We start from the raw sequence: 144,179 nt of genomic DNA on the forward strand, positions 1-144,179 counted from the left end.
CATCAATGATCTCCAGGTGTGGAAGAGTTCATCTAGACATTATCGATCTCCAGGTGTGGAAGGGTTCATCTAGGCATTATCGATCTCCGGGTGTGGAAGGGTTCATCTAGACATTAAAGATTTCCAGGTGTGGGAGGGTTCATCTAGGCATTAAAGATCTCCAGGTGTGGAAGGGTTCATCTAGACATTAACGATCTCCAGGTGTGGAGGGGTTCATCCAGGCATTAAAGATCTCCGGGTGTGGAAGGGTTCATCTAGACATTACCGATCTCCAGGTGTGGAAGGGTTCATCTAGGCCAGGGGTAGGCAACCTGCGGCTCCCTAGCTGTTGTGGAACTACATTTCCCATGAGGCATTGCAAAACTGACAGATACAGCTATGACTTGCAGAGGCATGATGGAACTTGTAGTCCTGCGGCTCTCAGCTTCTCCAGGTGTGGAAGGGTTCATCTAGGCATTAGCGATCTCCAGGTGTGGGAGGTTTCATCTAGACATTAACGATCTCCAGGTGTGGAATGGTTCATCAAGGCATTAACGATCTCCGGGTGTGGAAGGGTTCATCTAGACATCAACGATCTCCGGGTGTGGAAGGGTTCATCTAGACATTATCGATCTCCGGGTGTGGAAGGGTTCATCTAGGCATTACCGATCTCAGGGTGTGGAAGGGTTCATCTAGGCATTAGCGATCTCCGGGTGTGGAAGGGTTCATCTAGGCATTAACGATCTCCGGGTGTGGAAGGGTTCATCTAGACATTAGCGATCTCCGGGTGTGGGAGGGTTCATCTAGGCATTATCGATCTCCGGGTGTGGGAGGGTTCATCTAGGCATTATCGATCTCCAGGTGTGGAAGGGTTCATCTAGGCATTATCGATCTCCGGGTGTGGAAGGGTTCATCTAGACATTATCGATCTCCGGGTGTGGGAGGGTTCATCTAGACATTATCGATCTCCGGGTGTGGGAGGGTTCATCTAGACATTACCGATCTCCGGGTGTGGGAGGGTTCATCTAGACATTACCGATTTCCGGGTGTGGGAGGGTTCATCAAGGCATTAGCGATCTCCGGGTGTGGGAGGGTTCATCTAGACATTACCGATCTCCGGGTGTGGGAGGGTTCATCTAGACATTACCGATTTCCGGGTGTGGGAGGGTTCATCAAGGCATTAGCGATCTCCGGGTGTGGGAGGGTTCATCTAGACATTACCGATCTCCGGGTGTGGGAGGGTTCATCTAGACATCAACGATCTCCAGGTGTGGGAGGGTTCATCTAGACATCAACAATCTCCAGGTGTGGGAGGGTTCATCTAGACATCAATGATCTCCAGGTGTGGAAGGGTTCATCTAGACATCAATGATCTCCAGGTGTGGGAGGGTTCATCTAGACATCAATGATCTCCAGGTGTGGAAGAGTTCATCTAGACATTATCGATCTCCGGGTGTGGGAGGGTTCATCTAGACATTATCGATCTCCGGGTGTGGGAGGGTTCATCTAGACATTACCGATCTCCGGGTGTGGGAGGGTTCATCTAGACATTACCGATTTCTGGGTGTGGGAGGGTTCATCAAGGCATTAGCGATCTCCGGGTGTGGGAGGGTTCATCTAGACATTACCGATCTCCGGGTGTGGGAGGGTTCATCTAGACATCAACGATCTCCAGGTGTGGAAGGGTTCATCTAGACATCAACGATCTCCAGGTGTGGGAGGGTTCATCTAGACATCAATGATCTCCAGGTGTGGGAGGGTTCATCTAGACATCAATGATCTCCAGGTGTGGAAGGGTTCATCTAGACATTAACGATCTCCAGGTGTGGAAGGGTTCATCTAGACCAGCGTTTTTCAACCACTGTATTGTCTGGTGTGCCGTGGGAAAAATTGCAATTTCATCCGTAACATGTGGCCTCGGCTCACAAATAGACCTATCATTAGAACAGCAATGGGCAAACTACGGTCCGCGGGCCGTATACGGCCCGGCGGACCTTTTAATCTGGCCCGCGGAGCGTGATACTGTCAGGATGATCTGTCCCCCTCGACGTATCTGCGCATGTGCCGGAGATCGCCGATCGGCTGCTAATGCCTGAAACTGGCACATGCGCAGATACGTCGAGGGGGACAGATCCTCATAGGAGACAGATTTTCATGCTACACCGGAACGGCGAGAGGAACGCGCGGAGCAAAGGTAAGTGAATTGACACAGGGGGGGCTTGGGGACTTAATATGGGGGATGAATTACTATGGGGGATGAATTACTATATGGGGGATGAATTACTATATGGGGGGTGAATTACTATGGGGGATGAATTACTATGGGGGATGAATTACTATATGGGGGATGAATTACTATGGGGGATGAATTACTATATGGGGGATGAATTACTATGGGGGATGAATTACTATGGGGGATGAATTACTATATGGGGGATGAATTACTATATGGGGGATGAATTACTATGGGGGATGAATTACTATATGGGGGATGAATTACTAGGGGGGATTAATTACTATGGGGGATGAATTACTATATGGGGGATGAATTACTATGGGGGATGAATTACTATATGGGGGATTAATTACTATGGGGGATGAATTACTATATGGGGGATGAATTACTATATGGGGGATGAATTACTATGGGGGATGAATTACTATATGGGGGATGAATTACTATATGGGGGATGAATTACTATGGGGGATGAATTACTATATGGGGGATGAATTACTATGGGGGATGAATTACTATATGGGGGATGAATTACTATATGGGGGATGAATTACTATAGGGGGGATGAATTACTATAGGGGGGATGAATTACTATATGGGGGATTAATTACTATGCTTACTATGGGGGAATATTACTATACTTACTATGGATGACACATACACATCATTCATCTACTCTTGGTCCGGCCCCTGGGTCCAATTATAAAATACTTTATTATTTCATAATAAAGTAATTATAAAATAATTTCTTTGTGTTTGATTCCTATTCAAGAGAATTACTTTATATATAGTCAATATAGGCACAGAGGTAAATTTTTTTAACATTTTCTAATGGTGGTGTGCCTCGTGATTTTTTTCATGAAAAAAGTGTGCCTTTGCACAAAAAAGGTTGAAAAACACTGATCTAGACATCAATGATCTCCAGGTGTGGAATGGTTCATCTAAACATCAATGATCTCCAGGTGTGGGAGGGTTCATCTAGACATCAACGATCTCCAGGTGTGGGAGGGTTCATCTAGACATAGATCTCCAGGTGTGGGAGGGTTCATCTAGGCATTAACGATCTCCAGGTGTGGAAGGGTTCATCCAGACATCAACAATCTCCAGGTGTGGGAGGGTTCATCTAGACATAGATCTCCAGGTGTGGGAGGGTTCATCTAGACATTAACAATCTCCAGGTGTGGAAGGGTTCATCCAGACATCAACAATCTCCAGGTGTGGGAGGGTTCATCTAGACATAGATCTCCAGGTGTGGAAGGGTTCATCCAGACATTAATGATCTCCAGGTGTGGAAGGGTTCATCTAGACATAGATCTCCAGGTGTGGAAGGGTTCATCTAGACATAGATCTCCAGGTGTGGGAGGGTTCATCTAGACATTAACAATCTCCAGGTGTGGAATGGTTCATCTAGGCATTAACGATCTCCAGGTGTGGAAGGGTTCATCTAGGCATTAACGATCTCCAGGTGTGGAAGGGTTCATCTAGACATCAATGATCTCCAGGTGTGGAATGGTTCATCTAGACATCAACGATCTCCAGGTGTGGAATGGTTCATCTAGACATTAACGATCTCCAGGTGTGGAAGGGTTCATCTAGGCATTAACGATCTCCAGGTGTGGAAGGGTTCATCTAGACATCAATGATCTCCAGGTGTGGAATGGTTCATCTAGACATCAACGATCTCCAGGTGTGGAAGGGTTCATCTAGACATCAACGATCTCCAGGTGTGGAATGGTTCATCTAGACATCAACGATCTCCAGGTGTGGAATGGTTCATCTAGACATCAACGATCTCCAGGTGTGGAATGGTTCATCTAGGCATTAACGATCTCCAGGTGTGGAAGGGTTCATCTAGGCATTAACGATCTCCGGGTGTGGAAGGGTTCATCTAGACATCAATGATCTCCGGGTGTGGAAGGGTTCATCTAGACATCAACGATCTCCGGGTGTGGGAGGGTTCATCTAGACATCAACGATCTCCGGGTGTGGGAGGGTTCATCTAGACATCAACGATCTCCGGGTGTGGGAGGGTTCATCTAGACATCAACGATCTCCGGGTGTGGAAGGGTTGATCTAGACATTAACGATCTCCGGGTGTGGAATGGTTCATCTAGACATCAATGATCTCCAGGTGTGGGAGGGTTCATCTAGACATCAACGATCTCCAGGTGTGGAAGGGTTCATCAAGGCATTAACGATCTCCGGGTGTGGAAGGGTTCATCTAGACATAGATCTCCAGGTGTAGGAGGGTTCATCTAGGCATTAACGATCTCCAGGTGTGGGAGGGTTCATCTAGGCATTAACGATCTCCAGGTGTGGGAGGGTTCATCTAGGCATTAACAATCTCCAGGTGTGGAAGGGTTCATCTAGACATAGATCTCCAGGTGTGGAAGGGTTCATCTAGGCATTAACGATCTCCAGGTGTGGAAGGGTTCATCTAGACATAGATCTCCAGGTGTGGAAGGGTTCATCTAGGCATTAACGATCTCCAGGTGTGGAAGGGTTCATCTAGGCATTAACGATCTCCAGGTGTGGAAGGGTTCATCTAGGCATTAACGATCTCCGGGTGTGGAAGGGTTCATCTAGACATCAATGATCTCCAGGTGTGGAAGGGTTCATCTAGGCATTAGCGATCTCTAGGTGTGGAAGGGTTCATCTAGACATTAACGATCTCCAGGTGTGGAAGGGTTCATCTAGACATTAACGATCTCCAGGTGTGGAAGGGTTCATCTAGGCATTATCGATCTCCGGGTGTGGAAGGGTTCATCTAGGCATTAGCGATCTCTAGGTGTGGAAGGGTTCATCTAGGCATTAGCGATCTCCAGGTGTGGAAGGGTTCATCTAGGCATTAACGATCTCCAGGTGTGGAAGGGTTCATCTAGGCATTAACGAGCTCCAGGTGTGGAAGGGTTCATTTAGGCATTAACGATCTCCAGGTGTGGAAGGGTTCATCTAGGCATTAACGATCTCCAGGTGTGGAAGGGTTCATCTAGGCATTAGCGATGTCCAGGTGTGGAAGGGTTCATCTAGGCATTAACGAGCTCCAGGTGTGGAAGGGTTCATCTAGGCATTAACTATCTCCAGGTGTGGAAGGGTTCATCTAGGCATTAGCGATCTCCAGGTGTGGAAGGGTTCATCTAGACATTAACGATCTCCAGGTGTGGAAGGGTTCATCTAGACATTAACGATCTCCGGGTGTGGAAGGGTTCATCTAGACATTAACGATCTCCAGGTGTGGAAGGGTTCATCTAGGCATTAACGATCTCAGGTGTGGAAGGGTTCATCTAGGCATTAGCGATCTCCAGGTGTGGAAGGGTTCATCTAGACATTAACGATCTCCAGGTGTGGAAGGGTTCATCTAGACATTAACGATCTCCAGGTGTGGAAGGGTTCATCTAGACATTAACGATCTCCAGGTGTGGAAGGGTTCATCTAGACATTAGCGATCTCCAGGTGTGGAAGGGTTCATCTAGACATTAACGATCTCCAGGTGTGGAAGGGTTCATCTAGGCATTAGCAATCTCCAGGTGTGGAAGGGTTCATCTAGGCATTAGCGATCTCCGGGTGTGGAAGGGTTCATCTAGGCATTAGCGATCTCCAGGTGTGGAAGGGTTCATCTAGGCATTAGCGATCTCCAGGTGTGGAAGGGTTCATCTAAGACGAGAATATTGCAGATGAAAACATTTTGTTACATTTATTCGATGTAAGAGCGATGATTGACCTAATTTGTCTATTTCATGTCCCGTTAAATGGATTACAAGTAAAAAAACCCTAATTACAGATGAACGTTATCCGGGGCTGGCGGCCCGTTTGCTCTGGAAATGTACAGATTGGTAATGTGCCCTATTAGTGGCGGTGAACGTTTTGCGGTGAATTGGTGTCATCGGCCTTCCTGGTTACCAGCGTCTCTCCCAGAATCCAGCGCCATCTGTATTGCACCTGACAAATGTATCCTCGGGAGGGGAGACATATGCTTTGCTGTACATGGCTCTTCACCCGTCTCATGAGGAAAACATAAGGCCGATGTTCAAACGAATTTAGGGAACCCCACAATACCGAGGTCCCCTCACAGTTTTTGGTACATTTTAATCGTCTCGTAACATTTCCAATCACATATATACGTATGTTTGTGGATTTTATTCCCTAACAATTCCTGTATATTTTTCTGCCCGAGGAAGAACGCTAAACATTTTTAACCCCTTCTTGCCGAAGGGTAAAGCAAATGTAAATGCCTAAGCACAATTTTGCAACTTTGACACGTGTTAGAAAAGCCGTCAATATCATCACAGCTACTTTATCAAGGTGGATTATACCGCGTTTTGTATGGATAGATTGGGGTTTCATTGGATGGTACTTGGTACACCATATTGCCAAAAGTATTGGTCCCGCCCCCTCCCAATCATGTGATTCAGGTGTTCCAATCCCTTCCCAATCATTTGATTCAGATGTTCCCATCCCCTCCATATCATGTGATTCAGGTGTTCCAATCCCTTCCCAATCATGTGATTTAGATGTTCCCATCCCCTCCATATCAGGTGATTCAGGTGTTTCAATCCCCTCCAAATCATGTGATTCAGATGTTCCCATCCCCTCCATATCATGTGATTCAGGTGTTCAAATCCCCTCCCAATCATGTGATTCAGGTGTTCCAATCCCCTCCATATCATGTGATTCGGGTGTTCCAATCCCCTCCATATCATGTGATTCGGGTGTTCCAATCCCCTCCATATCATGTGATTCGGGTGTTCCAATCCCCTCCCAATCATGTGACTCGGGTGTTCCAATCCCTTCCTAATCATGTGAGTCAGGTGTTCCAATCCCCTCCATATCATGGGATTCAGGTGTTCCAATCCCTTCCCAATCATGTGATTCAGGTGTTACAATCCCCTCCATATCATGTGATTCAGGTGGTCCAATCCCCTCCATGGACACAGGTGTATACAATCAAGCCCCTAGGCATGCAGACGGCTTCTACAAACATTGGTGAAAGAATGGGTCGCTCTCAGGAGCTCAGTGACTCCAAGCGTGGTCCCGTGATAGGTGGCCACCTGGGCAATAAGTCCATCCGTGACATTTCCTGGCTACTAAATATTCCACGGCCAACTGTTAGTGGGATTATAACAAAGTGGAAGCCACTGGGAACAACAGCCACTCAGCCACCAAGTGGTAGGCCACGTCACATGACAGGGCGGGGTCAGCGCATGCTGAAGCGCACAGTGCGCAGAAGTCACCAACTGTCTGCAGAGTCAATAGCTAAAGACCTCCAAACTTGGTGTGGCCTTCAGATGAGCCCAACAACAGTGCGTAGAGAGCTTCATGGAATGGGTTTCCATGGCCGAGCAGCTGCATCCAAGCCTTCCATCACCAAGTGCAATGCAAAGCGTTGGATGTCTTGGTGTAAAGCACGCCGCCACTGGACTCTAGAGCAGAGGAGACGTGTTCTCTGGAGTGACCAATCACGCTTTTCTGTCTGGCAATCCGATGGACGTGTCTGGGTTTGGCGGTTACCAGGAGAACGGTACTTGCCTGACTGCGCTGTGCCAAGTGTAAAGTTTGGTGGAGGGGGATTATGGTGTGGGGGTGTTTTTCAGGGGTTGGGTTGGCCCCCTAGTTCCAGTGAAGGGAACTCTTAAGGCGACATTTTGGACAATTTCTTGCCCCCAACTTTGTGGGAGGAGTTTGGGGATGGCCCCTTCCTGTTCCAACATGACTGCGCACCAGTGCACAAAGCAAGGTCCATAAAGACATGGAGGAGCCAGTTTGGGGTGGAGGAACTTGACTGTCCTGCACAGAGTCCTGACCTCAACCCCATAGAACACCTTTGGGATATTATACAGATGATAATGGTGCGGGAAACTGTCAGGAGTGGCGTGCGTCACATTAACCAAGCAGATAGGCGTGTTTCGGGTCTCTCTGCGTCCCTAGAGCAGGTCTCCCCCTAGTTACCGGAGGGAATGCGGCGGTACAGCCACAGATTCCCACCAAGCCTGACCTGTCCATAGACAGCTCACATCCCTCTCTCTGCCCGCGCAGTGATTACTCTACACAAGCAGAGCCTGCAGGGTGAACAACTAGAGATGTCTATGACGGAAACACTTTTGTTTTGTTTCAGATTTGTCTGATATGTTAATCATTTTGTTTTGTCACCTCTTGTTATGTTGGAATGATTATTTTCAGAATTTGTTTTGTATACTCATCGTTCTCAGATCAATAAAAAAAAAAAATCTAATTTTTATATTTGAATTTCGGAAGACGGCCGTATTCATTCTGTTTTATTTTACTCTATTCTATTTTTTTCTGTTCTGTTTCATTCTCTTTTGTGTGATTCAATTCTATTCTATTCTATTTTGTTTGATTCTATTCTTTTCTATTCTATTCTATTATATTCCTTTATTTTCTATTCTATTCTATTTATTGATTACAGGGAGATAGCGCCATCAATTTATGCTGCCCTTTACATATATATATTGTACATTCACATCAGTCCCCGCCCCTGAGGAGCGTACAATCTAAGGTCCCTAACTCACATTCATACATACACATACTAGGGACAATTTAGACAGGAGCCAATTATCCTCCAGGCATGTCTTTGGAGTGTGGGAGGATCCTTTATTTTCTAGTCTATTCCATTCCATTCTAGTCTATTCTATTCTGTTTGATTCTTTTCTATTTTATTCTATTCTGTTTTATTTTCTTCTATTATTTTATTTTCTATTCTATTCCTTTATTTTCTATTCTATTTATTTATTTCAGGTCCTTATATAGCGCCGTCAATTTACACAGCACTTTACATATATATATTGTGCATTCATATCAGTCCGCGCCCCCGAGGAGCGTACATTCTAAGGTCCCTAATTCACATTCATACATACACAGACTAGGATTAATTTAGACAGGAACCAATTCACCTCCCAGCATGTATTTGGCATGTGGGAGGATCCTTTATTTTCTATTCTATTCTATCTTTTTATATTCTATTCTATAAAGCAGCCTAAGTAGGAATCGTCACTTTTATAGCTTACTGTAGTTATTGCGATATGTTTCCATTCCGATGTCGAATTCATCTTGGAATTCAGATTATAATTTGTTACAGAAATTCGTTCCTATTGTGATTCAGAAATTCAGATCCAACATCTCCGAACAACGAAAATGTTGCCGAAGTTTCTATTAGTAACAAAGCAAATTGCACATGCCTACTGACAACCCTCCTCCTCTGACAACCCTGCTCCTCTGACAACCCTCCTCCTCTGACAACCCTCCTCCTCTGACAACCCTGCTCCTCTGACAACCCTGCTCCTCTGACAACCCTCCTCCTCTGACAACCCTCCTCCTCTGACAACCCTGCTCCTCTGACAACCCTCCTCCTCTGACAACCCTCCTCCTCTGACAACCCTCCTCCTCTGACAACCCTCCTCCTCTGACAACCCTGCTCCTCTGACAACCCTCCTCCTCTGACAACCCTCCTCCTCTGACAACCCTCCTCCTCTGACAACCCTCCTCCTCTGACAACCCTGCTCCTCTGACAACCCTGCTCCTCTGACAACCCTCCTCCTCTGACAATCCTGCTCCTCTGACAACCCTCCTCCTCTGACAACCCTCCTCCTCTGACAACCCTGCTCCTCTGACAACCCTCCTCCTCTGACAACCCTCCTCCTCTGACAACCCTCCTCCTTTGTCAGGGTCCGGATCCCAACCTGCAACCTCTGCAGTGTCTGGCTGCGGCTCTTCTCACTGTGCCGCCTGAGATGCTGGCCAGCTCCCAGTCTTGTCTCTGGTGAACCTTGAACTCTTAGCTCCTCCAATAAATTTTTTTTTGTTTGTCATGTCTTGGTACTTAACCACCTTCTGTCTGGCCGTTGTATGTAAACGGATGGTGGCAGTGCAGGGGCGGGTGGCCATTTATAAACGGCCTCCCCGCCCCCTGCTTGTGCGCACTCCCTGGGACACAGTGGAACACCGATCGTTGTACGGGACCTCTGTGCGAGGTCCCGATCATGTGATCACTGATTGGCCAGTCAGTGATCACATGCAGAGTAGTAAGCAAGATGTCATTTCCTGACATCATTGCTTACTACGTGTGAAATCTGTGAATGATCACAGAGATCACATGGTACAGGGCCATTCACAACAGCCTTGTACCATGTGACAAGCTGTGACCAATCACAGCTCACACAGTATTTCTCAATGGCTGCAAGAATGCAGCCAGAGAGAAGGAGAAATGATTCCTCTTACAGCCTTTATGGGTGTAAAAGCAATCGGTGTAAAAAAAAAAAAATCTTTATCACCCCCGACAAGTAGTACAGTGTCACCATGGTAACACTACTGCTAGGGTGACAGTATGTAAAAAAATAAAATAAAAAATAATATAAACAAAATAAAGAAAAAGTAAGAAAAATGTTTAAAAATTATTATTTTTGGTTATAAACTAATTTGGGTATTTATTTTTTTTACTAAAAAGATAACGGAATAAATTTTGGCTGAGATTTATGATGGAATATTATTTATTTGCAAAATTTTGTAAGAAAAACACTTTTTTTTCAAAATTTTTCGACTTTTTCATTTACATAGCAAAAAAAATAAAAATCCCAGCGGTGAATAAATACCACCAAAATAAAGCTTTATCTGTCTCAAACAAATGCTAAAAGTGTCATATGGGTACAGTGTTGCATGACCGCGCAATTGTCATTCAGAGTGTGATAGCGCTAAAGCTGAAAATTAGTGTGAGGGGCAAGGAGGGGGGGGGGGAAAGTGTCCGGACTGGAAGGGGGGTAAAGTGTCCGGACTGGAAGGGGGGGAAAGTGTCCGGACTGGAAGGGGGGGAAAGTGTCCGAACTGGAAGGGGGGGGGTGTCCGGACTGGAAGGGGGGGAAAGTGTCCGGACTGGAAGGGGGGGGGGAGTGTCCGGACTGGAAGGGGGGGAAGTGTCCGGACTGGAAGGGGGGGAAAGTGTCCGGACTGGAAGGGGGGGGAAGTGTATGGACTGGAAGGGGGGTAAAGTGTCCGGACTGGAAGGGGGGGAAAGTGTCCGGACTGGAAGGGGGGGAAAGTGTCCGAACTGGAAGGGGGGGGGTGTCCGGACTGGAAGGGGGGGAAAGTGTCCGGACTGGAAGGGGGGGGGAAGTGTCCGGACTGGAAGGGGGGGAAAGTGTCCGGACTGGAAGGGGGGGGAAGTGTATGGACTGGAAGGGGGGGGAAGTGTATGGACTGGAAGGGGGGAAAGTGTCCGGACTGGAAGGGGGTGAAAGTGTCCGGACTGGAAGGGGGTGAAAGTGTCCGGACTGGAAGGGGGGGAAAGTGTCCGGACTGGAAGGGGGGGGGGAAGTGTCCGGACTGGAACATAACATTGTTTCTTCTTGTGTTCTTCCACCCAAGCCTCTCCTTTTCCCCCTCACTTCCCTTTGTCATGTACACGGCTCTGTGCAGACTACAAATCCCATAGTCCATGTCAGGAGTGATCAGGAGAGGGGTGACCACATTCCAACATACAGGGGGACCATGGAGGACGAATGTAGCCACCCTCTAACAGGAAGTCACGCCAGGAATTTGGAGGAGGCCGGGAGCAATAGAAGGGACTTTTTTGACTTAGTGGTTGTAAATCTCCAGAGAAGTGATCGACCTCGGGTCATACACAGAGAGGAAACAAATCCTCCCACATAAGTTGTACCTGTTTATCTGCAGCCTTCTCTTCTCTACATCCTCCTAAAGCACATATTTTACGCAGAATTTCTGGGCTCCGGCAGGCAGGGGGCGGGGATCTGACGTCACACACTGACCGGCATAGAGCTGAGAGCTGAGTGTGATTTGAGCCCTTAGAGGAGGGAACGGACACACCCCCTTCTACAGGGTCTCCTAGGGAATCATGGCTGTCAATCGCCTGCTCCGTGTTGTAGAGGAGGAGGGGCCATGTTGCAGGATTGTCTGGTGTCCCCATAGACGATCAGAAGTGACCCTGAGTGGTGACAGAGGAAGGAGGCAGCAGACAGAAATCCCACCCAGTGCTTTGGATTGCAGCAAGTTCACACTATAGAGGGATGTGCTTTGTTCATTTTTTTATTTCAGAGATTTACAACCAATTTCAGAACATATTCCTGGATAGAATTTATTACACTTTACACTTTAAGTCCTGTAATGCATCGTTACCATGGTGACCAAATTGCTTTCATCCCCGCAAAGCGATGACTCACAAAATGTGAATGAAATGTCACAAATGGCGGCTCTCTGCATGGAGAAACCGAATTACGTTTAAAAAAAAATATCAGGAATGGTTACACCAAAGTCCCCATTAGAGCCCCCCCTTACATCAGAGTCCCCATCAGAGTCCCTCTTACATCAGAGTCCCCATCACAGCCCCCCTTAACATCAGGGTCCCAATCAGAGCCCCCCCCCTAACATCAGGGTCCCCATCAGAGCCCCCCCTAACATCAGGGTCCCCATCAGAGCCCCCCCTTACATCAGCATCCCATAAGAGTCCCTCTTACATCAAGGGTACCCATTAAAGCCCCTCTTACATCAGAGTCCCCATCACAGCCCCCCTAACATCAGGGTCCCCATCAGAGCCCCCCCTAACATCAGGGTCCCCATCAGAGCCCCCCCTTACATCAGGGTCCCCATCAGAGCCACCCCTTACACCAACATCCCATAAGAGTCCCTCTTACATCAAGGGTACACATTAAAGCCCCTCTTACACCAAGGTCCCTATCAGAGTGCCCCCTTACAACAAAGTCCCCATAAGAGTCCCTCCTACATCATGGTCCCCATAAGAGTCCCCCTTACATCAGGGTCCCAATCAGAGTCCCCCTTAAATCACGGTCCCCATAAGAGTCCCCCTTACATCAGGGTCCCAGTCAGAGTCCCCCTTACATCATGGTGCCCATAAAAATCCCTCTTACATTAGGGTCCCCATAAGAGTCCCTCTTACACCAGAGTCCTTATCAGGCCCCCCCCACCCCTTACATCAGGGTCCCCATAAAAGTCCATCATACATTAGGTTCCCCATAAGAGTCCCTCTTTGACCAGGGTCCTTATCAGAGTCCCCCCTACACCAGGGTCTCCATAAGAGTTCCTCTTACACCAGAGACCCCCTCAGAGTGCCCCTTAAATAAGGGTCCCTATAAGAGTCTCTCTTACATCAGGGTCCCAATCAGAGTCCCCCTTACATCATGGTCCCCATAAGAGTCCCCCTTACATCATGGTCCCCATAAGAGTCCCCCTTACATCAGGGTCCCCATAAGAGACCCTTTTACATCAAGGTCCCTATCAGAGTCCCCCCTTACACCAGAGTCCCCATAAGAGTCCCTCTCACATCAGATTCCCCATAAGAGTCCCCCTTACATCAGGGTCCCCATAAGAGTCCCTCTCACATCAGATTCCCCATTAGAGTCCCCCTTACATCAGGGTGCCCATAAAAATCTTTCTTACATTAGGGTCCCCATAAGAGTCCCTCTTACACCAGAGTCCTTATCAGGCCCCCCCCACCCCTTACATCAGGGTCCCCATAAAAGTCCATCATACATTAGGTGTCCCATAAGAGTCCCTCTTAGACCAGGGTCCTTATCAGAGTCCCCCCTTACACCAGGGTCTCCATAAGAGTTCCTCTTACACCAAAGTCCCCCTCAGAGTGCCCCTTAAATAAGGGTCCCTATAAGAGTCTCTCTTACATCAGGGTCCCCATCAGAGTGCCCCTTTAAGTCAGGGTCCCCATAAGAGTCCCTCTTACACCAAAGTACCCATTAGAGTCCCCCTTACATCAGGGTGCCCATAAAAATCCCTCTTACATTAGGGTCCTCAAAAGAGTCCCTCTTACACCAAAGTCCTTATCAGCCCCCCCCCCCCTTACATCAGGGTCCCCATGAAAGTCCATCTTACATTAGGATCCCCATAAGAGTCCCTCTTAGACCAGGGTCCTTATCAGAGTCCCCCCTTACACCAGAGTCTCCATAAGAGTCTCTCTTACATCAGGGTCCCCATCATAGTGTCCCTTTTAGTCAGGGTCCCCATTAGAGTCCCTCTTACATCAGGGTCCCCACTAGAGTCCATCTTACATCAGAATCTTAAATGTCTAAAAACTGCCCAAAACTTGTATACAAGGCAGTGGCTGCCATTTGGTTACACCAAGCCCCAGGTGTTCACCATTACAACCTTCTAGCCGCCGGTGTCCTGACAACCAATGACATCATCAGTTGATAAGGAGGATGTCGGTTGTCTGCACAGAATCCTAGTCTGACCCTCCCCCACCCCTCTCCATCAGTGCCGGGGTCACATTAGCTCAGTGATGGAGAACAACTGAGGGAGAGGAGAAACATGGGAATACTAGTCAAGACCAGTGTGCAAAAGTGTAGAATGGGGGGGCTCAGGACTGTCCATAATTATAAAGGGTGCCTTGGGACTGTCCATTCTTTTAAAGGGTGCCTCAAGACCGTCCATAATTTTAAAGGGTGCCTCAAGACCGTCCATGATTTTAAAGGGTGCCTCAAGACCGTCCATAATTTTAAAGGGTGCCTCAAGACCGTCCATAATTTTAAAGGGTGCCTCAAGACCATCCATAATTTTAAAGGGTGCCTCGGGACCGTCCATAATTTTAAAGGGTGCCTCGGGACCGTCCATAATTTTAAAGGGTGCCTCGGGACTGTCCATAATTTTAAAGGGTGCCTCGGGACTGTCCATAATTTTAAAGGGTGCCTCAGGACTGTCCATAATTTTATAGGGTGCCTCAGGACTGTCCATAATTTTAAAGGGTGCCTCAGGACTGTCCATAATTTTAAAGGGTCCTTCGGGACTGTCCATTACTTTACAGGGTGCCATGACTGAAAAAAAAGGTTGATAAAGAAATGGAACCCTCACATCATTTAACAGGCAACATAAAATCCAGCCAATGCCAGGAAATGTCGGGTTGGAAATATTATTTCTTGCCAATAAACAGACCCTGAACAGGACTTGTGGTTCTTCTGCGTGGTCAAAGCAGACATCGGTTGGACATGGTTTGGTTGAGCACCTGAAATGGTGGGAAGTGGTAGGAACGGGCCGTTCTTTGTGTGACCTTTGCGTTGGGTCGGCTCCGGTATGGAATGTTCCGATTATTGTCATCGTCTGCCAGTAACATCCTTACAAAGAGTCTTTGCTGAGATCCCGTCACCTCGCACCAGGAACATCTAGAGGAGGTTGTGTCTTCTCATTGTTGCTTGTCTTGTCCCAGACGAGGAGAATCGACCCATTTGCTGGGAATGGTTTCGTAATCCAACAGTCACAATCATAGTTTTAAAGGGTGTCTCAAAACTGTCCAGAATTTTAAAGGGTACCTCAAAACTGTCCAGAATTTTAAAGGGTGCCTTGACTGAAAAAAGGTTGAGAAACACTGGCCTACGCTACGAAGATGATACTTGTGAAAAAAATATTAACATTTAAAAATGGAACCCTCACATCGTTTAACAGGCAACATAAAATCGAGCCAATGCCAGGAAATATCGGGTTGGAAATATTACTTCTTGCCAATAAATCAATCCTGAACAGGACCAGTTGTTCTCCTGCGTGGTTGAAGCTGATGTCGGTTGGACATGGTTTGGTTGAGCACCTGAAATGGTGGGAAGTGGTAGGAACGGGCCGTTCTTCGTGTGACCTTTGCGTTGGGTTGGCTCCGGTATGGAATGTTCCGATTATTGTCATCGTCTGCCAGTAACATCCTTACAAAGAGTCTTTGTGAGATCCCGTCACCTCGCACCAGGAACATCTAGAGGAGGTTGTGTCTTCTCATTGTTGCTTGTCTTGTCCCAGACGAGGAGAATCTACCCATTTGCCGGGAATGGTTTGGTAATTCAAGAATCACAATCATAATTTTAAAGGGTGCCTCAAAACTGTCCATAATTTTAAAGGGTGCCTCGGGACTGTCCAAAATTTTAAAGGGTGCCTCAAGGCTGTCCATCAGTTTAAAAGGTGCCTCAAGACTGCCCATAATTTTAAAGGGTGCCTCAAGACTGTTCATAATTTTAAAGGGTGCCTCAAGACTGTCTATACTTTCAAAGGGTGCCTCAAGGCTGTCCATCAGTTTAAAAGGTGCCTCAAGACTGCCCATAATTTTAAAGGATGCCTCAAGACTGTTCATAATTTTAAAGGGTGCCTCAAGACTGTCTATACTTTTAAAGGGTGCCTCAAGGCTGCCCATAATTATAAAGGGTGCCTCAAGACTGTCTATACTTTTAAAGGGTGCCTCAAGACTGCCCATAATTTTAAAAGGTGCCTCAAGATTGTCCATCAGTTTAAAGGGTGCCTTGACTGAAAAAAGGTTGATAAAGAAATGGAACCCTCACATCATTTAACAGGCAACATAAAATCCAGCCAATGCCAGGAAACATCGGCTTGGAAATATTATTTCTTGCCAATAAATCAATCCTGAACAGGACTGGTGGTTCTCCTGCATGGTTGAAGCAGACATTGGTTGGACATGGTTTGGTTAAGCACCTGAAATGGTGGGAAGTGGTAGGAACGGGCCGTTCTTTGTGTGACCTTTGCGTTGGGTCGGCTCCGGTATGGAATGTTCCGATTATTGTCATCGTCTGCCAGTAACATCCTTACAAAGAGTCTTTGTGAGATCCCGTCACCTCGCACCAGGAACATCTAGAGGAGGTTGTGTCTTCTCATTGTTGCTTGTCTTGTCCCAGACGGGGAGAATCTACCCATTTGCTGGGAATGGTTTGGTAATTCAAGAATCACAATCATAATTTTAAAGGGTGCCACAAAACTGTCAAGAATTTTAAAGGGTGCCTCGGGACTGTCCATCATTTTAAAGGGTGCCTCAAGACTGTCTATACTTTTAAAGGGTGCCTCGGGACTGGCCATCATTTTAAAAGGGTGCCTCGGGACTGGCCATCATTTTAAAGGGTGCCTCAAGGCTGTCCATCATTTTAAAGGGTGCCTTGACTGAAAAAAGGTTGATAAAGAAATGGAACCCTCATATCATTTAACAGGCAACATAAAATCCAGCCAATGCCAGGAAACATCGGGTTGGAAATATTATTTCTTGCCAATAAATCAATCCTGAACAGGACTGGTTGTTCTCCTGCGTGGTTGAAGCTGACGTCGGTTGGACATGGTTTGGTTGAGCACCTGAAATGGTGGGAAGTGGTAGGAACGGGCCGTTCTTCGTGTGACCTTTGCGTTGGGTCGGCTCCGGTAATTGTCATCGTCTGCCAGTAACATCCTTACAAAGAGTCTTTGTGAGATCCCGTCACCTCGCACCAGGAACATCTAGAGGAGGTTGTGTCTTCTCATTGTTGCTTGTCTTGTCCCAGACGAGGAGAATCGACCCATTTGCCGGGAATGGTTTGGCGATCCAACAATCACAATGTATTCAGGTGTTCTTTGTTCCCCGAGGCCGCCCCGGGTTTTTTTCATGATACATTCTAATGTATTAGCCATGGTGACCTTTAAACATCTCTTCTTCTGAAGCTTCATCTCACTGGAGCTCTTCTGTGCTTTTTTTTTTCTGAAGGAATCTAGACGTCGGTCCTTGGTATGGAAAGAAAAAAAAAAAAAAATCGCAGCCGTGAATGAGTGATATGTCTCAGGAATTTGGGGATTTATACAAAGGTTAGACTTTATTAAAGAGACCTTTACTTTGTTTTAAATGTCACGGGTCCACCTGGCCGTGTCGGGATAATGCTCCTGTGTGCTGAGCCGTCATGTCTCCGTCAGATATGTCGTCCCGGAGGATAATGAGTTTTGCTGAGAGCCGGGCAACTCTGGGAGACTGGAGAGTGTATTTGTAGTGGGAGAAAACCGGCTTCAGATATAAATGAAGTCTATACATAGGGAGGAGAGAATCGCGGCTTTGTTACATCAGTCTGCCGGAAAAAAGACAAAAGTACATCCAGTTCAACCATAAAAAAAGTTATAATCCGACACCTACAGGTGATCCAGAGCAGGGTCCCCAAACTGCGGCCAGATGGGGCCCTTTGCTTGCCTTTATCCGGCCCCTGGGGTGCTATTTCTCCACCGATACCAACAATCGGGCATAATTCCCCCCATTTACACCAATGAAGGGAGCACAACGCCTTCCAATGACACCAGCGATGGGGCACCATTCCTCCCAATGACACCAGTGATGGGGCGCTATTCCTCCCACTGACACCAATGATGGGGTGCTATTCCTCCCACTGACACCAATGATGGGGCGCTATTCCTCCCACTGACACCAATGATGGGACGCTATTCCTCCCACTGACACCAATGATGGGGCAGTATTCCTCCCACTGACACCAATGATGGGGCACTATTCCTCCCACTGACACCAATGATGGGGCACTATTCCTCCCACTGACACCAATGATGGGGCAGTATTCCTCCCACTGACACCAATGATGGGGCACTATTCCTCCCACTGACACCAATGATGGAGCGCTATTCCTCCCACTGACACCAATGATGGGGCACTATTCCTCCCACTGACACCAATGATGGGGCGCTATTCCTCCCACTGACACCAATGATGGGACGCTAATCCTCCCACTGACACCAATGATGGGGCGCTATTCCTCCCACTGACACCAATGATGGGGCACTATTCCTCCCACTGACACCAATGATGGGGCACTATTCCCCCCACTGACACCAATGATGGGACACTATTCATCCCACTGACACTAATGATGGGACACTATTCCTCCCACTGACACCAATGATGGGGCACTATTCCTCCCACCGACACCAATGATGGAGCACTATTCCTCCCACTGACACCAATGATGGGGCACTATTCATCCCACTGACACCAATGATGGGGCACTATTCCTCCCACTGACACCAATGATGGGGCACTATTCCTCCTACTGACACCAATGATGGGGCACTATTCATCCCACTGACACTAATGATGGGACACTATTCCTGCCACTGACACCAATGATGGGGCACTATTCCTTCCACTGACACCAATGATGGGGCACTATTCCTCCCACTGACACCAATGATGGGGCACTATTCCTCCCACTGATACCAATGATGGGGCACAATGCCTCCCACTGACACCAATGATGGGGCACTATTCCTCCCACTGACACCAATGATGGGGCACTATTCCTCCCACTGACACCAATGATGGGGCACTATTCCTCCCACTGACACCAATGATGGGGCACTATTCCTCCCACTGACACCAATGATGGGGCACTATTCCTCCCACTGACACCAATGATGGGGCACTATTCCTCCCACTGACACCAATGATGGGGCACTATTCCTCCCACTGATACCAATGATGGGGCACAATGCCTCCCAATGATGGGGCACAATTCCTCCCAATGACACCAAAGATGGGGTCCAATGGCATCAATGATGGGGCACAATTCCTCCCACTGATACCAATGATGGGGCACTATTCCTCCCACTGACACCAATTATGGGGCACTATTCCTCCCACTGATACCAATGATGGGGCACAATGCCTCCCAATGATGGGGCACAATTCCTCCCAATGACACCAAAGATGGGGTCCAATGGCATCAATGATGGGGCACAATTCCTCCCAATGATGGGGCACAATTCCTTTGACTGACACCAAACAATACAGCATTATTTTTTCCCACTGATGTCGGGACCTTTTCTACTGGCTACAGTCCAGCCCCTCTAAAATCTGAAGGACAGTAAACTGGCCCTTTGTTTAGAAAGTTTGGAGACCCCTGATCCAGAGGAAGGCAAAAATCCCAGCAAAGCACGATCCAATCTCCTCCTGCAGGGAAAACATTCCTTCCTGATCCCCCGAGAGGCAATCAGATATTCCCTGGATCAATAATCGGATATTCCCGGGATCAATATTCGGATATTCCCTGGATCAATAATCGGATATTCCCTGGATCAATAATCGGATATTCCCTGGATCAATATTCGGATATTCCCTGGATCAATATTCGGATATTCCCGGGATCAATAATCGGATATTCCCTGGATCAATAATCGGATATTCCCTGGATCACCTTTCCCTATAAATGTTCTATCCAGTTATATTCTGTGTATCCAAGAAAGAATCCAGGACTTTCCTCCAGCAATCCACTGAGCTGGCCACACCCAACTCTGGAGGGAGTCTATTCCACATTCTCAGCTCTTACTGTGAAGAAACCTTTCCGTGTTTGGAGATTACAATGATACGTGAACAAAAATGAGCTGCATGGTCGAGTTGCCAGAAAGAAGCCTTTATTGCACCAATTATTTTCTGTAGCAACGTGAGGAGAAACTGACGGCTCGGTTGGTTGAATTTCGAAATCAATGGTGGTGACAACAGATTACAAAACGTACGAAATTTCCGATTTTCTAAAGAAAATTTGTTTGGAATTGGACCCGTGTGGCCGGCATAACTATGTATTGTGCACAACCAGCTGCCAGGGGTGTGGGGGAGAGGCGCTTGTCCCCATCAACATGGTGAGAAGGTGGGGGGCTTATTGGAATCTGGAAGCCTCCATTTAACAAGGGGAGCCCCCTGATCCAGGGCCCCCCCATGTGAATAAGTATGGGGTATAGATCCCTCATCAATACCGATGACTGTCCACCTGTACTCAGTGCCGCCCACCTGTACTCAGTGCCACCCACCTGTACTCAGTGCCACCCACCTGTACTCAGTGCCGCCCACCTGTACTCAGTGCCGCCCACCTGTACTCAGTGCCGCCCACCTGTGCCCATCAGTGCCGCCCATCTGTGCTCATCAGTGAAGCCCACCTGTGCTCATCAGTGCCACCCACCTTTACCCATCAGTGCCGCCCACCTGTGCTCATCAGTGCCACCCACCTGTGCTCATCAGTGCCGCCCACCTGTGCTCATCAGTGCCGCCCACCTGTGCTCATCAGTGCCGCCCACCAGTGCTCATCAGTGCCACCCACCTGTACCCATCAGTGCCGCCCGCCTGTGCCCATCAGTGTCGCCCACCTGTGCTCATCAGTGCCACCCACCTGTACCCATCAGTGCTGCCCACCTGTGCTCATCAGTGCCGCCCACCTGTGCTCATCAGTGCCACTCACCTGTACCCATCAGTGCCGCCCACCTGTACCCATCAGTGCTGCCCACCTGTGCTCATCAGTGCCACTCACCTGTACCCATCAGTGAAGCCCACCTGTGCCCATTAGTGCCACCCACCTGTGCCCATCAGTGCCACCCACCTGTACCCATCAGTGCCACCCACCTGTGCCCATCAGAGTTTCCCACCTGTGCCACCCACCTGTACTCAGTGCCACCCACCTGTGCCCATCAGTGTTGCCCACCTGTGCCACCCACATGTGCCCATCAGTGCCACCCACTTGTGCCCATCAGTGTCGCCCACCTGTCCTACCCACCTGTGCCAATCAGTGCCAGCCACCTGTACCCATCAGTGCCGCCCACCTGTGTCCATCAGTGTCGCCCACCTGTGCCACCCACCTCTACCCATCAGTGCCACCCACCTGCGCCCATCAGTGTTGCCCACCTGTGCCCATCAGTGTCGCTCACCTGTCCTACCCACCTGTGCCCATCAGTGCCACCCACCTGTACCCATCAGTGCCACCCACCTGTACCATCAGTGTCGCCCACCTGTGCCACCCACCTGTACATATCAGTGCTGCCCACCTGTGCCCATCAGTGTTGCCCACCTGTGCCACCCACCTGTACTCATCAGTGCTGCCCACCTGTGCCCATCAGTGCCACCCACCTGTGCTCATCAGTGTTGCCCACCTGTGCCACCCACTTGTGCCCATCAGTTCCACCCACCTGTGCTCATCAGTGTCACCCACCTGTGCCACCCACCCGTACCACCCAACTATACCCATCAGTGCTGCCCACCTGTGCCCATCAGTGCCACCCACCTGTAGGCAGGAAGGGGGTAGAAGTGTCCTGTAGGCAGGAAGGGGGTAGAAGTGCCCTGTAGGCAGGAAGGGGGTAGAAGTGCCCGGTAGGCAGGAAGGGGGTAGAAGTGTCCTGTAGGCAGGAAGGGGGTAGAAGTGTCCTGTAGGCAGGAAGGGGGTAGAAGTGCCCTGTAGGCAGGAAGGGGGTAGAAGTGCCCGGTAGGCAGGAAGGGGGTAGAAGTGTCCTGTAGGCAGGAAGGGGGTAGAAGTGCCCTGTAGGCAGGAAGGGGGTAGAAGTGCCCTGTAGGCAGGAAGGGGGTAGAAGTGCCCTGTAGGCAGGAAGGGGGTAGAAGTGCCCGGTAGGCAGGAAGGGGGTAGAAGTGTCCTGTAGGCAGGAAGGGGGTGACAGTGCCTGTAGGCAGGAAGGGGGTAGAAGTGGCCGGTGGGCAGGAAGGGGGTAGAAGTGGCCGGGGGGCAGGAAGGTGGTAGAAGCACCCAGTAGGCAGGAAGGGGGTAGAAGTGCCCTGTAGGCAGGAAGGGGGTAGAAGTGCCCTGTAGGCAGGAAGGGGGTATAAGCACCCTGTAGGCAGGAAGGGGGTAGAAGTGCTCTGTAGGCAGGAAGGGGGTAGAAGTGTCCGGTAGGCAGGAGGGGGTAGAAGTGCCCTGTAGGCAGGAAGGGGGTAGAAGTGTCCTGTAGGCAGGAAGGGGGTAGAAGTGCCCTGTAGGCAGGAAGGGGGTAGAAGTGCCCGGTAGGCAGGAAGGGGGTAGAAGTGGCCGGTAATTGCACTTTGCCACTCTCTCTGGTGTCGGTTGGAACTATCAGCACTTTCTGAGGAGGAGAGAAGTTGGTTCAGCCCATGTTCACATACATGCGGTGCGTTATATCACATGTGATGTGTGTGCGGTGTATCATGTGATGTGTGTGCGGTGTATCATGTGATGTGTGTGCGGTGCGGTATATCACATGTGATGTGTGTGCGGTGCGGTATATCATGTGATGTGTGTGCGGTGTATCATGTGATGTGTGTGCGGTGTATCATGTGATGTGTGTGCGGTGTATCATGTGATGTGTGTGCGGTGTATCATGTGATGTGTGTGCGGTGTATCATGTGATGTGTGTGCGGTGTATCATGTGATGTGTGTGCGGTGTATCATGTGATGTGTGTGCGGTGCGGTATATCATGTGATGTGTGTGCGGTGCAGTTGGAGGCGCACATTATGTATGACTCTAATAGCACCAATAACACGCAGGACCCTCTTGTAGTCGGCACCAGGATTGGATCGCACGGTACTGACACCTCTGGGATCCGATTCTGCACTTTGTGCCACATGACCGGGCGGCGATTCTGATGCGGAATTTGCACAGAAAGACGCTGAGAATTCCACATCCGTGTGAACACGGGCACAGAGAGCACAACAGTCATGGCCATAATCCCCCCCCCCCCCCCCCGACAATCCCTGCGATGACCAACGATCGGCGTTCTCCTGATTATTCCTCCTGTTGGTGACACAAAAATGTGGAGAAACAAAAAGCCAAATCTGCCCATCGCAGGGCCGGCACACCGGGCTCCACTCTGAGAGGCACCACCCTGGAGGGGCCCGGATCACAGGGACTGAGGATGACTCCGGGGTCATGGGTGCGGCCAACCAATCGGGGGGGAGCTGAACTCCGGGCCTGGAGGGGTGTACTGATACATTGTTACAGCCAGGACCACCCATGTATATATATTGTACTGGGGGCCCCTCTAGGAGCTGGAGATCACTATAGATACCGCTACTATACACCTACTACACAGCTACTACACTGCTACTACACAGCTACTACACTGCTACTACACTGCTACTACACAGCTACTACACAGCTACTACACCGCTACTACACAGCTACTACACCCCACTACACTGCTACTACACCCCACTACACTGCTACTAGACTGCTACTACACTGCTACTACACAGCTACTACACAGCTACTACACAGCTACTACACAGCTACTACACTGCTAATACACAGCTACTACACAGCTACTACACAGCTACTACACTGCTACTACACAGCTACTACACTGCTACTACACAGCTACTACACTGCTACTACACCCCACTACACAGATACTACACCGCTACTACACAGCTACTACACAGCTACTACACAGCTACTACACTGCTACTACACCCCACTACACAGATACTACACCGCTACTACACAGCTACTACACAGCTACTACACAGATACTACACAGCTACTACACCCCACTACACAGCTACTACACCCCACTACACTGCTACTACACCCCACTACACAGATACTACACAGCTATTACACTGCTAATACACCCCACTACACCGCTACAATACAGCTACTACACAGCTACTACACTGCTACTACACCCCACTACACTGCTACTACACCCCACTACACTGCTACTACGCCCCACTACACTGCTACTACACCCCACTACACTGCTACTACACCCCACTACACTGCTACTACACCCCACTACACTGCTACTATGCCCCACTACACTGCTACTACACCCCACTACACTGCTACTACACCCAACTACACAGATACTACACCCCACTACACTGCTACTACACCACACTACACTGCTACTACACCCCACTACACAGCTACTACACCCCACTACACCGCTACTACACAGCTACTACACCCCACTACACTACTACTACACACCACTACACCGCTACTACACAGCTACTACACTGCTACTACATCCCACTACACTGCTACTACACCAATACTACACTGCTACTACACCCCAATACACTGCTACTACACTGCTACTAGACCCCACTACACTGCTACTAGACCCCACTACACAGCTACTACACCCCACTACATTACTACTACACACCACTACACCGCTACTACACCGCTACTACACAGCTACTACACCCCAATACACTGCTACTACACCGCTACTACACCCCAATACACTGCTACTACACCGCTACTACACCCCAATACACTGCTACTACACCGCTACTACACCCCAATACACTGCTACTACACCGCTACTACACCCCACTACACCGCTACTACACAGCTACTACACCCCACTACGCTGCTACTACACTGCTACTACACCCCACTACACCGCTACTACGCTGCTACTACACCCCACTACACCACTACTACACAGCTACTACACAGCTACTACATCCCACTACACTGCTACTACACCATTACTACACTGCTACTACACTGCTACTAGACCCCACTACACAGCTACTACAACCCACTACATTACTACTACACCCCACTACACCGCTACTACACAGCTACTACACCCCAATACACTGCTACTACACCGCTACTACACCCCACTACACCGCTACTACACACCTACTACACCCCACTACGCTGCTACTACACCCCACTACACCGCTACTACACTGCTACTACACCCCACTACACCGCTACTACGCTGCTACTACACAGCTACTACACCCCACTACACTGCTACTACACCCCACTGCACTGCTACTACATCCCACTACACAGCTACTACACCTCACTACACTGCTACTACACCGCTACTACACAGCTACTACATAGCTACTACACCCCACTACACTGCTACTACACCCCACTACACTACTACTACACCCCACTACACAGCTACTACACCCCACTACACTGCTACTACACCCCACTACACTGCTACTACACCCCACTACACTGCTACTACACCCCACTACACTGCTACTACACTGCTACTACACCCCACTACACTGCTACTACATCCCACTACACTGCTACTGCACCTCTTTACACAGCTACTACACTGCTACTACACCCCACTACACTGCTACTACATCCCACTACACTGCTACTGCACCTCTTTACACAACTACTACACTGCTACTACGCCCCACTACACTGCTACTACACCCCACTACACTGCTACTACACTGCTACTACACCCCACTACACAGCTACTACACCCCACTACACTGCTACTACATCCCACTACACAGCTACTACACCCCACTACACAGCTACTACACCCCACTACACTGCTACTACACCCCACTACACTGCTACTACACTGCTACTACACCCCACTACACAACTACTACATTGCTACTTGTCAGGAATGGACTCAACACTGGTGGTGTGGGCTGCAGTACCAGGGCTGACCAGCGGGTGCTCTCAGCAGCCAGAAGCTCACTCCTGCAATCAGCCAACACCTGGCGCTGATTGCAGGAGGTGTATTTAAGGAATGGCCAGACCTGCAGTCAGTGCCTTGGTGTGTTCCCCATGAGCCCCTGTACCTGGTATCCTGTGTTCCTGCCTAGTTCCTGACCTCTGCTGACCGTCTCCTGTTGAACCCCTGGCTTGCCTGACCACCCTTCTGCCTGTTCCTCTGTACCGCGCTGCCCACATGTTGCTGACCTGGCCTGCCTGACCACGCCTGATGCTACTCAGACGATCCATCCATCCCACACGGATCCAGTCACTACTGTCCAAACCTGCCAGCCCCTTCACATCAGTCTTTCCCCCGGTACCTACCCTCGGCGGATCCCTCTATCACAGTTGGGTGCACTCAGGGGCCGCGACCTGGTCTCAGTCCTGCGCAAAGTCCATCCCCACCATCAGGGGCTCTGGTGAAAGGGCAGACTGGGGCTTAGACTCCGCCCTGGGGAATCCCGTTCTGTGGGTACTAGAGATCCCGCCGGGTGGTGCCTGACAGTACCTAACGGCCCGCCTGACCATTCCACCTCTCCAGCCCTGACTACGCCTGTGTTCCTGAAGCTTGCTACTTCCCTGTGTCAGTCCACACATCTCTGGTCACACCCGGATCCCTGACACTACTACACTGCTACTACACCCCACTACACTGCTACTACACCCCACTACACTGCTACTACACCCCACTACACTGCTACTACACCCCACTACACTGCTACTACACCCCACTACACTGCTACTACACTGCTACTACACCCCACTACACTGCTACTACACCCCACTACACAGCTACTACACCCCACTACACTGCTACTACACTGCTACTACACCCCACTACACTGCTACTACACCCCACTACACAGCTACTACACCCCACTACACAGCTACTACACCCCACTACACTGCTACTACACCCCACTACACAGCTACTACACCCCACTACACTGCTACTACACCCCACTACACTGCTACTACACCCCACTACACTGCTACTACACTGCTACTACACCCCACTACACTGCTACTACACTGCTACTACACTGCTACTACACCCCACTACACTGCTACTACACCCCACTACACTGCTACTACACCCCACTACACTGCTACTACACTGCTACTACACCCCACTACACTGCTACTACACCCCACTACACTGCTACTACACCCCACTACACTGCTACTACACTGCTACTACACCCCACTACACTGCTACTACACCCCACTACACTGCTACTACACCCCACTACACTGCTACTACACTGCTACTACACCCCACTACACTGCTACTACACCCCACTACACTGCTACTACACCCCACTACACTGCTACTACACTGCTACTACACCCCACTACACTGCTACTACACCCCACTACACTGCTACTACACTGCTACTACACCCCACTACACTGCTACTACACCCCACTACACTGCTACTACACCCCACTACACTGCTACTACACCCCACTACACTGCTACTACACCCCACTACACTGCTACTACACTGCTACTACACCCCACTACACTGCTACTACACCCCACTACACAGCTACTACACCCCACTACACTGCTACTACACCCCACTACACAGCTACTACACCCCACTACATAGCTACTACACCCCACTACACTGCTACTACACCCCACTACACAGCTACTACACCCCACTACACAGCTACTACACCCCACTACACTGCTACTACACCCCACTACACAGCTACTACACCCCACTACACTGCTACTACACCCCACTACACTGCTACTACACCCCACTACACTGCTACTACACCCCACTACACTGCTACTACACTGCTACTACACCCCACTACACTGCTACTACACTGCTACTACACTGCTACTACACCCCACTACACTGCTACTACACCCCACTACACTGCTACTACACTGCTACTACACCCCACTACACTGCTACTACACCCCACTACACTGCTACTACACCCCACTACACTGCTACTACACTGCTACTACACCCCACTACACTGCTACTACACCCCACTACACTGCTACTACACCCCACTACACTGCTACTACACTGCTACTACACCCCACTACACTGCTACTACACCCCACTACACTGCTACTACACCCCACTACACTGCTACTACACTGCTACTACACCCCACTACACTGCTACTACACCCCACTACACTGCTACTACACTGCTACTACACTGCTACTACACCCCACTACACTGCTACTACACCCCACTACACTGCTACTACACTGCTACTACACCCCACTACACTGCTACTACACCCCACTACACTGCTACTACACCCCACTACACTGCTACTACACTGCTACTACACCCCACTACACTGCTACTACACCCCACTACACTGCTACTACACCCCACTACACTGCTACTACACTGCTACTACACCCCACTACACTGCTACTACACCCCACTACACTGCTACTACACTGCTACTACACCCCACTACACTGCTACTACACCCTACTACACTGCTACTACACCCCACTACACTGCTACTACACCCTACTACACTGCTACTACACCCCACTACACTGCTACTACACCCCACTACACTGCTACTACACCCTACTACACTGCTACTACACCCCACTACACTGCTACTACACCCCACTACACTGCTACTACACACCACTACACAGCTACTACACCCCACTACACTGCTACTACACCCCACTACACTGCTACTACACCCCAATACACTGCTACTACACTGCTACTACACCCCACTACACTGCTACTACACTGCTACTACACCCCACTACACTGCTACTACACCCAACTACACTGCTACTACACTGCTACTACACCCCACTACACTGCTACTACACCCCACTACACTGCTACTACACCCCACTACACTGCTACTACACCCCACTACACTGCTACTACACCCCACTACACTGCTACTACACTGCTACTACACCCCACTACACTGCTACTACACCCCACTACACTGCTACTACACTGCTACTACACTGCTACTACACCCCACTACACTGCTACTACACTGCTACTACACCCCACTACACTGCTACTACACTGCTACTACACCCCACTACACTGCTACTACACCCCACTACACTGCTACTACACCCCACTACACTGCTACTACACTGCTACTACACCCCACTACACTGCTACTACACCCCACTACACTGCTACTACACCCCACTACACTGCTACTACACTGCTACTACACCCCACTACACTGCTACTACACTGCTACTACACCCCACTACACTGCTACTACACCCTACTACACTGCTACTACACCCCACTACACTGCTACTACACCCTACTACACTGCTACTACACCCCACTACACTGCTACTACACCCTACTACACTGCTACTACACCCTACTACACTGCTACTACACTGCTACTACACCCCACTACACTGCTACTACACCCCACTACACAGCTACTACACCCCACTACACTGCTACTACACCCCACTACACTGCTACTACACCCCATTACACTGCTACTACACCCCACTACACTGCTACTACACTGCTACTACACCCCACTACACTGCTACTACACCCCACTACATTGCTACTACACCCCACTACACTGCTACTACACTGCTACTACACCCCACTACACTGCTACTACACTGCTACTACACCCCACTACACTGCTACTACACCCCACTACACTGCTACTACACTGCTACTACACTGCTACTACACCCCACTACACAGCTACTACACCCCACTACACTGCTACTACACCCCACTACACTGCTACTACACCCCACTACACAGCTACTACACCCCACTACACTGCTACTACACACCACTACACAGCTACTACACCCCACTACACTGCTACTACACCCCACTACACTGCTACTACACCCCAATACACTGCTACTACACCCCACTACACTGCTACTACACCCAACTTCACTGCTACTACACTGCTACTACACCCCACTACACTGCTACTACACCCCAATACACTGCTACTACACCCCACTACACTGCTACTACACCCCACTACACTGCTACCACACCCCAATACACTGCTACTACACCCCACTACACTGCTACTACACTGCTACTACACCCCAATACACTGCTACCACACCCCACTACACTGCTACCACACCCCAATACACTGCTACTACACCCCACTACACTGCCACTACAACCCACTACACAGCCACTACACCCCACTACACTTCTACTACACTGCTACTACACCCCACTACACTGCTACTGCACCCCACTACACTACTACTACACTGCTACTACACCCCACTACACAGCTACTACACCCCACTACACTACTACTACACCCCACTACACTGCTACTACACTGCTACTACACTGCTACTACACTGCTACTACACCCCACTACACTACTACTACACTGCTACTACACCCCACTACACAGCTACTACACCCCACTACACTACTACTACACCCCACTACACTGCTACTACACCCCACTACACAGCTACTACACCCCACTACACTGCTACTACACAGTTACTACACCCCACTACACTGCTACTACACCCCACTACACTGCTACTACACCCCACTACACAGCTACTACACCCCACTACACTGCTACTACACAGTTACTACACCCCACTACACTGCTACTACACCCCACTACACTGCTACTACACAGCTACTACACCCTACACTGCTACTACACCCCACTACACTGCTACTACACTGCTACTACACCCCACTACACTGCTACTACACCCCACTACACTGCTACTACACCCCACTACACAGCTACTACACTGCTACTACACCCCACTACACGGCTACTACACCCCACTACACGGCTACTACACCCCACTACACTGCTGCTACACCCCACTACACTGCTACTACACTGCTACTACACCCCACTACACTGCTACTACACCCCACTACACTGCTACTACACCCCACTACACTACTACTACACCCCACTACACTGCTACTACACCCCACTACACTGCTACTACACCCCACTACACAGCTACTACACCCCACTACACTGCTACTACACAGTTACTACACCCCACTACACTGCTACTACACCCCACTACACTGCTACTACACAGTTACTACACCCCACTACACTGCTACTACACCCCACTACACTGCTACTACACAGCTACTACACCCTACACTGCTACTACACCCCACTACACTGCTACTACACCCCACTACACTGCTACTACACTGCTACTACACCCCACTACACTGCTACTACACTGCTACTACACCCCACTACACTGCTACTACACCCTACTACACTGCTACTACACCCCACTACACTGCTACTACACCCTACTACACTGCTACTACACCCCACTACACTGCTACTACACCCTACTACACTGCTACTACACCCTACTACACTGCTACTACACTGCTACTACACCCCACTACACTGCTACTACACCCCAATACACTGCTACTACACTGCTACTACACCCCACTACACTGCTACTACACTGCTACTACACCCCACTACACTGCTACTACACTGCTACTACACCCCACTACACTGCTACTACACCCCACTACACTGCTACTACACCCCACTACACTGCTACTACACTGCTACTACACCCCACTACACAGCTACTACACCCCACTACACTGCTACTACACCCCACTACACTGCTACTACACCCCATTACACTGCTACTACACCCCACTACACTGCTACTACACTGCTACTACACCCCACTACACTGCTACTACACCCCACTACATTGCTACTACACCCCACTACACTGCTACTACACTGCTACTACACCCCACTACACTGCTACTACACTGCTACTACACCCCACTACACTGCTACTACACCCCACTACACTGCTACTACACTGCTACTACACTGCTACTACACCCCACTACACAGCTACTACACCCCACTACACTGCTACTACACCCCACTACACTGCTACTACACCCCACTACACAGCTACTACACCCCACTACATTGCTACTACACACCACTACACAGCTACTACACCCCACTACACTGCTACTACACCCCACTACACTGCTACTACACCCCAATACACTGCTACTACACCCCACTACACTGCTACTACACCCAACTACACTGCTACTACACTGCTACTACACCCCACTACACTGCTACTACACCCCAATACACTGCTACTACATCCCACTACACTGCTACTACACCCCACTACACTGCTACCACACCCCAATACACTGCTACTACACCCCACTACACTGCTACTACACTGCTACTACACCCCAATACACTGCTACCACACCCCACTACACTGCTACCACACCCCAATACACTGCTACTACACCCCACTACACTGCCACTACAACCCACTACACAGCCACTACACCCCACTACACTTCTACTACACTGCTACTACACCCCACTACACTGCTACTGCACCCCACTACACTACTACTACACTGCTACTACACCCCACTACACAGCTACTACACCCCACTACACTACTACTACACCCCACTACACTGCTACTACACTGCTACTACACTGCTACTACACTGCTACTACACTGCTACTACACCCCACTACACTACTACTACACTGCTACTACACCCCACTACACAGCTACTACACCCCACTACACTACTACTACACCCCACTACACTGCTACTACACCCCACTACACAGCTACTACACCCCACTACACTGCTACTACACAGTTACTACACCCCACTACACTGCTACTACACCCCACTACACTGCTACTACACCCCACTACACAGCTACTACACCCCACTACACTGCTACTACACAGTTACTACACCCCACTACACTGCTACTACACCCCACTACACTGCTACTACACAGCTACTACACCCTACACTGCTACTACACCCCACTACACTGCTACTACACTGCTACTACACCCCACTACACTGCTACTACACCCCACTACACTGCTACTACACCCCACTACACAGCTACTACACTGCTACTACACCCCACTACACGGCTACTACACCCCACTACACGGCTACTACACCCCACTACACTGCTGCTACACCCCACTACACTGCTACTACACTGCTACTACACCCCACTACACTGCTACTACACCCCACTACACTGCTACTACACCCCACTACACTACTACTACACCCCACTACACTGCTACTACACCCCACTACACTGCTACTACACCCCACTACACAGCTACTACACCCCACTACACTGCTACTACACAGTTACTACACCCCACTACACTGCTACTACACCCCACTACACTGCTACTACACCCCACTACACAGCTACTACACCCCACTACACAGCTACTACACCCCACTACACTGCTACTACACAGTTACTACACCCCACTACACTGCTACTACACCCCACTACACTGCTACTACACAGCTACTACACCCTACACTGCTACTACACCCCACTACACTGCTACTACACCCCACTACACTGCTACTACACCCCACTACACAGCTACTACACTGCTACTACACCCCACTACACGGCTACTACACCCCACTACACTGCTACTACACCCCACTACACTGCTACTACACTGCTACTACACCCCACTACACTGCTACTACACCCCACTACACTGCTACTACACCCCACTACACGGCTACTACACCCCACTACACTGCTACTACACTGCTACTACACCCCACTACACGGCTACTACACCCCACTACACTGCTACTACACTGCTACTACACCCCACTACACTGCTACTACACCCCACTACACAGATACTACACCCCACTACACTGCTACTACACTCCACTACACAGCTACTACACCCCACTACACTGCTACTACACCCCACTACACTGCTACTACACAGCTACTACACCCCACTACAATGCTACTACACCCCACTACACTGCTACTGCACCTCAATACACCGCTACTACATCCCACTACACTGATACTACATCCCACGACACTGCTACTACACTGCTACTACATCCGATTACACTTCTACTACACCACTACTAATCCCACGACACTGCTACTGCACCTCACTACACTGCTACTACACTGCTACTGCACCTCACTACACTGCTACTACACTGCTACTGCACCTCACTACACTGCTACTACACAGCTACTACACCCCACTACACTAGTACAATACCGCTACTATACTGCTACTACACCGATACTACACTGCTACTGCACCTCATTACACAGCTACTACACTGCTACTACACCCCACTACACTGCTACTATACCCCATGACACTGCTACTACATTGCTACTGCACCTCAATACACTGCTACTACACCCCACTATACCTCTACTACACTGCTACTACACAGCTACTACATCCCACTACACTGCTACTACACCCCACTACACCGCTATTGCACCTCATTACACAGCTACTACACAGCTACTACATCCCACTACACTGTTACTACACCCTACTACACTGCTACTACACCCCACTACACAGCTACTACAACCCACTACACTGCTACTACACCCCACTACACTGCTACTACACACCACTACACAGCTACTACACCCCACTACACTGCTACTACACTGCTACTACACCCCACTACAATGCTACTACACTGCTACTACACCCCACTACACAGCTACTACACCCCACTACACTGCCACTACACCCCACTACACTGCTACTACACTGCTACTACACCCCACTACACTGCTACTACACCCCACTACACTGCTACTACACCCCCACTACACTGCTACTACACCCCACTACACTGCTACTACACCCCACTACACTGCTACTACACTGCTACTACACCCCACTACACTGCTACTACACCCCACTACACAGATACTACACCCCACTACACTGCTACTACACCCCACTACACAGCTACTACACCCCACTACACTGCTACTACACCCCACTACACTGCTACTACACTGCTACTACACCCCACTACACTGCTACTGCACCTCAATACACCGCTACTAAATCCCACTACACTGATACTACATCCCACGACACTGCTACTACACTGCTACTACATCCGATTACACCGCTACTACAACACTACTAATCCCACGACACTGCTACTGCACCGCTACTGCACCTCACTACACTGCTACTACACCCCACTACACTGCTACTACGACCCACTACTCTGCTACTACACAGCTACTACACCCCACTACACTAGTACTACACCGCTAATATACTGCTACTGCTCCTCATTACACAGCTACTACGACCCACTACTCTGCTACTACACTGCTACTACACCCCACTACACTGCTACTACACCCCACTATACCGCTACTACACTGCTACTACACAGCTACTACATCCCACTACACTGCTACTACACCCCACTACACCGCTACTGCACCTCATTACACAGCTACTACACTGCTACTACACCCCACTACACTGATACTACACAGCTACTACATCCCACTACACTGTTACTACATCCCACTACACTGCTACTGCACTTCATTACACAGCTACTACACAGCTACTACACCCCACTACACTGATACTACACAGCTACTACACCTCACTACACAACTACTACACTGCTACTACACTGCTACTACACCTCACTACACAGCTATTACACTGCTACTACACCCCACTACACTGCTACTACACCCCACTACACAGCTACTACACCCCACTACACAGCTACTACACCCCACTGCACCGCTACTACACCCCACTACACAGCTACTACATCCCACTACACTGATACTACATCCCACTACACTGATACTACACTGCTTGTCAGGAATGGACTTGCCAATAACGGTGGGACTCACCTGCCTTGTGGGCTGCAGTACCAGGGCTGGCCAGCGGGTGCTCTCAGCAATCAGAGACTCACCCCTGCAGTCAGCCAAACACCTGAAGCTGATTACGGGGGTTGTATTGAAGGGATGGCCAGACTCACAGTCAGGGCCTATGTGTGTGTTTTCCATGGGCCCCTGTACCTTGTATCCTGCATTCCTGTTCCTGCCTGACTTGTTGCTGACCCTGCCTGACCCTGACCTCTGCTGACTTCTCCTGTTTGATCCCTGGCTTGTGACCCCGACCATTCTCTGCCTGACCTCCTGTACCTACCTGTCCGTTAGTTGTTGTACCCGGCTCGTGACCTGACTACTCTCCGCCTAACCTCCTGTACCTACCTGTCCGATAGTTGTTGTACCCGGCTCGTGACCTGACTACTCTCCGCCTGACCTCCTGTACCTACCTGCCCGATAGTTGTTGTACCCGGCTCGTGACCCCGACCATTCTCTGCCTGACCTCCTGTACCTACCTGTCCGTTAGTTGTTGTACCCGGCTCGTGACCCCGACCATTCTCTGCCTGACCTCCTGTACCTACCTGTCCGTTAGTTGTTGTACCCGGATCGTGACCCCGACCATTCTCTGCCTGACCCCCTGTACCTACCTGTCCGTTAGTTGTTGTACCCGGATCGTGACCCCGACCATTCTCTGCCTGACCTCCTGTACCTACCTGCCCGATAGTTATCGACCCGGCCTGCCTGACTACGTTGTGCTCTATATGTGTATGTACCTGTGTATCTGTATCAGTTTGGGTTTGTTTCACCTTGTTGTATGTATTTGTATTACTTTGGAGTTTGTTGTATGTATTTGTATTACTTTGGAGTTTGTTGTATGTATTTGTATTAGCTTGGGGTTTGTTGCTCTGCGTTTATATTTGTATTGTTAGTCTTTAATAAAGCGTCTTATTTATACCATATCTGAAGCCTGCGGTTCCCTGTGTCAGTCCACACACCTCTGGGCACACCCGGAGCCCTGACACTGCTACTATACCGCTACTACACCACACCACACAGCTACTACACCCCACTACATAGCTACTACACCCCACTACACAGCTACTACACCCCACTACACAGCTACTACATCCCACTACACTACTACTACACCCCACCACACAGCTACTACATCCCACTACACTGCTAGTACATCCCACTACACTACTACTACACCCCACCACACAGCTACTACATCCCACTACACTGCTACAACATCCCACTACACAGCTACTACATCCCACTACACTGCTACTACACTCCACTACACAGCTACTACACCCCACCACACAGCTACTACATCCCACTACACTGCTACAACATCCCACTACACAGCTACTACATCCCACTACACTGCTACTACACCCCACTACACAGCTACTACATCCCACTACACTGCTACTACATCCCACTACACTGCTACTACACCCCACTACACAGCTACTACATCCCACTACACTGCTACTACACTTCTACTACACTGCTACTACACCCCACCACACAGCTACTACATCCCACTACACTGCTACTACACCCCACTACACAGCTACTACATCCCACTACACTGCTACTACACTTCTACTACATCCCACTACACAGCTACTACATCCCACTACACTGCTACTACACCCCACTACACAGCTACTACATCCCACTACACTGCTACTACACCCCACTACACTGCTACTACACTGCTACTACATCCCACTACACTGCTACTACACTTCTACTACACTGCTACTACACCCCACCACACAGCTACTACACCCCACTACACAGCTACTGCATCCCACTACACTGCTACTACACCCCACCACACAGCTACTACATCCCACTACACTGCTACTACACCCCACCACACAGCTACTACATCCCACTACACTGCTACTACACTTCTACTACACTGCTACTACACCCCACCAAACAGCTACTACATCCCACTACACTGCTACTACACTTCTACTACACTGCTACTACATCCCACTACACTGCTACTACACCCCACCACACAGCTACTACATCCCACTACACAGCTACTACATCCCACTACACTGCTACTACATCCCACTACACTGCTACTGCACCTCATTACACAGCTACTACACTGCTACTACTTCCCACCAAACTTCTACTACACCTCACTACACAACTACTACACTGCTACTACGCCCCACTACACCCCACTACACTGCTACTACACCCCACTACACCCAACTACACTGCTACTACACCCCACTACACAGCTACTACACCCCACTGCATTGCTACTACACCCCACTGCATTGCTACTACACCCCACTACACCGCTACTACACCCCACTACACAGCTACTACAACCCAGTACACTGCTAATACACCTCACTACACAGCTACTACACTGCTACTACACCCCACTACACTGCTACTACACTGCTACTACACCCCACTACACTGCTACTACACCCCACTACACTGCTACTACACCCCACTACACTGCTACTACACTGCTAATACACCTCACTACACAGCTACTGCACTGCTACTACACCCCACTACACTGCTACTACACTGCTACTACACTGCTACTACACCCCACTACATCGCTACTACACCCCACTGCACCGCTACTACACCCCACTACACTGCTAATACACCTTACTACACTGCTACTACACTGCTACTACACCTCACTACACAGCTACTACACCCCACTACACTGCTACTACACCCCACTACACTGCTACTACACCCCACTACACTGCTACTACACCCCACTACACAGCTACTACACCTCACTACACAGCTACTACACCTCACTGCACTGCTACTACAGCTCATTACACAGCTACTACACAGCTACTGCAGCACTACTACGGTAATTTCTGATAGCTTCTGGGTCCTGTGCCAAGTGAGTGCCTCCGGTGTTCATAATGCAGCAGGACAGCCGCTCAGCATGGGACCCGGGAGGTAGTGCAGTGTCATAGGGGTGTAGTAGTGGTGCTGTAGTAGCTGTATGGTTGTTGTGTAGTAGCTGTGTAGTGGGGTGTAGTAGCAGTGCAGTAGCTGTGTAGTGGGGTGTAGTAGTTGTGTAGTGGGGTGTAGTAGCTGTGTAGTGGGGTGTAGTAGTTGTGTAGTGGGGTGTAGTAGCTGTGTAGTGGGGTGTAGTAGTTGTGTAGTGGGGTGTAGTAGTTGTGTAGTGGGGTGTAGTAGCTGTGTAGTGGGGTGTGGTGGGGTGTAGTAGCAGTGTAGTAGCGGTGTAGTGGGGCGAAGTAGTGGTGTAGTGGGGCATAGTAGCAGTGTAGTGGGGTGTAGTAGCTGTGTAGTGGGGTGTGGTGGGGTGTAGTAGCAGTGTAGTGGGGTATAGCAGCAGTGTAGTAGCAGTGTAGTGGGGTGTAGTAGCAGTGTAGTGGGGTGTAGTAGCAGTGTAGTAGCTGTGTAGTGGGGTGTAGTAGCTGTGTAGTGGGGTGTAGTATCTGTGTAGTGGGGTGTAGTATCTGTGTAGTGGGGTGTAGTAGCAGTGTAGTGGGGTGTAGTAGCTGTGTAGTGGGGTGTAGTATCTGTGTAGTGGGGTGTAGTAGCAGTGTAGTGGGGTGTAGTAGCAGTGTAGTAGCTGTGTAGTGGGGTGTAGTAGCTGTGTAGTGGGGTGTAGTAGCAGTGTAGTGGGGTGTAGTATCTGTGTAGTGGGGTGTAGTATCTGTGTAGTGGGGTGTAGTAGAGGTGAAGTAGCTGTGCAGTGGGGTGTAGTATCTGTGTAGTGGGGTGTAGTAGCAGTGTAGTGGGGTGTAGTAGAGGTGAAGTAGCTGTGCAGTGGGGTGTAGTATCTGTGTAGTGGGGTGTAGTATCTGTGTAGTGGGGTGTAGTAGAGGTGAAGTAGCTGTGCAGTGGGGTGTAGTATCTGTGTAGTGGGGTGTAGTAGAGGTGAAGTAGCTGTGTAGTGGGGTGTAGTAGCAGTGTAGTGGGATGTAGTAGCGGTATCTATAGTGATCTCCAGCTCCTAAAGGGGTCCCCCGGTACTATATACATGGATGGTCCGGGCTGTAACAATGTATCGGGATTACACCTTCAGGCTCAGAGTTGCTCGGTGCTTCCAGCGGTGGGAGATGAATGGCGGGAGGTGAATGGCGGGAGATGATTGGCGGGTGATGAATGGCGGGAGATGATTGGCGGGAGGAGAATGGCGGGAGATGATTGGCGGGAGGAGAATGGCGGGAGATGAATGGCGGGTGATGATTGGCGGGAGGAGAATGGCGGGAGATGAATGGCGGGTGATGATTGGCGGGAGGAGAATGGCGGGAGATGAATGGCGGGTGATGATTGGCGGGAGGAGAATGGCGGGAGATGAATGGCGGGTGATGATTGGCGGGAGGAGAATGGCGGGAGATGAATGGCGGGTGATGATTGGCGGGAGGAGAATGGCGGGAGATGAATGGCGGGTGATGATTGGCGGGAGGAGAATGGCGGGTGATGATTGGCGGGAGATGAATGGCGGGTGATGATTGGCGTGAGGAGAATGGCGGGAGATGAATGGCGGGTGATGATTGGCGGGAGGAGAATGGCGGGAGATGAATGGCGGGTGATGATTGGCGGGAGGAGAATGGCGGGAGATGAATGGCGGGTGATGATTGGCGGGAGGAGAATGGCGGGAGATGAATGGCGGGTGATGCGTGTTCGGAGTCTGGAGAATAGAAGATTATGAATGGATTGAAGGTGGATATTTTCGGCAGCGGAGAAGCAGGTGACTGTCAGTGAGTCAGAGTCAGTGTGGGAAACCCACCAACACCCCGCGTGCTCCAGTCACTATGGTAACAAGCTAAGAATAGTCCGCCAAATCCCATCGCTCCCTGCGCAGAGACCGGCACCGTCCCCGGTGACTCCCGCCTCCTCCTGTGTACCGTGCAGCCGAGAGAGAATCCGGAGAACGGAACAGAGACAGTGCGGGGCCGGAGGAAACCATATTTTTCCTAAGTGACCGTCTCCTGTACTGTGTCCGCAGTCTCCGGTCATCTCCTGTACTGTGTCCGCAGTCTCTGGTCATCTCCTGTACTATGTCCGCAGTCTCTGGTCATCCCTGTACTATGTCCGCAGTCTCTGGTCATCTCCTGTACTATGTCCGCAGTCTCTGGTCATCTCCTGTACTATGTCCGCAGTCTCCGGTCATCTCCTGTACTATGTCCGCAGTCTCTGGTCATCTCCTGTACTGTGTCCGCAGTCTCTGACCATCTCCTGTACTATGTCTGCAGTCTCTGGTCATCTCCTGTACTATGTCTGCAGTCTCTGGTCATCTCCTGTACTATGTCCGCAGTCTCTGGTCATCCCTGTACTGTGTCTGCAGTCTCTGGTCATCTCCTGTACTGTGTCCGCAGTCTCTGGTCATCCCTGTACTGTGTCCGCAGTCTCTGGTCATCTCCTGTACTGTGTCCGCAGTCTCTGGTCATCTCCTGTACTGTGTCCGCAGTCTCTGGTCATCCCCTGTACTGTGTCCGCAGTCTCTGGTCATCTCCTGTACTGTGTCCGCAGTCTCTGGTCATCTCCTGTACTGTGTCCGCAGTCTCTGGTCATCTCCTGTACTGTGTCCGCAGTCTCTGGTCATCTCCTGTACTGTGTCCGCAGTCTCTGGTCATCTCCTGTATTAAGTTCCTAAACAATGGCGGATGTATGAACATTCTATATAATAACAATGGTATCCAAGTGTTCGATCTCCACAGGCAGCTCCTGGTCCCTGGCGTCGGCCATCACTGGCACCCCATTGGCCGACCACGGTTCCGCGTCCCCCATACACAGGATTCCTTGGATCAGCTTTCTGGCAATGGCAGGATCCCGCCGAGTGGGAAGGAGTCCCGGCATTGAACGGCGTCCAACAATCTCATTCCGAGTGATTGGCCGGAGTTCCGGGAACAGCAGCTGCTCACTGGAGGTGACAACCATGCGGGACGCTGTGTCTGTGCGCCGATTGTGTGGCCAGGCCGCTGCAGCCATGTCAGGACTTCCAGATGTTTAATGACAATGTTACTCTTTCGGACGTTACAAAGTAACAATGAAGTATTTCGTAAAACAGGAAATTCAACGGAAACGTTTGGAGACATAAAGATGGAGGAAATATTTTGTCACTTAAAAAAAAAATAAATTTCTATTTCATTTTAATTTCACATTTATTATGGGCGGCTCTGGATCTCGCTGGTCTGAGGCTCGCCCGCTTCCCCCCGCTTTCTGCTGGATTCCAGGATGTAGTGGGCTGGAAGAGGCAGACCCCGAACCTGAATATTCAAGGGGTCTCAGCCAATCCCTGGGGGAGGATGCCCAGTAGGTGGCTGAAGGATGCATAAATAGTCATGGGCCTGGAGCAGCAGGGATCCTGTCCTGGAGGAGAAGACCCGAACCTGGAGTGCTGCCGCCCTTCTGGACAGTGTAGCTCATCAGGGGTCCCATCTCCAGAGCAGGGTGGGACAAGGGGGGGCGGCTGCTCTGGGAGCCATGTTTTGGGGCGTCAGTGAGCTCGTTCTGATACAAGGCATTTTGACAAGTGGATGACTGCTGGGGGGTAGCAACCCCTAAACTCGCACATAATGAAGGGGCAGGGGTGCAGTTTGGCTTCTGTGCCCAGGGTGCTGGATGACCTCGTCCCGGCACTGGATGACCTCGTCCCGGCACTGGATGACCTCGTCCTGGCACTGGATGACCTCGTCCCGGCACTGGATGACCTCGTCCCGGCACTGGAGGACTTCGTCTCGCCTCTGAATGACCTCGTCCCGGCACTGGATGACCTCGTCCCGGCACTGGAGGACTTAGTCTCGCCTCTGAATGACCTCGTCCCGGCACTGGATGACCTCGTCCCGGCACTGGATGACCTCGTCCCGGCGCTGGATGTCCTCGTCCCGGCACTGGATGACCTCGTCCCGGCACTGGATGACCTCGTCCCGGCACTGGAGGACTTCGTCTCGCCTCTGAATGACCTCGTCCCGGCACTGGATGACCTCGTCCCGGCGCTGGATGACCTCGTCCCGGCGCTGGATGACCTCGTCCCGGCACCGGATGACCTCGTCCTGGCACTGGATGACCTCCACACGGCGCTGGATGACCTCGTCCTGGCACTGGATGACCTCCACACGGCGCTGGATGACCTCGTCCCGGCGCTGGATGACCTCGTCTAGGCACTGGATGACCTCCACACGGCGCTGGATGACCTCGTCCCGGCGCTGGATGACCTCATCCTGGCACTGGATGACCTCCACACGGCGCTGGATGACCTCGTCCTGGCACTGGATGACCTCCACACGGCGCTGGATGACCTCGTCCCGGCTCTGGATGACCTCGTCCCGGCACTGGAGGACTTCGTCTCGCCTCTGAATGACCTCGTCCCGGCACTGGATGACCTCGTCCCGGCACTGGATGACCTCCACACGGCGCTGGATGACCTCGTCCCGGCACTGGATGACCTCGTCCCGGCACTGGATGACCTCGTCCCGGCACTGGATGACCTCGTCCCGGCACTGGAGGACTTCGTCTTGCCTCTGAATGACCTCGTCCCGGCACTGGATGACCTCGTCCCGGCACTGGATGACCTCCACACGGCGCTGGATGACCTCGTCCCGGCACTGGATGACCACGTCCTGGCACTGGATGACCTCCACACGGCGCTGGATGACCTCGTCCCGGCGCTGGATGACCTCGACCCGGCGCTGGATGACCTCGACCCGGCGCTGGATGACCTCGTCTAGGCACTGGATGACCTCCACACGGCGCTGGATGACCTCGTCCCGGCGCTGGATGACCTCGTCCTGGCACTGGATGACCTCCACACGGCGCTGGATGACCTCGTCCTGGCACTGGATGACCTCCACACGGCGCTGGATGACCTCGTCCCGGCACTGGATGACCACGTCCTGGCACTGGATGACCTCCACACGGAGCTGGATGACCTCGTCCCGGCGCTGGATGACCTCGACCCGGCGCTGGATGACCTCATCCAGGCACTGGATGACCTCCACACGGCGCTGGATGACCTCGTCCCGGTGCTGGATGACCTCGTCCTGGCACTGGATGACCTTCACACGGCGCTGGATGACCTCCACACGGCGCTGGATGACCTCGTCCTGGCACTGGATGACCTCCACACGGCGCTGGGTGACCTCGTCCCGGCGCTGGATGACCTCGTCCTGGCACTGGATGACCTCCACACGGCGCTGGATGACCTCGTCCTGGCACTGGATGACCTCCACACGGCGCTGGATGACCTCGTCCTGGCACTGGATGACCTCCACACGGCACTGGACGGTAGGCAGGAAGGGGGTAGAGGTGTCCGGTAGTTTATCGTACTCTTTCAGTACTATAAACCTTTCCTCCCGTTAGTTGGAGGTCGTGTCCCCCGTCCTTCCATGCGATGGCTGCATTCCTTTTCATTTTTTTGGCCTGTTTCCTTCATTTTCATCCGATGATCCTGCCAGTCTGGTATTTTTAGGCTTCCTTTAACCCCCTCAATACCAGACACTTCTACCCCCTTCCTGCCTACCGGGCACTTCTACCCCCTTCCTGCCCACCGGGCACTTCTACCCCCTTCCTGCCCACCGGGCACTTCTACCCCCTTCCTGCCTACCGGGCACTTCTACCCCCATCCTGCCCACCGGGCACTTCTACCCCCTTCCTGCCTACCGGACACTTCTACCCCCTTCCTGCCTACAGGACACTTCTACCCCCATCCTGCCTACAGGGCACTTCCACCCCCTTCCTGCCTACCGGGCACTTCTACCCCCTTCCTGCCCACCGGGCACTTCTACCCCCTTCCTGCCTACAGGGCACTTCTACCCCCTTCCTGCCTACCGGGCACTTCTACCCCCTTCCTGCCTACCGGGCACTTCTACCCCCTTCCTGCCTACAGGGCACTTCTACCCCCTTCCTGCCTACAGGACACTTCTACCCCCTTCCTGCCTACAGGACACTTCTACCCCCTTCCTGCCTACAGGGCACTTCTACCCCCTTCCTGCCTACAGGGCACTTCTACCCCCTTCCTGCCCACCGGGCACTTCTACCCCCTTCCTGCCTACCGGACACTTCTACCCCCTTCCTGCCTACAGGACACTTCTACCCCCTTCCTGCCTACAAGACACTTCTACCCCCTTCCTGCCTACAGGGCACTTCTACCCCCTTCCTGCCTACAGGGCACTTCTACCCCCTTCCTGCCTACAGGACACTTCTACCCCCATCCTGCCTACAGGGCACTTCCACCCCCTTCCTGCCTACCGGGCACTTCTACCCCCTTCCTGCCCACCGGGCACTTCTACCCCCTTCCTGCCTACAGGGCACTTCTACCCCCTTCCTGCCTACCGGGCACTTCTACCCCCTTCCTGCCTACCGGGCACTTCTACCCCCTTCCTGCCTACAGGGCACTTCTACCCCCATCCTGCCTACAGGGCACTTCTACCCCCTTCCTGCCTACTGGGCACTTCTACCCCCTTCCTGCCCACCGGGCACTTCTACCCCCTTCCTGCCCACAGGGCACTTCTACCCCCTTCCTGCCTACAGGACACTTCTACCCCCTTCCTGCCTACAGGACACTTCTACCCCCTTCCTGCCTACAGGGCACTTCTACCCCCTTCCTGCCTACAGGGCACTTCTACCCCCTTCCTGCCCACCGGGCACTTCTACCCCCTTCCTGCCTACCGGACACTTCTACCCCCTTCCTGCCTACAGGACACTTCCACCCCCTTCCTGCCCAGGCCAATCATCAGCTTTCAGCGCTGTCACACTTTGAATAATAATTGTGCCATCATGCAACACTGTACCATAGATCCACCAATACCCACCTCTGAACATTGTACCATAGATCCACCAATACCCACCTCTGAACATTGTACCATAGATCCACCAATACCCACCTCTGAACATTGTACCATAGATCCACTAATACCCACCTCTGACCACTGTACCATAGATCCACCAATACCCACCTCTGAACACTGTACCATAGATCCACCCCCTACCTGCCCCTTTTAGACAATGCAGAGCCCGGTGTCATTTTCTGGTGGTGAGTAATTTGCATGGAATTTGTTAATAACAAGAAAAGCAGTAAAATAGATCCCCCAAATTCAGGAGCAATATCCCCCCCAGCAACAATAGATCCACCAGCAACAATGGGCCTCCACAACAAAACACCCCCCAGCAACAACAGATCTCCCAGCAATCAGTATCAATAGTCTCTTCAGCAGCCAGCAACAATAGCCCCCTTTTTCAACTGTCGATCCCTTCCAGCAACAACTGGCAACCCCCCCAGCAACAACAATCCCCTACCTCAACAATAGACCTCCCCAGCAGCAATAGATCTCCACCAACAATAGATCCCCCAGTAGCCAGCAACAACAGACCCCTCTTTCAGCAACATAAGCCTCCCCCCCAGCAACAACAGACTGCCATGAAAAAATAGGTCCCCTCTGGCAACAATAGATCCTTCAGCAGTCAGCATCAATACACCCTTCATCACACCCTACACCCCCTGTTATTACATACATGCAGTGCTGGAGGTGTGTTCCACCGCATCCCCCCCGTCCTCCTACGTTCCCTTACATTCCCCCCCACATCCCCCCACGTCCTCCCGCTTCCCCCCGCATCCCCCCCGTCCTCCTACGTTCCCTTACATCCCCCACGTCCTCCCGCGTCCCCCACATTCCTCCGCGTCCCCCCATGTCCTCCCGTGTCCCCTCGTGTCCCCCCCACGTCCTCCTACGTTCCCTTACATCCCCCCCCGCGTCCCCCCCACATCCCCCCATGTCCCCCCCACATCCCCCCACGTCCTCCCGCTTCCCACCACATCCCCCACGTCCCCCCACATTCCTCCGCGTCCCCCCACATCCCCCGTGTCCCCCTATGTCCTCCCGTGTCCCCCCGCGTCCCCCCACATCCCCCGTGTCCCCCTATGTCCTCCCGTGTCCCCCCGCGTCCCCCCACATCCCCCGTGTCCCCCTATGTCCTCCCGTGTCCCCCCTTCATCCCCCGTGTCCCCCCACGTTCCCACTGTAAAGTACAATAGATTACATTTTGTTTTGGGTGTAGGCGGAGCTTTCTTTGAGCAGGAACGCGGGGAACACGGATCCGGCACCTCCAGTACTGCATGTATGTAATGGTAAGGGGTGCTGGAGGATCTATTGATGCTGCCTGCCTGGAGGTCTGTTGTTGCCCCCCTTGCAGTGTCCCCCTTTGTTGCTGGGGTCCATTGTGGGGGATATATTCTTGCTGGGGGTCTTTTTATTGTATGATCTCCATGTATGATATGATGTGATCTCCATGTATGATATGATGTATGATATGATGTGATCTCCATGTATGATATGATGTATGATATGATGTGATCTCCATGTATGATATGATGTATGATCTCCTTGTATGATATGATGTGATCTCCATGTATGACATGATGTGATCTCCATGTATGATATGATGTATGATATGATGTGATCTCCATGTATGATATGATGTATGATCTCCTTGTATGATATGATGTGATCTCCATGTATGACATGATGTGATCTCCATGTATGATATGATGTATGATATGATGTGATCTCCGTGTATGATATGATGTATGATATGATCTCCGTGTATGACATGATGTATGATCTCCATGTATATGTGATCTCCATGTATGACATGATGTATGATCTCCGATCTCCATGTATGATATGATGTATGATCTCCGATCTCCATGTATGACATGATGTATGATCTCCATGTATGACATGATGTATGATCTCCATGTATGATCTCCATGTATAATATGATGTGATCTCTGTGTATGATATGATGTATGATCTCCATGTATGATATTATGTATGATATGATGTGATCTCCATGTATGATATGATGTATGATATGATGTGATCTCCATGTATGATATGATGTATGATATGATGTGATCTCCATGTATGATATGATGTGATCTCCGTGTATGATATGATGTATGATCTCCTTGTATGATATGATGTGATCTCCATGTATGATATGATGTATGATCTCCTTGTATGATATGATGTGATCTCCATGTATGACATGATGTGATCTCCATGTATGATATGATGTATGATATGATGTGATCTCCGTGTATGATATGATGTATGATATGATCTCCGTGTATGACATGATGTATGATCTCCATGTATATGTGATCTCCATGTATGACATGATGTATGATCTCCGATCTCCATGTATGATATGATGTATGATCTCCGATCTCCATGTATGACATGATGTATGATCTCCATGTATGACATGATGTATGATCTCCATGTATGATCTCCATGTATAATATGATGTGATCTCTGTGTATGATATGATGTATGATCTCCATGTATGATATGATGTGATCTCCATGTATGATATGATGTATGATCTCCATGTATGACATGATGTATGATCTCCATGTATGATATCATGTGATCTCCATGTATGATATGATGTATGATCTCCATGTATGATATGATGTATGATATGATGTGATCTCCATGTATGATATGATGTATGATATGATGTGATCTCCATGTATGATATGATGTATGATCTCCATGTATGATATGATGTATGATCTCCATGTATGATATGATGTATGATATGATGTGATCTCCATGTATGATATGATGTGATCTCCATGTATGATATGATGTATGATATGATGTAATCTCCATGTATGATATGATGTATGATATGATGTGATCTCCGTGTATGATATGATGTGATCTCCGTGTATGACATGATGTATGATCTCCATGTATGACATGATGTATGATCTCTGATCTCCATGTATGATATGATGTATGACATGATGTATGATCTCCATGTATGATATGATGTGCTCTCTGTTTATGACATGATGTATGATCTCCATGTATGATATGATGTGATCTCCGTGTATGATATGATGTATGATCTCCATGTATGATATGATGTATGATCTCCATGTATGATATGATGTGATCTCCATGTATGATATGAAGTATCTCCATGTATGACATGATGTATGATCTCCATGTATGATATCATGTGATCTCCATGTATGATATGATGTATGATCTCCTTGTATGATATGATGTGATCTCCATGTATGATATGATGTATGATCTCCATGTATGATATGATGTATGATCTCCATGTATGATATGATGTGATCTCCATGTATGATATGATGTATGATATGATGTGATCTCCATGTATGATCTCCATCTATGATATGATGTATGATCTCCATGTATGATATGATGTGATCTCCATGTATGATATGATGTATGATCTCCATGTATGACATGATGTATGATCTCCGATCTCCATGTATGATATGACGTATGATCTCCATGTATGATCTCCATGTATGATCTCCATGTATGATATGATGTGATCTCCGTGTATGATATGATGTGATCTCCATGTATGATATGATGTATGATATGATGTATGATCTCCATGTATGATATGATGTGATCTCCATGTATGATATGATGTGATCTCCATGTATGATATGATGTATGATCTCCATGTATGACATGATGTATGATATGATGTATGTCATGATGTATGATCTCCATGTATGACATGATGTATGATCTCCATGTATGACATGATGTATGACATGATGTATGATCTCCATGTATGACATGATGTATGATCTCCATGTATGATATGATGTATGATCTCCATGTATGACATGATGTATGACATGAGGTGATCCGTGTTCCCGGTAGATCGGTGTGGTCGCTCCCGGCAGGACTCGGTATGTATTATGCGGCGATGTGTGGGTAGCCGTAGTGGGCGGAGCCTCGCTCTGGGTCTCGCCCCCTAGGCCCCTCCCCCCGCACTCTCCGGTCCCGGCGTGCACGGAGCGGATCTCTCTGGTCGGTCGGTTCAGCACCCCGGACAGGGACGGATCGGAGGTCACATGGGCGGCCGGGTGTGAGGAGGCGGGGCTCCGGACGTAGTCTCCTCCTCATCATCTCATCTCCCGATACAAAGTATCCGCACCGGGAACATCCGCCCCTCCCCCCTCCGGCACACCGACACACCGGACATGGCTGAGGTGAGATCACCGACTCCCACCGCTGACTCCATGGAGGATGAATGTCTGCATGAGGTATGACTGTCTACATGGGGTATCACTATCTACATGGGGTATGGCTGTCTACATGGGGTATCACTATCTACATGGGGTATGACTGTCTACATGGGGTATGGCTGTCTACATGGGGTACGGCTGTCTACATGGGGTATTACTATCTACATGGGGTACGGCTGTCTACATGGGGTATTACTATCTACATGGGGTACGGCTGTCTACATGGGGTATGGCTGTCTACATGGGGTATCACTATCTACATGGGGTACAGCTGTCTACATGGGGTACGGCTGTCTACATGGGGTATCACTATCTACATGGGGTACGGCTGTCTACATGGGGTACGGCTGTCTACATGGGGTACGGCTGTCTACATGGGGTACGGCTATCTACATGGGGTACGGCTATCTACATGGGGTACGGCTATCTACATGGGGTATGGCTGTCTACATGGGGTATGGCTGTCTACATGGGGTATGGCTGTCTACATGGGGTATGGCTATCTACATGGGGTATGGCTGTCTACATGGGGTATCACTATCTACATGGGGTATCGCTGTCTACATGGGGTATCACTATCTACATGGGGTATGGCTGTCTACATGGGGTATGGCTGTCTACATGGGGTATCGCTATCTACATGGGGTATGGCTGTCTACATGGGGTATGGCTGTCTACATGGGGTATGGCTGTCTACATGGGGTATCGCTATCTACATGGGGTATGGCTGTCTACATGGGGTATTACTATCTACATGGGGTACGGCTGTCTACATGGGGTATTACTATCTACATGGGGTACGGCTGTCTACATGGGGTATGGCTGTCTACATGGGGTATCACTATCTACATGGGGTACAGCTGTCTACATGGGGTACGGCTGTCTACATGGGGTATCACTATCTACATGGGGTACGGCTGTCTACATGGGGTACGGCTGTCTACATGGGGTACGGCTGTCTACATGGGGTACGGCTATCTACATGGGGTATGGCTATCTACATGGGGTATGGCTGTCTACATGGGGTATGGCTGTCTACATGGGGTATGGCTGTCTACATGGGGTATGGCTGTCTACATGGGGTATGGCTATCTACATGGGGTATGGCTGTCTACATGGGGTATCACTATCTACATGGGGTATCGCTGTCTACATGGGGTATCACTATCTACATGGGGTATGGCTGTCTACATGGGGTATCGCTATCTACATGGGGTATGGCTGTCTACATGGGGTATGGCTGTCTACATGGGGTATCGCTATCTACATGGGGTATGGCTGTCTACATGGGGTATGGCTGTCTACATGGGGTATCGCTATCTACATGGGGTATGGCTGTCTACATGGGGTATTACTGTGTATGTGGAGTATCACTGTCAGCATGGAGTATGTATGTTGGTGTCAGGCAGACAGGTCACATATGTATAGGATGTGACTGGTAATACTGGGCGGTCCCGGCCCCCCCATGGGACGCCCCCCCCGGGTGGGCGGATACTCCTGGCGTTGCGTCGTGACGTCTTCCATCAGTTTCAGGCTCCATTTACACAGATGGACGTCCCCCGATCTTCTCCGTCCGCCGATCTTCTCCGTCCCCCGATCTTCTCCGTCCCCCGATCTTCTCCGTCCGCCGATCTTCTCCGTCCCCCGATCTTCTCCGTCCGCCGATCTTCTCCGTCCCCCGATCTTCTCCGTCCCCCGCTCTTCTCCGTCCCCCGATCTTCTCCGTCCGCCGCTCTTCTCCGTCCGCCGCTCTTCTCCGTCCCCCGATCTTCTCCGTCCGCCGATCTTCTCCGTCCGCCGATCTTCTCCGTCCGCCGATCTTCTCCGTCCCCCGATCTTCTCCGTCCGCCGATCTTCTCCGTCCCCCGATCTTCTCCGGTCATTCTTTGGGGGGTTTTGTGCACATTTCGGTTTGACCAATTTTTTTTTTCATTTTCTGTTTGGGGGGGATTTGTCTGTAGCCAATAGGAAGCTTGTTACTAGGCAGGAAAAGAAGTGGAAACATGATCAGCAGACTCTCCCAATGCACACATGGATGCCCATCGGGGGAAGATACGCAGCTGGGCCCCAGGAGGGAATCCGGACTTGTGTGGGGGGCGCTTCACGTGTTTTAAAAAAAGAAAAAACCCTTGCAGTGTGCCCCTCCTTTGCAGCACCCCTCCTGCAGTGCGCCCCTCATTTGCAGCACCCCTCCTGCAGTGCGCTCCTCCTTTGCAGCGCCCCTCCTTTGCAGCACCCCTCCTGCAGTGCGCCCCTCCTTTGCAGCACCCCTCCTGCAGTGCGCCCCTCCTTTGCAGCACCCCTCCTGCAGTGCGCCCCTCCTTTGCAGCACCCCTCCTGCAGAGCGCCCCTCCTTTGTAGCACCCCTCCTGCAGAGCGCCTTTCCTTTGCAGCACCCCTCCTGCAGAGCGCCCCTCCTTTGCAGCACCCCTCCTGCAGTGCACCCCTCTTTTGCAGCACCCCTCCTGCAGAGCGCCCCTCCTTTGCAGCACCCCTCCTGCAGAGCGCCCCTCCTTTGCAGCACCCCTCCTGCAGTGCGCTCCTCCTTTGCAGCACCCCTCCTGCAGAGCGCCCCTCCTTTGCAGCACCCCTCCTGCAGAGCGCCCCTCCTTTGCAGCACCCCTCCTGCAGAGCGCCCCTCCTTTGCAGCACCCCTCCTGCAGTGCGCCTCTCCTTTGCAGCACTCCTCCTTACAATGCGCCCCTCCTTTGCAGCACCCCCCCTGCAGTGTCCCCCATTGCCGTGCCCCCTGTAATGCCCCTCTCTTTGCAGAACCCCCCCTTGCAGTGTCCCCTTTTTGCAGCACCCCCCCTTTTCAGTGCTCCCCCTTTGCCCCCCCCCCTTGCAGCACCCCCCATCTCCTTGCAGTGGATTAATTGCTCATTAGACCCAGGGGGGTGGAGGATTTGTCTGGAATACCCCCCCCCCTCGCTGCAGCCGGCGTTGAGCGCTCACCGCTTCTTCTTCTGGGCGGGGCTTCGCCATCCTTTTTGACATCAGTGACACTGCAGGCTGGAGCGGCCTACAGAACAGGCACTGGGGGGGGCCGGGGGGCACAGTATGGAGGAAGCGGAGCGAGGAACAAGGTCAGTATCAGGTGGGTTAGGTTGGTGTAGGAAGGGTTCCCCCGCCATGTCGTCCAGCTCTGCTCTCTTTCTTTCTCTTTCTGTTTTTACTGGTGACCACGACAGGAAGTGAGTAGAAAACTTCCGACGGGGACACTGTGCCCGGTGACAACTATCTGGTCGGGGAATTCCTCTCGCTTTGTTGAGATTTCCTCCCATTTCCTGTTCCGTCTGTGAAGGTGAAATCTCCCCAGCGGGAGGCAGAGGGCGGAGCCTAAACTGACGGGGAGGGGGGCGGGTACACTTGTAAATCTGGAGGCTCGTTCCCCTGGTGCGGAACATGAGCCTAGGCACAGAGCTTAATGTCATTGGCGTGAGTCATGTGACTAATAAACTGAATCCCGGACAAGGGAACAATCTCACCGAATTGTAGGGACATTAAAGTGTTCCTGAACCCCCCGCAGTACAATCCGTCTGTAGGTGCAGCAAAGCGTGCTTGTTGTACTCAGTGTGGAACCTAAGGGGTTAATCATTGTGTAAAAAGGCTGTTTGATCCCGTCTTCTCTGATCCTCCTCTTCTACTGTCCCCAATCCATCTGCTGATAGAACAGAGCTCTAGGAGGCACTCTGCACATGCTCAGTTTGGTGTATTTTTAGAGTGTTTTTTTTTTCTTGGGAGAGTGCATGTGATCAGCACAGGGCCAATCAGCACTGTCAGGGCAAAGGTCAGGGGTTCTGCATCCTCCTAGAGCAGAAGTTAAAGCTTCTAGGAGGAGTTTTCTAAGTGCTCTGCTGGGCACTGATAGAAGTCACAAGACTGCGATATACTGATGATGGGAAAAGGGATTTAGCAGTTCATATTTACTAAAATAATTGCATTTCCATGTTCTGTGTACTGTGGGGGAGGGGATATAGTGAATGCGGGGTCCGGGGAGAGCGGATATAGTGAATGCGGGGTCCGGGGAGAGCGGATATAGTGAATGCTGGGTCCGGGGAGAGCGGATATAGTGAATGCGGGGTCAGGAGGAGAGCGGATATAGTGAATGCGGGGTCCGGGGAGAGCGGATATAGTGAATGCGGGGTCCGGGGAGAGCGGATATAGTGAATGCGGGGTCCGGGGAGAGCAGATATAGTGAATGCGGGGTCAGGAGGAGAGCGGATATAGTGAATGCGGGGTCCGGGGAGAGCGGATATAGTGAATGCGGGGTCCGGGGAGAGCGGATATAGTGAATGCGGGGTCCGGGGAGAGAGGATATAGAGAATGCGGGGTCCGGGGAGAGCGGATATAGTGAATGCGGGGTCCGGGGAGAGCGGATATAGTGAATGCGGGGTCCGGGGAGAGCGGATATAGTGAATGCGGGGTCCGGGGAAAGCGGATATAGTGAATGCGGGGTCCGGGGAGAGAGGATATAGTGAATGCGGGGTCCGGGGAGAGAGGATATAGTGAATGCGGGGTCCGGGGGGGGAGGATATAGTGAATGCGGGGTCCGGGGTGAGCGGATATAGTGAATGCGGGGTCCGGGGGGGGAGGATATAGTGAATGCGGGGTCCGGGGAGTGCGGATCTAGGGAATGCGGGGTCCGGGGAGAGCGGATACAGTGAATGCGGGGTCCGGGGAGAGCGGATATAGTGAATGCGAGGTCCGGGGAGAGCGGATATAGTGAATGCGGGGTCCGGGGAGAGCGGATATAGTGAATGCGGGGTCCGGGGTGAGCGGATATAGTGAATGCGGGGTCCGGGGTGAGCGGATATAGTGAATGCGGGGTCCGGGGGGGGAGGATATAGTGAATGCGGGGTCCGGGGAGAGCGGATATAGTGAATGCGGGGTCCGGGGTGAGCGGATATAGTGAATGCGGGGTCCGGGGGGGGAGGATATAGTGAATGCGGGGTCCAGGGAGAGCGGATATAGGGAATGCGGGGTCCGGGGAGAGCGGGTATAGTGAATGCGGGGTCCGGGGAGAGCGGATGTAGTGAATGCGGGGTCCGGGGAGAGCGGATATAGTGAATGCGGGGTCCGGGGAGACCGGATATAGGGAATGCGGGGTCCGGGGAGAGCGGATATAGGGAATGCGGGGTCCGGGGAGAGCGGATATAGTGAATGTCTTAGAATGCGCTCGTGTTCACAGAATGCTCGGGTGTCACATTGCTGGGGGGGGTTCTGTAGATGAGGGTTCTCCGTGTTCACATATTGATATATATATTTGTTACATTGATCTTCTATATCTGGCGGTTATCATGTGATTTGCCGTGTTCAGTCGGATCTCTGTTGTTCCCGTGTATATTTCTGTGTATCCATGTGAGTTGTATGTCGGACTCCCGTGTCTGGGGTTGCTGGGGACTCCAATGATGCAATATTGGTTGGAGCCGTAATCTATAACATTATCTATGGGGCGCTATTAACTACAAGAACACGGATCATTCCAACAAAAACAATTGCAACCTATCTATGATACTTTGTTTATTTACTGATGTCCCCACCATACTCCTACCACATGTCATACTCGGGTCCCTGCTGGTGTCCCCACCATACTCCTACCATACGTCCCTGCTGGTGTCCCCACCATACTCCTACCATACGTCCCTGCTGGTGTCCCCACCATACTCCTACCATACGTCCCTGCTGGTGTCCCCACCATACTCCTACCATATGCCATACTCAGGTCCCTGCTGGTGTCCCCACCATACGCCATACTCGGGTCCCTGCTGGTGTCCCCACCATACGCCATACTCGGGTCCCTGCTGGTGTCCCCACCATACGCCATACCCGGGTCCCTGCTGGTGTCCCCACCATACGCCATACTCTGGTCCCTGCTGGTGTCCCCACCATACGCCATACTTGGGTCCCTGCTGGTGTCCCCACCATACGCCATACTCGGGTCCCTGCTGGTGTCCCCACCATACGCCATACTCTGGTCCCTGCTGGTGTCCCCACCATACGCCATACTCGGGTCCCTGCTGGTGTCCCCACCATACGCCATACTCGGGTCCCTGCTGGTGTCCCCACCATACGCCATACTCGGGTCCCTGCTGGTGTCCCCACCATACTCCTACCATACGCCATACTCGGGTCCCTGCTGGTGTCCCCACCATACGCCATACTCGGGTCCCTGCTGGTGTCCCCACCATACGCCATACTCGGGTCCCTGCTGGTGTCCCCACCATACGCCATACTCGGGTCCCTGCTGGTGTCCCCACCATACGCCATACTCGGGTCCCTGCTGGTGTCCCCACCATACGCCATACTCGGGTCCCTGCTGGTGTCCCCACCATACGCCATACTCTGGTCCCTGCTGGTGTCCCCCCCATACTCCCACAGACCTTCATTGGGGATGATTGCCCCATCAATATATATAGAACGTGAAGTGCTCGTTGTATTTGGCAGCCGTGTGTGATTTTCCTTTCATGAATCTGCAGCCAGTTTTTCCTGCTGTGAGCTGGATAGAGATGTCGGTAATCCGGTAATATTCTCACTGGTAAGAGAGGCAATTTGAGGGGTGGGGGGTACCCCGCGGGGGGGGGGGGGGTACTCCATCATAGGACAAGAGCTACTCCTCTACATAATGTAGCTGATTGTAGACCGCCGTGTGGAACCGATGAACATGTAGAGAATATGGACCCATTCAGGCCCGGTCCTCTGTTGTTCTTCACACGCATGTAAGCGAAGGCTTGGTACATAACTACAGGGGGGACTGAGCGCGTGTTTCTGCGCATTTTCAGTGCATTCCCGCTGGGCAGCCCATTTGGCTCCGTTCACACCATACGAGTGCAGCCAAGAACAGATACTCATTGATTTCAGTGAACGAGAAACACAGAAAAGAAGAACCTGACTCCAAAAATGTGCCTCACGGAACGCCGCACCATGCAGGTTGGTGCAAGCGAGAACATGTTCCTTTACAGATGCAAAGGGGTGCCATTAACAATGAATGGCAGCTCTGCACGTCTGCAAATGGCGGCGTGTTTCTGTGCGTGTTGGGAAAGCACCGGGTCCTGGATCCTGCACACGTTCCCGGCACGCAGTAGTAGGAGCATAGCCTTTGTGTTTTGCAATGCGCTGCCCTACATGTGAGAAACCAAGGCAAGGAAGTCCTTGGCTCTTTTCCCGAAAACGCACGGCACCACCTCTGTCTGCTAAATCGCAGTGCGTTTCTGATTTTACATGCGTTCCTGAAACACTTAGGTGTGAACCTAGTCTTACAGTACCAGGAGAAAACACACAGACAGGAGGGGAACCTATGTCCCCCTATGACCTCCATATGAATCCCCTATGACCCCTCCATGAACCTATGTCCCCCTATGACCCCCCCATGAACCTATGTCCCCCTATGACCTCCATATGAATCCCCTATGACCCCTCCATGAACCTATGTCCCCCTATGACCTCCATATGAATCCCCTATGACCCCTCCATGAACCTATGTCCCCCTATGACCTCCATATGAATCCCCTATGACCCCTCCATGAACCTATGTCCCCCTATGACCTCCATATGAATCCCCTATGACCCCCCCATGAACCTATGTCCCCCTATGACCCTCCCATGAACCTATGTCCCCCTATGACCCCCCCATGAACCTATGTCCCCCTATGACCTCCATATGAATCCCCTATGACCCCTCCATGAACCTATGTCCCCCTATGACCCCCCCATGAACCTATGACCCCCCCATGAACCTATGTCCCCCTATGACCTCCATATGAATCCCCTATGACCCCTCCATGAACCTATGTCCCCCTATGACCTCCATATGAATCCCCTATGACCCCTCCATGAACGTATGCCCCCCTATGACCTCCATATGAATCCCCTATGACCCCTCCATGAACCTATGTCCCCCTATGACCTCCATATGAATCCCCTATGACCCCCCCATGAACCTATGTCCCCCTATGACCTCCATATGAATCCCCTATGACCCCCCCATGAACCTATGTCCCCCTATGACCTCCATATGAATCCCCTATGACCCCCCCATGAACCTATGCCCCCCTATGACCTCCATATGAATCCCCTATGACCCCTCCATGAACCTATGTCCCCCTATGACCTCCATATGAATCCCCTATGACCCCTCCATGAACCTATGTCCCCCTATGACCTCCATATGAATCCCCTATGACCCCTCCATGAACCTATGTCCCCCTATGACCTCCATATGAATCCCCTATGACCCCTCCATGAACCTATGTCCCCCTATGACCTCCATATGAATCCCCTATGACCCCTCCATGAACCTATGTCCCCCTATGACCTCCATATGAATCCCCTATGACCCCTCCATGAACTTATGACCTCCATATGAATCCCCTATGACCCCTCAATGAACCTATGTCCCCCTATGACCTCCATATGAATCCCCTATGACCCCTCCATGAACTTATGACCTCCATATGAATCCCCTATGACCCCTCCATGACCCCTCCATGAACCTATGTCCCCCTATGACCTCCATATGAATCCCCTATGACCCCTCCATGAACCTATGTCCCCCTATGACCTCCATATGAATCCCCTATGACCCCTCCATGAACTTATGCCCCCCTATGACCTCCATATGAATCCCCTATGACCCCTCCATGAACCTATGCCCCCCTATGACCTCCATATGAATCCCCTATGACCCCTCCATGAACCTATGTCCCCCTATGACCTCCATATGAATCCCCTATGACCCCTCCATGAACCTATGTCCCCCTATGACCTCCATATGAATCCCCTATGACCCCTCCATGAACCTATGTCCCCCTATGACCTCCATATAAATCCTCTATGGCCTCTCAATGAACCTATTGTCCCCCCATGAACCTATGACCTCCATATGAATCCCCTATGACCCCTCCATGAACCTACATCCCCCTATGACCTCCATATGAATCCCCTATGACCCCTCCATGACCCCTCCATGAACCTATGTCCCCCTATGACCTCCATATGAATCCTCTATGGCCTCTCAATGAACCTATTTCCCCCTATGACCTCCATATGAATCCCCTATGACCCCTCCATGGACCTATGTCCCCCTATGACCTCCATATGAATCCCCTATGACCCCTCAATGAACCTATTGTCCCCCATGAACCTATGTCCCCCATGACCTCCATATGAATCCCCTATGACCTCTCAATGAACCTATTGTTCCCCATGAACCTATGTCCCCCTATGACCTCCCTATGAACCTATGTCCCCCTATGACCTCCATATGAATCCCCTATGGCCCCTCAATGAACCTATTGTCCCCCATAAACCTATGGCCCCTCAATGAACCTATGTCCCCCTATGAACCTATGTCCCCCTATGACCTCCATATGACTCCTCTATGACCCCTCAATGAACCTATTGTCCCCCATGAACCTATGTCTCCCTATGACCTCCCTATGAACCTATGACCCCCATGACCTCTCTATGAAACCCCTATGGCCTCTCAATGAACCTATTGTCCCCCGTGAACCTATGTCCCCCTATGACCTCCCTATGAGTCCCCTATGGCCTCTCAATGAACCTATGTCCCCCTATGACCTCCCTATGAACTTATTGTCCCCCATTAACCTATGATCTTCTCTGGCCCCCCTATTAACCTGTGGTCCCCCTTGAACTTATATATCGTTCCACCTATGAATTTATGATGCCCCTGTGACCTCCCTATGAACCTATGATCCCCCTATGACCTCCCTATGAACCTATTGTCCCCCATGAACCTATGATCCCCTCTGGCCCCCCTATTAACCTGTGGTCCCCCCTTTAACGTATGTATCTATTGTCCCTCTATGAACCTACGATGCCCCTATGACCCTCTATAAACCTATGGTCCCCGTATGAACTTCCTATGAACCTTTGTTGTTCCCCTCTTTGAACCTATGACCCCCCCCCCCTATGAACTTATGACCCTCCCTCCCATGCACCTATGGTCCCTCTATAAACCCATCACCCCCCACCCCCGCTATGAACCCATGATCCCCCTATGAACCTTTATTCCCCCCTTTGAACCTATGACCCCCCCCTCTATGAACCTTTGATCCCCCTATAAACCCTTCACCCCCCCTATGAATCTTTGATCCCCCTACAAACCTATGGTCCCTCTGTGAACCTTTAATCCCCCTATGACCCTCCCCCCCATGATCCTATGGTCCCCTATGAACCTGTGATCCCCCTATAAACCCTTGACCCCTCCCCGATGAACCTATGATCCCCCTATGAACCTATGGTCCCCCTATGAACCTATGGTCCCCCTACGAACCTATGGTCCCCCTATGAACCTATGATCCTCCTACAAACCTATGGTCCCTCTGTGAACCTTTAATCCCCCTATGACCCTCCCCCCCATGATCCTATGGTCCCCTATGAACCTGTGATCCCCCTATAAACCCTTGACCCCTCCCCCTACGAACCTATGGTCCCCCTACGAACCTATGGTCCCCTATGAACCTATGATCCCCCTATGAACCTATGGTCCCCCTACGAACCTATGGTCCTCCTATGAACCTTTCTTCCCCCTATTAACCTATGATGCCCCTATGGTCCCTCTATGAACCTCTGATCTGCCTATGACCCCCCCCCCCACCCGAGCCTATGGTCCAACTATGAACACATGGTCCCCCTATGGACCTATGATCCCCTCATGGTCCTGGTGGGACTTTATTGCAGGAGCCAAATGCTTGAACCCCAAAATAGAAAATCATTTTTTAATGTAACACCAATACATCCTGATTGTGCCTAAATAGTACTCTGAAAATGTCACTTTTGTCTTACTGATTCTAAATGCTTTGATTTTATTTTACCTTAATGTATTCTCAGCATAAAAAACACCCCAATTCATTTGCATGCCCCAGTGGTCCATACACCTACCTATTGTCCATGTTCACCGGCTCCTGGACACGCTGGGGCTGCTTTCCTGAACTTCCAGGTTGTAGAGCAGGGTAACGAAGCAATAGGCTGCTGCAGTTGCCATTCAGTTTGCTGCGAGGAGGAGGGAGCAGGGGCGTGGCTTGTGTGTATGGATGCACACTGCTTGCCTCTAGTCCTGGCCTGGGAATGCGCATGCGCAGGTCTCTGCTTAGCTGACTAAAGGAGACACATGCCTGTGGGGAGGGGGGATGGTAGTTTGAGGAACCAACTGAAAAAGAAGAAAAGCTTTGATTTTAAAGAGGAAGACGAGGCATCTTGTGTAGGTGTGGACCTCCGGGGCTGAGATGCACCAAAAAAGTGTTTAATGTCCCTTCACATTCCTCCTGAAGAGTATCCGTGTACTTCCTGGCATGTGGCTGTGCCTAGGCACTCCTGAAACCACAGCCAAGGCTAAGTTCACTCTCTGCTGCGACCCCGCCGCCTCCTCGATGCCTGTTATTTTATGTGGAATGGCCATTTATAGTTGGGGTACTGCACCTCAATGTTGGGCCAAGTGTTTGGTTTGCGGTTGGAATGGCTGACGGGTGATGCAGACAACTTAGCTGCAGCTATGATGCTTCACTTTGGGAGGGAGGGCCCCCTGAACCCTCGTATGAAAGAGGCCTCCTCCACTGTATTGTATGTGGGCGGTTCTGGAGCTCCCTGACCACTCGTGTGAAAGAGGCCTCCTCCACTGTATTGTATGTGGGCGGTTCTGGAGCTCCCTGACCACTCGTGTGAAAGAGGCCTCCTCCGCTGTATTTTAGGTGGGCGGTTCTGGAGCTCCCTGACCACTCGTGTGAAAGAGGCCTCCTCCACTGTATTGTATGTGGGCGGTTCTGGAGCTCCCTGACCACTCGTGTGAAAGAGGCCTCCTCCGCTGTATTTTAGGTGGGCGGTTCTGGAGCTCCCTGACCACTCGTGTGAAAGAGGCCTCCTCCACTGTATATTAGGTGGGCGGTTCTGAGGTCTTCTGACCACTCGTATGAAAGAGGCCTCCTCCGCTGTATATTAGGTGGGCAGTTCTGGGGCCTCCTAACCACTCGTGTGAAAGAGGCCTCCTCCGCTGTATATTAGGTGGGCAGTTCTGGGGCCTCCTGACCACTCGTGTGAAAGAGGCCTCTTCCGATGTATTTTAGGTGGGAGGTTCTGGAGCCCCCTGACCACTCGTATGAAAGAGGCCTCCTCCGCTGTATTTTAGGTGGGCGGTTCTGGGGCCCCCTGACCACTCGTATGAAAGAGGCCTCCTCCACTGTATCTTAGGTGGGCAGTTCTGGGGCCCCCTGACCACTCGTATGAAAGAGGCCTCCTCCGCTGTATTTTAGGTGGGCGGTTCTGGGGCCCCCTGACCACTCGTATGAAAGAGGCCTCCTCCACTGTATCTTAGATGGGCGGTTCTGGGGCTCCCTGACCACTCGTATGAAAGATGCCCCCTCTGCTGTATTTTAGATGGGCGGTTCTGGGGCCCCCTGACCACTCATATGAAAGATGCCTCCTCTGCTGTATTTTAGATGGGCGGTTCTGGGGCCCCCTGACTACTCGTATGAAAGAGGCCTCCTCCGCTGTATATTAGGTGGGCGGTTCTGGAGCCCCCTGACCACTCGTATGAAAGATGCCTCCTTCGATGTATTTTAGGTGGGCGGTTCTGGGGGCCCCTGACCACTCGTATGAAAGAGGCCTCCTCCACTGTATCTTAGATGGGCGGTTCTGGGGCCCCCTGACCACTCGTATGAAAGATGCCTCCTCTGCTGTATTTAAGTTGGGCGGTTCTGGGGCCCCCTGACCACTCGTGTGAAAGAGGCCTCCTCCGCAGTATTTTAGGTGGGTGGTTCTGGGGCCTCCTGACCACTCGTATGAAAGAGGCCTCCTCCACTGTTTCTTAGATGGGCGGTTCTGGGGCCCCCTGACCATTCGTATGAAAGAGGCCTCCTCCGCTGTATTTTAGGTGGGCGGTTCTGGAGCCCCCTGACCACTCGTATGAAAGATGCCTCCTCTGCTGTATTTTAGATGGGCAGTTCTGGGGCCCCCTGACCACTCGTATGAAAGATGCCTCCTCTGCTGTATTTTAGATGGGCGGTTCTGGGGCCCCCTGACACCTCGTGTGAAAGAGGCCTCCTCCGCAGTATTTTAGATGGGCGGTTCTGGGGCCCCCTGACCACTCGTATGAAAGAGGCCTCCTCCGCTGCATTTTAGATGGACGTTTCTGGGGCCCCCTGACCACTTGTGTGAAACAAGCCTCCTCCTGTATTTTAGGTGGGCGGTTCTGGGGCCCCCTGACCATTCGTATGAAAGAGGCCTCCTCCGCTGTTTTTTAGGTGGGCGGTTCTGGGGCCCCTGACCACTCGTATGAAAGAGGCCTCCTTCACTGTATCTTAGATGGGCGGTTCTGGGGCCCTTGACCACTCGTTTGAAAGATGCCTCCTCTGCTGTATTTTAGATAAGCGGTTCTGGGGTCTCCTGATCACTCATGTGAAAGAGGCCTCCTTCACTGTATTTTAGGTGGGTGGTTGGGAGGGCCCCACTGACCACTTGTATGAAGGAGGCCTCCTCCGGCTGTATTTTAGGTGGGTGGTTGGGAGGGCCCCACTGACCACTTGTATGAAGGAGGCCTCCTCCGGCTGTATTTTAGGTGGGCGGTTGAGGGGCCCTCTGACCGCTCGTATGAAAGATGTCTCCTCAGCTGTATTTTAGATAAGCGGTTCTGGGGTCTCCTGATCACTCATGTGAAAGAGGCCTCCTCCGCTGTATTTTAGGTGGGTGGTTGGGAGGGCCCCCTGACCACTTGTATGAAGGAGGCCTCCTCCGGCTGTATTTTAGGTGGGTGGTTGGGGGGCCCTCTGACCGCTCGTATGAAAGAGGCCCCCTCCGCTGTATTTTAGGTAGATTGTTTGGGGGGCATAGCATTCATGTTTTTTTTTTTTTCACCGATCTTTTAATGTATACCTCTAGAACAGAAAGCCTTGTGGAGATTGAAGGCCTACATACTAATCACTAAAATTCAATGGCGCCCGGCGGGGTACGTATAAACGGTCCATAAATCTGGATGTGGCGGAAACAAATCTGTCAAAGCGCTCTTTCCTCGGTGACGGGTCCCTAGTCAACCCGATGCGTGTTTACAGAAATTCTGAGCACAGAGCCGCGTTCTCATGCATGATGGTTCACATGGAAGCCGTTGCCTTGAGCAGAAGAGCAGTAATATCTCTTTCTGTCAGATGTTGTTTATCTACGGGAATCATATTGCTTCCATCCCGCGTTCCCATGCCTCCAGGAAAACAAACAGCATGTGCATGGAGGAGATTAGGGAAATGGCCCGGCACATCGCCTTCCAGGAGGACCAGATTGGTGCGTCCATTGGCCATCAAGGTCCAGTAGACTGGAGATGGTCGGTTGAGCGTTGGTCACCTCTACGGGAGAGGCCAGACACGAGATCTGCTCTCATTTCCATCTATTAGCATTCATAACGTGAATCATTCTTCTCGGAGCATTTAACAAGCAAGTCAGCAAACGCAACCAAGTGGGTGAGTGGAGTGAGAAGAGATCTATTTCGGGGAGAGGAGTGGGAGGACACGTTCTAAACGGATCTCGGGATTATACATTGCGAGTGCAGAAGGACGTCGCCCCTCTCCCGTGACTCATGCACCCGTGCGGAAGCTTGACACGTTACCAGGACCTCGTACACGCTAGGATTATTATTAGCGGCTCCTTTAGACTCGCTGAATAGGATATCCAGCAGCTGAATTACAGGGTTGTCATGTTAGTGGATCGGGGAAAACAACCAAATTTATTTATTGTAACTGATCTCTGGATGTATGGGGGGGGGGGATGGAAATGTGTGACTCACCAGTTCTTATGGAGATGTCAAAGAAGCTTTCCTCTTCCAACACAGAGGAGGACGATGCTGACCCAAGTAGAAAAAAATGGTGCCAGGGTATGTCATAAAAATAGTAAAATTGCTAATATACGTCATAAAAATGCCGGTACGCGTCATAGAATGTGCCGATATATAAAAATCGAAAGTATATGTTATAAAAATTGCCGCAATTTCAGGGTATGCGCCATAAAAATTGTCAATAAATGTCAGAAAAATTGCCAATATGCATCAAAAACATTGCCCATATATGGGAAAAAATATGCCAATATAGGCCAAAATTACCAAAAGGTCGTAAACATTGCCAATATACATCATAAAAATTACCAATATATATATATACTTCTTACAAATTGTCAATATATGCCATTAACCACTTGCCGACCGCGCATAGCCGAATGACGGCTTCACCGCGGCCGGCCAGTTCTGAGTGGACGTCATATGACGTCCTCCCAGAACGCGCTCTCCTGCGCGCCCCAGGGGGCGCGCACCCGGCGATCTCCGTGATCGCTGTGTCCTACGGACACAGCTGATCACGAGATGTGGTGAAAGGCCGATCCCACCGGCCTTTTACCACGTGATCAGCGGTGTCCAATGACACGCTGATCACAGGAAAATGCAAGTGCCGGTTCTCGGCTGCACTTTCCTCACGCTGTCAGATCGTGAGGAAAGTACTGCCGAGAACCGGCAGTTGTCAGAGCGGGGATCGGCACCGATCATCAGGGCACTGATGATCAGTGCCCTGATGATCGGTGCCCAGCAGTGACCCCCGCAAGTACCGATCAGCTGTGCGCCCACTAGCCCCGCCCACCCATTCCCAGCAGTGCCCCCACCTGTGCCCAGCAGTGCCCCCACCTGTGCCCAGCAGTGCCCCCACCTGTGCCACTCTGCAGTGCCACCTACCTGTGCCCAGCAGTGCCACCTACCTGTGCCCAGCAGTGCCACCCACCTGTGCCCACCCACCTGTGCCCACCAGCGCCACCCACCTGTGCCCACCCACCAGTGCTGTCCACCAGTGCCACCCACCAGTGCTGCCAGTCAGTGCCACCAGTCAGTGCCCAGGGGTTGTGCCAGTCAGTGCCGCCAGTCAGTGCCCAGAAGTGATGCCAGTCAGTGCCGTCTATCAGTACCCATCATCAGTGTCACCTATCAGTGCTGCATATCAGTGCCGCCTATCCGTGACCCCTAATTAGTGCTGTCTATCAGTGCCGCCTATCCATGCCACCTCATTAGTGCTGCCTATCAGTGCCCTTTAGTGCTGCCTATCAGTGCCCATCAGTGCCGCCTATCAGTGCCCATCAGTGCCGCCTCATCAACGCAAATCAGTGAAGGAGAAAAAATACCTGTTTGAAAAATTTTATAAAAGAAACAAATAAACTTTTTTTTTTTTTTCAAATTTTTTGCACTTTTTTTAATTTATAGCGCAAAAAGTAAAGCGCCCAGTGGCGATTAAATACCACCAAAAGAAAGCTCTATTTGTGAGAAAAAAATGATCAAAATTTCATATGGGTACAATGTTGCATGACCGCGCAATTGTCAATCAAAGTGCGGCAGCGCTGAAAGCTGAAAATTGGCCTGGTAAGGAAGGGGGTATAAGTGCCTGGTAGGCAAGTGGTTAAAATTGCCAGTATTCTTCAGAAAAATTGCTGACATACATCATGAAAATTGCCAATATGTCATAAAAATTGTCAATATGTCATAAAAATTGTCAATATGCATCATGAAAATTGCCCATATATGTGAAAAATTGCCAATATATGTCATAAAAATTACCAATAGGTCATAAAAATTGCCTTTATACATCATAAAAATTGCCGATATATACTTGTTACAAATTGTCAATATATGCCACTAATATTGCCAATACATCATAAAAATTGCCAATAGTCTTCAGAAAAATTGCTAATATACGTCATGTAAATTGCCAATATGCATCATACAATTTGCCCATATATGTTATAAAATTGCTAGTATACATCATAAAATTTGCCTATGTATAAAAATTGAAAGTATTAAGTTATAAAAATTGCCACAATTTCCGGTATGTGCAATAAAAATTGTCAACAAATGTCATAAAAATTGCCGATATGTTTTATAAAGATTGCCCATATATGTGAAAAATTGCCTTTATACATTATAAAAATGGTCAATATAGTACAGTGATGGCGAACCTATGGCACGCAGAGCCATCTCAGTGGGCACGCCAGGAAGAAGAGGATGATGAGCGCACACGGACCGGCCATCCAGATCTCGTCCACACTGGACCCCCATCAAACTACATTTCCCACATGTCTCTGGGGCCAGGGTGGGCGTGGACGAGAGGAAACGGCTCCAATGCGGCTCTGGCACCAGGGGTGATGTACCCGGGGATGGGCGTGGAAGAGAGGAAGAGGCTCCCACACTGCTCCCACACTGCTCCGGGGCCAGGGGCAACGTGTTCAGCATGAATGGGAATGAGCTGCTGGGTTGGAAGCCACACCGACGCTGCCAGAGGTGAGATTAACTGCTTGCAGTGTCATCCATCAGTGTCGCCTGTCAGTGCCCAGCAGTGTCGCCCATCAGTGCTGCCCATCAGTGCCACCCATCAATGATGCCCAGCAGTGCCATCCATCAGTGCCCAGCAGTGCCGCCTGTCAGTGCTGCCCAGCAGTGCCACCTGTCAGTGCTGCCCAGCAGTGCCACATGTCAGTGCCCAGCAGTATCGCCCATCAGTGGTGCCCATCAGTGCCACCCATCAATGATGCCCAGCAGTGTCCAGCAGTGTCATCTATCAGTGCCCAGCAGTGTCACCCATCAGTGCCCATCAGTGTCGCCTGTCAGCGCTGCCCAGCAGTGCCACCTGTCAGTGCCCATCAGTGCTGCCCATCAGTGCCACCCATCAATGATGCCCAGCAGTGCCACCGATCAGTGCCGTCTGTCAGTGCGTCCAGATAGGCAAGTGGTTAATTGCAGTGTTGGCACTTTGAAATAAAAAAGTTGGTTTGTGTTGCAGTTTTGGGCACTCGGGCTCAAAAAGGTTCGCCATCACTGATATAGGTCATAAATATTGCAGATATATACTTCTTACAAATTGTCTAATATGCCATTAAAATTGGCAATATGTCATATAAATTGGCTATATTCTTCCCATCTAAAATTGCTAATATATATATATACGGGACGTACAAAGCTGTCCATAATTCTGCCCCAAACTACATCACCGACCTAATATCCACGTACCACCCAACACGCACACTCCGCTCCTCACAGGACCTCCTACTCTCTAGTTCCCTGGTCTCCTCCTCCCATGCCCGCCTCCAGGACTTCTCCAGGGCATCACCCATCCTCTGGAACTCCCTACCCCAATCCATCAGACTATCACCTACTCTCCTCTCCTTTAGGCGCACCCTGAAAACCCATCCCTTCAGGGAAGCCTACCCCACCCCCTGCTAATTGCCGATCTCCTCCACTCTTCCTACCACTCCATCCCCCACAGCTTTTCCTCCCGTACCACCATCCCCTCCCTCCTAGATTGTAAGCTCCAAGGATCAGGGCCCTCGATCCCCTCGTGTATCGCATTATACTATTATTGTTCTGTCACATGTTCTGTCCCCCTCTGTAATGTACAGCGCTGAGCCAACTATCGGCGCTCTATAAATACTGTATAATAATAAAATATATATATAGTTAGGTCCCTGTATATTTGGACACGGGCACAATTTTCATACTTTTGGCTCTGTAAGCCACCAGAATAAATTAAAACGAAACAATCCAAATGAGTCTGAAGCGCAGACTTTCAGCTTTAATTCAAGGAGATGAACATAAATGTCAAGAACAAATTTTAGGAACTGCAGCCATTTGTATACACAGTCCCTCCATTTTCAGGGCTCAAAAGTAATTGGACAATTGAATATTCTCCATAAATAAAATGTTCATTTTTAATATTTTGTTGGGAATCCTTTACTGGAAATGACTGCCTGGAACCCATGGACATGACCAAAGACTGGGTTTCCTCCTTTCTGATGCTTTGCCTGAAGTCTGGAACTCATGGACATGACCAAAGACTGGGTTTCCTCCTTTCTGATGCTTTGCCCGAAGTCTGGAACCCATGGACATGACCAAAGACTGGGTTTCCTCCTTTCTGATGCTTTGCCCGAAGTCTGGAACCCATGGACATGACCAAAGACTGGGTTTCCTCCTTTCTGATGCTTTGCCTGAAGTCTAGAACCCATAGACATGACCAAAGACTGGGTTTCCTCCTTTCTGATGCTTTGCCCGAAGTCTAGAACCCATAGACATGACCAAAGACTGGGTTTCCTCCTTTCTGATGCTTTGCCCGAAGTCTAGAACCCATAGACATGACCAAAGACTGGGTTTCCTCCTTTCTGATGCTTTGCCTGAAGTCTGGAACTCATGCACATGACCAAAGACTGGGTTTCCTCATTTCTGATGCTTTGCCTGAAGTCTGGAACTCATGGACATGACCAAAGACTGGGTTTCCTCCTTTCTGATGCTTTGCCTGAAGTCTGGAACTCATGCACATGACCAAAGACTGGGTTTCCTCATTTCTGATGCTTTGCCTGAAGTCTGGAACTCATGGACATGACCAAAGACTGGGTTTCCTCATTTCTGATGCTTTGCCTGAAGTCTGGAACTCATGGACATGACCAAAGACTGGGTTTCCTCCTTTCTGATGCTTTGCCTGAAGTCTGGAACTCATGCACATGACCAAAGACTGGGTTTCCTCCTTTTCCGATGCTTTGCCTAAAGTCTAGAACCCATAGACATGACCAAAGACTGGGTTTCCTCCTTTCCGATGCTTTGCCTGAAGTCTAGAACCCATGGACATGACCAAAGACTGGGTTTCCTCCTTTCCGATGCTTTGCCTGAAGTCTGGAACCCATGGACATGACCAAAGACTGGGTTTCCTCCTTTCCGATGCTTTGCCTGAAGTCTAGAATCCATAGACATGACCAAAGACTGGGTTTCCTCCTTTCTGATGCTTTGCCTGAAGTCTAGAACCCATGGACATGACCAGAGACTGGGTTTCCTCATTTCTGATGCTTTGCCAGGCTCTAACTGCAGCTGTCTTCAGTTGTTCTTTGTTTGTGGGTCTTTCTGCCTTTAGTTTTGCCTTCAGCAAGTGAAATGCATGCTCAATGGGGTTGAGATCAGGTGTCTGACTCGGCAATGGCAGAATATTCCACTTCTTTTCCTTCCTCCTGGTTTGCTTTTGCAGTGTGTTTTGGATCATTGTCCATCTGTACTGTGAAGCTCCGTCCAATCACCTTTGCTTCATTTGGCTGAATCTGGGCTGACAGTAGATCTGTAAACACTGCAGAAATCATCCGGCTGCTTCTGTCTTCTGTCACATCATCAATAACCACCAATGACCCAGTGCCACCGGAGACCATGCATGCCCATGCCATCACCCTGCCTCCACCCATGCCATCACACTGCCTCCGCCCATGCCATCACACCGCCTCCGCCCATGCCATCACACCGCCTCTGCCCATGCCATCACACCGCCTCCGCCCATGCCATCACACCGCCTCTGCCCATGCCATCACACTGCCTCCACCATGTTTTATAGATGACGTAGTGTGCTTTGGATCATGAGCTGTTCCAAGCCTTCTCCAGACTTTTTTCTTCCCGTTATTCTGGTAGATTCATCTTAGTTTCGTCCATCCAAAGAATACTTTTCCAGAACTGGTCTGGCTTTTTTAGATGTTTTTTGGCAAAGTGTAATCTGGATTTTCCATTCTTCAGGCTTATGAATGGTTTGCACCTCGTGGTGAACCCTCTGTATTTGCACCTCGTGGTGAACCCTCTGTATTTGCACCTCGTGGTGAACCCTCTGTATTTGCACCTTGTGGTGATCCCTCTGTATTTGCACCTCGTGGTGAACCCTCTGTATTTGCACCTCGTGGTGAACCCTCTGTATTTGCACCTCGTGGTGAACCCTCTGTATTTGCACCTCAGGGTGAACCCTCTGTATTTGCACCTCAGGGTGAACCCTCTGTATTTGCATCTCGTGGTGAACCCTCTGTATTTGCATCTCGTGGTGAACCCTCTGTATTTGCACATCGTGGAGATCCCTCTGTATTTGCACCTCATGGTGAACCCTCTGTATTTGCACCTCGTGGTGAACCCTCTGTATTTGCACCTCAGGGTGAACCCTCTGTATTTGCACCTCAGGGTGAACCCTCTGTATTTGCACCTCGTGGTGAACCCTCTGTATTTGCATCTCGTGGTGAACCCTCTGTATTTGCACCTCGTGGTGATCCCTCTGTATTTGCACCTCGTGGTGATCCCTCTGTATTTGCACCTCGTGGTGATCCCTCTGTATTTGCACCTCGTGGTGATCCCTCTGTATTTGCACCTCGTGGTGAACCCTTTGTATTTGCTCTCGTGAAGTCTCCCCTTGATTGTAGACTTTGACAATGATCCGCCCACCTCCTGGAGAGTGTCCTTCACTTGTCTGGATGTTGTGAATGGGTTTTTCCTTACCATAGAGAGGATCCTGCGATTATCCACCACTGTTGTCTTCTGTGGACGTCCATGCCTTGTCATGTTGCTGAGCTCACCAGTGCATTCTTCTTTCCTCAGAATGGACAAAACTGTTGATTTGACCGCTCCTAATGTTGCTCCGATCTCTCTAATGGATTGGTTTCATTTTTGAAGCCTTACAATGGACAGCATGGACAGCTGCTTTGAACTCATGATGGAGGTTCACAGCAATAGATTCCAAATGCAAATCCCGCACTTAGAATCAACTCCAGACCTTTCACCTGCTTAATTGATGAAGAAATAATGGAGTAGCCCACACCTGGCCAGGAAACAGCTTTTGATTCAATTGTCCAATTACTTTTGGTCCCTTGAAAAAGGGGGGATGGCTACTGTTAAGAGCTGTAATTCCTACATCCTTCCTCCAATTTGGATGTACATAACCTCAAATTACACCTGAGAGTGCGCACTCTCCGCCCATATCCATTAGAGAACTAGAGCTGGAATATGTTTTGTTAAATACCTGCCAATATACGTCATAAATATCGCCAGAATGTCATAAATTGTGCCGCTTTACGTCCTATAAATTGCCAATTTACAGAATCAAAATTTCCAATATATGTCAACAATTTACCAATATACCGTATATCATAACAATTGCCAGTTTGGAATAAAAATTGCTAATATATGTCATATAAATTGCCAATCGATATTCACAAATGGAGACGAGTCTTTCTGTCTCACCTCCAGCTTGGTGTGGTAGGAGGATCCCAAAGCCTCCAAAGGAATGGCAATAAAATTCAGTAAACGGCTATGATAGTGATTGATGGACATGACAACCCTATAAATCCTCTTTCCTGTGGGGTCTGTACAGTTCCCAGTTATCCAGTCCCTACTTGAGCCCCTTGATAACTAGAAGGCCAAAGTCCTAGGCGATGAAGGACACCATGAGTTCCCCTTCTATTTTTCCTGCATATTGTTGGGCAAACAGCCCATGCACATATACTGTACGTGGTAAAGGGATAGAGACCCCGAAATGGAACCAATGTGTGGTCAGTGGAGGTGAGGTTCTTCAGGAAGGTCGGAATGTAAAGATCATGAGAACAGGCTGAAGCACACCATTGACACGTTTCGTGGTTCTTTAGTTGCCACTTTGTCAGGGAGAGGTGAATGATACACTCTGATTGGTGGGATCTGTGTGCATTCATTCATATCAGTATACGGTATCTGTATACTAATTCCATTTTGGGGCCTCTTCCCCTTTACTGTCCTTATCAACCAGTGACGCCACCCAACCCACTCACTTACATGGTCGGGAATCTCCGGCCATGTAAGTAAATAGGCGAGGAAAGGAGCCTTACTTCGCTGCCTAAATATGGAAAGGCAGCAATAATTGGGCAATGCTGTCAATGGTTGCTAAGGAAGCGATAGCAGCCACTACATCCATACCAACCACTGACGGCACCCAACTTACTTACATGTTCGGGAATCCCCAGCCATGTAAGTAAATAGGCAAGGAAAGGAGCCTTACATCGTAACCTAAACATGGACAAGCAGCCATAGTTGAGCAATGCTGTTAATGGTTGCTAAGGAAGCAGCAGCTGACAGAAGCCACCACATCCTTATCAACCACTGATGGCACCCAACTTGCTCACTTACATGGTCAGGAATCCCCGGCCATGTAAGTAAATAGGCGAGGAAAGGAGCCTTACGTCGTTGCCTAAATATGGACAGGCAGCCATAATTGGGCAATGCTGTCAATGGTTGCTAAGGAAGCATTGGCTGATAGCAGCCACTGCATCCATATCAACCACTGACGGCACCCAACTTACTCACTTAGATGGTCGGGAATCCCCAGCCATGTGAGTAAATAGGCAAGGAAAGGAGCCGTACATCATTGACTAAATATGGACAGGCGGCCATAATTGGGCAATGCTGTCAATGGTTACTAAGGAAGCAGCAGCTGACAGAAGCCATCACATCCTTATCAACCACTGACGGCACCCAACCCACTCACTTACATGGGTGGGAATCCCCGACCATGTAAGCCAAAGGGTGAGGAAACTGGCCTTACATCATTTCCTAAAAATGGTCACATGACCATATTTTGGCAATGATGCCACCATCATCCCTTCTCCTTCCTTTTTATAGCCAATGACAGCTCAGGGAGCCGGAGTCATCTTTGGTAGCCTTACGTCATTTCCTAAAAATGGTCACATGGCCATATTTTGGCAGCGATTCCACCATTATCCCCTTTCCTTCTTTTTTATAGCCAATGACAACTCAGGGAGCCGGAGTCACCTTTGGTAGCCTTACGTCATTTCCTAAAAATGGTTACATGGCTATATTTTGGCAACAATTCCACCATTATCCCCTCTCATTCCTTTTTATAGCCAATGACAACTCAGGGAGCCGGAGTCACCTTTGGTAGCCTTACATCATTTCCTAAAAATGGTCACATGGCCATATTTTGGCAACAATTCCACCATTATCCCCTCTCATTCCTTTTTATAGCCAATGACAACTCAGGGTGCCGGAGTCACCTTTGGTAGCCTTACGTCATTTCCTAAAAATGGTTACATGGCCATATTTTGGCAACAATGCCACCATTATCCCCTCTCATTCCTTTTTATAGCCAATGACAACTCAGGGAGCCAGAGTCACCTTTGGTAGCCTTACATCATTTCCTAAAAATGGTCACATGGCCATATTTTGGCAACAATGCCACCATTATCCCCTTTCCTTCTTTTTTTATAGCCAATGACAACTCAGGGAGCCAGAGTCACCTTTGGTAGCCTTACATCATTTCCTAAAAATGGTCACATGGCCATATTTTGGCAACAATGCCACCATTATCCCCTCTCCTTCCTTTTTTATGGCCAATGACAACTCAGGGAGATGGAGTCACCTTTGGTCCTAAAAATGGTCACATGGCCATATTTTGGCAACAATTCCACCATTATCCCCTCTCATTCCTTTTTATAGCCAATGACAACTCAGGGAGCCGGAGTCACCTTTGGTAGCCTTACGTCATTTCCTAAAAATGGTCACATGGCCATATTTTGGCAGCGATTCCACCATTATCCCCTCTCCTTCCTTTTTTATGGCCAATGACAGCTCAGGGAGCCGGAGTCACCTTTGGGGATCGGCCATGTGCTGAAAGTCAGTGGGGTTCGAGTTTGGCATCCAACTTTGGTAAACCCTTCTGAACCGGACCCAGGGCCGTTTGGCTCATAACCAGCACCTATGTGTACCTATTGCAGTGAATAGGATATCAGACATGCACATTCTGGTCATGCTCAGAGATTCAAAGGTAATAGACCAAGGAAGATCGTCTGATGGTAAAGAATCGACTCTAATATACATAAAGCCCCCCTTACGTTTTACGCCTGTTTTTACCAACACATGATATAAACTGTTCTGATATTACGAATCGTTCGCTCCATCCTCGCCCGTTTTCTAGGATCCTCTCCAGTCTGACCATGTGCTCACTTTGTCAGATTTGGCATTGGAATCCTCTGTGCTGCTCAACACAAGTTCCTAATTAGCGTCTCTGTCTGGGGAGTTCTGCCAAAAACAGGAGGTTGGGAATAGTACGAATGTGCCATGGCTACTACATTGAGTATGACGATATCGAGAACCTCCTACGATGTCTTCTCTACCTAAACCCACCTCTGAGTCATGGCCGCTTACATCCTACTGAAGGTGACTTCACCGATGGTGGCATACGAACGCTGGCTACGTGAGCCTACAAGGTTCAAGGCAAGACGACAGGGAATTTGAGAAACGTTTTACTTCTACTTTAAAGTGTATGTGGCCCTTAAGGCTGCTTTCACAAAGGCAGCCAGTGGGCAGTAAAAAAAGGCAGTTGTTCTACATTTTCACTCCCTCCTGATTGCCCACCTAGAAGCAGATATGATGCCACGCAAATGGACACACGTTGGCGCAGCTGAGATGCAGCAATTTTAACTCGACGTGCAGACTTTTAGGCCTCGTGCACACAGGGCGTTTTGGCAGCCACTTTTTAGGGACGTGGCGGGTCTGTGACGTCATAAGGGGCTGGGTCTCCAAGTGACGTCACCGGACGGCCTCGCCCCTTAGTTACTTAAGAGCTAGGAGGCGGAGCTGGCAGGTGGTGGGAGCCTTCGTAGGGATCGGAGTTTTTCTTTTTGCGGGTCGGCGGTGGCAGTGGGTGTCGTGATTGATGGTGGATCTACACTGGGGGTGGGGCTTTTTTTTACATTTTTGATTCTTTAATAAGGACTTGTCAAAAAACTTGTGTTTGTTATTTACTTTTTACACTTTTTTTGGTGAATGAGTAGGGGTATTGTGTACCCCATACTCATTCATATGGGGGACGTGATCTGGGGGCCTCCTTGTTAAAGGGGGCTTCCAGATTCCGCCCACAGACCCCCACAACCACCGGCCAAGGTGCTTCTGCGGGGGGACAAGGTGCTTTGAGGGGACCACCATGCTGAAGGCATGTGGCCTGGTAGGACTCGGGGAGGGGGGGGGGTGCTCGCCTGCCCCCCTCCCCCTTTCCTGACCTGCCAGGCTGCATGCTCAGATAAGGGTCTGGTATGGATTTGTGGGGGGAGGGGGGGGGTGCACACTGTTTTTGTTTTGGCATTGGTTTCCCTTAAAATCCATACCAGACCCGAAGGGCTTGGTATGGATTGGGATGGGGGGACTCCCATGCCGTTTTTTTCACATTTTTTTATTGCTGGCATTTATTTTTTTTTTTTTCACCTTCAGCTGTCAGTGGGGAATCCCGCTGGCAGCTGATAACTCATCCATTGTTAAGGATGCGGCGGCCAGCTTCCCGGCCCTTTCCTTAACAATGGCGGCCCCGCTCCTTAATGCTGAAGCTACTAGGACATAGCTTACACACTAGGAAAAACACTGCTGAATGCCGGCAAAATACGCTAAAATATTTGTCATTTTTTTCCCAGCGTTTCTAGTGTGCATGAGACCTTAAACTCTGCCAAAGCTGGAACCTGGAGGTGACGCAACACGCGGGGTCATTAGATGCTGGAGGTATTGGGGAACGGATGTTCCCTGAGTTCTGTTCCCCAATACTTCCTGGGTTTAATGCCGAGTCACAGGTTCCCGCAGTACCGAACACCCAATGTGGGTGGCACCAGGGAGCGCACTGGGAGGGCCTCATAAAGGTGACCCACCTACAACCGGATTGGCTTCCCCACAAGAAGATATGGTGCCACTCAAGTGAACACACATTGCAATGCAGCAATTTTAACTCAACATGCAGTTTTAAACCTGTGACCTGGAAGTGATGCAACACATGGGGTCATTAGACGCGGGGAAAGTATTGAGGAACTGATGTCCCCTGAGTTCCTCCTGCTCTCACTATCTTGCAGTCCACAGGCTCCCACCATGAGTGCCGCCAGGGGGCGCAGTTTGAGGTCCCCGTAAATGTGATCAAGCAGTTCTAGGACTTCCTGGAGCACTTTTATTGGAAAGCTCTACACTGGCTGTTAAAACTACCAACAGGCTTGTAGCATCAGTCCTGAGCTTGGTGTAACCCCTTGGCCACCATGCTGTTTATAAATGTACCTTGGTAGACCAGTCATTATGTTGTTGCTAAGACCAGCCATCCCTCCAATGCTGGTAAAACCAAATGGCAACAACCACATATCGGTGGGTTTTACTGCTTCTATCAAATAATTTCCTTTTGGAAAATCCAATTAAGTGAAGATCTTGACAAGCAGCAGCCTTGACCTTGATGTAACCCCTTGGCCACCATGCTGTTTATAAACGTACCTTGGTAGACCAGTCGTTAGTTGTTGCCTAGACCAGTCGTCACTACTATGCTGGTAAAACCAAATGGCACCAACCACATATCGGTGGGTTTTGCTTCTTGTATCAAATTGTTTCCTTTTGGAAAATCTAATTGGGTGAAGCCCTTGACAAGCAGCAGCCTTGGTACATTGATAGACTAGTAGGCCAGGGGTTATGTTGCTGCTAAGGCCAACGTACCTTGGTAGACCATTCGCTAGTTGTCTCCAAGACCAGCCGTCCCTCTAATGCTGGTAAAACCAAATGGCAACAGCCACACATCGGTGGGTTTTGCTTCTTGTATCAAATTGTTACCTTTTGGAAAATCCAATTAAGTGAAGACCTTGAAAAGCAGCAGCCTTGAGCTTGATGTAACCCCTTGGCCACCATGCTGTTTATAAACGTACCTTGGTAGACCAGTCGCTAGTTGTCGCCAAGACCAGCCATCCCTCTAATGCTGGTAAAACCTTATGGCACCACCCACATAACGGTGGGTTTGCTTCTTGTATCAAATTGTTTTCTTTTGGAAAATCCAATTAAGTGAAGCCCTTCACAAGCAGCAGCCTTAAACTCGATTTAACCCCTTTGCCACCATGCTGTTTATAAACGTACCTTGGTAGACCAGCCGTTCCTCCATTGCTGGTAACACATATCGGTGGGTTTTGCTTCTTGTATCAAATTGTTTCCTTTTGGAAAATCTAATTAGGTGAAGCGCTTGACAAGCAGCAGCCTTGAACTTGATGTAACTACTTGGCCACCATGCTGTTTATAGACATACTTTGATAGACTAGTAGGCCAGGGATTATGTTGTTGCTAAGACCAGCCGTCAATCTAATGTTGGTAAAACCAAATGGCAACAGCCACACATCGGTGGGTTTTGCTTCTTGTATCAAATTGTTTCCTTTTGGAAAATCTAATTAGGTGAAGCGCTTGAGAAGCAACAGCCTTGGACTTGATGTAACCACTTGGCCACCATGCTGCTTATAACGTACTTTGATAGACTAGTAGGCCAGGGGTTACGTTGTTCCTAAGACCAGCTGTCCCTCTAATGCTGGTAAAACCAAATGGCAACAACCACATATCGGTGGGTTTGCTTCTTGTATCAAATCGTTTCCTTTTGGAAAATCCAATTAAGTGAAGCCCTTGACAAGCAGCAGCCTTGAACTTGATGTAACCCCTTGGCCACCATGCTGTTTATAAACGTACCTTGGTAGACCAGTCGTTACCTTGTCGCTAAGACCAGCCATCCCTCCAATGCTGGTAAAACCATATGGCACCAACCACATATCGGTTGGTTTTCTGCTTTTATCAAATTTTTCCTTTTGGAAAATCCAATTAAGTGAAGCCCTTGACAAGCAGCAGCCTTGAACTCGATTTAACCCCTTTGCCACCATGCTGTTTATAAACGTACCTTGGTAGACCAGCCGTTCCTCCATTGCTGGTAACACATATCGGTGGGTTTTACTTCTTGTATCAAATTGTTTCCTTTTGGAAAATCTAATTAGGTGAAGCGCTTGACAAGCAGCAGCCTTGAACTTGATGTAACCACTTGGCCACCATGCTGTTTATAGACATACTTTGATAGACTAGTAGGCCAGGGATTATGTTGTTGCTAAGACCAGCCGTCCCTCTAATGTTGGTAAAACCAAATGGCAACAGCCACACATCGGTGGGTTTTGCTTCTTGTATCAAATTGTTTCCTTTTGGAAAATCTAATTGGGTGAAGCCCTTGACAAGCAGCAGCCTTGGTACTTTGCTAGACTAGTAGGCCAGGGGTTATGTTGCTGCTAAGACCAACGTACCTTGGTAGACCAGTCGCTAGTTGTCGCCAAGACCAGCCAACCCTCCAATGCTGGTAAAACCAAATGGCACCAACCACATATCGGTGGGTTTTTCTTCTTGTATCAAATTGTTACCTTTTGTAAAATCCAATTAAGTGAAGCCCTTGACGAGCAGCAGCCTTGAACTCGATTTAACCCCTTGGCCACCATGCTGTTTATAAACGTACCTCGGTAGACCAGTCACTACATCGTTGCTAAGACCAGCCGTCCCTCCAATGCTGGTAAAACCAAATGGCAACAACCACATATCGGTGGGTTTTTCTTCTTGTATCAAATCGTGACCTTTTGGAAAACCCAACTAAATGAAGCCCTTGACAAGCAGCAGCCTTGAACTCGATTTAACCCCTTGGCCGCCATGCTGTTTATAAACGTACTTTGATAGACCGGTAGGCCAGGGGTTACATTGTTGCTAAGAGCAGACCTCCGTACTATGCTGGTAAAGCTAAGTAGCTCTGACCAGACATCGGTGGGTTTTTTTCTACTTGCATCAAATTGTTTCCTTCCGGAAAAATCCAATTAAGTGAAGCCCTTGACAATCCTAGTAGCTCCCGACCTCCCCAGTGTCTCCAGTCTCCTCCCCAGCCCCCATTACAGGCCAGGGTAGGACTCGAACCGTTTCATAGTGTTTCCTTGTTCGAGCCGACAGGATGCTGAGCATTTTGAGGCATGACCTGAATAAATAAATCATAAGTACTATGTAAGTAACATAAAAAATGCAATCTTTTTATTCCCCTCCGTCGGCACCGCTGGCCGTTTCTTTATAAAATCTAATTAAATTAAGGAAGAATGTCGAAGACGAGATCCGAATAACGCCGGAGACAAGCCACTTAATTCTTCTCCAAACCAGCAGGCGTCCAGATATCAACAGGAGGCGCTTTAATTGCTCGCTGTACATTATTTATATAGAAACGGGTTATATTTACTGTATTTTAACACCTTTTATCAGCTGGGCTTCCTGCCCTCATAATACATCCTCTCCCGGATCCTTCAGGCGAGCTGAAACCCGCTGAGATCTTCCCGCTGCTCCTGCCCCGGCTTTTGTTTCAGGAAGGAGCGGATTAAGGAAGCCTCGTTCACACCGCCATGCCGAGCGCCATTGTCCGCTCCTGGTGTCTTCATTCAAAATCCAACTTCTGTTTCTTTCTTCTTTTTATTTTGCAGATGCACAACCTGCAGGAGATGAGGAGGAGCGCCTCCCTGGCCACCAAGGTCTTCATACAGAGGGACTACAGCGAAGGAACCATGTGTCAGTTCCAGACCAAGTTCCCACCAGAGCTGGACAGTCGGGTATTATCTGCTTCATGATTATTATGAGTCACACTGCTAACTGTCACTGCCGACTTGGAGTCATACTGCTAACTGCCACTGCCAACTCCGAGTCACACTGCTGTCACTGCCAACTCCGAGTCACACTGCCAACTGTCACTGCCGACTCGGAGTCATACTGCTAACTGCCACTGCCAATTCCGAGTCACACTGCTAACTGCCACTGCCGACTCCGAGTCACACTGCTAACTGCCACTGCCGACTCCGAGTCACACTGCTAACTGTCACTGCCGACTCCGAGTCACACTGCTAGCTGTCACTGCCAACTGCGAGTCACACTGCTAACTGCCACTGCCAACTGCGAGTCACACTGCTAACTGCCACTGCCAACTCCAAGTCACACTGCTAGCTGTCACTGCCAACTGCGAGTCACACTGCTAACTGTCACTGCCGACTCCGAGTCACACTGCTAGCTGTCACTGCCAACTGCGAGTCACACTGCTAGCTGTCACTGCCAACTGCGAGTCACACTGCTAACTGTCACTGCCAACTCCGAGTCACACTGCTGTCACTGCCAACTCCGAGTCACACTGCTAACTGTCACTGCCTACTCTGAGTCACACTGCTGTCACTGCCAACTTGGAGTCATACTGCTAACTGCCACTGCCTACTCCGAGTCACACTGACAGCTGTCTCTGCCTACTCTGAGTCATACCGCTAACTGTCACTGTCGACTCCGAGTCATACTGATAACTGCCACTGCCGACTCAGTTACACTGCTGTCACTGCCTACTCCGAGTCACACTGCTAACTGCCGCTGCTGACTCCGAGTCACACTGCTAGCTGTCACTGCCAACTGCGAGTCACACTGCTAACTGTCACTGCCAACTCCGAGTCACACTGCTGTCACTGCCAACTCCGAGTCACACTGCTAACTGTCACTGCCTACTCTGAGTCACACTGCTGTCACTGCCAACTTGGAGTCATACTGCTAACTGCCACTGCCTACTCCGAGTCACACTGACAGCTGTCTCTGCCTACTCTGAGTCATACCGCTAACTGTCACTGCCTACTCCGAGTCATACTGATAACTGTCACTTCTTACTCTTGTCTCAGGTTAAGTGTTCCTACCTAAAGAGATGGCAGTAAATACAAAATATATTATGTAGAACAAACAATTAGTGTTCACTAGAGCAGCCTTCCTCAGCTCTGATAACATGGAAGAGACCTTCAAACTACATTCTGTTTTCAGGAAACCCAAACATAACTTATGGTGCTTCAGCATGATGATCAGTGGGAAGAATGTCCCTTACATTGGTGGTCAGTGGGAAGAATGTCCCTTACATTGGTGGTCAGTGGGAAGAATGTCCCTTACATTGGGGGTCAGTGGGAAGAATGTCCCTTACATTGGGGGTCAGTGGGAAGAATGCCCCTTACATTGGGGGTCAGTGGGAAGAATGTCCCTTACATTGGTGGTCAGTGGGAAGAATGTCCCTTACATTGGGGTGGTCAGTGGGAAGAATGTCCCTTACATTGGGGTGGTCAGTGGGAAGAATGCCCCTTACATTGGTGATCAGTGGGAAGAATGTTCCTTACATTGGAGGTCAGTAAGAAGAATGTCCCTTACATTGGGGATCAGTGGGAAGAATGTCCCTTACATTGGGGGTCAGTGGGGAGAATGTCCCTTACATTGGTGATCAGTGGGAAGAATGTTCCTTACATTGGGGATCAGTGGGAAGATTGTCCCTTACATTGGGGGTCAGTGGGAAGAATGTCCCTTACATTGGGGGTCAGTGGGAAGAATGTCCCTTACATTGGAGGTCAGTGGGAAGAATGTCCCTTACATTGGGGGTCAGTGGGAAGAATGTCCCTTACATTGGGGGTCAGTGGGAAGAATGTCCCTTACATTGGGGATCAGTGGGAAGAATGTCCCTTACATTGGGGTCAGTGGGAAGAATGTCCCTTACATTGGTGATCAGTGGGAAGAATGTCCCTTACATTGGGGGGGGTCAGAGGGAAGACCGTCCCTTACATTGGGGGTCAGTGGGAAGAATGTCCCTTACATTGGGGGTCAGTGGGAAGAATGTCCCTTACATTGGTGATCAGTGGGAAGAATGTCCCTTACATTGGGGGGTCAGTGGGAAGAATGTCCCTTACATTGGTGGTCAGTGGGAAGAATGTCCCTTACATTGGTGGTCAGTGGGAAGAATGTCCCTTACATTGGGGGTCAGTGGGAAGAATGTCCCTTACATTGGTGGTCAGTGGGAAGAACGTCCCTTACATTGGGGGTCAGTGGGAAGAATGTCCCTTACATTGGGGGTCAGTGGGAAGAATGTCCCTTACATTGGGGGTCAGTGGGAAGAATGTCCCTTACATTGGTGGTCAGTGGGAAGAACGTCCCTTACATTGGGGGTCAGTGGGAAGAATGTCCCTTACATTGGGGGTCAGTGGGAAGAATGTCCCTTACATTGGTGATTAGTGGGAAGAATGTCCCTTACATTGGTGATCAGTGGGAAGAATATCCCTTACATTGGGGGGTCAGTGGGAAGAATGTCCCTTACATTGGTGGTCAGTGGGAAGAACGTCCCTTACATTGGGGGTCAGTGGGAAGAATGTCCCTTACATTGGTGATCAGTGGGAAGAATGTCCCTTACATTGGAGGTCAGTGGGAAGAATGTCCCTTACATTGGGGTCAGTGGTAAGAATGTCCCTTACATTGGGGGTCAGTGGGAAGAATGTCCCTTACATTGGTGGTCAGTGGGAAGAATGTCCCTTACATTGGTGGTCAGTGGGAAGAACGTCCCTTACATTGGGGGGTCAGTGGGAAGAATGTCCCTTACATTGGTGATCAGTGGGAAGAATATCCCTTACATTGGTGGTCAGTGGGAAGAATATCCCTTACATTGGTGATCAGTGGGAAGAATATCCCTTACATTGGGGGGTCAGTGGGAAGAATGTCCCTTACATTGGGGGTCAGTGGGAAGAATGTCCCTTACATTGGTGGTCAGTGGGAAGAATATCCCTTACATTGGGGGGTCAGTGGGAAGAATGTCCCTTACATTGGTGGTCAGTGGGAAGAATGTCCCTTACATTGGTGGTCAGTGGGAAGAATGTCCCTTACATTGGGGGTCAGTGGGAAGAATGTCCCTTACATTGGGGGTCAGTGGGAAGAATGCCCCTTACATTGGGGGTCAGTGGGAAGAATGTCCCTTACATTGGTGGTCAGTGGGAAGAATGTCCCTTACATTGGGGGTCAGTGGGAAGAATGTCCCTTACATTGGGGGTCAGTGGGAAGAATGTCCCTTACATTGGGGGTCGGTGGGAAGAATGTCCCTTACATAATTTTGTACCCACATCTGGCTCCTCTCCCCTGAGCAGTGTCTCCATTATGCTTGCTATGGAACACTGGTATCTGGTCACTCCTGAGCCCCGATTTCTGTGCCTAAAAGACACAGCAGAGCATGGCTCAGCCCCGCCCCCTTCTTCCTCTTCATAGGCTGTGATTGACAGCAGCGGGAGCCAATGACTCAGGGCTCCTGTGCACATTGCTGGACCAAGTTCAGGCTCAGGTATTGGGGGGGGGGGGGGTTTACCTGCATAGAATGATGACAAATCTTCTGCCTTTACAAGCACTTTAGTATCACATGATACAGTGCCCCCCCCCCCCCATTGTATGGTCCGGTGTGGTTAGTTGAGGCTCTGCTGGGCTTAGAGAGAGTCTGGTGCCTGATCCACGGAAGGTGCGGGTCTTCCTTTGCTTACACCCCGGTAACACGACTTGCGATTTGAAAATTGTATGCCAAGTCGCACGCTATTGTCGGCAATTACAGCGGCCATGTTGGCGCGGTTCAGACTTGGTTGGAGCCGCACTGATTTCTAATGCAGCGCCTGCGCTACTTTTGGTGCGATTTGCATAGTCCTCTGTGTCGGATGTCCTGCAAACCGTGCCTGAAATCGACATCTCACCCGACTATGAAATCGTGTGACTTCACTAGACTTCATTTCAAAGTCGGGCGTGATGTGACCGGGGGGGTTAGGCCAGAGGTACGGGGGCCTCAGCTGTGGCTGCTGACCAGGACGGCACGTGGTGTTCCGTGGGCGAGACGGTCTGTGGACATAGTATGACCCGCGATGTGGCCCTGTGAAGGCGCTCCCGTGTGCGGGTCGTGGTGCATCTAGCGGTCGTTGGTCACATTCAGCTGGACTTGTTCTGTAATGTGGAAGCCGTTTCATAGCTTCTCCATTAAGGAAGTGGCTTGGTACCGATCACTCACTGTGTTCATTCAGAAAAGGAAGGGGCCATCAAATGACGAGTTGCTGGTCCCCCTCCCCCCCGCCGCCCCGTGTTGGAGGACACAAATCTAGACTGCAGAAAATGTTACAAACGACTGCTAGAGGTCGCTGCATGACTGGTGCCGGGGTCGCATGGCAGGTACCAAGGGGCCGCATGATGGCCGACGGGGGGCTTAGACTCGTATTTAGTGCACCTAGTAAAAAAAAAACAAAAAAAAGAACTTTGTGAATCAGAAAAAGTGTAATTATTAATGTAGATTTCAACTAACATCATATCTGGCAAGGTACCTCCTATGTTGGGGGCATGTATGGTATGGTCCCCCCCCCCCCCAAGCATGTTATTTAAAGGTTTTAAGGTACCAGCATTAAGGTAAAAAATGTCCCAGTAGTTGTGACACCCCCCTCCCCCCCTCATCACCCCCCTCCCCCTCCCCCCCTCATCACCACCCCCCCCCCCCCATCATCACCCCCCTCCCTCCATACTTACCTAAGCCTATCTCGATCCAACAGTCTACCTCCTCTTTCCTCAGCGACTCAGAGACAGAAACTGAACCAATTGGCTCCCGCTGCTGCCAATCAAATCCTGTGAGGAGGGGCAGGGCCAAGCCACGCTGTGTGTGTGTCTATAGATGCACACAGCCCGGCTCGGGAGCAAGCCCGCAGGTGTGACTCCTTAGTAAGTGGATTCCTATGGTGGCACACAGAGAAGAAAAGGAGCTAAGAGCTCCGGCGGGGGACCCTGGAGGAGGAGATTCAGACAGTAGTGGGAGGCATTGGCTCCAGCTGCTGCCAATCAAACCCCATGAGGAGGGGGTGGGGTAGAGCCACGGTGTGTGTGTGTCAGTAGATGGTAAGTGGATTCCTATGGTGGCACACAGAGAAGAGGAGGAGCCAAGAGCTCCAGCGGGAGACCCCGGAAGATTAGGTTCAGACAGTAGTGGGAGCCATTGGCTCCAGCTGCAAATCAAATCCTGTGAGTAGGGGCGGGGCCAAACCATGCTGTGTGTGTGTCTATAGATGCACACAGCCCTGCTCAGGAGCAAGCCCAAAGGTGTGCCTCCTTAGTAAGTGAATTCCTATAGTGGCACACAGAGAAGAGGAGAAACCAAGAGTTCCGGCGGGGGACCCTGGAAGAGGAGGTTACGATAATAGTGGGAGCCATTGGCTCTAGCCTATGTCAATCAAATCCTGTGAAGAGGAGCGGGCCCAAGTTACTCTGTGTGTGTCTATAGAAGCACACAGCCCGGCTCGGGAGCAAGCCCGCAGGTGTGCCCCCTTAGTAAGTGGATTCCTATGGTGGCACACAGAGAAAAGTAGGAGCCAGGAGCTCCGGAGGGGGACCTTGGAAGAGAAAGTTCAGACAGTAGTGGGAGCCATTGGCTCCGGCTGCTGTCAAATCATGTGTCGAGGGGCGAGGCCAATCCACGCTGTGTGTCTATAGATGCACACAGCCCGGCTCGGGAGCAAGCCCGCAGGTGTGCCCCCTTAGTAAGTGGATTTCTATGGTGACACACAGAGAAGAAGAGGAGCCAAGAGTACTGGTGGACTCCAGAAGATGAAGTTCAGACAGGAGTGGGAGCCATTGGCTCTAAGTGCTGCTCTCAGTCAAATCCTGTGAGAAGGGGGTGGGGTAAAGCCATGCTGTGTGTCTCTATAGAAGCACACAGCCTGGCTCAGGAGCAAGCCTGCAGGTGTGCCCTCTTATTAAGTGGATTCCTATGGTGGCACACAGAGAAGAGGAGGACCCCAAAAGACGAGGATTGGGACTGCTCTGTGCAAAACCATTACAGAGCCGGTAAATATGACATAAAAAAAAAATATTCCTTACAACTGCTTTAAATTTGGTTTGCATTGGTATGTGCTCCCTAGGGCAGTGCCCACCCATCTGCTCCCCGGGGCAGAACCCACCCATCTGCTCCCCGGGGCAGTGCCCACCCATCTGCTCCTCGGGGCAGTGCCCACCCATCTGCTCCCCGGGGCAGTGCCCACCCATCTGCTCCCCGGGGCAGTGCCCACCCATCTGCTCCCCAGGGCAGTGCCCACCCATCTGCTCCCCAGGGCAGTGCCCACCCACCCCACATGCTATTTTTTTGACACCTCCTTGCTTATTATCCCAGAAAATGGGCATTTTTAGATTGATTTCAGTGGGGCTCCAGTTCGGCATCCAGACTTCTCTGACGTTCTCCAGAGCGGACTCCGGGCAGTCGGGCCGATCCCTAGAAGTTTCATTCCATGTAGAGACTTTATTCAGTGTAGAAGTTTCATTCAGTGGGATTGATTTCTGTGGGACTCCGGGCAGTCGGGCCGATCCCTAGAAGTTTCATTCCGTGTAGAGGTTTCATTCCGTGTAGAGGTTTCATTCCGTGTAGAGGTTTCATTCCGTGTAGAGGTTTCATTCCGTGTAGAGGTTTCATCCCGTGTAGAGGTTTCATTCCGTGTAGAGGTTTCATTCCGTGTAGAGGTTTCATTCCGTGTAGAGGTTTCATTCCGTGAAGAGGTTTCATTCCGTGTAGAGATTCAGTGGGATGAAGCGTGTCTGCGGTGAATGGCCCCCTTCCATGTATGTGCAGTATGATGGGTATGTGTGCCAAGAGCTGCCATATGGATGTTTTCTCTCTCAGAGCCACAATCCAATGTGCATCTGTTCCATGCATGGTGTGCGGCGCGGATCACACGCAGAGAACACGCTCATGGCTGGGAGAACGCAGAGATATTGTCACACTTCTGTCCTCTGTTGATTTACACATTCTCTATTTTGGGGATTCTTCAAGGGATGTCACGCCTGCGGTGAATGCTGCCAAGTGTCTGGGGCCCTTTAACTGTCAGATGGGAGATGAGCCATTAATCAATAGAGCAGAAGAGTCTGGGGAAGGGGGGGATCGCCATGGTGGGGAAGGGGGGGATCGCCATGGTGGGGGATGGGGGGATCACCATGGTGGGGGATAGGGGGATCGCAATGGGGGGGGGGCCGCAGGGAAGACATCCAATTCTGACGGTTTTTTGCTCTAATTACTGCAATGATCTCGGACACGGAGAAGGAAGGAATTGCTCCGGAGGACTTTGTAGGAGATGTAAAAACATTTCTCTTCCATCGATCTATTATATGTGACAATGAAAAGGATACAATGTGAGCGGAATGGGAATAACACAATGAGAAAAAAACAAAAAAAAAAACAAAAAAGAGAATTAGAAAGAAGGCCATAAGGGCCGGGCGGATCCTTAACCCTTTCATGGTCAAAACAAACCTTCACTTCAGCTTCAGAGAAGCTCACATTATTTTTTATTTTTTTGAACAATCCTTTTTATTGAGGTTTTTTTAAAAAAAATTTAACTCAAAATAAATGAACGATAAATCATAATAATGGTAAATAGGTGAGGGGGGGGGATGAAACGATAAATGCTTTGATAATAAGCTAAGGTTTTAATGAGTTTGTTTGTATAACTTGTTTATCTGAAAAATTTATAAATATTTAAATAAATAAAAATAATAATAATTAATCCCTAGCCTTAACCCCCCAACTCTTAATAAATGTAAATAAAATATTATTAATAATAATAATAAAAATAAATGTTGTGTATTATATTGTTACTGCTTGCCATACGTTTGCGTCTTCTTATGTCCCTTGCTTTGTTCTACTTATGTACAATTTCAATAAACGCAACTGTTAAAAAAAAAAAAAAAATAATAATAATAAACACCCTAACACAAAGTAAATAATAATTATTTTATTTATTTCAGGTACTTATATAGCGCCGTCAATTTACGCAGCGCTTTACATATATATTGTACATTCACATCAGTCCCCGCCCCCGAGGAGCGTACAATCTAAGGTCCCTAACCCACATTCATACATACACATACTAGGGACAATTTAGACAGGAACCAATTCACCTACCAGCATGTCTTTGGAGTGTGGGAGGAAACCAGAGTACCTGGAGGAAACCCACACAGGCACAGGGATTTATATTATTATTATTAATGGTATTATTTTATTATTATTATTCATAATTTATTTAATATATTTTTTTTTAGTGTTAGAGTTCATTATTATTTATTTGATTTAATTTATTTAGTATTATTGTAATTTATTTTTGTATTTATTTTACATTTATTTATTCACATAGCATTTTTTTTTTTTTTCATTTGAGCAGAAAAACACAAAAACGCACGAATACGCAAAAAAAAACCGCAAACCGCATGTTTCCATTCATTTCTATGGAAATAAAGACGCTGAAAAAATGCACAGATCTGCCCGATTCGGGCAACAAAAAAAACTCCAGGACTTGTCTGAGCTTCAGGCGATGTGAACCATCTCCATGGAGAATAATTGATTTTTTTTTTTTTTTTCTCCTCAAGCTTGAAGTTACAAATGGCTGAGATATGAACGGGGCCTTGTGGTAGGACCGTGTCACTTCCTCCGTGGCTGATTCCTGGTGGCTCTGCTCATGTGCAGAAGACGCCTGTAGAGATCCGTGTATTCCGGTCACTGGAAGTCTTTGTAACATATTTTATTTCTGCCCCAATAACAAGTGGAGAGCGCGGCTCTGCTGGATAATCGCATCATACACTCAGTGGTCAGGAAAAGGAGAGCGCCGTCCCGGGCTGATCCGCCGCAGCTGGTGGGAGCTGTCTGTGCCAGTGCTAGAGACGCTACAAGAGTTCTGCGGCGTCACATCCGAGCCTTCCAAACCCGCGCCATTTCCACATATCATCATTGCAACATTGTCTTTCTTGTTGTTGGTGGGAAATAATTGTATCGTTTTTAATCTCTAGTTACAATGTATGAATTTAGTGCTCGTATGCTATAGTGCGGATTTTTGTGTCATTCTGTGTATAAGGCCCCACCCACATATCAGGTACCAGGAACACGCATGTCCACTCTGTGTAAGGCCCCGCCCACATATCAGGTACCAGGAACACGCGTATCCACTCTGTGTAAGGTCCCGCCCACATATCAGGTGCCAGGAACATGCATGTCCACTCTGTGTAAGGCCCCGCCCACATATCAGGTGCCAGGAACGCACATGCCCGCTCTGTGTATAAGCCCTGCCCACATATCAGGTACCAGAAACACGCGTGTCCACTCTGTGTAAGGCCCCGCCCACATATCAGGTACCAGGAACACGCATGTCCACTCTGTGTAAGGCCCCGCCCACATATCAGGTACCAGGAACACGCGTATCCACTCTGTGTAAGGTCCCGCCCACATATCAGGTGCCAGGAACATGCATGTCCACTCTGTGTAAGGCCCCACCCACATATCAGGTACCAGGAACACGCGTGTCCACTCTGTGTAAGGCCCCGCCCACATATCAGGTGCCAGGAACGCGCACGCCTGCTCTGTGTATAAGGCCCCGTTCACATACAGTGAAGGAAATGCGTATTTGCTCCCCTGCTGATGCTGAATGTTCGCCCCTCACACAGAAATGATCGGTCTAACAATGGAATGTTCGCCCCTCACACAGAAACGATCGGTCTAACAATGGAATGTTCGCCCCTCACACAGAAACGATCGGTCTAACAATGGAATGTTCGCCCCTCACACAGAAACGATCGGTCTAACAATGGAATGTTCGCCCCTCACACAGAAATGATCGGTCTAACAATAGAATGTTCGCCCCTCACACAGAAATGATCGGTCTAACAATGGAATGTTCGGTGTAACACTGAGAGACAGAATACAACAACAAATTCAGCAGAAATGCGTCTAACAAATGATGACGGATCTGCATGTTCATGAGGGAAAGAAAGATTTGATCCCCTATCATTCAGCAGGATTTCTGGCTCCCAGGTGTCTCTCATACAGGTAACAAGCTGAGATTAGAAGCAGTCTCTTAAAGGGAGTGCTGCTAATCTCATTGTGTTACCTGTATAAAAGACACCTGTCACAGGAGCCATCAAACCATCAGATTCCAAACTCTCCACCATGGCAAAGACCAAAGAGCTGTCCAAGGATGTCAGGGACAAGATGGTAGACCTACACAAGGCTGGACTGGGCTACCAAACTATGGCCAAGCAGCTTGGTGAGAAGGTGACAACAGTTGGTGCAATCATTCACAAATGGAAGAAACACAAAACAAGTGTCAGTCTCCCTAGGTCTGGTGCACCATGCAAGATCTCCCCTCGTGGAGTGTCAATGATCATGAGAACAGTGAGGAATCATCCCAGAACTACACGTGAGGATCTTGTCAATGATCTCCAGGCAGCTGGGACCACAGTCACCAAGAAAACAATTGGTAACACACTACGCCGACAAGGACTGAAATCCTGCAGTGCCCGCAAGGTCCCTCTGCTCAGGAAAGCCCATGTCCAGGCCCGTCTGAAGTCTGCCACTGAACATCTGAATGATACAGAGGAGGACTGGTGGGAAGTGTTGTGGTCAGATGAGACCAAAATCCAGTTCTTTGGCATCAACTCAACTCGCCGTGTTTGGAGGAGGAGGAATGCAGCCTATAACCCGAAGAACACCATCCCAACTGTGAAACATGGTGGTGGAAACATTCTGCTTTGGGGGTGTTTTTCTGCTAAGGGGACAGGACAACTGCACCTCATCAGAGGGTCGATGGATGGAGCAATGTATTGTCAAATCTTGGGTGAGAACCTTCTTTCCTCAGCCAGGGCTTTGAAAATGGGTGGTGGATGGGTGTTCCAGCATGACAAGGACCCAAAACACACGGCCAAGGCAACAAAGGAGCGGCTCAAGAAGAAGCACATTAAGGTCCTGGAGTGGCCTAGCCAGTCTCCAGACCTTAATCCGAATACTTATTTCCCTCATGAACATCCAGCCATCTCCTGTACAATGCCTACAGCTTCCAAATATCAACTGTACCATGCCCGCAGTCCCTAGCCATCTCCTGTCCCATGCTTGCAGTCCTTAACAATCTCCTGTACCATGACTGCAGTCCTTAACAATCTCCTGTACCATGACTGCAGTCTCTAACCATCTCTTAAACCATTCCTGCAGTCCACGATAATCTCCTTTACCATGCTTGCAGCCCCCAACCATCTCCTGTACCATACCTGCAGTCCCCAACCATCACCTGTACCATGCCTGCGATTTACAACCATCTCAATTTTCATGCCTACAGTTCCCAAACATCTCCTCTACTATGCCCGCAATCCTTAACATTCTCCTGTACCATGTCTGCAATCCCCAACCATCTCTTGTACCATACCTGCAGTCTCCAACCATCTCCTGTACCATGCCTGCAGTCCCCAACCATCTCCTGTACCATGCCTGCAGTCTCCAACCATCTCTTGTACCATGCCTGCAATCCCCAACCATCTCCTGTACCATGTCTGCAATCCCCAACCATCTCCTGTACCATGCCTGTAGCCCCCAACCATCTCCTGTACCATGCCTGTAGCCCCCAACCATCTCCTGTACCATGCCTGTAGCCCCCAACCATCTCCTGTACCATGCCTGTAGCCCCCAACCATCTCCTGTACCATGCCTGTAGCCCCCAACCATCTCCTGTACCATGCCTGTAGCCCCCAACCATCTCCTGTACCATGCCTTCAGTCTCCAACCATCTCTTGTACCATGCCTGCAGCCCCCAACCATCTCCTATACCATGCCTGCAGTCTCCATCCATCTTCTGTACCATGCCTGCAGCCCCCAACCATCTTCTGTACCATGCCTGTAGCCCCCAACCATCTCCTGTACCATGCCTGTAGCCCCCAACCATCTCCTGTACCATGCCTGTAGCCCCCAACCATCTCCTGTACCATGCCTTCAGTCTCCAACCATCTCTTGTACCATGCCTGCAGCCCCCAACCATCTCCTATACCATGCCTGCAGTCTCCATCCATCTTCTGTACCATGCCTGCAGCCCCCAACCATCTCCTGTACCATGCCTGTAGCCCCCAACCATCTCCTGTACCATGCCTGTAGCCCCCAACCATCTCCTGTACCATGCCTGTAGCCCCCAACCATCTCCTGTACCATGCCTGTAGCCCCCAACCATCTCCTGTACCATGCCTTCAGTCTCCAACCATCTCTTGTACCATGCCTGCAGCCCCCAACCATCTCCTATACCATGCCTGCAGTCTCCATCCATCTTCTGTACCATGCCTGCAGCCCCCAACCATCTCCTGTACCATGCCTGTAGCCCCCAACCATCTCCTGTACCATGCCTGTAGCCCCCAACCATCTTCTGTACCATGCCTGCAGCCCCCAACCATCTCCTGTACCATTCCTGCAGTCCCCAACCATCTCCTGTACCATGCCTGTAGCCCCCAACCATCTCCTATACCATGCCTGCAGTCCCCAACCATCTCCTGTACCATGCCTGCAGTCCCCAACCATCTCCTGTACCATGCCTGTAGCCCCCAACCATCTCCTGTACCATGCCTGCAGTCCCCAACCATCTCCTGTACCATGCCTGCAGTCCCCAACCATCTCCTGTACCATGCCTGTAGCCCCCAACCATCTCCTGTACCATGCCTGTAGCCCCCAACCATCTCCTGTACCATTCCTGCAGCCCCCAACCATCTCCTGTACCATGCCTGTAGCCCCCAACCATCTCCTGTACCATGCCTGTAGCCCCCAACCATCTTCTGTACCATGCCTGTAGCCCCCAACCATCTCCTGTACCATGCCTGTAGCCCCCAACCATCTCCTGTACCATGCCTGTAGCCCCCAACCATCTCCTGTACCATGCCTGCAGTCTTTTCAGCAGTCTGTCTGAACAATGATGTGGAATAATAAAATATCGCAGTATCGGTTGTTCATGTCAGTTTTGTATTTGTTCTTTATGTTTTCACCAGATTGAGAAGCAACTGTTTGAGGAGACAGTGAAGACTCTGAATATGTACTACATAGAGGCGGAGAAGATCGGAGGCAGCTCTTATCTAGAGGGATGCCTGGCTTGTGCTACAGCGTATTTCATCTTCCTGTGCATGGAGACACACTATGAGAAGGTAAACTGGATTATGTCTTCATTGTTGAAGAGATCCGGTCATTGCACTTATGTAGGACGAGTCCTCCGGAAGGACAACCCTCCACCCGCCGTTCTATTCTCTGCTTCAATCGCCTTGTTAGCTCTGTGTTGGGCCTGTGATGGTATTAATATCTTCTTTCCCTCCCTCATCTACACAACATCCTGGGACCAGACAGTGGGGGGGGGGGGCTCATGTTCAAAAGCATGGTGTATTAGCAAGGTGAATTTTTGGGAAGAGTTAGCACCCTTGTCTAGCTTTAATTGCTTAGGTAAGCCACAAAGATTGCCAAATGATTGTCTCGGAGTGAAATGTCTTCTACTGATATTACAGATGACAACACAAAAAAATGAAAGACAACCAACATGTTTCAGGGGCTCAAAAAATCCCCCTTCATCAGGGCTTAAACAATGTAGCAACCGTATCTATACGACTCCAAATAAAAGCTCCTACATAGAAGGTTGGGGGCTGACCAGATAAGTCCACCCAATGCTGCTTCCTGTGATGAGGTGACAACGATGCTGCACTGCTCCCAAATTCAGAGCAGTGTTGTCACCCTGTGCAGGCTGTGCATGCTTGTACTACACTGGGAGGAGATGTTGCAGGGTTCTTGGCTATTGGCATTGTCATTGCTAAATGACACGCCTGTAACTTGTCAACCAGCACTTGGGCACACCTAATGCTGCCCAACTGCAGGCTTGGTACATGAGATGGTTGGGGGCTGCAGGCATGGTACAGGAGATGGTTGGGGGCTGCAGGCATGGTACAGGAGATGGTTGGGGACTGCAGGCATGGTACAGGAGATGGTTGGGGACTGCAGGCATGGTACAGGAGATGGTTGGGGACTGCAGGCATGGTACGGGAGATGGTTGGGGACTGCAGGCATGGTACGGGAGATGGTTGGGGACTGCAGGTATGGTACGGGAGATGGTTGGGGACTGCAGGCATAGTACGGGAGATGGTTGGGGACTTCAGGCATGGTACGGGAGATGGTTGGGGACTGCAGGAATGGTACAGGAGATGGTTGGGGACCACGGGCATGGTACAGGAGATGGTTGGGGACTGCAGGCATGGTACAGGAGATGGTTGGGGACTTCAGGCATGGTACAGGAGATGGTTGGGGACTGCAGGCATGGTACAGGAGATGGTTGGGGACTGCAGGCATGGTACGGGAGATGGTTGGGGACTTCAGGCATGGTACAGGAGATGGTTGGGGACTGCAGGCATGGTACAGGAGATGGTTGGGGACTGCAGGCATGGTACAGGAGATGGTTGGGAACTGCGGGCATGGTACAGGAGATGGTTGGGGACTGCAGGAATGGTACAGGAGATGGTTGGGGACCACGGGCATGGTACAGGAGATGGTTGGGAACTGCAGGCATGGTACAGGAGATGGTTGGGGACTGCACACATGGTACAGGAGATGGTTGGGGACTGCAGGAATGGTACAGGAGATGGTTGGGGACCACGGGCATGGTACAGGAGATGGTTGGGGACTGCAGGCATGGTACAGGAGATGGTTGGGGACTGCACACATGGTACAGGAGATGGTTGGGGACTGCAGGCATGGTACAGGAGATGGTTGAGGACTGCAGGCATGGTACAGGAGATGGTTGGGAATTGCAGGCATGGTACAGGAGATTGTTGGGGACTGCAGGCATGGTACAGGAGATGGTTGGGGACTGCAGGCATGGTACAGGAGATGGTTGGGGACTGCAGGCATGGTACAGGAGATGGTTGGGGACTGCAGGCATGGTACAGGAGATGGTTGGGGACTGCAGGCATGGTACAGGAGATGGTTGGGGACTGCACACATGGTATAGGAGATTGTTGGGGACTGCACACATGGTACAGGAGATGGTTGGGGACTGCAGGCATGGTACAGGAGATGGTTGAGGACTGCAGGCATGGTACAGGAGATGGTTGGAGACTGCAGAAAAGGTACTGAAGGTGGTTGGGGACTGCAGGCATAGTACAGGAGATGGTTGGGAATTGCAGAAATAGTAAAGGGGTTACTGAAATCCTCCCACCATGAGCTGCAGTGTCTGTGAGGGGGAGCGTGTGAAACACGAAGGAGGATTTATCTCAGTCATGAGGCTTGTACATCACATAGGAAGTGGATTTCAGACTTGTTTTGCTTGGTATACAGAAGCCTTTAGATGTCTCTTAGTTGTCCATCTTTAAAGGGTAAGTACACCTCTAGTAAACGTATCGCTAAATTCTGCCGTCCTTTTTATTATAATAAGAATGTAAAGTCGGATGAACAATGTCCTGATGAATCAATGATGGTCTCATGTGTGGTCCATATTGATGCCCGAGAGCAGGAACAGTCCTTAGCCTGGGGTGGGACCTTCCACTTTGCCCCGTGTGTCCCACAGGGAGTATTGGTGGGAATTCTGCTTACATTATCTTACCAAAGGGCAAGAAAGGATTTGAATTTCGCAGAGCCGCCGAGTCTCAGCGCCACGCTACAGCTTTGAACTCGGTCCAACGTGGACACAGCTAAACTGTGGAGAGCGGGATGGAGTCGCACGTCAGGGCCGGCATTTCACATTATTATCCGGCTATTTCTTGGTGAGCAGATTTAATCCTTCCTTCAAACGCTTGGGAAAGGTTGTCTCAACACGCCGGCACTCAGCAAGCTCAGCTAATTGTACGGTCTCTTTATATCACACCGTCCATCTGGGCATCGGGCCAAAGCAAACTCAACCTTTGTAAGCTGGAAATTAATTTCCCAGCAGATTCTGTTCCCACTTCAACCCGAGCTGATACTGAGAGAGGATACATGATGTAGTAGGGAGGGATCCGGAGCTTTTCTATAGATACGTACCTCCAGCAGATGGAACCTTCTAGTAAAATACATTGGCTGATGGAGCCTTTTATTAGAGTCACATGAATCGAGACGGTCAGCTGTACCCAATCACATCACTCCTTTTATTCTTGCCTTCAGTGATAACCTGCTAATTCCAAGCTTCCTCGAGTCCCCATCTACAGTGCAGGAAATGCGTATTTGCTCCCCGGCTGATGTTGAATGTTCGCCCCTCACACAGAAATGATCGGTCTAACAATGGAATGTTCGCCCCTCACACAGAAATGATCGGTCTAACAATGGAATGTTCGCCCCTCACACAGAAATGATCGGTCTAACAATGGAATGTTCGCCCCTCACACAGAAATGATCGGTCTAACAATGGAATGTTCGCCCCTCACACAGAAATGATCGATCTAACAATGGAATGTTCGCCCCTCACACAGAAATGATCGGTCTAACAATGGAATGTTCGCCCCTCACACAGAAATGATCGGTCTAACAATGGAATGTTTGCCCCTCGCACAGAAATGATCGGTCTAACAATGGAATGTTCGCCCCTCACACAGAAATGATCGGTCTAACAATGGAATGTTCGCCCCTCACACAGAAACGATCGGTCTAACAATGGAATGTTCGGTGTAACACTGAGAGACAGAATACAACAACAAATTCAGCAGAAATGCGTCTAACAAATGATGACGGATCTGCATGTTCATGAGGGAAAGAAGGATTTGATCCCCTTCACAAAACATGACTTAGTACTTGATGGCCAATCCCTTGTTGGCAATCACAGAGGTCAGACGTTTCCTGGAGTTGGCCCCCAGGTTCGCACACATCTCAGGAGGGATTTTGGCCCACTCCTCTTGGCAGATCCTCTCCAAGTCATTAAGGTTTGGTGGCTGACGTTTGGTAACTCGAACTTTCAGCTCCCTCCACAGATTGTCAATTGGATGAAGGTGTGGAGACTGGCTAGGCCACTCCGGGACCTTAATGTGCTTCTACTTGAGCCGCTCCTTTGTTGCCTTGGCCGTGTGTTTTGGGTCATTGTCATGCTGGAACACCCATCCACCACCCATTTTCAATGCCCTAGCTGAGGGAAGAAGGTTCTCACCCAAATTTGATGGTACATTGCCCCGTCCATCGTCCCTTTGATGCGGTGCAGTTGTCCTGTCCCCTTAGCAGAAAAACACCCCCAAAGCAGAATGTTTCCACCACCATGTTTCACAGTTGGGATGGTGTTCTTGGGGTCATAGGCAGCATTCCTCCTCCTCCAAACACGGCAAGTTGAGTTGATGCCAAAGAGCTTGATTTTGGTCTCATCTGACCACAACACCTCCCACCAGTCCTCCTCTGCATCATTCAGATGTTCAGTGGCAGACTTCAGACGGGCCTGGACATGGGCTTTCTTGAGCAGAGGGACCTTGCGCGCACTGCAGGATTTCAGTCCTTGTCGGCATAGGCAACACAAAAAATGGACCCCCCCCCAAGAGAGAGACTTGCCATCACAGCTCTCTGAAATGAAACCATTTTTAGATGTCTTCATTCCCACCGACAGCCCTCTGCTCCATCAGTGCTGCCTATATCACTCACCCGACTCCCCTCCCGGAGTCTCAACGCCACTCCCTTGGCTCCCCTCACTCCGCTCTGCTCTTCCACCTGCTGCCCAGCCCTGGTGTCCCTTGCAGCCTCCTCAGACACACCGCCACCCGCTCCTGGTCACCGCACAGGAACCGGCGGCTGAAGGCTCAGGGCGTGCAGTACAACCAGTGTCCCTTCTTCCAGGGGGCCGTGCCACCCCCTGAAAGATGCCGCCCAAGGCAAACGCCTTGTTTGCCTCGCAGTAAATTCGCCCCTGGGTAAAGATTGAAGGCTTTTGGCACCCAGAAGTGTCAGATGCCAAAAGATTCTGCTGGAGGCTGTAGCTCTTCAGAAGAGCTGGTTATTATTGACCTCTCCCAACTTAAATGGGCATTCATATGACCGCTGTGATTGGCTGTTCCAGTGGTCACATGGTCAGGGGCTGGTCCTGTCAGCTACTGATTGTTAGTGGGGAACGAGAGTTGTCCTTGACAGCTTGGGGGTGGGAACACCCAGTGATGCATATGTGCAGGGCGTGGGCATTAAAGCCCACCTATGTACCACCTCATTACATGCGATATGTGGGCAGTAACAGGTTAAAGGCTAAGTACACCTTTAAGAAAAAAAAAATAAAAGCAAAATGTGCAAATATATATATATCATTTTTTTTTTCCACTGGATCCTGCAAAACATTGCACTCACAATCAGTGGCTGGCTGGTGCAATGCCAGGCTCCTGCAGCCTCTTCCTCCAGCTTGCTGTCTGTAGCTCTGTATTGGCTGCCGGAATCCTCAATGGACTCTGAGTGCGCTGAACATCGCCCTTGTGATTGATAACTGCAAGTCCGTCTGTGTCCATTTGGGGCCATGCACCCATGCCGATGTCACATCGGGAGCAGCGGCCATGCCCGTGCGGCCGCTGCATCCCAATTGACAGCAATGGGACTGCCTGCATGGAGCACCTGTGCATTCCCATGCAGCCCCTACATGGGGAATGGATTCCTACACCCCTTGTGAACAAGGCCTTAGATGACAGGTGTCAAACCGCGGCCCTCCAGCCGCGGAGAAACTACAAGTCCCATCATGCCTCTGCCTTTGGGAGTCATGCTTTTAACTGTCAGCCCAGCAACACCTCATGGGATTTGTAGTTCGGCGAGGGCTGCAGTTTGACACCCCGGCTTAGATTCTCCAGTCTCTTTCATTTGTTCTTTGGTTTTCTTTCTTTTTTTTTTTTTTTTTCTTTCTTTTTTTGTGCTTTTTTGTCGTTTTCCTCCTTCCTCTTCACACTTTTTATGATGGTTTCCTTTCTTGTATTCTCTGATTCCTTTCTATTATCTTGTTTTCATATTCACTGAGTTTATAAAATAGTATTTCGGGTTGTAGATTAGGTTACCATTCTTCTTATTCAATAGATTTAATTGTAGAGTTTTGTGCACATATAAGGATACGAAGAAATGTATACAAAAGACAAAACTCTACCTTGACGGTACATCTGTGCAGGCGTGGCATTGCTGCCGAATATTACTTATTCTTTCTCTTTCCAGACCTCTACTTTTTCTTCTTCATTGATGAATAACATGCCCCCCCCAGTACATATCAGCCCCTCCATCCCACCTTCTATTACAAGTCCTCTCCCGTCCCAACGTGCCCCCCAGTACATATCAGCCCCTCCACCCCACCTGCTATTACAAGTCCTCTCCCGTCCCAACGTGCCCCCCAGTACATATCAGCCCCTCCACCCCACCTTCTATTACAAGTCCTCTCTCTTCCCAACGTGCCCCCCAGTACATATCAGCCCCTCCACCCCACCTTCTATTACAAGTCCTCTCCCGTCCCAACGTGCCCCCCAGTACATATCAGCCCCTCCACCCCACCTTCTATTACAAGTCCTCTCCCGTCCCAACATGCCCCCCCCAGTACATATCAGCCCCTCCACCCCACCTTCTATTACAAGTCCTCTCTCTTCCCAACGTGCCCCCCAGTACATATCAGCCCCTCCATCCCACCTTCTATTACAAGTCCTCTCCCGTCCCAACGTGCCCCCCAGTACATATCAGTCCCTCCATCCCACCTTCTATTACAAGTCCTCTCCCGTCCCAACGTGCCCCCCAGTACATATCAGCCCCTCCACCCCACCTTCTATTACAAGTCCTCTCCCGTCCCAACGTGCCCCCCCAGTACATATCAGTCCCTCCATCCCACCTTCTATTACAAGTCCTCTCCCGTCCCAACGTGCCCCCCAGTACATATCAGCCCCTCCATCCCACCTTCTATTACAAGTCCTCTCCCGTCCCAACATGCCCCCCCCAGTACATATCAGCCCCTCCACCCCACCTTCTATTACAAGTCCTCTCCCGTCCCAACGTGCCCCCCAGTACATATCAGCCCCTCCATCCCACCTTCTATTACAAGTCCTCTCCCGTCCCAACGTGCCCCCCAGTACATATCAGCCCCTCCATCCCACCTTCTATTACAAGTCCTCTCCCGTCCCAACGTGCCCCCCCAGTACATATCAGTCCCTCCACCCCACCTTCTATTACAAGTCCTCTCCCGTCCCAACGTGCCCCCCCAGTACATATCAGCCCCTCCACCCCACCTTCTATTACAAGTCCTCTCTCTTCCCAACGTGCCCCCCCAGTACATATCAGTCCCTCCACCCCACCTTCTATTACAAGTCCTCTGCCGTTCCAACGTGCCCCCCCAGTACATATCAGCCCCTGCACCCCACCTTCTATTACATGTCCTCTCCCGTCCCAACGTGCCCCCCCAGTACATATCAGCCCCTCCACCCACCTTCTATTACAAGTCCTTTCCCGTCCCAACGTGCCCCCCCAGTACATATCAGCCCCTTCACCCCACCTTCTATTACAAGTCCTCTCCCATCCCAACGTGCCCCCCCAGTACATATCAGCCCCTCCACCCCACCTTCCATTACAAGTCCTCTGCTGTCCCAGTGTTCCCCCCAGTACATATCAGCCCCTCCACCCCACCTTCTATTACAAGACCTCTCCCGCCCCAACGTGCCCCCCAGTACATATCAGCCCCTCCACCCCACCTTCTATTACAAGTCCTCTCCCATCCCATTGTGCCCCCCCAGTACATATCAGCCCCTCCACCCCACCTTCCATTACAAGTCCTCTGCTGTCCCAGTGTTCCCCCCAGTACATATCAGCCCCTCCACCCCACCTTCTATTACAAGACCTCTCCCGCCCCAACGTGCCCCCCAGTACATATCAGCCCCTCCACCCCACCTTCTATTATAGTCCTCTCCCGCACCAACGTGCCCCCCAGTACATATCAGCCCCTCCACCCCACCTTTCTCACTGATCATTCTATAAGGCCTGGTTCACACCAATGCGGTTTTTATATTACTTTTTTGCATTTTTACAGTCCATTTAACATGGTTTATTATGGGACACGTTCAGCTCTGCTTTTTTAAGCTGTTGCATTTTTTGGAAAGGTTCGGGGACTTTTTTTTAAGCCCAGCAACAAGTTGGCCTAAAAAAAAAAAGGAAGAAAACGCAAAGAGCGCCTCAAACAGCGCTGCAAAAAGGACAAAATGCAAACTTCATTGTTGTGATCCAGGCCTAGCTCATAGGGCGGTTGGGTGTCCTAACCTCGAAGAAGCCCATACCTTTCCATCATAGGGCGGATGGGTGTCCTCCTAACCTCTAAGAAGCCCATACCTTTCCATCATAGGGCGGATGGGTGTCCTCCTAACCTCTAAGAAGCCCATACCTTTCCATCATAGGGCGGATGGGTGTCCTCCTAACCTCTAAGAAGCCCATACCTTTCCATCATAGGGCGGATGGGTGTCCTCCTAACCTCTTAGAAGCCCATACCTTTCCATCATAGGGCGGATGGGTGTCCTCCTAACCTCTAAGAAGCCCATACCTTTCCATCATAGGGCGGATGGGTGTCCTCCTAACCTCTAAGAAGCCCATACCTTTCCATCATAGGGCGGATGGGTGTCCTCCTAACCTCTTAGAAGCCCATACCTTTCCATCATAGGGCGGATGGGTGTCCTCCTAACCTCTACGAAGCCCATACCTTTCCATCATAGGGCGGATGGGTGTCCTCCTAACCTCTAAGAAGCCCATACCTTTCCATCATAGGGCGGATGGGTGTCCTCCTAACCTCTAAGAAGCCTATACCTTTCCATCTTTCCTCAAAACCCTTCTAAACCTTCTGTTTGTTGTCTCCATTTTGAACTGTAAAACCTCTTCTGTTCTTAGACTTTTTTGTATCCGTATGTATGTGTGTTTTTTCCTTTAATTGGCTCAGTGTGTGTCCTTCAAGTGTGTAAGTCTCAACATTGAGCTGCACAAAGCCCCCTAATAGAATGGCCCAGAATAGCCCCTTATGGTGTAGAGTTCTCGAGAGTCTGGTCCGGTTCCCAGATCCTGGAGACAAAAGCGAGGAGCCGGTAAGAAGGTGGATTCCTCTCCAGGAACTTCCTGGCGGTCTGTTTTGCTGATAAATGTTACATAGAATCTGAACAATGGTTGGAAGTGCTCTCCATCCAATAAGTGGACTCAATGGGTGGCTGCTGGTCCACACAATAGAGGCACCATTTTCAGGCAGGCATACAAGGGTGCTAACCAGGACTTCCTTCAGCAGATAGAACATCTTCCAAACGTGTATTTTTCATGTTGTGTCTAGTTCAGGGTTTCTCATCATGGGTTCCATTGAACTCTAGGGTTCCTCCAGAGGTTGCTAGGGGTTCCTGTCTCTCAGAAAAGTTCCCACCAACATCATTGATCTTTTTAGTTATCTATAAGGGGGGTAATTCTTCCCACTGACCAGAAGTGTAAGCAGCATTCTTCTCAATGACCACAACACTCATGTATCGTGAGTTGTATACATGGTTGTCACTCTTGTGATGCATAGCCCCCTCTGCACTGCATAGCCCGGTATTCACTAAAGTGTTAAAGGTAACCTGGAAACACTTGGGTTGGCCCCACCAGGACCGGGGTTGCTACTAACAGAATATACCTATCTTTTCATGACGCAAGACCTGCAAGAGTTTATATATTTTTTTATGGCAATGAACACCCAAGTTACCTACTTCATATACGAGGTGGTCATAAGGTTTTGAGAGTTTTGTAACACGCCAGCAAATGGCAGCACAAGGCTACACGCACAGTCAAGGGGAGCACCGACCTTCATAAGTCAATGTGCCAAAAGACATCGCCCTGTGTACATCAGGAGCTGTGTAATTGGTGTGGTTCTGACCACACCAATAGACATCGTCCTGTGTACATCAGGAGCTACTAGTGCCATTCTGACCACACCAATAGACATCGTCCTGTGTACATCAGGAGCTACTAGTGCCATTCTGACCACACCAATAGACATTGTCCTGTGTACATCGGGAGCTGTGTAATTGGTGTGGTTCTGACCACACCAATAGACATTGTCCTGTGTACATCGGGAGCTACTAGTGCCATTCTGACCACACCAATAGACATCGTCCTGTGTACATCAGGAGCTACTAGTGCCATTCTGACCACACCAATAGACATTGTCCTGTGTACATCGGGAGCTGTGTAATTGGTGTGGTTCTGACCACACCAATAGACATTGTCCTGTGTACATCAGGAGCTACTAGTGCCATTCTGACCACACTAATAGACATCGTCCTGTCTACATCAGGAGCTACTGGTGCCATTCTGACCACGCCAATAGACATCGTCCTGTGTACATCGGGAGCTGTGTAACTGGTGCTATTCTAACCACACCAATAGACATCTCCCTGTGTACATCGGGAGCTGTGCAACTGGTGCTATTCTAGCCATGCCAATAGACATCGTCCTGTGTACATCGGGAGCTGTGTAACTGGTGGTATTCTGGCCACACCAATAGACATCTCTCTGTGTACATTGGGAGCTGTGTAACTGGTGCCATTCTGACCACGCCAATAGACATTGCCCTGGGTACATCGGGAGCTGTGCAACTGGTGGTATTCTGGCCACACCAATAGACATCTCTCTGTGTACATTGGGAGCTGTGTAACTGGTGCCATTCTGACCACGTCAATAGACATTGCCCTGGGTACATCGGGAGCTGTGCAACTGGTGCTATTCTGACCATGTGCGTTACCATGTCTGCCATTTCATCATGGACAGCAAGTTAGAACAAAGAGCAAATGTGAAATTCTCAAACACACAAGTTTCACCACCGGTAATGATCCTCAACATGAAGGATGGATCATCCACGGCATGCTGATGGAGTTCTTGGCAGACTTTGACATGGTGTTCTTCCTGCTCCTGGGTCAGCAGCCTGGGGACGAACTTGACAGCAACATGGTGAATGTTCCAATCACATGTGAGGCCTGGACTGTCCCATATGACACACCGACAATGGCAGCAATGCAGTGGATTGTTCTCTGACCATCATCATGCACAAGTTGCCGAATGGTTTCCACATTTTTGGAGGTTGAGCTCGTTGAAGGTCTTCCTGATCTCTCGTTGTCTTCCAGAGATGTTCTGCTCTTGAAGTGCGCGTGCCGCTCACAACACCTCGAATTACTAATTTCAGCATCGCCGTAAACTTGCTGAATCGTGCCAGATGTCTCCGTGGCAGATTTACCCCGTTTCATGCAGAATTTCACGTTTGCTCTTTGTTCCAACTTGCTGTCCATGATGAAATAGCAGACGTGGTAGAGCACGTGGTCAGAATAGCACCAGTTGCACAGCTCCCAATGTACACAGGACGATGTCTTTTGGCACACTGACTTATGAAGGTTGGTACTCTGTGTGACTTCATTCCCTTCACTGGAACTAGGGGGCCAAGCCCAACCCCTGAAAGACACCCCCACACCATAATCTCCCCTCCACCATACTTTACACTTGGCACAATGCAGTCAGGCAAGTAATGTTCTCTTGGCAACCACCAAACCCAGACACGTCCATCAGATTGCCAGACAGAGAAGTGTGATTGGTCACTGCAGAGAACACGTCTCCCCTGCTCTAGAGTCCAGTGGCGGCGTGCTTTACACCACGGCATCCGACACTTTGCATTGCACTTGGTGATGGAAGGCTTGGATGCAGCTGCTCGGCCATGGAAACCCATTCCATGAAGCTCTCTACACACTGTTGTTGGGCTCATCTGAAGGCCACACCAAGTTTGGAGGTCTTTAGCTATTGACTCTGCAGACAGTTGGTGACTTCTGCGCACTGTGCGCTTCAGCATGCGCTGACCCCGCTCTGTCATGTGACGTGGCCTACCACTTGGTGGCTGAGTGGCTGTTGTTCCCAGTTGCTTCCACTTTGTTATAATCCCACTAACAGTTGAGCGTGGAATATTTAGTAGCCAGGAAATGTCACGGATGGACTTATTGCCCAGGTGACCACCTATCACGGGACCACGCTTGGAGTCACTGAGCTCCTGAGAGCGACCCATTCTTTCACCAATGTTTGTAGAAGCCGTCTGCATGCCTAGGGGCTTGATTGTATACACCTGTGTCCATGGAGCAGCACAGTGGCTAAATGGTTAGCACTTCCGCCTGGCAGTACTCGGGTCGTTGGTTCGAATCCCAGCCACGGCACCACCTGCCTGGAGTTTGTTCTCCCTGTGCCTGCGTGGGTTTCCCCCAGGGACTCCGGTTTCCTCCCACACTCCAAAGACATGCTGGTAGGTTCATTGGATCCTTTATAAATTGGCCCAAATATGTGTATGTATGAATGTAAGTTAGGGACCTTAGATTGTACGCCCCTTGAGGGTTAGGGACTGATGTGAATGTACAATATATATGTGTGAAGGGCTGCGTAAATTGACGGCGCTATATAAATACCTGAAAAATAAAAAAATAAAAAATGGAGGGGGTTGGAACACCTAAATCACATGATTGGGAGGGGATTGGAACACCTGAATCACATGATTGGGAGGGGATTGGAACACCTGAATCACATGATTGGGAGGGGATTGGAACACCTGAATCACATGATTGGGAGGGGATTGGAACACCTGAATCACATGATTGGAAAGGGGATTGGAACACCTGAATCACATGATTGGGAGGGGTGGGGACAATACGTCTGGCAATATAGTGTGTGTATGTATGTATATATACAGTTGTGTTCAAAATACTAGCAGTCAGACATCACTAACTGGATCAATCACTGTTTTTGGTGGAAATGATATTTCTACATGGCAGATAATTTCCTAGCCGGTGTAGTAGAGTCATAGAAATCCAACAGACCCGACAGTCATGACATGCATGCTGCTGATTCTGTGTCATTGAATCACTCATTGAAAGGGGCGTGTTCACAATAATAGCCGTGTGTTGAAAAAAGTGACTAAAGCTGCAAATCCTTCTAATCCTTTTATTTCCATCCACACAAATGCATTGGGAACACGACACATTCTATTCCAAATCACAACATGAAGAAAAATACATCAAATTTGTGTTGTTCCTCTAAAAAGATGGAAGAAAAGTGAATATTAGACGGTTCAAAAAAATGGCCGTGTTTGTATTCTTCTTTCCAAACTCCAACATTCACTATATAAACTGAGAAATGTTTGAAGATTTTGCTTTCCTTTGAATGACTTCATGAATATTTGGTTGTAGTCGCACTGTTTCTGAGAACTGCTGTACATCTGTGTTGCATGGAGTCCCCCAACTTCTGGCCCCTGTGATCAGGTATTCCAGCCCAGGATGATTGGACCACATTCCACAGTTCTTCTCTATTTCTTGGTTTTGCCTCAAACGGCATTTTTGATGTCACCCCACAAGTTTTCTATTGGATGAAGAGCCGGGGATTGGGCTGGCCACTCCATAACGTCCATCTTGTTGGTCTGGAACCAAGATGTTGCACGTTTACTGGTGTGTTTGGGGTCGTTGTCTTGTTGGAACACCCATTTCAAGGGCATTTCCTCTTCAGCATAAGGCAGCATGACCTCTTCAAGTATTCTGATGGATTCAAACTGATCCATGATCCCTGGTATGCGATAAATAGGCCCAACACCGTAGTATGAGAAACATCCCCATATCATGATGCTTGCACCACCATGCTTCACGGTCTTCACAGTGTACTGTGGCTTGAATTCAGTGTTTGGGGGTCGTCTGACAAACTGTCTCCGCCCACTAGACCCAAAAAGAACAATCTTACTTTCATCAGCCCACAAAATGTTGCGCCATTTCTCTTTAGGCCGGTCAATGTGCTCTTTGGCAGATTGTAACCTCTTCAGCACGTCTTTTTCCCAACAGTGGGACTTTGCGGGGACTTCTTGCAGATAGCTTGGCTTCACATCGGCGTCTTCTAATTGTAACAGTCCTCACAGGGAACGTCACACCTTCTTTCATCTTCCTGGAGCTGATTGTTGGCTGAGTCCTCACAGGGAACGTCACACCTTCTTTCATCTTCCTGGAGCTGATTGTTGGCTGAGTCCGCACCATTTTGGCTATTCTTCTATCCATTCCAATGGTAGTTTTTTGCTTTCTTCCTCGTCTTTCAGGTTTTGGTTGCCATTTTAAAGCATTTGCCATCATTTTAGCTGAGCAGCCGATCATTTTCTGCACTTCTTTATATGTTTTCCCCTCTCCAATCAACTTTTTAATCAAGGTACGCTGTTCTTCTGAACAATGTCTGGAACGACCCATTTTCCTCAGAATTTCAGAGATAAATGCACTGTAACCAGCATGTCCAAGATTTGCTGCCTTCCTTCCTTAAATAAGGGCAATCATTGCCACCTGTTTATCAAAGAATGAATGACCTCACTAATAGAACTCCACACGGCTATTATTGTGAACACGCCCCTTTCAATGAGTGATTCAATGACACAGAATCAGCAGCATGCATGTCATGACTGTCGGGTCTGTTGGATTTCTATGACTCTACTACACCTGCTAGGAAATTATCTGCCATGTAGAAATATCATTTCCACCAAAAACAGTGATTGATCCGGTTAGTGATGTCTGACGGCTAGTATTTTCAACACAACTGTCTATATTAGAATCCATTAATCACATGTAATCTCTATATTGTATATAATATATTTAGTATGATTATTATTGGTACGGCATTGACTGGTATTAATATTCCCAGAACTTACGGCTGGCTGCCCGGATCTTCCACTGTTCCCCGATAATTCAGAAATTCAGCGTATTCCTATTCTCATCCAGCCTCTATTTCTGTGTTGAAGGTTTTGAAGAAAATCTCAAAATACATTCAAGAGCAAAATGAGAAGATCTACGCTCCCCGAGGTCTCCTAATCACTGATCCCGTAGAACGAGGAATGCGTGTCGTATCCTTTTTGTAACAATTTTTTTTTTTTTTTGCATCGGGTCGGGTAAGTGTTCGTTGTTTTACAGTTGCAAGAAAAAGTATGTGAACCCCTTGGGATTCCGTGGAGTTTTGCATGAATTGGGCATAAAATGTGCTCTGACCGTCATCTAAGTCACAATAGAAGAACACAGTCTGCTGAACATAATACTACACAAACATTAGATGTTGCCATGGTTTAATTGCACATAACATGTAAACATTCACAGTGCAGGGAGGAAAAAGTATGTGAACCTTTGGACTTAATAACTGGTTGACCCTCCTTTGGCAGCAATAACCTCAACCAAACGTTTCCTGTAGTTGCAGATCAGACCTGCACAACGATCTGGAGTCATTTTGGACCACTCCTCTTCACAAAACTGTTTCAGTGTAGCAATATTCTTGGGATGTCTGGTGTGAATCGCTCTCTTAAGGTCATGCCACAGCATTTCAATGGGGTTGAGGTCAGGACTCTGACTGGGCCACTCCAGAAGGCGTATTCTGTGCTGTTGCAGCCATTGTTTTGTTGAATGACTTGTATGCTTTGGGTCATTGTCCTGTTGCATCACCCATCCTCTGCGGAGCTTCAGTTGGCGGACAGATGGTCGTACGTTTTCCTGCAAAATGTCTTGATAAACTCTGGAATTCATTTTCCCATCAATGACAACAATCCGTCCAGCCCTGAGGCAGCAAAGCAGCCCCAAACCATGATGCTCCCTCCGTCATGTTTCACAGTGGGGATGAGGTTTTGATGTTGGTGTGCTGGGCCTTTTTTTCTCCACACATAGTGTTGTGTGTTCTTCCCAAACAACTCAATCTTGGTTTCATCTGTCCACAGTATATTCTGCCAGTAGTGCTGTGGACACATCCAGGTGCTCTTTTGCAAACTTCAAACGTGCTGCAATCTTCTTTTTGGACAGCAATGGCTTCCTCCGTGGTGTCCTCCCATGTACTCCATTCTTGTGTAATGTTTTCCTTATTGTAGATGTGTCAACAAAAATGTTAGCATGTGCCAGAGATTTCTGTAGGTCTTTAGCTGACACTCTGGGATTCTTCTTTACCTCGTGCAGCATTCTGCGCTGTGCTCTTGCAGTCATTTTTACAGGACGACCACGCCTAGGGAGAGTAGCAGCAGTGCTAAACTTTCTCCATTTGTAGACAGTCTGTCTTACCGTGGACACAGGAACATCAAGGCTCAAGGAGATACTTTTGTAACCCTTTCCAGCTTCATGCAAGTCAACAATTCTTGATGGTAGGTCTTCTGAGAGCTCTTTTCTGCGAGGCATGGTTCACATCAGACAGTGTTTCTTGAAACCAGTAAACCCAAAACAGGTGTCAGCAACACATCCAATATCATCACACTGATTGGAGTCAAGGTTGGCTCGCTCCTGGCTCCAATTAGCTCTGGGAGAAGTCATTAAGCTAGGGCCTCACATACTTTTTCCTCCCTGCACTGTGAATGTTTACATGTTATGTGCAATGAAACCATGGCAACATCTAATGTTTGTGTAGTATTATGTTCAGCAGACTGTGTTCTTCTATTGTTGTGACTTAGATGACGTTCAGAGCACATTTTATGCCCAATTCATGCAAAACTCCACGTAATCCCAAGGGGTTCACATACTTTTTCTTGCTACTGTACACTTTCCACTGGCTGCTATCCTGATTGGTTCTAAAGCCAAAAGGTTCTTTAGTATCTTAGTGTGTTACCTGCATTAAGGTAAAAAAAACCTTCCACAGGTTGTCCCCCTCCCCCCCCAAATACTTACCCTGTAGTCCTGTATTGATCCAGCGCTGTGCCCATCTGCAGCAGTGCTCTCTCTCCCCTCTCACGGGCTCAGAGACAGTAGATGGCTCCTGCTGCTGTCAATCAAATCCCGTGGGGAGAAAACAGGGGGTGGGACCGAGCCACTCTGTGTGTGTCTATGGGTGCACACAGCCCAGCTTGGGAGCAAGCCAGCAGGTGCGCCCCCTATAGGAAGCGGATTCCTATGGTGGCGCACAGGGAAGAGGAGTAGCCAAGATTGTCGGTGCGGGACCCCAGAAGAACCCCAGAACCAATAGTATTGCACAGAGCAGGTAAGTATGACAGTTTGCTATTTTAGTTAAGAAAAAAAAACAAACTTTATAAATGCTTTAATGATGCAGCTGTAATACTGCATGTCACGCGAACTGAGAGCGCAGGGAGAGAGCACACGGAGACAGATTGCACGGAACCCGACGTGCCGGTGTTTATTGGGGTACAGACAATAGATCCGTTAGTCTACAGATCCACACCAGACGCAGCAACACAGTAACGTGCTTTGGAAGGCAATATGGAACAACAGGGGGCTGGTAGTCCACAGGGTTCAGTAAGACAGGGGCGTGGCAGTTTCGTGGGACTTTGGGTTCCTGGGGAGAATTGGGCTCAGTCTTTTGGGCAGCACGGGGTTAGTCCACTTACTGGATGCGGGGAGCTGGACACGGAGGGTTGCAGTCCACACAGGCACCACAGCAGAGGACAGTTCAGGCAGGCAATGGGTAAGTCCAGGCACACAGCAGAGGGCAGACTGGCAGGCGATGGGTAAGTCCGGGCGCACAGCACAGGGCAGACTGGCAGGCAATGGGTAAGTCCGGGCGCACAGCACAGGGCAGTTCAGGCAGGCAATGGGTAAGTCCGGGCACACAGCACAGGGCAGACTGGCAGGCGATGAGTAAGTCCAGGCGCACAGGAGAGGGCAGTTCAGACAGGCAATGGGTAAGTCCGGGCGCACAGCAGAGGGCAGACTGGCAGGCAATGGGTAAGTCCGGGCGCACAGCACAGGGCAGTTCAGGCAGGCAATGGGTAAGTATGGGCGCACAGCAGAGGGCAGGCTGGCAAGCAATGGGTAAGTCCGGGCACACAGCAGAGGGCAAGCTGGCAGGCAATGGGTAAGTCTGGGCGCACAGCAGAGGGCAGTTCAGGCAGGCAATGGGTAAGTCCAGGCACACAGCACAGGGCAGTGCAGGCAGGCAATGGGTAAGTCTGGGCACACAGCACAGGGCAGTTCAGGCAGGCAATGGGTAAGTCCGGGCACACAGCACAGGGCAGACTGGCAGGCGATGGGTAAGTCCGGGCGCACAGGAGAGGGCAGTTCAGGCAGGCAATGGGTAAGTCTGCGCGCACAGCACAGAGCAGTGCAGGCAGGCGATGGGTAAGTCTGGGCACACAGCACAGGGCAGTGCAGGCAGGCGATGGGTAAGTCTGGGCACACAGCACAGGGCAGTTCAGGCAGGCGATGGGTAAGTCCGGGCGTACAGCAGAAGGCAGGCTGGCAGGCAATGGGTAAGTCCTGGCACACAGCAGAGGGCAGTTCAGGCAGGCGATGGGTAAGTCCGGGCACACAGCAGAAGGCAGACTGGCAGGCAATGGGTAAGTCCGGGCACACAGCAGAGGGCAAGCTGGCAGGCAATGGGTAAGTCGGGGCGCACAGCAGAGGGCAAGCTGGCAGGCAATGGGTAAGTCGGGGCGCACAGCAGAGGGCAGTTCAGGCAGGCAGCAAGCCTGGAGGATGGGGGGGGATGGGAGAACCAGCTCCGTGACACTGCACAAATGCAATATGGGTGGCCTTTAAATCATAAAAAAGTATAAAAAAAAAAAAACCATTACATTTTCCAGGAAATCCCATCTTTTAGTCGTCAACAATACGCCATGATAGTAATTCTGTACAATGCCCAGTACACAGAGTTTGAACCATGTATGGCCTGCATAAGTAAAAATTCCAATTTTTTTGCTGTCTTGCAGACCACTCTGGTTATTTTCCGCCATTGTCCATTCCGAATGGATACCAAATGTTGCATTGATACCTTTCCATGGTGCCCCTACTAATGAGGACCCCTGTTGTTGTATTCATTCTTGGAGAACGTAGGTAAGTATTGCTGTGTGTGTATAAAATCCAGAGGCCCTGGGTGGAAGTAGGAGTGACCAATCACACAAGTGTCTTCCTTGATCCCGTCTATTAAAGATCGAGATCTCCATCTATGAAGACCGATGCAGTAGCGGCAGCAGCAGCAGTGGGAGCTCCAGCAGCACCAGCAGCGCCGGCGGCGGCGGAGTAGCCAGTCGTGCCCGATGACTGGCAGAGAGTCCCTGCGGGGACCTGTACTGCCGAGACGATGGCCTTTCTGAAATTCGAAGACTGCGATATCAGAGCACCAGGTTCTAACTGTAGATAGGACTCCTTGTAGCCGGACACGACATGGAGCATCTGTAACGGAACCGGACCCCAACTGCACTAGGGTATTTCCGTTAGATTCCCGCTTCCCTGTCCGAACACAGATCCATGGCCACCACTGCTGACCATACAAGACGAGACAGCACCAGGCTTGTATTAAAACAGGAAATAGACTGCTTTATTTTAACAGACACAAGATATATACACAGGGCGGGGCAATACATTTAGTAACAAGAGACACATCCTAACAGACAGTCCCATCAGGGGGAAGGGCTGCCGGAAACACCCCCCACCAAGCCAATACACATAAACCCCATAATAGTTTGCTCCCAAGCAAGACACAATAGAACAATGGGACTTCGTGGCAGTAAACAATGAACAACCCCCACACCCCACCTATACCTGTCTACACAATATCAGGACATTCCACCCTGTACCCCTAACAGGCACAGGGTGACTTACACATAATATGGATATGGGGAGCTGAGAAAGGGGTCTCCCCACCTCTCCAAAGGGGGCTGTGTTCCATGGGCCCCCCCACTCAAAGTCGCTCCCGTCACAACATCACAAGGGTTCCATCGACTTCCTTGACAAGAACCTGAACGAATCGAGCAAAACGAACAGACGCACCTTTTAATGAAGGCTTCCACCGTTCCACCCGCCATGGAACGTGCAATCACATAGGTTTATATATTCTAGTTTCTATTTATTTTTCAGAAAAAGCAATTCTAGCTGCTGCGTATGAAATGACGCATCATCTCCAAACGTTACTTTGTAGCTGTAACTGGGATACATATCAATCTTCTGCCTGATCTAAGGAACGTATCGTGGAAAATGAAATCTATTTTAGGAAATATATATATATATATCACTGAGATTAAAAACCATTTGGATGATACCTGCATGTTTCCACAATGGAATCTGTAACCACAGACTAATTACTAGATGTTTCCTGTATTTATAACAAAAAAAAAATAATAATTCAACCTATTAGGAATGCTTCCATTGACGGAGATTTCTGAACAACGCAAGTTGGAGAAAACTCTCAAGTTCAACTTCCTGACCCGAAACCTCATCTTATTCCGTTGCCTTAATTTGAATAAATGTGTAGACGATTGTAAATATCTCATTGGAAGACAATGACTTGGAGCAGAGCCCTTTTACCATTGGACGTTGGTGTAATAATGGAGATTAATGAGGTGTTTTCCATTGTGCTGAGAATTGTTCATGGATGATCATGTAGTAATGTTTTGGGGGGGGTTTCCTGCATTCTTCCTTCCCATGACTTGTACATTTGTATCTCTGGTGGTTTTACATAATGGTGTGATCTCCGGATGCCATTGAAAACCTAACGCTGAACTACGGGTAAAGGAAAAGCCCACCATTGCAATGATTCTGCACCCCCATTCCATTGGGTTACCTGCTCGTTTGTGTCTAGGGGGACGGGGCAAAGCAGGTTTACTTTGGGGGTGCAGCCCTACGGCAAGGGCTTGGGCTTTAATGGCTGTGTATTATCTAGTAGTAGTCACATTCAGTTGGACCTGTTGTGTAATGTTGACCTTTTGTAGCTTCCCCCAACCACCTCTTTAGTTCTAATCAGGGTCAGGAACATAGCCCAGCATTTATATCCACAGAGGTGGCACACCTTCCTGTGGAAAGGCAAAGGTTATTGTCCAAGGACCGGATTGGAGGTGTGAAAATGGTGGAACCACCATGCTATACTTACATAGTTCCAGCCTTGGAGGTCAGGAAGGCTTCATCTATGTAATACTTTGATTTACTTGGCTGAAGGTGCGTATTGTTATCAAAAAGCCACGTTAGATGTCACGGTCAGGAGTCAGGCTCGGAGTCCAATAGCTTTAATAGTAGAGAGGCTCCCACCGATCAGCAGAACAAGTATACAAGCAGGACACCCTGGCGGAGCTCACCCGAAGGTGCAGGGTCTAAGTACTAACCACCAGAGCTCCTGATGGTGGAGATGGGTTTTGCTGCGTGTTAGTACCAGGTCATGGTCCTCAGGGTCGTCCGACCAGGAGGTGAGCAAATCCAGGTACAGTAGAAGATGTAACGGGTTGGGATCACGCTGAAGCATATTCAGTAAACAAGTCAAAGGACGGTAACAAGTAGTCACAGGTTGGGATCAAGCGGAAGCGTAGTCAGTAAACGAGCCAAAGGTCGGTTACAAGTAGTCGCAGGTTGGGATCAAGCGGAAGCGTAGTCAGTAAACGAGCCAAAGGTCGGTAACAAGTAGTAGCAGGTTGGGATCAGGCAAAAGCATAGTCAGTAAACAAGCCAAAAGTCAGTAACAAGTAGTCGCAGGTTGGGATCAGGCGGAAGCGTAGTCAGTAAACGAGCCAAAGGTCGGTAACAAGTAGTCGCAGGTTGGGATCAAGCGGAAGCGTAGTCAGTAAACAAGCCAAAGGTCGTTAACAAGTAGTCGCAGGTTGGGATCAGGCGGAAGCGTAGTCAGTAAACGAGCCAAAGGTCGGTAACAAGTAGTCGCAGGTTGGGATCAAGCGGAAGCTTAGTCTGTAAACGAGCCAAAGGACGGTAACAAGTAGTCGCAGGTTGGGATCAGGCGGAAGTGTCGTCAGTAAACGAGCCAAAGGAAGGTAACAAGTAGTCGCAGGTTGGGATCAAGGGGAAGCGTAGTCAGTAAACGAGCCACAGGACGGTAACAAGTAGTCGCAGGTTGGGATCAAGGGGAAGCGTAGTCAGTAAACGAGCTAAAGGTCGGTAACAAGTAGTCGCAGATTGGGATCAGGCGGAAGCGTAGTCAGTAAACGAGCCAAAGGAAGGTAACAAGTAGTCGCAGGTTGGGATCAAGCAGAAGCGTAGTTAAGGAAGAAGCAAAAAGTCGGTAACGAAGGGTATCAAAGATGAAGACGGCAGCAGGAGAGACAAGAGTGAGATATTGGCTGGAGAGAGCATAATAATCTGGAAAACAGGAACTGCAGAGACGTGGCTTAAGTAGGAAGTTCATGGGAGGAGAAAAGAGTTCAAGGATGACCAAAAACAAGGTACAAGGCAAGATTGGCTAAAGCAGGGGTCTCCAAACTTTCTAAACAAAGGGCCAGTTTTTTTACCTTCAGACTTTACAGGGGCCAGACTTTGGCCAGTGGGAGTGAAAAACGACCTGGTATCAGTGGGAGTAAATAATGCCCTGTTATTTGTTTAGGTGGGAGTAAAAATGCCCATTTGTTGGTATCAGTGGGAGTAATAGTGCCCCATTGTTGACATCATTAGTGTTTGTGGAAGGAATAGTGCCCCATCATTGGTGTCAGTGGGAGGAATAGTGTCCCATCATTGGTATCAGTGGGAGGAATGGTGTCCCATCATTGGTATCAGTGGGAGGAATGGTGTCCCATCATTGGTATCAGTGGAAGGAATGGTGTCCCATCATTGGTGTCAGTGGGAGGAATGGTGCCCCACCATTGGAGTCAGTGGGAGGAATGGTGCCCCACCATTGGTGTCAGTGGGAGGAATGGTGCCCCACCATTGGTGTCAGTGGGAGGAATGGTGTCCCACCATTGGTGTCAGTGGGAGGAATGGTGCCCCAGCACTTGTCAGTTGTGGATAAAATAGGGCCTCAAGGGCCGGATAGAGGCAAGCAAAGGGCCACATCTAGCCCCAGGGCCACAATTTGGAGACCACTGGTCTAAAGGGTCAGAAAGGAGCTATCCAGCATCTCAGGTAGTTCAATAAGGAGAATTACTGCCAGACACAGCAGAGGTCCCAGGTTCAGATCTTGGTCCTGACAGTAGAGATGGTAAATTGGCATTATATGTGGAAGACAGAGGGTATCGAAGGCCTCCACCCCTATCCAGTGATGGTTGCTCCTGTTTGACATAGATGGCCTTTTTCACAGAAGCTGAGCCTCCGTCCAGAACTTGAACCTCAGGAGGTTGTCTTTTCTCCATAAGGAGTATGAAAAGTCTTGACCTGTAGAATTTGTCCTCCTATGTTTGGCTGTTTACTTGCTAAGAAGTTGCATCATCTCCCCAGTGTCCAGGTCTTTGTGTTGCTCAGTACTTTGCACTCCAGATACCAAGTTACTTGTGTGCACCACCAGCCATCTACATCAAAGGACTAACGCCGGTGAAGCTTTCCTTCGGGATGGGATAATAAAACTACAACTAGCTTTCACACCTCCCAACCTTGGACAATATCTTCTGTCCTTCCATGTTGACTGAATGAAGGTGTCAGTGCTCTCGGTGGGGTTGTGAATGTTGGGGGAGTCTCCTGACGTGGGTTGGATCCAAAGAAGTGGCTTGGACGATCTACAAAATGTCTTCAACGTTACCGAACAAGACCAGGTAAATGTGACCTACGCCCTCCCCCATGACCTGGATGAAGGAGAACCTTCACAGACTTGTAGATAAGACCTTCGCCGTTACACAAATCTGGGTACAAAAACACATTGGAATATGGCAGGACTTGGCATGAAGACCAAAGGCCGCGATCTTATGGGCCACCTGCTTTCGACTAACCTATTGTGTTACAGATGATTAACAGATAACCTGCAAAAAGAAAGTGAAATATTTACCTCTTGGTTGGTGGTTAGTAAAATTCTTCCATCAGTTCCAGAGATATAGGTGCTGCTGCTCTCCGACCCTTCCGGGTGTGTCCAATATCAGCAGGGCCTGAGGCACTTCAGGAGCATAAGGATTTAAAACAGATCTTTCCAAACAAAGGGCCAGTTTATTGTCCTTCAGGCTTTAGTGGGGCTGGACTGTGGCCAGTGAGAGAAGAAAATGCACTAAATTTGGTGGTCAGTGGGAGCAAAAACAAAAAGCATAGCACCTGTGGTCAATAAGAGGAATAATGCCCCATCATTGGTGTCAGTGGGAGGAATAGCGCCCCATCATTGGTGTCAGTGGGAGGAATAGTGCCCCATCATTGGTGTCGGTGGAAGGAATAGTTTCCCATCATTGGTGTCAGTTGGAGGAATAGTGCCCCACCATTGGTATCAGTGGGAGGAATAGTGCCCCGTCATTGGTGTCAGTGGGAGGAATAGTGCCCCGTCATTGGTGTCATTGGGAGGAATAGTGCCCCGTCATTGGTGTCAGTGGGAGGAATAGTGCCCCGTCATTGGTGTCAGTGGGAGGAATAGTGTCCCGTCATTGGTGTCAGTGGGAGGAATAGTGCCCCGTCATTGGTGTCAGTGGGAGGAATAGTGCCCCGTCATTGGTGTCAGTGGGAGGAATAGTGCCCCGTCAGTGGGAGGAATAGTGCCCCTTCATTGGTGTCAGTGGGAGGAATAGTGCCCCATCATTGGTATCAGTGGGAGGAATAGTGCCCCATCATTGGTATCAGTGGGAGGAATAGTGCCCCATCATTGGTGTCAGTGGATAGCATGGTGCCCCATCATTGGTGTCAGTGGATAGCATGGTGCCCCATCATTGGTGTCAGTGGATAGCATGGTGCCCCATCATTGGTGTCAGTGGATAGCATGGTGCCCCAAGAGGGAAGCAGAGGGCTACATCCAGCCTGTGGGCCGCAGTCTGGAGACGACAGTTGTAGGAGACAAAGGTGTTGCTTAGGTCTACCAGTCCTCTTCATCATGTCACTGCATCTATGGAGGGGCAGTGTACCCCACCCTGGTCAGCAGCATTGTCAATAGGTGGAGAAAGTGGTTGGATGGACAAGGAGATGGACTTTGCGTTGGTGACAACGAATGTGAAGCCGACTCCAGCCAACACTTCAGCAGTTACAGCAATATTTAATTTCCTTTTGGGATAAAGATATAACATACATGAATAAAAGCTGATCGTTGTAAGCACCCCTATCAATGGTAAATGGTTTATCCCAACTGGCTAACTGCCATTTTTTTATGCACTGCTTGTCTCTATAGAGGAAACTCATTAACAACAGACTTTCTGGCATAATCATTGGGTAACAAACTATGGTACAGGGGGGACTCAGAAAAACAAAGATTGCTGTGTTGATGTTACTGACAGACTGGACCGGATACATTGTGTCACTTTGTTTTCCTATCTGTCACCATTCATCGATATAAACAATCTGTTCAGACTTTCCACAAGAACCGAAAGGTCCATCTCGCTGTCCTGCCCCGGAGAAAAGGCGGCGAATCCCTTAAAGCTGAACTCCAGGTAGATATAAACACCACAAAAATAATGCCACTCTGTAACCATCAGCACAACAATAATTGCACTTTGTATAGGCTGGTCCCTGAATGGGACCTGGTGTCAGCCCCTTGCAGTCCCCGTACGGCAGGGCTGGACTGCGAGCGGAAGCAGCAGCACAAGAGGCCAGTCGGTTCATGTGCATACTGTTAGGAGAAGAGAGCAGAGAGATGAGCTCATCGCCATGCTGCTTCTCCTGTCACTCTCCAGTCACTGGTTGGGGGATCATCCGGGATGACCTGGGCTGAAGGGAAGGCGGTTGTATGATGCCGGCCATCAGACCGAGGACATCTTGTGGCTCAAAAGAAGGACTGCAGGGGTGATCTCTGGATTCAGAGTCAAGGGCAGTCATTTGCTAAAGGCTGTTCACAGTGCATACTGTTAGGAGAAGAGAGCAGAGAGATGAGCTCATCGCCATGCTGCTTCTCCTTTCACTCTCCAGTCACTGGTTGGGGGATCGTCCGGGATGACCTGGGCTGAAGGGAAGGCGGTTGTATGATGCCGGCCATCAGACTGAGGACATCTTGTGGCTGAAAAGAAGGACTGCAGGGGTTATCTCTGGATTCAGAGTCAAGGGCAGTCATTTGCTAAAGGCTGTTCACAGTGCATACTGTTAGGAGAAGAGAGCAGAGAGATGAGCTCATCGCCATGCTGCTTCTCCTGTCACTGTCCAGTCACTGGTTGGGAAATCATCCGGGATGACCTGGGCTGAAGGGAAGGCGGTTGTATGATGCCGGCCATCAGACCGAGGACATCTTGTGGCTGAAAAGAAGGACTGCAGGGGTGATCTCTGGATTCAGAGTCGGTGGCAGCCATTGGCTAAAGGCGCCGGGAAATTTTCCAACATCCAATCTTGTGTTTTTTTTGGTTTTTTTTTTAGTTTTCCTTGGATATTTTTCAGCAAATGAAGCTCTGGAGATCAGTAGACCAACCCCCAATATCGCCACACATGGAGTGTTCATTTTATCTTGTCGTTTTTGGCTGGAGTTTAATGCTGTTACAGTTATGACCTTTCCTATAATAATAATTGCATTGTCAAAATGATCCCCTAAATGTTTCCAACCCAGTAAATGTAAATTCTTGTGTTTTGTTGTGAAATGTATTTTATTATCAGAGAATTCCAAGGATTTGGTGGAGATTCCTCTGTTGACAGTTAAATCAAGATGGGGGTAAAAAGGGGGGAGGTGCCTGTGACCACTGTGTGTCAAAGCTCCCATGAGATAGAACACTGTGGTCACCGACACGCCCCTATTTTTTAATTACAGTGGGTATTCATGGGCGGAGCATGCTTTTCAGAATCCCGCCCCCCACCAGACTAATGTCAGCATTACCACCCTGGAGCCCAACGACTCAGACAAGGAGCAGGAATTGTAAAATAAAATGAACACGGGGATTCCCCATATTATGAAAAACAGTCCAGTTGTATCGCACAGCATTTCAAGATGGCTACAGTTTAGTTTTGGATCGTGTGGGGGAGGAGTTAAATTTGGGTTTGGAGCTCTATCTGTGGCCCCGTTGCGGAGCTTTTTCTTCACTTTCTGTTCCTTGTGATTCCCATACAAGAGAAAAGTCGTAGAGCAATAAAAACGTCACAAGTTCATCCTGTTCTTCACGTTTGTGTCTGTGTCCATGTTGGAGAGATTTCCTCTCACTTCCTGTCCTGACGGTGAAACCTGGACAGGAGCTCTCTAACTCTTCTCTACAAACTCTAAAGTGGCTTTAGTAAGAAGGATGGCCTCCAAGTTTCCAAAAAAAAAAAATACTCCAGCACTTAATTGGATGTGGCTCTGGGTTTGGATCCCATGGAACCTTGTGGGTTTGGAACCCATGGAACCTTGTGGGTTTGGAACCCATGGAACCTTGTGGGTTTCACTAAACATGGGTTCCGATCTTGGAGTCCTGAAGCTCGACTCATTGGCTTAGCACCCATCGACACCGACAGCTCCAGTTATGGAACCCTTGTTCAGGTTAACCCAGAAGACAGCTGTCGGTGGTGGGCCAATGAGCTGTGGGTGGGGGAATTTTCCACCTATGGCTTCACATACACAAAGGGGTGGGGCTGCTCATGATATCATTGACCTATTTTGGACATGTGGCCATAATAGGTCAATAAAATGGTCATACTGGGTAGATGTAATAGCCATGTGACCATATTAGGTCAATGATGTCATGAGCATCCCCCATGTACATGCAGCAGAAACTCCCCCACTGGGTTTGGCTAAACATGGGTTCCGAACTTGGAGTCCTGAAGCTCGACTCATTGGCTTAGCACCCATTGGCACTGACAACTCCAGTTATGAAACCCTTGTTCAGGCAAGACCCAGAAGGCAGCTGTCGGTGGCGGGCCAATGAGCTGTGGGTGGGGGATTTTCCACCTATTGCTTCACGTACACAAAGGGGTGGGGTTGCTCATGACATCATTGACGACCTAATATGGTCATATTGGACTAACGTCATTGACCTATTTTGGACATGTGGCCATGTTAAGTCAATGATGTGGCCATAATAGATCAATAAAATGGTCATACTGGGTAAAGGTAAGTGTCATGTGACCATATTAGGTCAGTGATGTCATGAGCATCCCCGCCCCTTGGGTACATGCAGCAGAAAATCCCCCACTGGGTTTGACTAAACATGGGTTCCGAACTTGGAGTCCAGAAGTTGGCTCATTGGCTTAGCACCCATTGGCGCCAACAGCTCCAGTTATGGAAACCTTGTTCAGGTTAACCCAGAAGGCAGCTGTCGGTGGCGGGCCAATGAGCTGTGGGTGGGGGATTTTCCACCTATTGCTTCATGTACACTAAGGGGTGGGGCTGCTCATGACATCATTGACCTATTTTGGACATGTGGCCATGTTAAGTCAATGATGTGACCATATTAATTCAATGATGTCATGAGCATCCCCGCCCCTTGTGTACATGCAGCAGAAACTCCCCCACTGGGTTTGACTAAACATGGGTTCCTAACTTGGATTTCAGAAGTTGGCTCATTGGCTTAGCACCCATTGGCACCAACAGCTCCAGTTATGGAACCCTTGTTCAGGTTAACCCAGAAGGCAGCTGTCGGTGGCGGGCCAATGAGCTGTGGGTGGGGGATTTTCCACCTATGGCTTCACATACACAAAGGGGTGGGGCTGCTCATGACATCATTGACCTAATATGGTCATATTGGACTAACGTCATTGACCTATTTTGGACATGTGGCCATGTTAAGTCAATGATGTGGCCATAATAGGACAATAAAATGGTCATACTGGGTAAAGGTAAGTGTCATGTGACCATATTAGGTCAATGATGTTATGAGCATCCCTGCCCCTTGGGTACATGCAGCAGAAAATCCCCCACTGGGTTTGACTAAACATGGGTTCCGAACTTGGAGTCCAGAGGTTGGCTCATTGGCTTAGCACCCATTGGCACCGACAACTCCAGTTATGGATCCCTTGTTCAGGCAAGACCCAGAAGGCAGCTGTCGGTGGCGGGCCAATGAGCTGTGGGTGGGGGATTTTCCACCTATTGCTTTACATACACAAAAAGGGTGGGGCTGCTCATGACATCATTGACCTATTTTGGACATGTGGCCATGTTAAGTCAATGATGTGACCATATTAAGTCAATGATGTCATGAGCATCCCCGCCCCTTGTGTACATGCAGCAGAAACTCCCCCACTGGGTTTGGCTAAACATGGGTTCCGAACTTGGAGTCCTGAAGCTCGACTCATTGGCTTAGCACCCATTGGCACTGACAACTCCAGTTATGGAACCCTTGTTCAGGCAAGACCCAGAAGGCAGCTGTCGGTGGCGGGCCAATGAGCTGTGGGTGGGGGATTTTCCACCTATTGCTTCACGTACACAAAGGGGTGGGGTTGCTCATGACATCATTGACCTAATATGGTCATATTGGACTAACGTCATTGACCTATTTTGGACATGTGGCCATGTTAAGTCAATGATGTGGCCATAATAGATCAATAAAATGGTCATACTGGGTAAAGGTAAGTGTCATGTGACCATATTAGGTCAGTGATGTCATGAGCATCCCCGCCCCTTAGGTACATGCAGCAGAAAATCCCCCACTGGGTTTGACTAAACATGGGTTCCGAACTTGGAGTCCAGAAGTTGGCTCATTGGCTTAGCACCCATTGGCACCAACAGCTCCAGTTATGGAACCCTTGTTCAGGTTAACCCAGAAGGCAGCTGTCGGTGGCGGGCCAATGAGCTGTGGGTGGGGGATTTTCCACCTATTGCTTCATGTACACAAAGGGGTGGGGCTGCTCATGACATCATTGACCTATTTTGGACATGTGGCCATGTTAAGTCAATGATGTGACCATATTAATTCAATGATGTCATGAGCATCCCCGCCCCTTGTGTACATGCAGCAGAAACTCCCCCACTGGGTTTGACTAAACATGGGTTCCTAACTTGGATTTCAGAAGTTGGCTCATTGGCTTAGCACCCATTGGCACCAACAGCTCCAGTTATGAAACCCTTGTTCAGGTTAACCCAGAAGGCAGCTGTCGGTGGCGGGCCAATGAGCTGTGGGTGGGGGATTTTCCACCTATGGCTTCACATACACAAAGGGGTGGGGCTGCTCATGACATCATTGACCTAATATGGTCATATTGGACTAACGTCATTGACCTATTTTGGACATGTGGCCATGTTAAGTCAATGATGTGGCCATAATAGGACAATAAAATGGTCATACTGGGTAAAGGTAAGTGTCATGTGACCATATTAGGTCAATGATGTCATGAGCATCCCCGCCCCTTGGGTACATGCAGCAGAAAATCCCCCACTGGGTTTGACTAAACATGGGTTCCGAACTTGATGCCGCACCATGTTCAGCACTGAAGCTCAGCTCATTGGCCCAGCAGTCATTGGCGCCGACAGCTGGGCGTAGCTGCAGAGTCAGAACCCATGTTCAGTCAAATCCAGAAACCAACTACAGATATCACCTGATGGCAGAATGACCACATTTACACTTGTTTTATTTCATGTCATTTATTCTCTTTATTTATTGTATATATTTATTTTCTTTATTATATGTATTTAATTTGTTTATTGCATGTATTTTATTTATGTAATAAATAAAATAAATTAATAAAATAACATTTACTTATATACAGTGGGGCAAAAAAGTATTTAGTCCCCACCAATTGTACAAGTTCTCCCACTTACAGAGATGAGAGAGGCCTGTAATTGGCATCATAGGGAGACCTCAACTATGAGAGACAAAATGAGAAAACAAATCCAGACAATTTCATTGGCTGATCTGGAAAGAATTTATTTGCAAATTATGGTGGAAAATAAGTATTTGGTGAATATGAAAAGTTCATGTCAATACTTTGTTATATATCCTTTGTTGGCAATGACAGAGGTCAGACGTTTCCTGGAAGTCTTCACAAGGTTGGCACACACTGTTGCTGGTATGTTGGCCCATCCTCCATGCAGATCTCCTCTATATATATATATATATATATATATACTGTATATATATAACTGGATAGAACATTTATAGGGAAAGTTGATCCAGGGAATATCCGATTGCCTCTCGGGGGATCAGGAAGGAATTTTTTTCCCAGCAGGAGCAATCATGCTTTGCTGGGTTTTTTTCCCTTCCTCTGGATCAACTGTGGGTGGAGGATTATAACTTTTTTTTTTTTCTATGGTTGAACTGGATGGACTTTTGTCTTTTTTCAGCCAGACTAACTATGTAACTATGCTATTTTTTTCTGTGTTATATGTATTTATTTTATTTATTGCATGTATTTTTTTGTTATTTTATTTGTTTATTTTCTTTATTACATTTATTTATTTTATTTATGCTATTGTTTTTCCTGTGTTACATAGTTAGTCTGGCTGAAAAAAGACAAAAGTCCATCTAGTTCAACCATTAAAAAAAAAAAGTTATAATCCTACACCCACAGTTGATCCAGAGGAAGGAAAAAATCCCAGCAAAGCACGATCCAATCTGCTCCTGCAGGGGAAACATTCCTTCCTGATCCCCCGAGAGACAATCGGATATACCCTGGATCAATATTCGGATATTCCCGGGATCAATATTCGGATATTCCGGGGATCAAAAATCGGATATTCCCTGGATCAATAATCGGACATTCCCGGGATCAAAAATCGGATATTCCCGGGATCAATATTCGGATATTCCCGGGATCAATAATCGGATATTCCCTGGATCAATATTCGGATATTCCCGGGATCCACTTTCCCTATAAATGTTATATCCAGTTATATTCTGTGTATCCAAGAAAGAATCCAGGACTTTCCTACAGCAATCCACTGAGCTGGCCACACCCACCTCTGGAGGGAGTCTATTCCACATTCTCAGCTCTTACTGTGAAGAAACCTTTCCGTGTTTGGACATTACATTTCTTTTCCTCCAGACGTAAAGAGCGCCCCCTTGTCCTCTGTGATGACCTCAGGGGGAATAACTACACCGAGTTCACTATATGAACCACTGATGTATTATATGTATTTATTTTATTTATTGCATGTATTTTATTTATGTTATTTTATTTATTGTGTTTGTTACATTTATTTCTTTTATTTTGCCATTTTCTTCTGTGCTATATGTATTTATTTTATTTATTGCATGTATTTTAGTTTATTTATTACTTTAATTTATACTATTTTTTCCACATGTTATATGTATTTATTACATGTATTTTATATACAGTTGCAAGAAAAAGTATGTGACCCCCTTGGGATTACGTGGAGTTTTGCATGAATTGAGCATAAAATGTGCTCTGAACGTCATCTAAATCACAACAATAGAAGAACACAGTCTGCTGAACATAATACTACACAAACATTAGATGTTGCCATGGTTTAATTACACATAACATGTAAACATTCACAGTGCAGGGAGGAAAAACTATGTGAACCTTTGGACTTAATAACTGGTTGACCCTCCTTTTGGCAGCAATAACCTCAACCAAACGTTTCCTGTAGTTGCAGATCAGACCATTTTGGACCACTCCTCTTCACAAAACTGTTTCAGTGTAGCAATATTCTTGGGATGTCTGGTGTGAATCGCTCTCTTAAGGTCATTCCACAGCATTTCAATGGGGTTGAGGTCAGGACTCTGACTGGGCCACTCCAGAAGGCGTATTCTGTGCAGTTGCAGCCATTGTTTTGTTGAATTACTTGTATGCTTTGGGTCATTGTCCTGTTGCATCACCCATCCTCTGCGGAGCTTCAGTTGGCGGACAGATGGTCGTACGTTTTCCTGCAAAATGTCTTGATAAACTCTGGAATTCATTTTCCCATCAATGACAACAATCCATCCAGCCCTGAGGCAGCAAAGCAGCCCCAAACCATGATGCTCCCTCCGCCATGTTTCACAGTGGGGATGAGGTTTTGATGTTGGTGTGCTGTGCCTTTTTTTCTCCACACATAGTGTTGTGTGTTCTTCCCAAACAACTCAATCTTGGTTTCATCTGTCCTCAGTATATTCTGCCAGTAGTGCTGTGGACACATCCAGGTGCTCTTTTGCAAACTTCAAACGTGCTGCAATCTTCTTTTTGGCCAGCAATGGCTTCCTCCGTGGTGTCCTCCCATGTACTCCATTCTTGTTTAATGTTTTCCTTATTGTAGATGTGTCAACAAAAATGTTAGCATGTGCCAGAGATTTCTGTAGGTCTTTAGCTGACACTCTGGGATTCTTCTTTACCTCATGCAGCATTCTGCGCTGTGCTCTTGCAGTCATTTTTACAGGACGACCACGCCTAGGGAGAGTAGCAACAGTGCTAAACTTTCTCCATTTGTAGACAGTCTGTCTTACCGTGGACACATGAACATCAAGCCTTTTGGAGATACTTTTGTAATCCTTTCCAGCTTCATGCAAGTCAACAATTCTTGATGGTAGGTCTTCTGAGAGCTCTTTTCTGCGAGGCATGGTTCACATCAGACAGTGCTTCTTGAAACCAATAAACCCAAAACAGGTGTCAGCAACACATCCAATATCATCACACTGATTGGAGTCAAGGTTGGCTCACTCCTGGCTCCAATTAGCTCTGGGAGAAGTCATTAAGCTAGGGCCTCACATACTTTTTCCTCCCTGCACTGTGAATGTTTACATGTTATGTGCAATTAAACCATGGCAACATCTAATGTTTGTGTAGTATTATGTTCTGCAGACTGTGTTCTTCTATTGTTGTGACTTAGATGACGTTCAGAGCACATTTTATGCCCAATTCATGCAAAACTCCACGTAATCCCAAGGGGTTCACATACTTTTTCTTGCAACTGTATGCTATTTACTTTCTGTGTTATACATATTTATTTTTTTTATTGCATGTATTTTATTTTATTTATTACATTTATTTATGATATTTTTCCCCTGCGTTATATGTATTTATTACATGTATTTTATTTATGTTATTTTATTTGTTTTATTTATTACATTTATTTATGCTATTTATTTTCTGTGTTATATGTATTTATTACATTTATTTTATTACATTTATTTTATTTATTACTTTTATTTATGCTATTTTTTTCTCTGTATTATATGTATTTATTTTATTACATTTATCTTATTTATGCTATTTAATTAGTTTATTTTTGTTTTTATTTATTTATAAGCAGAATTTCTAATCCACAAGTAATGTTCCCGGCTTTAATCGCTATTTCTCAATGTCCGCCGAGATGGAAGAGAACAGATCAATACGGATCTCTGCCCAGTTGTGGCCTAACGGGCGAGTATTGGATTTTCAGGCAATTAGATGTTTCATCCCGGAGAATTTATTGCTGATCGGCGAGATGTAAAATGAAAGGTAGTTTATGGCTGGGATGGTTCATTACAGAAATCCCTCGTTAACCATCCGTGGACTGTCTGTGTTCCTCCCTGTGAGGGATGAAATGCAGATTACGCCGGACCAGCTTTGGCTTTTTTATTTTGTATTTTGAAGGTCGGACAGTTCAGAGGCATTGAGGTTCACAAGATGCCAAAATAATGTCCCTGCCTGTTCATGAACATGACGAGAAGTACGTGGGAGGATGAGGGGTTTAGGATGATGTTCCCCAACCGGGCTCGGCATGACATTGCTTGGCATTGGGTGCCGGGCTCGGCGTGGCATCTCTCGGCGTTGGGTGCCGGGCTCGGCGTGGAGTCTCTCGGCGTTGGGTGCCGGGCTCGGCGTGGCATCTCTCGGCGTTGGGTGCTGGGCTCGGCGTGGAGTCTCTCTGCGTTGGGTGCCGGGCTCGGCGTGGCGTCTCTCTGCGTTGGGTGCCGGGCTCGGCGTGGCGTCTCTTGGCATTGGGTGCGGGGCTCGGCGTGGCGTCTCTCTGCGTTGGGTGCCGGGCTCGGCGTGGCGTTGCTTGGCATTGGGTGCCGGGCATGGCGTGGCATCTCTCGGCATTGGGTGCCGGGCTCGGCGTGGCGTCTCTCTGCGTTGGGTGCCGGGCTCGGCGTCTCTCTGCGTTGGGTGCCGGGCTCGGCGTGGCGTCTCTCGGCATTGGGTGCCGGGCTCGGCGTGGCGTCTCTCTGCGTTGGGTGCCGGGCTCGGCGTGGCATCTCTTGGCATTGGGTGCCGGGCATGGCGTGGCGTCTCTCGGCGTTGGGTGCCGGGCTCGGCGTGGCGTCTCTCTGCGTTGGGTGCCGGGCTCGGCGTGGCGTCTCTCTGCGTTGGGTGCCGGGCTTGGCGTGGCGTCTCTCGGCATTGGGTGCCGGGCTCGGCGTGTTGTCTCTCGGCGTTGGGTGCCGGGCTCGGCGTGGCGTCTCTCGGTGTCCGGGAGTTTTGGTTGGCTTTTGTTCAGGGTGGGCAGCATTCAGAAGGGAACAAAAGTCCATCTCCTTCAAGACCCGCCAAGCCTCCCGCCCTCTGCAATGTGGCTACAATGGCACTGGATTGGATGGTAGGACTCTATTGTGGAAGGGGGTCCTGTGTAATGATGGGGGTGAAGAATAGTGCCCCATCATTGGTGTCAGTGGGAGGAATAGTGCCCCATCATTGGTGTCAGTGGGAGGAATAGTGCTCCATCATTGGTGTCAGTGGGAGGAATAGTGCCCCATCATTGGTATCAGTGGGAGGAATAGTGCCCCATCATTGGTGTCATTGGGAGGAATAGTGCCCCATCATTGGTGTCAGTGGGAGGAATAGTGCCCCATCATTGGTGTCAGTGGAGGAATAGTGCCCCATCATTGGTGTCAGTGGGAGGAATAGTGCCCCATCATTGGTGTCAGTGGGAGGAATAGTGCCCCATCATTGGTATCAGTGGGAGGAATAGTGCCCCATCATTGGTGTCAGTGGGAGGAATAGTGCCCCATCATAGGTGTCAGTGGGAGGAATAGTGCCCCATCATAGGTGTCAGTGGGAGGAATAGTGCCCCATCATTGGTGTCAGTGGGAGGAATAGTGCCCCATCATTGGTGTCAGTAGAAGGAATAGTGCCCCATCATTGGTGTCAGTGGGAGGAATAGTGCCCCATCATTGGTGTCAGTAGAAGGAATAGTGCCCCATCATTGGTGTCAGTGGGAGGAATAGTGTCCCATCATTGGTGTCAGTGGGAGGAATAGTGCCCCATCATTGGTGTCAGTGGGGGGAATAGCGCCCCATCATTGGTGTCAGTGGGAGGAATAGCGTCCCATCATTGGTGTCAGTGGGAGGAATAGCGTCCCATCATTGGTGTCAGTGGGGGGAATAGTGCCCCACCATTGGTGTCAGTGGGAGGAGTAGTGCCCCACCATTGGTGTCAGTGGGAGGAGTAGCGCCCCATCGTTGGTGTCAGTGGGAGGAATAGTGCCCCATCATTGGTGTCAGTGAGAGGAATAGTGCCCCATCGTTGGTGTCAGTGGGAGGAATAGCGCCCCATCGTTGGTGTCAGTGGGAGGAATAGGGCCCCAAGGGCCAGATAAAGGGTAGCAAGGAGCCATATTTGGCCCTCGGCCATAGTTTGGAGACACCTGTTCTAGAAGATCGTTAATCCCTTGTGGGGGGGAGGGGGGGTACAGCCTGTTTATTTGTCCTGATTACTGTTGTCACTGAAAGTGAAAGAAAATCCCTAATTTTGATGTCATCAGAACAGGAAGAGAAGGGAAATCCCCCAATGGGGACACTAGTTCTGGTGACACCACCAGGACTCCCTCACTTCCTGTTGTGGCTATGGAGCAGGAAATGAACGGAAATCTCGCCCAATGGGAACCAAAATGAAGGCGAAAGAAAATCCCATATTTCGGGTTGTCACCAGAACAGGAAGAGAGGTAACCTCCCATTGGGGGGGTGGACACTAATTCTGGTGACACCCCCAGGATTTCCTCACTTCCTGTTGTGGCTATGAGACAAGAAGTGAAGGGAAATCTCTCCCAATGAGAACCAACGTGAAGGTGAAAGAAAATCCCAAATTTTGTGTTGTCACCAGAACAGGAAGAGAGGAAACCTTCCATTGGGGGGACAGTAGTTCTGGTGACACCCCCCGGATTCCCTCACTTGCTCTTGTGGCTATGGGACAGGAATTGGAAGGGAAATCTTTCCAATGGGGACACAAGTGAAGGTGAAAGAAAACCCCAAATTGTGGGTTGTCACCAGAACAGGAATAGAGGGGAAATCTTCCAATGACCTGGGGGCCCCCAATTCTCTTCATTTGCAGGGATTCTCTCTCACTTCCTGTTTGGCCATGGGACAGGAAGTGAAGGGAAATCTCCCCCAATCGCTACACCTGACAGGATTTCTAACCCTCCCCATTACTCTGTAGCATTGCCTTTTGTTCTACTTGAATCCTATTGGCAGTAATGAGTACACAGAGCGCCCGGGGCCCCGCACAGAGTGCTGCCAGCATGCTGGGGGTGCAGGAGGTCCCCCTGAAATGGGGGGGGAGAAGGTTGGAGCCCCTACCTGGCTTTAAAGACCCCAGTAGGATATTCTCCATCCAAAATCACCCCCCTGATATTTCCTTCTACTGCCTCAGGAGCCAATGAGAGAGGACCAGGCCGCAGGAGGTGTCTCCTCCACCAATAGGGTGAGACTTCATCATGCAGGCAGTGCCATAGACATCCTGAGAAGGACCCCAGGAAGTAAACAGAGGAAGAGAGAGAAGGATGGTCATGTGACCAAGTCTAGTGACCCGCCCTCAGGAAGTGTCTCTACCAATAAGAGGAGGAGGCCTCATCATACAGGCAGTCACTTGGACATCCAGAGAAGGCCCCCAGGAGGTAAACAGAAGAAATTAGATGGTAACATGACCAGGAATAGTGACCCGCCCACAGAAAGTTTCTCCACCAATAGGAGGAGGAGGAGGAGGTGGTGGCTTCATCATACAGGCAGTGACATGGACATCCACAGAAGGCCCCCAGGAGGTAAACAGAAGAGATTAGATGGTAATATGACCAAGACTAGTGACCCGCCCACAGGAAGTGTCTCGACCAATAGGAGGAGGCGGCCTCATCATACAGGCAGTGACATGGGCACCTGAAGAAGGACCCCAGGAGGTAAACAGAACAGTGAAGGGTGTTCATGGTGACTGTTGGTTTCAGGTAAAAAAAAAAAAACTTTCATCTGGATCCTTTGAGGGGACCCAACTGCTGAGAGTGTCACCTCCACCAACAGGAGGACCCAGGGAAGGAGGCAGTGATGGGGGCACCTGAAGGAGGACCCAGGGAAGGAGAGGAGAGAAGGGTGGTCATGTGACCGCGGGTAAGTACAAGGGGCATTTTGTTTTATTTTCCTACCAGGAGGTAATTAGTGATGGGGGGGGGGGGGGTAATATCCTGAAGTTGGGTGAGGTTTACCGAATGACTCCATCAACTGACGTTAACGGCTGTAGAGGAAATTGCTGCACTAGAAGTGAGACTCCTTATACTTCCTAATAATGGCAGAAAGCGGTCCTTTCACCTAGGAGCCAAAGCCCTGAGACCCGTCTGCACGTGTGGGGGTGTGTGTGGGGGTGTGTGTGTATGGGGGGGGGGTATTATTATCACCAGGGATTTTTTTCTCAGAGAATAGGTGCAGGTACCCCCCCCCCTTCCAGGTAATCCCTTGTCTCCTCCCCCTACCCACCTTCAACCAACCCAGCAACAATAGATTCCATTGGGCAACAAGGAATTCCACCCATCAACAATTGCCCCCCCTCCCCCCCAGCAACATTAGACCCCCTATGTAACCAAACAGTATTTCTGCCAGCAATCAGCTACAATAGACCCCTCACTCAACAGTAAATCCCTCCCAGCAACTATTGACCCCCTAGCAACATAAGATCCCTCCAGCAAAAATAGATCCCCCACCAACAACAATAGACCTCATCACCAATAGGTCCCCCCAGCACCAATAGATCCCCCCCCCAGCAGCAATAGATTACATTGGGAAACAAAGGAATTCCACCCAACAATAGATCCCCCAGCAGCAATTGCCTACCCCCCAAAAAATTCCCCAAGCAACACTAGATCCTCCCTCAACAATGGATCCCTCCCAGCAACTATTGACCCCCTAGCAACATAAGATCCCTCCAGCAAAAATAGATCCCCCTCCAGCAACAAAAGAGCTCTCCAGCACCAATAGACCTCAGCACCAATAGATCGCCTAGCAGCAATAGATTACGTTCGGCAACAAGGAATCCCACCCATCGACAGCAGATCCCCAAAAAATACCCCAAGCAACACTAGATCCTCCCTCAACAATAGATCTCTCCCAGCAACTATTGACCCCCTAGCAACATAAGATCCCTCCAGCAAAAATAGATCCCCCACCAACAACAATAGATTACATCCCACCCATCAACATTAGATCCCCCAGCAGCAATTGCCTACCCCCCAAAAAAATACCTCGAGCAACACTAGATCCTCCCTCAACAGTAGATCCCTCCTAGCAACCAGAACCTTTAGAAAGAAACCCTGAAGGGCCCCCCTGATCCCCCGACTGGGGCCCTGCCCACTGATCCCGGGGGCCTTTACTCCTGTTGCGGGACCCTTTTACATGTTCTGCAGGCGGTTCCTTCCTGCCCCCACAATGGTGCAACACCAGGGCCCGGTTGCAAGTGCGACCTTTGTGACCCTGGCAGGACGCCATTATAATGGCGGGTGATGTGTGCCCATCCCCCACATCCTGGTATTATCTGTACTGACCAATAGCCGGAGTCTGGGTGGATTTCTAGAAGAGCCTTAAAATATATCTAAAGGCAAAACTTTATTTTCAGTGTTGGATGGAGAGGGGAGGGGTGAGACCCCCTGTCAGTGTTGGATGGAGGGGTGAGACCCCCTGTCAGTGTTGGATGGAGAGGGGAGGGGTGAGACCCCCTGTCAGTGTTGGATGGAGGGGTGAGACCCCTGTCAGTGTTGGATGGAGAGGGAGGGGTGAGACCCCCTGTCAGTGTTGGATGGAGAGGGAGGGGTGAGACCCCCTGTCAGTGTTGGATGGAGAGGGAGGGGTGAGACCCCCTGTCAGTGTTGGATGGAGAGGGAGGGGTGAGACCCCCTGTCAGTGTTGGATGGAGGGAGGAGGGGTGAGACCGCCTGTCAGTGTTGGATGGAGGGGTGAGACCCCCTGTCAGTGTTGGATGGAGGGGTGAGACCCCCTGTCAGTGTTGGATGGAGAGGGAGGGGTGAGACCCCCTGTCAGTGTTGGATGGAGGGGGAGGGGTGAGACCCCCTGTCAGTGTTGGATGGAGGGGGAGGGGTGAGACCCCCTGTCAGTGTTGGATGGAGGGGGAGGGTTGAGACCCCCTGTCAGTGTTGGATGGAGGGGGAGGGGTGAGACCCCCTGTCAGTGTTGGATGGAGGGAGGAGGGGTGAGACCGCCTGTCAGTGTTGGATGGAGGGGTGAGACCCCCTGTCAGTGTTGGATGGAGAGGGAGGGGTGAGACCCCCTGTCAGTGTTGGATGGAGGGGGGAGACCCCCTATCAGTGTTGGATGGAGGGGGAGGGGTGAGACCCCCTGTCAGTGTTGGATGGAGGGGGAGGGGTGAGACCCCCTGTCAGTGTTGGATGGAGGGGGAGGGGTGAGATCCCCTGTCAGTGTTGAATGGAGGGGGAGGGGTGAGATCCCGTCAGTGTGTGTGTATATATATATATATATATACAGGTGAAACTCAAAAAATGAGAATCTGGTGCCTTCCTTCATTCATTGATTCATTCATTGATTTCAGTGCAGCAACTTAGAAGGTGACACTAATATATGAGACTCATTCCATGCAAAGCAAGATAGTTCCAGCCGTGATTTGTCATCATTGTGATGATTATGGCTTACAGCTCATGAAAACCCCAAATCCACAATCTCAGAAAATGAGAATATTATGAAAAGGTGGAATAATCTCGGCTCAAAGTGTCCCACTCTAATCAGCTCATTCAGCCATAACACCTGCAAAGGGTTCCTGAGCCTTTAAATGGTCTCTCAGTCTGGTTCAGTAGGAATCCCAATCATGGGAAAGACTGCTGACCTGACACCATCACTGACACCCTCCATAAGGAGGGAAAGCCTCAAAAGGGAATTGCAGAAGAAGTTGGATGTTCCCAAAGTGTTGTATCAAAGCACATTAATAGAGAGTTATGTGGGAGGGAAAAGTGTGGAAGAAAAAGGTGCACAAGCAGCAGGGATGACCGCAGCCTGGAGAGGATTGTCAGGAAAAGGCCAATCAAAAGTGTTGGGGACTTTCACAAGGAGTGGACTGAGGCTGGAGTCAGTGCATCAAGAGCCACCACACACAGACGGATCCTGGACATGGGCTTCAAATGTCGTATTCCTCTTGTCAAGCCGCTCCTGAACAACAAACAACGTCAGAAGCGTCTTACCTGGGCTAAAGAAAAACAGACCTGGTCTGTCCTCAGTGGTCCAAAGTCCTCTTTTCTGATGAGAGCAACTTTTGCATCTCATTTGGAAACCAAGGACCCTGAGTATGGAGGAAGAATGGAGAGGCCCAAGGACCCCGAGTATGGGGGAAGAATGGAGAGGCCCAAGGACCCGGAGTATGGAGGAAGAATGGAGAGGCCCAAGGACCCCGAGTATGGAGGAAGAATGGAGAGGCCCAAGGACCCCGAGTATGGAGGAAGAATGGAGAGGCCCAAGGACCCCGAGTATGGAGGAAGAATGGAGAGGCCCAAGGACCCCGAGTATGGAGGAAGAATGGAGAGGCCCAAGGACCCCGAGTGTGGAGGAAGAATGGAGAGGCCCGAGGACCCCGAGTATGGAGGAAGAATGGAGAGGCCCAAGGACCCCGAGTGTGGAGGAAGAATGGAGAGGCCCGAGGACCCCGAGTATGGAAGAAGAATGGAGAGGCCCGAGGACCCCGAGTATGGAGGAAGAATGGAGAAGCCCGAGGACCCCGAGTATGGAGGAAGAATGGAGAGGCCCGAGGACCCCGAGTATGGAGGAAGAATGGAGAGGCCCGAGGACCCCGAGTATGGAGGAAGAATGGAGAGGCCCGAGGACCCCGAGTATGGAGGAAGAATGGAGAGGCCCAAGGACCCCGAGTATGGAGGAAGAATGGAGAGGCACAAGGACCCCGAGTATGGAGGAAGAATGGAGAGGCCCAAGGACCCCGAGTATGGAGGAAGAATGGAGAGGCCCAAGGGCCCTGAGTATGGAGGAAGAATGGAGAGGCACAAGGACCCCGAGTATGGAGGAAGAATGGAGAGGCACAAGGACCCCGAGTATGGAGGAAGAATGGAGAGGCACAACAAGGACCCCGAGTATGGAGGAAGAATGGAGAGGCCCGAGGACCCCGAGTATGGAGGAAGAATGGAGGGGCCCGAGGACCCCGAGTATGGAGGAAGAATGGAGAGGCCCGAGGACCCCGAGTATGGAGGAAGAATGGAGAGGCCCGAGGACCCCGAGTATGGAGGAAGAATGGAGAGGCCCGAGGACCCCGAGTATGGAGGAAGAATGGAGAGGCCCGAGGACCCCGAGTATGGAGGAAGAATAAGGAGGCCCAAGGACCCCGAGTATGGAGGAAGAATGGAGAGGCCCAAGGACCCCGAGTATGGAGGAAGAATGGAGAGGCCCAAGGACCCCGAGTATGGAGGAAGAATGGAGAGGCCCAAGGACCCCGAGTATGGAGGAAGAATGGAGAGGCCCAAGGACCCCGAGTATGGAGGAAGAATGGAGAGGCACAAGGACCCCGAGTATGGAGGAAGAATGGAGAGGCCCAAGGACCCCGAGTATGGAGGAAGAATGGAGAGGCCCAAGGGCCCCGAGTATGGAGGAAGAATGGAGAGGCTCAAGGACCCCGAGTATGGAGGAAGAATGGAGAGGCACAAGGACCCCGAGTATGGCGGAGGAATGGAGAGGCCCAAGGACCCCGAGTATGGAGGAAGAATGGAGAGGCCCAAGGACCCCGAGTATAGAGGAAGAATGGAGAGGCACAAGGACCCCGAGTATGGAGGAAGAATGAAGAGGCCCGAGGACCCCGAGTATGGAGGAAGAATAAGGAGGCCCAAGGACCCCGAGTATGGAGGAAGAATGGAGAGGCCCAAGGACCCCGAGTATGGAGGAAGAATGGAGAGGCACAAGGACCCTGAGTATGGAGGAAGAATGGAGAGGCACAAGGACCCCGAGTATGGAGGAAGAATGGAGATGCCCAAGGACCCCGAGTATGGAGGAAGAATAGAGAGGCCCAAGGACCCCGAGTATGGAGGAAGAATGGAGGGGCCCAAGGACCCCGAGTATGGAGGAAGAATGGAGAGGCACACACTGCAAGATGCTTGAAGTCCAGTGTGAAGTTTCCACAGTCTGTGTTGATTTGGGGAGCCATGTCATCTGCTGGTGTTGGTCCACTGTGCTTCATTAAGTCCAGGGTCACCACAGCCGTCTACCAGGAGATTTTGGAGCACTTCATGCTTCCTTCCGCAGGCGAGCTTTATGGGGATGCTGACTTCATTTTCCAGCAGGACTTGGCTCCGCCCACACTGCCAAAAGCACCAAAACCTGGTTCAATGACCGTGGGATTACTGTGCTTGATTGGCCAGCAAACTCGCCTGACCTGAACCCCATAGAGAATCTATAGGGCATTGCCAAGAGAAAGATGAGAGACATGAGACCGAACAATGCAGAAGAGCTGAAGGCCGCTATTGAAGCATCCTGGTCTTCCATAACACCTCAGCAGTGCCACAGGCTGATAGCTTCCATGCCACGCCGCATTGAGGCAGTAATTGCTGCAAAAGGGGCCCCAACCAAGTACTGAGTACATATGCAGCTTCTACTTCTCAGAGGTGCGATATTGTTCTATGTACAATCCGTGTTTTATTGATTGCATGGAATATTCTCATTTTCTGAGATTGTGGATTTGGGGTTTTCATGAGCTGTAAGCCATAATCATCACAATGATGACAAATCACGGCTGGAACTATCTTGCTTTGCATGGAATGAGTCTCATATATTAGTGTCACCTTTTATGCTGCACTGAAATCAATGAATGAATGAATGCACCAGATTCTCATTTTTCGAGTTTCACCTGTATATATATATATATATATATATAATCTCTACAGTATATATATATATCTTTCTCTCCATCTATCTGTCAACAAATAATATATATATACAGTCAGGTCCATAAATATTGGGACATCGACACAATTCTAACATTTTTGGCTCTATACACCACAATGGATTTGAAATGAAACGAACAAGATGCGCTTTAATTGCAGACCGTCAGCTTTAATTTGAGGGTATTTACATCCAAATCAGGTGAACGGTGTAGGAATGACAACAGTTTGCATATGTGCCTCCTACTTGTTAAGGGACCAAAAGTAATGGGACAGAATAATAATCATAAATCAAACTTTCACTTTTTAATACTTGGTTGCAAATCCTTTGCAGTCAATGACAGCCTGAAGTGTGGAACGCATAGACATCAGCAGACGCTGGGTGTCATCCCTGGTGATGCTCTGCCAGGCCTTTACTGCAACTGTCTTCAGTTCCTGCTTGTTCTTGGGGCATTTTCCCTTCAGTTGTGTCTTCAGCAAGTGAAATGCTCAATCGGATTCAGGTCAGGTGATTGGCCATTGCAGAACATTCCACTTCTTTGGTGTCTTTTGCAGTCTGCTTTGGGTCATTGTCCATCTGCACTGTGAAGCGTCCAATGAGTTGTGAAGCATTTGGCTGAATATGAGCCGATAATATTCCCGAAACACTTCACAATTCATCCGGCTGCTTCTGTCAGCCGTCACATCATCAATAAATACAAGAGAAGCAGTTCCATTGGCAGCCATACATGCCCACGCCATGACACTACCACCACCATGATCACTGATGAGGTGGTATGCTGAGGACCATGAGCAGTTCCTTCTCCATACTCTTCTCTTCCCATCACTCTGGTACAAGTTGATGTCGGTCTCATCTGTCCATAGGATGTTGTTCCAGAACTGTGAAGGCTTTTTTACATGTCGTTTGGCAAACTCTAATCTGGCCTTCCTGTGTTTGAGGCTCACCAATGGTTTACATCTTGTGGTGAACCCTCTGTATTCACTCTGGTGAAGTCTTCTCCTGATTGGTGACTTTGACACACATACACCTACCTCCTGGAGAGTGTTCTTGATCTGGCCAACTGTTGTGAAGGGTGTTTTCTTCACCAGGGAAAGAATTCTTCGCTCATCCACCACAGTTGTTTTCCGTGGTCTTCCGGGTCTTTTGGTGTTGCTGAGCTCACCGGGGCGTTCCTTCTTTATAAGAATGTTCCAAACAGTTGTTTTGGCCACGCCTAATGTTTTTGCTATCTCTCTGATGGGTTTGTTTTGTTTTTTCAGCCTAATGATGGCTTCACTGATAGTGACAGCTCTTTGGATCCCATCTTGAGAGTTGACAGCAACAGATTCCAAATGCAAATAGCACACTTGAAATGAACTCTGGACCTTTTATCTGCTCATTGTAATTGGGATAATGAGGGAATAACACACACCTGGCCATGGAACAGCTGAGAAGCCAATTGTCCCATTACTTTTGGTCCCTTAACAAGTGGGAGGCACATATGCAAACTGTTGTAATTCCTACACCGTTCACCTGATTTGGATGTAAATACCCTCAAATTAAAGCTGACAGTCTGCAGTTAAAGCACATCTTGTTCGTTTCATTTCAAATCCATTGTGGTGGTGTATAGAGCCAAAAATGTTAGAATTGTGTCCATGTCCCAATATTTATGGACCTGACTGTATATGAGAGAGAGATAGATAATGTATATATCATTTTTTTTTTTCAATTTAATTGTATTTTCTCTGGTTGACTTCCAGGGTCACCACCTGCCCTGCGTTCTGTTAGGCAGCAGCATGCGTTCCAGCTGTGCGCACACTTCTGGGTGCGGACATTCGGCCTCCACTGCAGCAGACATGTGAGTGTGTGTGAGATGTGAGACACTGTCTATGCTCTGAAGAGGAGGGTTCAGCCGCGGGGTCTGTGTGGTGCCGGGGTGTGTGCGGTGCCGGGCTCTGTGCGGTGCGGGGGTCTGTGCGGTGCCGGGGTGTGTGCGGTGCCGGGCTCTGTGCGGTGCCGGGGTGTGTGCGGTGCCGGGCTCTGTGCGGTGCCGGGCTCTGTGCGGTGCCGGGGTCTGTGCGGTGGTGTGTACCTTCAAGGATATGTTACATGTTACACCCATATTCAGGGTGTAACATATCACAAAATGATCGAAAGAACTGAAATCAAATGGATGAAGGGGGCGGGGCCAGGGACAGGATGGGGAGGAAAGGGTGAGATGACACCGAGCCCCCAGGATTGAAAGAACTGAAATGCAATTAATGAAAGGGGCGGGGCCAGGGACGTTCAGGATGGGGAGGAAAGTGTGAGATGATGCTGGGCCTTCGTGATTTAAAAGAACTGAAATCCAGTTAATGAAAGGGGCGGGGCTAGGGACGTTCAGGATGGGAAAAAAGGGTGAGATGATGCTGGGCCTCCATGATCGAAAGAACTGAAATCAAATGGATGAAGGGGGCGGGGCAAGGGACAGAATGTTTATTAAACACATTTTTTTTTTTAAATATTCAGGCATTGCATGGACACCTGAAGAAGGACCCCAAGAAATAAACAGAAGAGAGGACGGTCATGTGACTACAGCTCCAGGTAAGTGCAATGGGCATTTGAGGGGGTGATGGGGGTGTGAAGAGGGGGTGCTAATACCCTGGAGTTGGGTGTTGCGTACTGACCCAATCATCAGTGAAGTCACATGTAGCGCCGTCCACTGGGATCTCATGCCAGCCAATAGCTCCGGGCTCAGCTGCACCGCGGAGACGGTCAGCAGTCCGCACCTCACTTCTGAAAGAACGAATGCCGCCTCACCCGCTCCTGGCACCAGGGGTGAAGGCCTTCCTCACTGACCGTGTTTGGGGGGGTTACAAAGTCCTGTTGGCGTGTGCCAGAGAGGCTGGAAATACCACCGCAGGCTGGCGTACACTCCACGCCCATGAGCCTAAAGGGGTGTGCCCCGTGACCTCAGCGCGTTTCGTCCCTGTGATGCGGGACTTCCTCAGGAGACCCGGAGGCGGTATATTTTATTTGCTGAATTGGTTTTATCTTTAGCAGTGGATTTTTAATACATATATATATAAATGTATATTATCTGCTTCCCCGCCGCCCTATAGTAGAAGTACTGCTACAGGGTGGCAGGGCTGCACAAAATCACATATACATACGTGACTTTTATTTCTGGGTAGGGGGCGCTCTTGTGCTGCCCTACCTGCATCACTATTGGCTGCTACAAATGTCAATCACCGGATCCCGGCTGGCGATTCCCATCTGGCACTTGGTGATTGTTGGGGAAAGCTGACAGGAGAAAGGTCTGTATGCAAACAACACAGGTCTCTCCCCTGTCAGCAAGGACATGCTGCTTTGTATCTCTCTGCACAGCATGTCTAACTGGCAACCCAGCACACAGTTAACCCTTTGATCACTCCTCATGTTAACCCCTTCCTGCCCAGTGCCATTAGTACAGTGTCAGTGTTTTTTATTAGCACTGATCACTGTATTGGTGTCACTGGGGATGTCAGTGACACCAAGTTAGTTCCCCCCCCCCCCTGTTTCAAAATGCCAACTGCAGTCCAGCTATAAGTCGCTGATCGCCGACCATTACTAGTATACAAAAAAAAACAATTTCCAGTATCTATCCCGCCATTTGTAGACGCTATAACTTTACGTAAACCAATTAATTTACACGTATCGGGATTTTTTTTCAGCGAAGACACGGAGCGGAATACATTTTGGCCGAAATCTATGACGGAAATCTTTAACCCCTTGACGCCGAGTGGCCGCATATCTGCGTTCAATTAGAAAATACATATGTGCTGAGAGCGCGCGCCCTGCACACTCCCAACACGTGTCCGCGACTCACGGAAAGGTCCCGATTTCCCCTTTTGATCGGGACCTTTTCCGAACATGTGACCGCCATGACGGCGAATCACGGCGGTCACATGATCCTAAAACGCCTCCCGGCTTCTGAAACTCATAACCACCTCCCCTCCGGATGTTGTATATTAACGGCCAGAAGGTGGCAGTGCAGGGGCGGGTGGACGTTTATAATCGACCTCCCAGCCCCCTGCTTTTGCGTGCTCCCTGGGACACAGGACACAGTGGAACACCGATCGTCAGACGGGACCTCTCTGCGAAGTCCCGATCATGTGATCACTGATTGGCCAATCAGTGATCACATGAACAGTAGTAATCAAGATGTCACTTCTGACAACATTGCTTGCTACGTGTGAAATCTGTGAATGATCACAGAGGTCACATGGTACAGGGCTATTCACAACAGCCTTGTACCATGTGATAAGCTGTGACCAATCACAGCTCACACAGTAGTTCTCAATGGCTGCAGGAATGCATCCAGAGAGAAGGAGAAATGATTCCTCTTACAGCCTTTATGGGTGTAAAAGCAATCCGTGTAAAAAAAAAAAAATTCTTCCTCACCCCCGACAAGTAGGACAGTGTCACCATGGTAACACCGCACTGCTAGGGTGACAGTAGATAGAAAAAAAAAATAATAATAAAAAATAAAATAAAAATGTAAAAAAAATGTTTAAAAATTATAATGTTTGGTTATAAACTAATTTGGGTTTTTTTTTTTTTTTTACTAAAAAGATAACTGAATAAATTTTGGCCAAGATTTATGATGAAATATTATTTATTTGCAAAATTTTGTAAGAAAAACACTTTTTTTCAAAATTTTTGGACTTTTTCATTTACATAGCAAAAAAAATAAAAATCCCAGCGGGGAATAAATACCACCAAAATAAAGCTTTATCTGTCTCAAAAAAATGCTAAAAAATTCATATGGGTGCAGTGTTGCATGACCGCGCAATTGTCATTCACAGTGTGATAGCGCTAAAAGCTGAAAATTGGCCTGGGGGGCAAGGAGGGGGGGAAAGTGTCCGGACTGGAAGGGGGGGAAAGTGTCCGGACTGGAAGGGGGGGAAAGTGTCCGGACTGGAAGGGGGTGAAAGTGTCCGGACTGGAAGGGGGGGAAAGTGTCCGGACTGGAAGGGGGGGAAAGTGTCCGGACTGGAAGGGGGGGAAAGTGTCCGGACTGGAAGGGGGTGAAAGTGTCCGGACTGGAAGGGGGGGAAGTGTCCGGACTGGAAGGGGGGAAAGTGTCCGGACTGGAAGGGGGGAAAGTGTCCGGACTGGAAGGGGGGGAAAGTGTCCAGACTGGAAGGGGGGGGGGGAAGTGTCCGGACTGAAAGGGGGGGGGAAGTGTCCGGACTGAAAGGGGGGGGGGAAGTGTCCGGACTGGAAGGGGGGGAAAGTGTCCGGACTGGAAGGGGGGGAAAGTGTCCGGACTGGAAGGGGGGGGGAGGAAGTGTCCGGACTGGAAGGGGGGGGGAGGAAGTGTCCGGACTGGAAGGGGGTGAAAGTGTCCAGACTGGAAGGGGGGGGGAAGTGTTCGGACTGGAAGGGGGGGAAGTGTCCGGACTGGAAGTGATTAAAGGGTCGGGAAGCGCCGGTACAAAGTGGTTACGTTTTTTCTGGACATGTTTTTTATAGCAAAAAATATTTTCTTTTTTTCAAAATTGCCGGTCTTTTCTTGTTTATAGCACAAAAAATAAAACACGCACAGTCATTCAGATACCACCGAAAGAAATTTCTATTTGTGGGAAAAAAAGGACGTAAATTTCATTTGGGTGCAGTATTGCATGACCGCGCAATTGTCAGTTAAATTAACGCAGCGCTGTAACGGGAAAAATTGCCTGGTCAGGAAGGGGGGGGGAGGGGGGGGGGAATCCTCTGGAGGGCGAGGGGTTATATATTTATAACATCTAAATATATATATGTGTTTGTGTGTGTATATATATACAGGGGGGCAAAAAAAGTATTTAGTCCCCACCAATTGTACAAGTTCTCCCACTTACAAAGATGAGAGAGGCCTGTAATTGGCATCATAGGGAGACCTCAACTATGAGAGACAAAATGAGAAAACAAATCCAGACAATCTCATTGGCTGATCTGGAAAGAATTTATTTGCAAATTATGGTGGAAAATAAGTATTTGGTGAATATGAAAAGTTCATGTCAATACTTTGTTATATATCCTTTGTTGGCAATGACAGAGGTCAGACGTTTCCTGGAAGTCTTCACAAGGTTGGCACACACTGTTGCTGGTATGTTGGCCCATCCTCCATGCAGATCTCATCCTCCATGCAGATCTCCTCTAGAGCAGTGATGTTTTGGGGCTGTCGCTGGACAACACGGACTTTCAACTCCCTCCAAAGGTTTTCTATGGGGTTGAGATCTGGAGACTGGCTAGGCCACTCCAGGACCTTGAAATGCTTCTTACGAAGCCACTCCTTCGTTGCCCGGGCGGTATGTTTGGGATCATTGTCATGTTGGAAGACCCGGCCACGTTTCATCTTCAATGCCCTTGCTGATGGAAGGAGGTTTGCACTCAAAATCTCACGATACATGGCCCCATTCATTCTGTCCTGTACATGGATCAGTCGTCCTGGTCCCTTTGCGGAGAAACAGCCCCAAAGCATGATGATGCCACCCCCATGCTTCACAGTAGGTATGGTGTTCTTTGGATGCAACTCAGCATTCTCTCTCCTCCAAACAGGACGAGTTGTGTTTCTACCAAACAGTTCTATTTTGGTTTCATCTGACCATATGACGTTCTCCCAATCCTCTTCTGGATCATCCAAATGCTCTCTAGCAAACCTCAGACGGGCCCCGGACATGTACTGGCTTAAGCAGGGGGACATGTCTGGCACTGCAGGATCTGAGTCCCTGGCGGCGTAGTGTGTTACTGATGGTAGCCTTTGTTACGTTGGTCCCAGCTCTCTGCAGGTCATTCACTAGGTCCCCCTGTGTGGTCCTGGGATTTTTGCTCACCGTTCTTGTGATCATTTTGACCCCACGGGGTGAGATCTTGCGTGGAGCCCCAGATGGAGGGAGATTATCAGTGGTCTTGTATGTCTTCCATTTTCTAATTATTGCTCCCACAGTTGATTTGTTCACACCAAGCTGCTTGCCTATTGCAGATTCAGTCTTCCCTGCCTGGTGCAGGTCTACAATTTTGTTTCTGGTGTCCTTCGACAGCTCTTTGGTCTTCACCATAGTGGAGTTTGGAGTGTGACTGTTTGAGGTTGTGGACAGGAGTCTTTTATACTGATAACAAGTTCAAACAGGTGCCATTGATACAGGTAATGAGTGCAGGAGGAGGAGCCTCTTAAAGAAGAAGGTCCAGGTCTGTGAGAGCCAGAAATCTTGCTTGTTTGTAGGTGACCAAATACTT

The 144,179-nt window shown here is 49.6% G+C and overlaps 1 protein-coding gene across 1 annotated transcript; it reads left to right on the forward strand.

Moving 5' to 3' along the window:
- The first annotated feature begins 49,825 nt into the window (after positions 1-49,825).
- Positions 49,826-120,132, forward strand: LOC149438972 (golgin subfamily A member 7B-like). Its single transcript, XM_089659627.1, has 5 exons — positions 49,826-50,069; positions 80,202-80,327; positions 93,370-93,522; positions 108,075-108,176; positions 112,177-120,132. The coding sequence occupies exons 1-5, from the start codon at positions 50,061-50,063 to the stop codon at positions 112,285-112,287; spliced, it is 501 nt and encodes a 166-aa protein (XP_089515753.1). The 5' UTR covers positions 49,826-50,060; the 3' UTR covers positions 112,288-120,132.
- Positions 120,133-144,179: the final 24,047 nt, after the last annotated feature.

Source organism: Staurois parvus, unplaced genomic scaffold, assembly GCF_062004578.1.
Source record: "Staurois parvus isolate SC_StPar_1 unplaced genomic scaffold, SC_StPar_1.0 ptg001175l, whole genome shotgun sequence".
Classification (NCBI taxonomy): domain Eukaryota; kingdom Metazoa; phylum Chordata; class Amphibia; order Anura; family Ranidae; genus Staurois; species Staurois parvus.

Bases quoted from the DNA above. Each gene is read 5' to 3' on its own strand.
- LOC149438972 (XM_089659627.1), top strand. The intron at 93,523-108,074 runs GTAAACTGGATT...TCTGTGTTGAAG, and splicing joins TGGAGACACACTATGAGAAG to GTTTTGAAGAAAATCTCAAA. The intron at 108,177-112,176 runs GTATCCTTTTTG...CGTCTATTAAAG, and splicing joins TAGAACGAGGAATGCGTGTC to ATCGAGATCTCCATCTATGA.